The 144,179-nt window shown below is 40.5% G+C and overlaps 2 protein-coding genes across 3 annotated transcripts; both read left to right on the forward strand.

Annotated features, from left to right (window-relative positions):
* The first annotated feature begins 11,546 nt into the window (after positions 1-11,546).
* On the forward strand, positions 11,547-53,002 carry bcl3.L (BCL3, transcription coactivator L homeolog). The gene is made up of 8 exons (XM_018226324.2): positions 11,547-12,868; positions 28,873-29,044; positions 36,938-37,046; positions 40,817-41,012; positions 47,339-47,427; positions 48,743-48,820; positions 50,649-50,816; positions 52,353-53,002. The coding sequence occupies exons 1-8, from the start codon at positions 12,484-12,486 to the stop codon at positions 52,491-52,493; spliced, it is 1,338 nt and encodes a 445-aa protein (XP_018081813.1). The 5' UTR covers positions 11,547-12,483; the 3' UTR covers positions 52,494-53,002.
* Positions 53,003-64,335: 11,333 nt separating this feature from the next.
* On the forward strand, positions 64,336-95,385 carry LOC121395620 (E3 ubiquitin-protein ligase CBL-like). 2 transcript variants are annotated; one of them, XM_041569586.1, is made up of 9 exons: positions 64,336-64,885; positions 82,015-82,161; positions 82,614-82,770; positions 85,168-85,289; positions 88,768-88,905; positions 89,816-89,903; positions 90,601-90,732; positions 92,038-92,127; positions 94,691-95,385. In XM_041569586.1, exons 1-9 carry the CDS (start codon positions 64,584-64,586, stop codon positions 95,039-95,041), a joined length of 1,527 nt encoding a protein of 508 aa, XP_041425520.1. In that variant the 5' UTR covers positions 64,336-64,583; the 3' UTR covers positions 95,042-95,385. The 2 variants fall into 2 exon arrangements, with proteins under 2 accessions (XP_041425520.1, XP_041425521.1); XM_041569587.1 differs by having other exon boundaries at positions 64,350-64,885; positions 94,694-95,385.
* Positions 95,386-144,179: the final 48,794 nt, after the last annotated feature.

Genomic DNA, 144,179 nt, shown 5'->3' on the forward strand with positions numbered 1-144,179 from the left:
AGACTATAACATCATGGGTACTAAACATAGTTTAGCATAGTAAAACATTTTTTCTTGCCTTGTCCTGTGCCCCTTATTTCTCGCTGGTCCCTGTTACAATCAATGATATATGTTGCGATTGGGCCTCTTCCACAAACAGTCCACTAGATGTCACTCTTAGCAGTGGATTTTACTCATTCAGCTGAACGATTGAGTTTGCTTGCCAATGTCCCCCATGTGGTGAGAAAAATTATGGGTAAGAACCAAAAATGTCTAGATTTTAACTATAATGAGTACTAACCATTCATATCTAGAGTACAGAGAAGGAGACAGATTTTTAAAATATTCACTAACAGTTCTTTGAATGGCAAGCAACGTGTAAATGATATTCTACTGTACAGTTGCCCACTGTTATGCAGCTCACATACACATTAATATACAAATATGTAGAAACTGTTGTCGCGCTTCAAAGACATTTTGACGCCCATAGACTTTAATGGGCGCTGGTGACATTTCTCTGGTGGTGAATTTTTGGCGAAGTGAAACAGGTCAAATTCGCCCAAGCCTAGTTATAGGGGATTTAATTAATAGAAAGGTTGATAGGGTAATCTGCCGGAAGGACCTTTTATGCCAAACAATCTGCTGCTCGCCTGGTACTAGGATTCAGCATGTGGTGGAATGAGTGGACAGATTATTGGGATGGGTTGGGAAAGACCCAGTGGTCTTGATACACAAAGGTACCAATGACAAAGTTAGAGGAGGTGGTGAAGTCCTTAAGAATAATTTTAAACACCTAGGGGGCAGATTTATCAAGGGTCGAATTAAAAATTCGAATTCCGAGTTTATTTTAGTGTAATTCACTAGGGAATAGTCCAAATTTGATTTGAGTTTAAAAAAATATATAATTTTGAAATTTATCTTGTACTGTCCCTTTAATAATCCGATTCTTCACCATCTAAAACCTGCTGAATTGGTGTATTAGCCTATGGGGGACCTCCTACAATCAATTTAGAGTTGTTTGGTGAACTTTTGAAAAACAAACCTTTTTTTGATGAAAAATTCAATTCAAATTAGATTCGAGTTTGTGGGTCTATCTTTTTCATCCGAATTTAAAAAGTTTTAATTGTTTAATAAATTTGATTGGTCATTTTCTTTTTCAAATTTTGAGTTTATGGGAGTTTTAGAAACTCCCATAAACTCGAAATTCGAACCTTGATAAATCTGCCCTTGGTGTAAATGTTGAGGGGGAGGACTTCCAAGGTAATCCTGAATATGCACGGAGGGGTAAGTAAAAAGTTGGGGGTATTTGCCCGGGGTAGCAGCTAGGCTGGGGGGAAGGAGGGAGGGGGGTCTATGTAGGGTGGGGGAGTAGGGTTTTTTTTAGTAAGGGTTTTGTTTCTCCTTTAAGGGCTGGCCTTCTTTGCATAGATTGGGGTATTATGTTTTCTGCTAAAAACAAAGAACAGAAATGTATGCCCTTAAGAAGCAAATATATAAGCACTAAGAATCACCCTATGTTGCTTATCTTAGGGGGGTCTGTATTGGGTCCACTTTTATTTAACTGTATTAATGATTTGGGGGAGGATATTGTAAGTAATATAGCAGTGTTTGCAGATAACACAAAACTATCCAGTTCAATGAATTCCATCCAGGATGCAGTATACTTGCAGAAGGATCTTTACAAACTGGCAATCTGGGGGGCTAATTGGCAAAAAAATTTCAATGTTGATAAATGTCATGCACCTGGGAAGTAAAAATATCCAAGCCACATATACACTTAATGGGACTGCACTAGGGAAATCCATTATGGAGAAGGACCTTGGAGTCCTTGTAGCGAACTTTTCTGTAGCGAACAATGCCAGTCAGCAGCATCAAGGGCATACAAAGTCTTGAGCTGTATTAAAAAGGCATTGATTCGTGGGAGGAGAGGGATATTCTTCCACTGTACAGAGCTCTGGTAAGCCCCATCTAGAATATGCCGTACAGTTTTATTCTCCAGCACTCAAACGGGACATTATTGAATTAGAGAGGGTCCAGAGAAGGGTAACTAACCAGGGACTGGTCTAATTGCCATCTTGGAGTCAGGAAGGAATTTTTTTCCCCCTCTGAGGCAAATTGGAGAAGCTTCAAATGGGGTTGTTTTCATTCCTCTGGATCAACTAGCAGTTAGGCAGGTTATATATAGACTTAAAAGGTTGAACTTGATGGACGTGTGTATTTTTTCAACTTAGCTTACTATGTATGTTACTGTACTATGTAAACGGCTCTGCTTCACCCGTGTGAGCTGCACTCTGTGTATGAGCCCTAGGGGTTGCATTTCTGGAGTCCTTACTGTCCCAGTACTTGCACTTGTACCTGTGGAGTCCTTGTATGTCTAAATTGGTTATTTATGTGCTCATATGAACTCCCCTTAGTCTCTCAGATTCCTCCCTCCTCCTATCAGATAGACCCCTCCTTTTCAGAAAGTCCCCAGCACTTCCCAGACACCATCTCCTCTGCCATTAATTTAACCCAAAATAAATTCCCTTTATAGTTTTTGGTTCTTTTTGCCTGTATAATGGCAGCAAGCCTGCTAGATATTTCATCCTGTCATTCCTTGACCTGCCCCTATATCCACAGTACATTATAGATCCCCACCCTAGTCTCAAACCACAAGCATTCAGTAAACCATTAGACTGTAAGCTCACAGGTCAGTGATTCTAGGTAACATGTTGCTTTTCCACTTATTACAGTATACATAAGCTCTGCACTGTGCCCCTGGCCTGCTCATTACTGCACTGCTCTGTACCTACTGTACCAGCATTTCATTTCCTTCCAGGTACAAAGTTCAGATATAAGTTCAGGTATAAGTTATGCAGTACTAGGGGGCACTCGTTTATGAATCATTGGCAAGCTGCACTCTCTGTGCCTTATACTGAATTAGAATTCTAGCTCGTTGCACAGAATGTAACTAGGACGGGAGAAAGGGAACCCTATACTTGACACCTGCAAGCTGTGCACATGAGCAGTGACATGCCTATAACTGATGGTGAGTACAGTGTTCCCTTGCACTTCTGTCTCATGTCCCCCCTCAATGATAGGCAATATGGGGGGGGGGGGGGGGTGCCATGGGACACCCTCTTACCTGGGCAGCACAACACATGATGCTTTACACCTTTCCTCCCGTATGTATATGAACCCTCTTAATTTTATAGAGAGAGTTATCTTTAAAACTGCTGTGCAAGGTGCAGGGTGCTGCTAATACAGGGGAGGTGTTCATGGAGCATTTTTGAAAATCTCTCCTTATCATGTAGGCAATGATGAAGCATATTTGGCACTTGATTTAAATTTGGGCTAAAACGTAGTATTACACCTAAACTGAAACTCCCCATTGATCTTCTCTAGTTCACGTCTGGGCTTTAAATGTTTGTCCCTTAATGGCCCTTGCCCAGAAGAATATTAGTATGTGGATATCTTATCACATCTCTGCCTTGCTCCCACAAAGAAAGTAGAACTGCAGTTCCCAGTCAAGTCCACCTAGCTGCTGGCTACCGACCCAGAAGAAAGAGATTGGCTAGCATCTTATAGAGCAAAATATGGAGTGCCACTATCTCTTACACAGCTTGAGAAAGGTGCCAGTCTGACATGGAATTGCTGTCTTGCCCATTAAGCATCAAACAGAGAATGGAGCCCTGAACATGATGGGTCCTATTCCTTCAACTGCCAGTGTAGTGCCCCAGAGATACACATACACAACTGTCTTGGAAGATCTCCATACTAATAAATGAGGACAGGTGCTGTGTGGCGCCAGGAGATTATCGTCTGCCATGACCATAACATTAAAAAATGAAAGGCAGTACAGCAGCCTGTAACTGGGTCTCTAGCTCTGATGGGGCCCCAATAACCTTATTCATAATCAGTTCTGTTTCCTGTCCCTTATACATCTGATTCCCCAGCAGTCGTTGAATCTGCTGTCTTTTCTTACACCCCCTGCCATTTATCATTTCATTGGCAAGTGCCGGCAGGGATACAGGTGTCTGGAATCCCCCTTCAGAAGAGAAATAGCCAAGGGCTGTTTAAAAGAAAAATATATCTGTTTCATAGCCAGTGCTGACCCCGAAGGAACATTTTTCCAGGCTCTTCTATGCAAGTCAACAAGAGAGGTAGAATTTCCCAGGGTAGAAGTATGGGTGGAATGGTAAACTGCATCAAAGTGATATTTTGGGTCAACATCTGTAGCCAGAGGTATCCCTAAGTGTTGTTCCTGGCTATCCTAGATGCCTATATCTATTGCTAAGCTGCATCCCTAGGTGTGATTATGTTGAGATAACTGTAAATATTGTGTATTGCTTATAGGATACTCTTTCACGTTTATACCCCTGTGTCGTTAGTGTGTTATTGTAGCATGATGCGTGGGCAAAGACACGCTGCCTTTGTTCTGTATGAAATCATATACTAGCTGTGCATGCCGTACATGTGCAGACAAGAGCATCTTCGGAGAGGAAACGAGCGGTGCCTGCGGGAAGCTTACTGGCAAATATCTGAGACATGGTCTCATCATCACTCAGCACTTGATTTTATGCTTTTCCTGTCCTCAGGACCCAAAGGAAGAGAATGCTTTCCGGGTCTGTGAAAAAATTCCTGTCCACTTACTGATCCTGTTCTGTTGTTGGGGGGATACCCCTGAATCATGCACTGCCTACAGAATAAATGATACAGCCAGAGTGCTATAGTCCATGCACCAAACAATATACCATATCTGCAGGACAGAAAATTTAGAATTGAGGACAGTGTAACTTGTAACCTGGCTGGCACCTTTATTTATAGAACTGTGCCAGACCTGCCGGTCTCTGATGTCATGAAAAGGGATGGGGCAGGCCTTAGCCTATAAGCGGAGTCTGCCAGAGCTGAAAGTCTGTCAAAAAATTTGTGTGGCTGTAGGCCCAATCTTGCCTGACCACAGGTGGCTGATAAGTTTTGGCCAAAAAGGTGGCAACCCTTAATTCCCCAGGTCCCAACCAAGGACAAATTGCCATCACCCTTTCTCATTTCCACAATAGGCTTACATAACCTCTATACCATTGTCTCCATCACAGAGTGGGCCATGGATGTCAAGATCTCTGGTGGACCCTACGTTCTATAAAGGCCAAAGGAACCTTGTACTTATTCTTGTATTTTTCAAATGAATCAAATGTAAATGGAGGCTGTGAAGCAGAACGTTCATGCCCTGCCCAGTTGATGCCCATTATAATGTAGATGCAGCTTGCTGGGTTCTCTGCTAACCAGGGCACTATCTACCCTGCATCTATTCAAAAACATACTAATTGGGGGAACTGACCCTAGTGAGTATTTATATGTAGTATGCATCTAAAATGTATCAACCACTAGATGGCATTGAATACTATGATTTAGCAGGCAAGGCAGGAGGAATTTAAGAAAGTCACAGTTGGCACATCCATGATCGTGCTGTGAATGTTATGCTTATTTAAGTGAACAAACAAATGTAGTCTGGTGAGGCGTGAGATGTCCTGCCCAGGCGTGCCCATATGCAGTCAACAAATTAGATGCAGTCAGAGATTGGCATGCCACTTACACCAGTGAACAGTAACACGATGAGGAGTCAGCACTCAACAGTATCAGACCACCATCACCTGGATCTATTTTATTACACCAATAAAGCCCACTAACACTGTGTTCAGGGCAATCCTTGTTGTATGACTGGCATCACTATTGCATTTGGGTGAGGCAGTAGCAAGCATAACAATAGCAAGTTTAAGTAACTACAGTTTGGGAGTACAGTTATACAGAAACTAGATGCGTTAATGACTCCAGTGGTACCAGGTACCGGTTTATGGCCAGGGCTGTATATCCATCACGTAGGCATCTGACAGCAGCTCAATACTTGGCAGATCAATGGTCGTCCAAGTATTGATGTAAGCTTTCTAGCAATCATTTCATGGGGATAACTTCCATCAATGTAACTATCTCTAGTATCTAGGGGCAGTCTCTGGCTTTGACGCTTTCCTTGGGCACGAAGTGGGAGGCTCGTAGCAAGGGGCTGGACCAGAGATTATTACAGGGCTGCCAAAACTCATCTGAATGACTGACAGTGTTGACTGTAGTGTGAACAGTGTGTGTATGTGGTACTATGGACATGATGCCTACAGCGTCCTCTGGGGAAGGGTTCTGGTGACACTAACTCATCTGGTTGTGTTTAGCTGAAACTATAGGAGAACACTGCAGGGCATTTTAATAAACCTTTAATCCAGCTGCTATAACCTTTATAACAGGGGTTCCCAAACTGTAGGACCAACAACCTCTAAGGGAGCTCGGAGCGGTAGCAGAGGAACTCATCCTGAAGACCAGATTGAATAAGAACTGGAAATGTTTTCCTCTTTAGTCTCCTAGATACACTGCTGAAAGCCCAGCTTAACGTTTAATTTGGATGAGACATGGGGAAACTATGTATCATGTCCAAGATATTCTTGGAACTATGGCTGAATGACTAGTATTCACCTATGTCTGTAACCTTGAGCTATAAGCTAAGTGACGAAAGGTTGTCAAAGGAGCCAACCATTTGTTTACACATTTATTGAAGAGGAATAACCAGCACTCCAAATTTAATGGTGCACACATGGTTGCATATTACTGGAAAAGACAGATGGATGCCAAATTCAGTTAGGAAGACGCCAGTGCACATGGCAATTGGGTTCCCAGCTTTTCTACAACACCTTACTGTCATGATTGGCTAGGAATTGTGCAAGTTTTAATGCAATTTACTTTATTTTTTTTATTTTTTTTTTAAATTTACTTTCTCCCAAGGAAGGTTGGATGCCAAATAATAATGACATTTGATGAACCTACTGTGCCAATGAATCATCCAATTATGGATTCAACTGTGCACCTGGCAGATGTGCCTGAAACTACTGAGGCAGGGGTCCCCAACCTTTTTAACCCGTGAGCCACATTCAAATGTAAAAAGAGTTGGGGAGCAACACAAGCATGAAAAATTCCATTGGGATGCCAAATAAGGGCTGTGATTGGCTATTTTGTAGCCCCTATGTGGACTGGCAGCCTGCAAGAGGCTCTCCCTGGCACTATACTTAGGTTTTGTGCAATTAAAATTAGATTTCAGGCTTGACATTAAAAAATAAGCACCTGCTTTGAGGCCACTGGGAGCAACTTCCAAGGGGTTGGAGAGCAACATGTTGCTCACGAGCTACTGGTTGGGGATCACTGTACTGAGGTATAAGACCTGGAATGGATTATGGTACTGATTTAGAGTGGACTGGGGAAGGGGGTCTCCATCTGTATGTACACAGTATTCAAGTGTTTCAGTGCAAATTTCCACTTCTGCCAGGAATGTTTCATTGTCATTGAAGTCCTTGTCAATAACTGCTTCAGTCCGTTCACTTGCGTTGCCCTTTTAATTCATGTCACTGCCCACTTTCCTAAAATATCACCAACATTACTGGTAAAATCCAGTTATTTCCTCTGGGAAGATGCTGAAATTCTGTTGTTCAATGTGAGATACTCCTTCATTTTTATTTTACTAACTAGTGCTAGTTTGTGTAGAGTAGCTGAGATGCCCCTGATATTTTCATCACTTCCACAACTGATTCACATGCTTCCAACTTGACTAGAAAAGTTGTAAATTCACCCCTTAGATATATCCCTGGTAAAGAGGACTCCAGTTGTCCTAGAGAAGAGGAGAAGTGTCTTGAGAAAGGGTGAAATACTTCAAAAGCTTTGGTTGTTGAATGCTAAATTCTTGTTGGTTGGACCTGCTGGAGGTCCAACCTTTGGTCATGGGGCAGGACCAACTTAGTTCATAGTAAGTTTACAGATATTCAGTGTTACATATGCTTGCACTATTGTAGGGTGAATAAATTGCAACTTAGGAACCCTGGAAATACAGTACATGTTAGCACATGGATTATGGGGGAGTTATGTTCATTTTGACCAGTACTGTAATTTAAAAATTCCATGCTGGTCAGTGAAGAAATACTGTATGAATATCAACTTTCACTGTCAGTTTAAAGGGAAAGTTCTCAGAATTAACTTTTTGTATTTAGTATTTAGTAGAGGACCCATCAATTTATTATTATTATTGTTATTATTATTATTATTGAACCTTTTGTCCAATCAAAGGGTCAACCTCAGCCTTGTATTTTATAATTTGCTAAAAAGGCATCCAATTCTTGAAGCTATCTAATGTATCTGCCAGTACAAACACTTTAGTTGGAACATTTCACAGATTTACAACTCTCACTTTAACAATCCCTTTTTGCACCTAAAATTCTGATCTCAATGGATGCCCTCATGTATACTAGAGCTAATGATAAATTAAGCATTAAAGAATTTATCATATCCCCCTTAAAGGAGAAGTAAAAGTATAATCCCGGCGCAGTGCCAAATATTAGGCACCCCCTAGCAATTCTAAACATTTTTATTAATCTCCAGGTCGATGCTCCTGTTCACTAAAAGCAGCACTGGCCTAGGATAGTTCTATAGGAGCACCACATTGCTATCTTCTTCTGCATGTTCTTTTCTTTGGCTCTGGGCCATTGAGCACTCACAATAGAGTGAAAAGATAATGGTGACAAATGAGCTTCTACAGGATTGCCCTGGACTAGTGTAGTTTTTAGTGAACAGCAGCACCTGCTTAGGGTTTCAGGTAAGCAATTACCTAATATGTTCCTTCTTTAAGCTCTTCTCCCCAACAAAGCCAGCCCTTCCTCATAACTGTTACCTTATATTCCTTTTTACCTGCATTATGGAGTGTGGACTGTCTCTTATGGGACTCATAAGCCAATATCATTGATTCAAAAGGCTGATTTATTTTACAAGCATACGAAAGAGACTAAAACCCCCTGTTTTTTAAAATACATGCACTTTGATAGAAACAAAGTGCGACATTCACTAAGATTCGTTGTTGCGCCAGCGTCCGCTTCGCTTCGATTCGCCGCACTTCGCCAGGCGTATTTTCGCCAGTGCTACGCAAATTCACTAAAATTCGAAGTTGCGCTCTGGGGAAGCGTAAGGTCGCGAAGTTGCGCTAGCATTAATTCGCCAAGCAAAGCAAAGTTACGCTAGCGATGGTTAATTTGCATACAGTGCCAAATTCAAGTTACAATGGAGGTATACGTATGTAGCAGCACTACACAAGCCTGGGAAACCTTCAAAAGCCCTACACATGTGCCCACTGTATAGTTAAGGTGCCATGAGTTAGGAAATGTAGGGGGGAATGAGGGTAGCCCCAAAAAATTTTTCGATCTTTTTCAGCCTATCACCCATAAAAAATGAAAAAAAAGGCCAGCGTTTTTTGGGACTTAGAAATTTTTTTTACTTTTTTTGATGCAATTCCTATCTACTCTATTGCACTTCGCCTGGTCTGAGGTGGAGAAGGAAGTCTGGCGTAAAAGGTAGCGTTCAGAATAATTTGTGCATCAGTGAATTTGCATAGTTACGTCCGTTACGCAAATTCGCCAGGTGTAAGGGTGCAAAGTAACACAAGCGAATTTACGCCAGCGTCCATTAGGGAATCGGCGAATTAACGAAAATGCTCTACGCTGGCACATTCATGCTAGCGTTAGGCGCTTCGTCGTTTAGTGAATTTGTCCCAAAATGTCTTACAAAACAGGGAACCAGGGTATGTGCATTGATCATCCCCCTCTCTTTTGTATGCTTGTAGCTATTTCTATCAGTCGCACTTCCATCATACTTGTATATTTTACTTAGCCCTGGAGTGCTCCCACAACACCACTTTTTGTGTATTTTGCCATTTATTTGTCAGCACTATTGCTTAGAAATATACGTGACCGATTAAACTAGGAGACTTAGAATGCTAAGCTTTAAAATGTAAAATTTTAGAAAATATGATAATTTGACATTATACCTTTAAATCTAATGACACATTTGTAAATAGGAAAAGGGCAGCTTGATATGGTGAAATGATGAAATATGTTTGTATGATGATAGTAGGGGGTAAACAGCGGTGACTTGTTGCATACTGAGAAAAGGCAGTAATTACAGGCTCATCAGAAGGGGGAAGTGTGAATGATGAACGGGGATTTCAGACCACGCAGAGTTGCAGTATTGTTTATTAAGGCAGAAAGGAGAAGTGAAGGTGAGTTTTGGAAATAAAAAAGTGCCTCTTGCTCCTCTGAGAGACACTACTGTGTTATATTCATAAACGTTTCTGTGCATCGACAGGACTTATTCTGAAGTATTTATAAAGCGTTTACTGCTTTATGTTTCATCAGTATTAATTGATTATGGGGGTTAAGAATGAAAGCTCTGCAAGGGGCATCCTCCTGGTTTAAGGAATACTAAATGAAAGATTTTCCAATTATTCATTTGCTCAAAAGCATGTGGAATGGGTATGATTAGGTGAAACAGATCAAAGTGGACTTTGTTCTACAATTTTAATGCAATATATAAATATACTCCCATCTGTTACAATGGCATTTAGGTTGGGGCTACCCATATGCAGGTGAGCAGTGCCACAAGCATGACAATCAAAAGAAATTACGAAGCTAATGCCCTAACTAAAAAAGGGAATGAGTAATGGGATATTTCGCTTTATAATTACATGAGTGTTATAGAGAGAATTTGCACAAGTATTATGCATAGCTGAGCTGAAATCTGAGCAGCACAAGTGGGGCCACAGCTATAGGGCATCTGGGCACCCATCAACAATGTTAAAGGAAGGCAGATTATAAAGTCTATAAGTTACAGTGTTCCCTTGCTTTATCATCTACTATAAAGCCCAGTAAACATTTGATGTACAGTATTTATATTATGGCCAATCTTTTGTCTCCCTTCTATCTGGTACCTAGGGTTGCCACCTTTTCTGGAAAAAAAATACCGGCATTCTTATATATTTATATTTTGTCCCTATTAATAACATTGGGATCAGCCATCATTTTTACCGGCCAGGTGGCAACCAACCCTACTGGTACCCGGAGTGATCAAATAGATGAGACGCCACCATAGGTCAATGGCATGGGGGTGGGGCGATTCCCAGAATTGCCCCACCTTTGACTCGAATAACAGTCACCTGGATCCTGCCATGCAATTATTAGGCAATAATTGCTCATAAATGCTCATCGCTGTGTTTCCTATAGATGCACCCTCCACTGCACCTGTGGGGCCCAGGGGTTACCATACAAGACAAGGGCCTGCTGAGCTGGCAATTCCATGGGTGTCAAAACACTTATAATAAAATGTTGCAAGAGGCAAACCAATGAGGCTGAAAGGATCTCGGCACGGTGGTGCACAATGCATTTCCCTTAAATGTGCACCACACGGTAGGCCATTTGGGAGGGTAGTTATGAAAGAATAGTACATATAAGAAGGATGTAATTATCTACAACACAATGTAAGCCAAAAAAAAAAATCCTCAGGCTGGTGCCAAACTGAGTAATAGGAAATGCTATGAAGTGTATGTGTCACAGGGCGAGGGAAACGAGCTTAAGGAGGAGTTAAAGGGAGCGGTTTATACAACCGGGTGACCCCCTCCTGGTTTCCTGGCTTCTCTCTGGGGGAGGGGACCTTCAGGGAATAGGGCAAAAAAGCACCTGGGTGTGTTATCTTAGAGAGGGGAAGTCCCTGCATGAGAACTGCTTCCTACAAACTGACAGTCGGAGTGTGACTGCTGGCTAGAGACAGGGGGGACACCGGGGGAGTGAGAAGGGACGGGAAAGCCTGAGACCAGTGTGGGAAAAAAGAAGAGGAGGGGGGTTGTGAGTGCAAAAGACAAAGTGCAATGTGCAAGGAAAGTAACGGCAGAGTTAACTGCTAGCAAAGAGAGGGGGAGTTTCAGGGCTGCAGAAGTTAAAGAGGATCTCTAGTTAAGGGAAGGCTCAAATAAGGGTTAGAGAGAGAGAAGTGGAGTCTCATGCACTGGGGCTGGAGAAAGAAAGAGATTTGATTGGAAATAGGGTGGCAGGGGTGAGACACTCAAAAGAGAAAAGAATCTTGGGCAGAACCAAGGAGATGGAGAATATGTGATTCCTAATGAGGGTGACAGACTGAAGCTGCAGGTGTCAGAGAGGCACAGGTATAAGTTCATTACGACAGGCACAGAAATCAGTTGAGTGAAACAGGTACATGGGCACGTAATATCCCTGCAGAACTACACGCACCCACAGACAGGTGTATGAAACTGCACATTTAAATACAGTTAAAAATGTTTTCGAAAAGGGACATACAGTTTGCAATAGATCCATAAGGACAGACAGACAGACAAGAAGAGAGGTGTAGTTGGAGAGATACAAGCATGGATGCAGGGACATAGGCAGAGACTTACACAGGTAGGTAGAAGTAATCCTGCAGTGGGCTTGGCAAAAGGGTGGAAAGCAGTAGAGCAAAGGAGAGGGAGGAGGAGTGAACAGATGCAAGAGGAGGGCAACTAAGGGCAAGTACAGGAAGGACAGAAACAGAACAACTTGCCCTCTGCTTTCTGACCATTAAAGCTGCTGCTGCTGCTGCATGGAGTGTCGAGGACACCCAGTCTAACCAATGGGCACCCCTAGAAGCCTGTGTGGTGGGGGCATGGAGGCATCTCCTTTGGATCTTAGCATCCGCAGAAAAATGGATTTGGCCAGTGTGGATTCTGCGCACAGCCCCCCAGGACTTCACTCATGGACAGTAGAAGCTGGAACGCTCAGCCTGAAAGCAGTGAAGCTGGAAAAAGTACAACAACCATCAGCAGAGGGCTCCAGAGAGTCATTGGAGGGACTAGGAGCAAGCAAAGACCAAGCCAGTCTCCCCATCCGAAAGCGAAGGTACCATCCACCTCTGGAGCATGAGGAGCACTTTGTAAAACTGACAGATAGGAGCTTAGAGTGGCCAAAGAGGTACCAAACCCCGTGCATGACCTTTGCATTGCCAGGCTATTATCAAGGTAACTCCCGTTTTGCTAAAGGATGACGTGGATTGGTGAATGGAGGGTTTAGACTTGAGATTTGTTTGAATATCAATGTCTTATGTAACAACCTCTGACCATACTAATTCAGAATAATTGTAAATGTATAATACCCCCATTATGCTGTATAAACCCTGGGAACTGTCATTTCAGGATGGGGCCACTAAAATGCAAAGGGTGGAAGGGGTGTAAGAAACCACAGCAACCAACCAGACGTGTCTTTCAATCATTTTATTTGGAGCAGATTGATTAAAGATAGTTGATTGGCTGTTATTGGTCCTCAAGTCCCATGAAATATAAAATATCTCAGTAACCCTCCTCCCAGAAGCTGGTTTATTCTTTTTACTACTATGGTTTTTCTTATGAGTAATCAATGTACCAGGGGACTCAAGGGGAACCCTGCACCCAATTATAGCTTAGGGCAATGGGTTGAACCCATAAATCATTTGCAACTGATTTTTCAGATTTGAGGACAATCATCAAAATTGCACTGATTAAAAAAAAAAAAAGCTTTAGTTGTTCATGGTTTTAAGGTCATATGACATTAAAGATTTGGATTTGTACAGGGTGTTTTGGCAAAATCTTAAAGGGGTTCTTTACCTTTCGATTAACTTTTAGTATGAGGAAAGTAATATTCTGAGACAATCTGCATTTGGGTTTAATTTTTATTCAACAGCTCTCCAGTTTGCAATGTCAGCAATCGGGTTGCTAGGGTCCATATTACCATAGCAACAATGCACTGATTTGAAGAGTCTGGACAATGAATAGGAGAGGGTCTGAAGAGAAAGATGAGTAATAAAAAAGTAGCAATAACAATGCATTACAGACAGAACAGCATTTGAAAGGAAGCCCTGAGGACGGCTCACATTCTGGAGCTGAAACTTTGAATAAAACACTTTTTGCTTTGCATTTAAAGTTCTATGAGTGCGTTTGGTGTTCTATACTAAGATTAAGTATTCCAGCACCTAGGCATATACCTGTGATCTGTGTGCACTGGCCCGTGTGTGTGTGTATATATATATATATATATATATATATATATATATGTATATATATATATATATATATATATATATATATATATATATATATATATATATATATATACATATATATATATATATATTTCTTTTTCTTCTGACTTTCTTATATTAGTGGAGTAAAGCCTGGTAATTACAGACCAGTAAGTGTCCTGTCTGGAGGGGTAATTATTTGCGGCCTTCTCAACAGATCACATTAAATATTAGATTTTGGGGAATAGAGTGAAGATTGAAAATCAGCTTTGTTTTACAAGGAGGCAGATTACGACTAATATGCTTAGTGAGTAGGAAAGTGGACAGCGATGTTGTAATCAAATTGGCATCCTTAGACTTTTATATAGTGCCAAATAAATTTGCTGATAAAATTAAGGATCGTGGTTCTTGGGAATACGAGTTGTAAATGGAGCATTGGCAGAAGGAATTTATACATTGCATAGTCACCATTGGTGCATGCTTAACTGGAACTTGGGGTACAACAGGACTGTGTTTTGGTAGTACAGGTATGGAATTCGTTTTTTGGAAAGCCGTTATACAGAAAGCTCATAATTATGGAAAGGTCATCTCCCATAGACTCCATTTTATCAAATAATCTGAATTTTTTTAAATGATTTCCTTTTCCTCTGTAATAATAAAATAGTACCTTGTACTCGATCCAAACTAAGATATAATTAATCCTCGTTGGAAGTAAAACCAGCCTATTGGGTTTATTTAATGTTAACATGATTTTCTAGTAGATTTTAGGTATGGAGATCCAAATTCCAGAAAGATCTGTTATCCAGAAAACCCCAGGTCTCAAGCATTCTGTGTATGGGACCTGTTATCCAGAATGCTCATGATGGATCCATGCCTTAAATTTATTATAAAATGATTTTTAAAATAATTTTAAAATTAAATAAAACCCAATAGGCTGGCTTTGCTTCCAATAAGGATTAATTATATGTTAATTATATCTTAGTTGGGATCAAGTACAAGGTACTGTTTTATTATTACAGAGAAAAGGGAAATCATTTTTAAGAATTATTTAAATATAATGGAGTCTATAGAAGATGGTCCTCCCGTAATTCAGAGCTTTCTTCATAATGGGTTTCTGGATAATGGATCCCATGCCTGCAGATTCAATTTGTGTGTAGATGTTTATTGGAATCTTTGCATATCCACAAAACAAAGCTTTATAGAACAACAGTCTGCCTTGTTCTTATTGGGGAATTTTGCAGATGGCAGGTTTTGCATTGGGAGTTCAGCTTATGCAAATGGTACTCATTCTCAGTAGCAGCATTATGGGGAACTCGTTTTGGAGAAAGACCTGTAGATATTCATAGATTGTAAAAAACAACTTTAGCAATAAGCAATGCCAGTCTGCATCAGTTTTGACACATGGGTTGAGAGTAAACTGTATTAAACAGGTGGTTTATCTTTAAGTTAACTTTTAATATGTTACAGAATGGCCAGTTATAAGCAACTTTTCAATTGGTCTTGATTAGTTATTTTTTATAGGTTTTTAATTGCTTGCCTTCTTCTTCTGACTCTTTCCAGCTTTCAAATGGGGGTCAATGACCCCATCTAAAAACAAGTGCTCGTAAGGCTACACATTCATAGGTATTGATACTTTTTATTACTCATCTTTCTATTCAGTCCCTCCCCTATTTTTATTCCAGTCTCTATTTCAAATCAATGCATGGTTGCTAGGGTAATTTGGACCCTATCAACCAGATTGCTGCAATTGCAAACTGGAGAGCTGCTGAATAAAAATCGAAATAACTCAAAAACCACAGATAATAAAAAATGAAAACCAACTGCAAATTGTCCCAGAATATCCCTCTACATTTGAAAGTGAACAACCCCTTTAACACTAGTATCCTCTGGAATCGTACCAATGGTGCCCGATACACAAAAAAGGGTGATGGAGTAGATGTAGAAAAATGGCACTAAGATACAACAAGCAAGGTTTGAAGAATTATAAAAACAGGACAGCTAAATTAGGATTACTACACCAGAGACGATCCACATAAGGAAAGATGTGATCACTAGTAAATATAGTACAGGAATGGGACCTGTTATACAGAATGATCAGAACCTAAATAAGGAATCTAAGGATTAATTATATCTTAGTTGGGATCAGGTACAAGCTCCTGTTTTATTATTACAGAGAAAAAAGGAAATCAATTTTAAAAATTTGAATGATTTGATTAAAACTGAGTCTATGGCAGATGACCTTCCTATAATTATGGATAATGGGTGTCTGGATAATGGGTGTCCGGATAACAGATCTTTCTGGATAATGGGTGTCCGGATAACAGATCCCATACCTGTACTGTATACTATACAAACACTTAAATATCCTGTAAAATGTATCATTATAAATGTGCTGAGTGACAATATTAGTTATTAGTTCCTTTTGCCCCCCGAGGGAAAGGAGCGCCTTTCTTTATGACTTCTAATATCCTTATAATTAACATTATATTATGAATAAGCACACTAGATACACTCTGTGAGATTATAAGCGAGGAAATTTCACGCAAACTAAGGTATTGAAAAAGTGCCACCTAATTATTAATTATTCCATAAGATTAAGGAAAATAATCCGAGTGAATTAGCTTGTGTGTCTCTTTCATCTTTAGTTACTGTGCTGTGTTTGTATGTAATGTAAAGAACAGAGGAAGGAGTTAACCACGGGCACGCATGGCTTGCCTCATGGCAAAGTGCCCCTGATCCTATATCCGTCTTGGCCTATTTTTTTCCATTGTATATTTGCTATATTTGCATTTAATGCATTTATTTCCATAGTTTGGAAGGTACTCATGGCACCTTGTCTGTGTCCTGGCTGGGACCTTTCCAAAGGGCCAGAACTAGGGGTAGGCAGAAGGGGCGTGTGCCTGTGGCACAAATATGGAGGAGCTCCAAAAAGATCTGCCAGAAGTGCGGAACACAACTAGTAAAAGGCAGGAAAAGAGGCATGTGCCTATGATGCAAAGGTGGAGGGGCGCTAGACACATACCTCTTCTGCTGGCGTCCCCTAGTTTGGACTCTTGTGTCTACTACCACCTGCAGCTCTTCTTGTATCCTTGGCACACGTGTGAGCTCTTCTGTGCATGTGCACACACGCACTTGTTCATTCACATGCATTAAACGGGGGCAATGTAGTCAGCCGGGTTGCCTACGGCATCCCACTGGCTTGGCCCAGCACTTCCAGTCCCCCTTCCTTAGGCTCACAGTGTTATGCAATCCCTCCCACACATTGTTCTATTATAGATTCTGCCACATGAAGTAATTCTGTTTTCCAGAAAATCTGTGTGCCATTCACTATGGAAAGCAGAGGGACTTCAGATTCCAGAATCCATTGCTTCACTAGGGTACAAGGTGAGGATGGGGTTGTATTACACCGTGAGCCTAAGCTTGTGAGTAACTGGCCCCATTCAAGCACACAGATAGCGCCGGATTCAGTGGGCGGGCATCCGCCCGCATGCCGCCCTCCCTGCAAGCGCCGTGCAAGCTGTGCTCCCCACTTCTCCCCGGAAACTGGCAGGGTGGCATGCCGCCCCTAATATTTTGCCTCCCCAAATCCGGCCCTGCACACAGACAGACTAACATGCTTCATTTTCAATCTGTGGAATAAGATATGTGTAAAAAATCCATTTATATTTATTTCTGGAAGCCAAGGTAGTGTTGATGCACCTTTTCTACATAATCCCAACTGAAGAGCTCATGTCAAAAAGAGGGGTATATTATATAAGGTATTAAAATTTGTCTAGAGGGGAATGATAAGGTGCTGAAATAGCTGTCTGGATTCTTTTGCAGCAATTCAAAACGTTCTTTGCTGTCAAAAAACATGTTGTTGCTCTCTGTAAAGTGAAAGGTATAAGTACTGTGTGGTTGCCAGAGCCAGTGGTGCACACATAATCTTTTATCCTTGTAAAGGTATGGGATCTGTTATCCACAAACCCATTATCCAGAAAGCTTCAAATTACAGAAAGGCCATCCTCCATAGACTCCATTTTATCCAAATAATCCAAATTTTTAAAAATGATTTCCTTTTTCTGTGTAATAATAAAACAGTAGCTTGTACTTGATCCAAACTAAGATATAATGAATCCTTATTGGAACCAAAACCAGCCTATTGGGTTTAAATAGTAGACTTGAGGTATGAAGATCCAAATTATGGAAAGATTCCTTATCCAGAAAACCACAGGTCCCATACCTGTACTTACACCTTCTCCTTGCCTGTCATCCACAACCCTGCCTTATTTTAATTTGCTGAGTCCAGGCAACCCCAAGATCACTGGAATGGAACAAGAAAGGGTGGACTTTGGTTTTAATTAGTAAAGTGCATGCACTTCAGAGTGATCTAGTAGGAGTTTCAGGTGGTTCCCCCTAAAGCAACAATTCACAGAATACACCATAGAGCTTAACCACATGCAAATTGCACACTAACAAACAGCAGGGCAATATATTTTGTTGGACACATGCATGCGCTACACATATTCAGTCCAGTCTGGAGCATTTGTGTCCAAAGAACATAAAAGAACATAAAATTAAACCTTATTATAACTTTGAAAACAGCTATGTCAGGGGTCTCATTGCAAAATTGGTGACTGATTGTTTGTAACTTATTCTGATGCTCCATCTATCCCCCAAATCATTCTCATGCCAAACTTCCATGCATTGTTACAGCTACCTTATTGGCTACTGTAAGTCACTCGATAATCATCTGCCTCCTTGTTTCCACATGTCTACCTATCAAGACATCCTATAGGTGGCCATACATGGGCAGATTCACACGGTTGGATAGGTTGCCAAATGAGTGGATATGCCCAACAGGGCCCAACATTCAGATCACAACACCAGGAATGCAGACGGTCAAATATCTGGCCAAAAATTGGGCAGGTTTAAAAACCCAGTCGGATTGAGGACCGCAACGGTTTGCGGTCCTCGATCTGACAGGATTTTCAAACCTGCCCAATCAACATCTGGCTGATTTTTGGCCAGATATCAGTCAAAGAAGCCCGTTTGACCTTCACATGCAATAGAGTACTTATCTGGCATCTGGAAGTATACATTCTGTAGGGGACAATGCTACTTAAATAGCAGAATGGGATCATGGGACAAGTGGTGTTGTCCTGTGTGGATGCACAGACTGATCATCCGAAACTCTCTTCTCCAGTTCTGTAAAAATCCTTCCTCTGCCTGTGTCCCTTTTGCAAAGCTCTTATCTGTCCAACTGGGCTTCCCTTACTTCTCCCCTAGATATTACAATGGGGTTAGATAATTAAAAGGGCATGGCAGCCTCTCCTGATTCTCTTCTGCACACAGAAAGCTGATGTGTTTGTCCTGGGGATCACATGGGGAATCCCCAGGGAACTCTTACTGAGCTTAATACTTTGGTATTGCTCATGGTTTTCATAGTGCAGGGACATTGCATGGAAGCCTCCTTAGATGCAGGACAAGGATCCAGCATCTCTAGTTTTGTAGAGTGTAACCCTTTTGGTTTAGTTTCATTCTACACAGTTTGCCATTTACAATGCAGTTTAATTAGATTCAGTCCATAATATAAGAATATGTCTAGGTTCTAGAGCACCATCATAAAGCTCCTTAGATATTGCAGTTCTGCCCTTGTCTAATTATTGGCAAAAAGGGGCTACAGAACTTGAACTTCTCTACTAAGCTCTCAGACAGCTCTTGGGCTCACCTATCATAGTGTTTACTAGGCTCCTCCATCCTGTTTAATGCAATAGACGACTTTTGAGAAAGAAAACCACTTCAAAAACAGAGAATTACAGAAAATCACATGGTTTCTCTTAGCATCGCTGGTATATTTTTTTTTAATCTTTGCAGTAACCAGCGAGTACGCTGAGCTCCTGAAAAGCATCTGTCTGATCTTCAGATCAAAGGAACATTTTTTTTCTGAAGAGAAAAACACAGAATCTATATATGCAAATATAATCACTACCAAGTAATATGCAGGGAATGTCCCTATGCAAAAAAAAAGTCTGCTGAGGATAGATGATGAGTAAAAATGATCTGAAAATTGAACACCTTGGTGCATGCTGACTGAAGTTCACAAGCACTCATGTGAAAAGAAAGCTGTTCGGGTTCTTACTGATGTTCTATACTGAAAACCAAGATGAGATTTTTCTCCTGCTGATCTCCTAAAGCTGACCATGCAATGGACAGCATAAGCAGCCAACGTGGCACCTCCAAACTAAGTTGGCAGTTGTTAGCTATTTTATGGAACCTGTCTGATGGCCTGCCCAACCAATATCTGGCTGAACATTTTACACTGATAAGGATTAGTACCTAGAAAAGTAACTTTCCCTCTGCTCCACCCTAGGGCTTCCTACTACTGAATTCCAGATGCCTTTTACTAGATTTGTACAATAATACTGACATTGTACTGTAGTAATCTGCAAGCTGTAGTCATCCCATTTTATTTTTTGTTCGGACAGATATATTCAGGGCTCTTCAAGAGGTTGTTCTATACTGAAAGCTAAGATGGAATTATTCTCCTGCTAATATCCTAAAGCTGGCCATACAAGGGCCAAAATAAGCAACCACTTTTTCTCCTCCAGACTAAGTTGGAAGTTTGTTGGCTGTTGTATGTGACCAGTATCTGGCTGAAAATCTTACATGTATCTATTGGACATCTTGGAATGTATTTATGGGTGAGGACCACAGCAGCCCCTTGATGCAGTCCTCTACCGATGGGTCTGCACAGAACTACTTTTGACCTGATCTTTAGTCCAGGGGAAAAATTATAAGATCAGGTTGGTTTGGCCCAGAACGTTCTTTACACGTATACTTATCTTTACACACTGTCCCACACCTTCCCTTGACACCATCTTGCCCTACTATGTATACTTTCCTACAGTTGCAGCCCCTTCCACTGTGCCATTTTGCTTTATTACAATGCCCAAGATATTCACAATTTTGAAGTTAACAAAAGCTGGATAATGGGCTCCTTTATACTACTGGGTGTAGTGCTAGTGCAATTTAGTTCAGGCTTTCCACTATTGTATCTCATCATTGGTAGGTCACCTGCACACACTGATAATGATAGAATTACTCTTTACAAGTACATTAGAGGGCATTATAGACAGCTAGAGGAAGATCTATTTTTCTATTCAAATTGATAACTTTCAGAACCTGCATTTGAAGCAACGTAGGTGGTTCTTCACAGTGAGGACAGTGAGGTTGTGGAATGTCCTGCTGGGTGATGTTGTGATGCTGATTCTGTTAATGCCTTTAGGGTTGTGACACAGGGCAGATTCGGGGAGATTTAGTCACCTGGCGACTATTTGCCTCTTATATTGGGCGACAATCTCCCCAAACTGCCTTTGCTTGTCTTCCTGTCCGCTATAATGAAAAGTCCGAAGTTGTCTCACGAGAAAACTTCGGGCAACTTCAGAAAATGAAGCACCGCGTGTGCTTTAGCGCAGGCGACTTTTCATTATAGCGGACGAGAAGACACGCAAAGGCAGTTCAGGCAGAGTGTCGCCCAGACGAAGAGGCGATTAGTCGCCCGTGTGTTTCAACCCTTAACAGTGGTTTGGATGATTTTTTGGACAAGCATAATAGCCAAGGCTATTGTGATACTAAACTCTACAATTAATATAGATATTGGTATATATATATATATATATATATATATATATATATATATATATATATATATATATATATATATATATATAGTTTATGTGAATGTAACTATGGAGGGGGTGCTCTGAGTTTCAATTGGAGGGGTTTGAACTTGATGAACTTTGGTCTATTTTCAATCCAACTTAACTATGTAACAATGAGTGATTGAACAAAAGTTGCAATTTGCAGCACTTAGTCTAATACTATAATAATGTGTGCAATCTGAGTGAAAGATCTCCAATATTGTTTCTTAAAAAAGCTCAATATTTTTCATCAATTCCTGTCTAAAGAATCACATTTTAAAGTTAAATCACCTGCACCAATGTGCTGCTAAATAGTGCTTTAAAGGCATCTTGGTCCTGAGAAGCATTCACCTGTTGTTCTATTGTTTGGTCATTTAAAAGGTTTATTTTACATTTTATTGGTCACCTGTGTTTTGTAAGGATATACAGTATATCAGGTATAAGTTACAGTGATACAGTACACCAGAGCCATGAATAATCTGTAAATGCACTTGGTGTTGTCACAAATTACTTACTGACATTTGAGCATTATAAAATGTAATGTACCCCCTACTGTAAAATATGAGAATATTAGATGTCAGCTCAGCGTTCCAGGATATGTATAAATACAGCCAAGATGCAGCCTTGTGCCTTTATCAGCCCCTGGACCTCCTCTGTGACTAATTTCCATATAATATAAACAAAGAGCAATAATAACCTTTACAAAAATATATGCATAAACAATGCTTAGTGATGTTATCAGTAAAACTGGTATTTCATAAGAAGTAATATGTCCCCCTGAAGCTTTGTGCCCTTATAAGGTCATGCATGTTTTGGGGACTGCACATGTCCTTATAATTCATAATGGAGGTACACTATTCCCTGTATATTCTTCACTACAGTATACATTATCCCTAATATTGCATGAGTGATACTCAGACGTTCCTGAGCATTAGACATCAGCTTGTAGCCTTTGTCTTAATATGGAAATGGACCTCCGTATTTCTTATATTTCTGTATAACTCAGGCTGCAGCCTTGTGCCTTTATGAGGTCACATAATGCCTTTAGTAATTTCCTAATATCCTTTATAATTTACAATAGGGGGTACAATTCCCCTTATAATATGTGAATGATACTCGGATTTCCCTGTATAACTCAGGCTTAGGGCTTGTGCCTTTATATGGTCACAGAACTCCTCAGTGACTTCTAATAGTCTTATCATGTATAGTAGGGGGTAGGTTATCCCTTATAATACATATGTGATACTCAGAGTCCCTGTATAACTCAACCTGCAGCCTTGTGCCTTTATATGGTCCCAGAACTCCTCAGTGACTTCTAATAGTCTTATCATGTATAGTAGGGGGTACATTATGCCTTATAATACATATGTGAAACTCAGAGTTCCCTGTATAACTCAACCTGCAGCCTTGTGCCTTTATATGGTCACAGAACCCCTCGGTGACTTCTAATATCCTTATCATTTACAGTAGGGGGTACATTTATCCCTTATAATACATAAGTGATACTCAGTGTTCCCTGTATAACTCAGCCTGCAGCCTTGTGCCTTTATATGGTCACAGAACCCATCAGTGACTTATAATATGCTTATAATTTACAGTAGGGGTACATTATCCTATATAATACGCAAGTGATACTCAGCTAGGCATATATATTTAGTAGCCAGCACAGACTAGTTATATCTTCATAGGTCCAGGTCTGTTAGTAGCCATTTATTCCTGGAACAACATAACTCCGTTCCAAATTAAAATACTTTATAAAGCCACTGGCACAGAACACAATATCCAGCAGTGCATCAAGCCAAGTCCCTATATTGAACTCAATTGTTACCGAATATCAGGTAGAACACCCAGAAACTTTACTAATCAAACCACACACCCAGAATCTGCACAGACTGGTCTGCACTTAAGGAAGTTGCATTGTTCCGGCAGTGCACATGGAGGGGGTGAATGTATGACTAAGTGCATTTATCAGGCTTTGCCCCTTGACACTGCACTGATAAAGATATGCAACTTTCCGTTTGCTTCCTACTACCGGATTCCAGCTGCCTTTGATCAGATTTGTACAGTCGTACTGACACTTTCCTGTAGTAACCTGCAAGGTGTGATCATCGCCCCTTTTAATTTTTTAGTTCAGTATTTTATAGTGAGTTCAGTTACCCTTTTATATATTCGATCATATACATTCAGACAAGATGAACATTGTTAATAAACTACGGGATGGGCGAATTTCTTCGCCTTGTTTCGCCGCGGAATTAACGCCCATAGACTTATATGGCGTCAAAAAAAAAATGCAAGTCAAAAAAATGTTGTCGCCCATAGACTTTAATTTGCGTCGGCAAAGTTTCGCCAGCGACTCATTTTTGGCGAAACTAAGCGGGTCAGATTCGCCCATCCCTACGCCCCATGCCAAATGCCTTGTTCCCTCAACAAGGTCACTTGTTGATAGAAAAGTGAAAGCAATAACCTGATTATCACGTTGGATCTCGGCCATATATAATTTAACTATATTTTCTGGGCCATTAGCTTATTGGGGAAATTTTACCGTACCCGTTTGGTAACCCGAATACCAGGTAACCAAGGCTGGATATTGTTAGTGATCAACATGAGTCATGTAAGATAAACAGAGGTAATTATTTGCTCATTTAATCATGTTTAATAAATAAGGGAATGTTGCCATATCTGACAGACAATGAATAACTGTATTTTTGTAAGTTGACAAGTAATAAATTTTGCGTCACAATCTGATGGTACTGGGGTTGGCATTTCAGTACAAATAGTGTATGTAAAGCGAGTAACTGCCTCAAAAATTCCCTCTGTAATAGAAATCAACTTGTGTGATGTTGTTGCCTTGTGTATTAATGGACTTCTTCTGGGATGTTACGTGTGTTAATGAGATGGGGAAATCTTACTAGTAGTAGTGTATGCAGTTTTGCTGTTCCCACTATTTACTGCATACTTCTTGTTGGCGGATTGGACTAATTGTGGTTATGTAAACATAAATAGTACAAGTATGGGAGCCGTTATCTTTAAAGTTGTTATCCAGAAATTTCCAAATCACTAGAAGGTTATCTCCCATAGACTCCATTATAATCAATTAATTTAAATTTTTTAAAAATGATTCCCTTTTTCACTGTAATAGGTAAACAGTGCCTTGTACTGGATCCCGAGTAAGACATAATTAATCCTTATCGACGGCAAACAATCATTTTGGGATTAATTAATGTTTAAATGATTTTTTAGTAGACTTAAAGGAGAATGAAAGTCTTTTTGCACTTGGGCATCCCCAAGTGATTGTATCTACTTACGTGAAACCCCAGGCCAGTGCTCCTATCAGCAGAAAACTGCACCAGCCCGGGGTTATACCAGTGAGCACCACGGAGCGATGCTCTTCCGTCTTCCTCTTTCTTTGTGCGGCTGTGCATGCGCAGTAGAACTAAGTAGGCAATTTTTTAGTTAAAGTTTGGCTTTTCGCTCTACTGCGCATGCACAGCCTCGCAAAGAAAGAGGAAGACGGAAGAGCATCGCTCCGTGGTGCTCACTGGTATAACCCCGGGCTGGTGCAGTTTTCTGTTGATAGGAGCACCGGCCCGAGGGAGACGTATTTATCATTTTATTCAACTGTACAGCCCGCCATATCTATTTGACCATATCTATTTGAGAGGTCCTCTGGTGGGCCCAAGGTTGGCAAGTTCAACACACTGGAAATGAGAGGCGACACAGAGCTGTTAATGATCATTTATTGAATTTCAACAATCAAACTTCATTATATCACAATAAAAAGATTTTCTACTTGCAACCCACTATCTCTTTTCCAAAAATGGTTGTACCCTAGATGGATGACTCTGATTGCTACCCCTAGTTCCAGCCCTGCATTGAGGAGACTTTATGTGTATATATATATATATATTGTTTGCATGTGGTGCCCGCCACTAGGTTCAGTGCATAGGGCTTGTGGGCAGGGCCGCCATTAGAAATCACGGGGCCCCGTACAACAAAATTTTTGGGGAAGGGACCCACCACAGATCCCGCCCACGCCACATTTCACCACACAGACATCAGCGCTAAAAAAGGTAACCCCCCCCATACACACAAGTTATAAAAAGCTATTGATGGTCAGTAGTAAGTAGCAAGTAAAAAAATAACTTTGGTGCCTGGGCCCCCCATAAAAGTTTTTTTTTAAAAAAATTGCTGGTTAGGGCCCCCCTACAAGTTAAAAAAAAATAATTGGTGACCAGGCCCCCCCTATAAAAAATTTGGGTCCCCAAAGAATATTTTTTTTAAAAAGACTTTGGCGCCAGGGCCCCCTTACAAGTTAAATAAATTGGGGCCCCATAAAATATTTTTTTTTAAAAAAAAATGGGACAGGGGCCTATAGAGTATTAAAATAAAACATTGGTGGCCAGGGGATTAAAAAAAAAAAACACATTGGTGTCAGTAGAATTGAACCTGTGGCTTCAGTACTTCAGTTATAACTGTTTTCGTGACATTGGGTCTTTTCACCGCTTCAGGACTTCCGTGTCGGCTCCTTTCATGACTTCGGGTCTTTCCGCCGCTTCAGGACTTTGTCTGTTCGGCACTTCCGCATTCGGTTGTTCGGGACTTAGATCGAGTGGCACAGCTTCGGAGCTGGCAAGGGGGGCCCGGCTCTTCGAAAAATGCAGCCCTGCCAGGCCCCCCTTCAGGCCTGGGCCCGGGACACTTGTCCCCCCTGTCCCCCCCTGATGGCAGCCCTGCTTGTGGGTGCAAGACAGCTTTAGGGTGTGAGCATCTCTGTGCCTCTATCTTGCCCACACTTGTATAGTGCTGCCAAACTTAAGCATTTCTGTATTGTGAATGCAGGTCTCTGGGCTCCATTTTGGGGTACAAAGACCTGCAGAATTATATACAATAATAATAATATGCAAAGTGTAAAAGAGACGGCAGATATCACTGATTTTCAATACTTTGCATACTATCATGCACTTGGGAACTGACCCCTATAAATATGATTAGATCCATGCAGCTTGTTATGACTGTGAGCGCTGTTGAAGCTAGATCTAAGCAATACTGCATTCCTTAATTTCCATAGAAATAAACATTTGCAGAGAAAAATGCTTCTGTCTGCACTCAGTATACAATATATACTGTTTAATGGTAAATAAAAACTGCTTTTTCCTTTGTGATTCTGGTTACTGCATTGATGAGTCTGGTTTCTGGGTGTTGACTGCGGGGGATTCCTGGGGCTGAAATTTATACATAGTAATAGCTGACTGGAAATGTATGGGGTGCTTTAAAAATTCAGGTAGTTTCCAGCGCTGGCATGGCTCCCCATCCTTTCCCACGATAAACAGGGGTCAGAGTCTGTAAGAGCTCTTGCTTCTTAGACTGATGTAGATCTTCTTACTGATTATGCTCTTGTGTTATTCCTTGTCCCAGTATAAGAAAACTGGGGAAATTGCATTTGCTGCAATGTGGATGATGTTATTGCAAGCATTTTGTAACTGGTCTGTATTTCACCTTTAAGGGTTTATTTGCAAAGCAAGAGCAAGGTGCAGAATTCCATGGAACGTGGCCTATATAACTTAGCTTGCAGCCTTGTGCCTTTATACGGTCTCATAGTCCCTCAGTGACTTCTAATATCCTTATATTTTACAGTAGGAGGTACATTATCCCTTACAATAAACAACTGATACTCAGAAATCCCTGTAGAACCTCGCATTAATTTCAAATATCCATATATTTTACAGTAGGAGGTACATTATCCCTTATAATACATGAGTGATACTCAGAATTCCCTGTAAAACTCAACCTGCAGCCTTGTGCTTTCACATAACCCACCAGTAACTTCTAATATCCTTATAATTTACAGTAGGGGGTACACTATCCCTTATAATACAAGTGATACTCAGAGTTCCCTGTATAACTCTGCCTGCCGCTTTGTGCCTTTATATAGCCACAGAAACCGTCAATGACTTCTAATATCCTTATCATTAATAGTAGGGGGTACATTATCCCTTTTAATACATGAGTTATACTCAAAGTTCCCTGTATAACTCAGCCTGTATCCTTGTGCCTTTACATGGTCACAGAACCAATCAGTGTCTTTTAATATCCTTATAATTTACAGTAGGGGGTAGATTATTCCTTATAATACATGAGTGAAACTCAGAGTTCCCTGTATAACTCAGCCTGCAGCCTTGTGCCTTTATAAGGTCACAGAACCCCTCGGTGTCTTTTAATATCCTTATCATTTACAGTCGGGGGTACATTATGCCTTATAATACATGAGTGATACTTACTCAGAGTTCCCTGTATAACTCAGCCTGCAGCCTTGTGCCTTTATACAGTGACAGAACCCCTCAGTGACTTCTCATATCCTTATCCTATAGTAGGGGGCACATTATCCCTTATAATACATAAGTGATACTCAGAGTTCCCTGTATAACTCAGCCTTCAGCCTTGTTCCTTTATATGTCACAGAACCCCTCAGTAAGATGAATATCTTTATAATTTACAGCAGGGGATAAGTTGTTTCCTATATAAATGCTAATTTGACTAGTCTATTTGCAGAAAGATGTTTGCATGATATGCGTTGGTTACACCTGTTATTTAAACATGAATTAAACATTAACAGTTATTGATTTTCACGTTTGTCTACATCACCTTGCACCGGCAATGTACACATTCGGAATCAAAACGATACCCCTCTTTGCTAGTGTTTGTCTCCCATTTCTTTGAATGTGGGGGATGGCTTATTATGTGCCGAAAACATTAACTACTTAATTTATACACAGGAGTAGGGACCGCTATCAATCACAGTTATGGGACGTTGTTCTATGTCAGGCTATGCATAATGTCCCTATGCAAGAAATATATCTATTTCATATGTATCAATTTGACAATAGTGAGAGAGGAAGTCTCATTCAAAATGCTGCTCTGACACTATTGCAGAATACATTCATTTTTAGTGGCTTCTGAGATTTGTCCAGTTTTAAAGTCTTTTACAATTATCTTGTAGAGTGTCAGCAACCCTGACTGGTTGTAATGTGCGTATAGTTACTTCGTTACTTTCACCTATGGTCTAACTGTGAAAGAGAACTGCTGGTATTAGCAGTCTAAAACTCCTAATAACCACAGAAAATTCATGTGAGCCGCAAAAGTGTTCTATTTGGGTTTAGATCCTCCAGTTATCAGAAGGTATGGAGGGGTGGGCAACTAATAAAAAAATGATCTTTCCACCTCATTGCAGTGTGTGAATGAGTATGCTCTGCGCATGTCTTACAAATAATATGTCCTTGCTTTTCAACAGGTGCTTCATATTTACCCTCATCGTTACCCCTTTACGCTGCCCCTGCCCCTCCATTACTCAACTCGCCCCTTCTAGGAATTGTTCCTACCCAGCACCCAAAGTTGCTCCATGCAGACACACAGCTCCAGGCTGACATTGCTGCCGCCACATGGCCGGATGAGGATGGAGACACGTAAGTAGCCAACAACCACAGCTACCCACAATTCCCCTGCAACTGTGCCCTCTGTCTGAATTAGAGTTTTTTTATTACGTTATTACGTCCAAGGCCCTTCCTTCATATATGCTACTGTCTTGCAGGCCTTTGTCTCCTGTACAGTATTACTTTGTGTCTCCTGATTTATATTTTCATATAAAATAATATATAACTGATTTATAGCACAACACACCTGGCGAGTTATTTACTAAACTCAGAATTTATCTCATATTTTATTAAAAAACCACAACCAAACTCGCATGCCTGATTTGACCTTATTCATTAATGAAAAAACTCAAATTAATCAGGAAAAACACAGATAAAATCGAGCAAAAAACCCTGAATCGCTTGACTTTGTTTGGGTTTTTGCCTGCAAAGCCCAAATATTTTGGATTTTCAGGCTAAACCCAGCGCAAACCATGACATCTTCAAATTGGGATAGGTAACTCTCCCATTGACTTATACAGGACCTCGACAGGTCTGAGATGACAGATTTTCGGATTCAGGCTTTTTGCAGCATAATAAATCTTGAAATCTTTTCCATGAAAAAGTCAGATAAATTCGAGGTTTAGTAAATATCCCCTTTAGACTTTGGGCTGTTTAGTTATAGAACAAAATGGGATTTGAATACCCAAGATTGGGCATATGGTGAAGTTTCCTTTCGGAGGATGTCATGGGGTCACTTACTTTGATGTTCAGACTTGGTAGCCAGAAATTATGATCCGACTCCAACCTGTATGTTTTTTTATTCTACTTTATATATTTATCTACTTTTTTTAAGCTACTGTGTAACTATGCGGCGTTAACAGGAATCAGTTTGGATTACTGGTATGGGACCTGTTATCCAGAAAACGCAGGACCTGGAATTTTCTGGATAAAGGATCTTTCTGTAATTTGGATCTTCGTACCTTAAGTCTACTAGTAAATCATGTAAACATTAAATAAACACAATAAACTGGTTTTGCTTCCAATAAGGATTAATTATATATTAGTTGTGATCAAGTACAAGCTACTGTTACAGTGCTGAGAGTTATGGTTCAGTAGCATCTGGAAGGCAACAGTATCCTCCCAGTAACCAACAAGGCAAGTCTCCTCATCATTGCTTCAGTATCTAAGGCTCCAAGGATGGATTTCTGACGAGTAACCCCTGACCTCTGGTATCGGGTAGCCGCCTGGTTACGGGAATAGAGAAAAGGGAAAAAGCATAGAAAACACCTAGCTGGCAGCTAAGAAACCACACAAAGCCCCCATTCTAAGCCCTCTCCTCACCATCATCTTGCTGAGACCACAAACTTCCTGCTCCCTTAATACTTCCCCACTCACCACAGGCTTCCTCCTCCTCATCTACACCATTTCCATCTTAGACCACAGGATTTCCCCTAATCTTCCCTTGTCACACACTTTCCTCCCCCTGCCTCCAGACCCGTACATCCACCCAGGGATGTCTCTGGTGTTGACAGGGCCTGAGGCAAACTTGGTAAGACCCTAGTAACATAGTAACATACATAGTAAGTTGGGTTGAAAAAAGACACATCCATCAAGTCCAACAAGTTCAACCTTTTAACTCTATTTTAACCTTCCTAACTGCCAGTTGATCCAGAGAAAGGCAAAAAAAAAAACATCTGAAGCCTCTCCAATTTGCCTCAGAGGGGGAAAAATCCCTTCCTGACTCCAAAATGGCAATTGGACTAGTCCCTGGATCAACTTGTACTATGAGCTATCTTCCATAACCCTGTATTCCTTCACTTGCTAAAAAACCATCCAACCCCTTCTTAAAGGAGAATTCAACCCTAATGTTAAAAAAAACCTACCCCACTACCCTACATAGACTCCACCTCCCCCCCAGCCTAAGTGTTACCTTCGACAAATGCTCCTAAGTATTTACTTAACCCTCCATGCAGATTCTGTCCAGCGGAGTTCACAGGCGCCATCTTCATCTATTCGGTAATGTTCGGGAAGTAAGTGCCGTATCTGCGCAAGCGCAGTTGGAGCAATTTTCTGTTTCACAACAACTGAACTCATGAAAATTGCAAAAACGCCAGTCTCATTCCGAAGTTTACCAAAGCAGCTGAAGATGGTGCCCGTGAACTCAGCTGGACTGAATCTGCACGGAGGGGTAAGTAAAGACTTAGGGGCATTTGCCCGGGGTAACACAATCTTCGGGGGAGGAGGGAAGGGGGTCTATGTAGGGTAAGGGGGTAGGGTTTTTTTTAAATTTAGGGTTTAGTTCTCCTTTAAATCTATTCAGGGAGAGAATTCTACATCTTCACAGCTCTCACTGTAAAAAACCCCATCCCAATATTTAGGCGGAACTTCCTTTCTTCTCTGAATGGGTGACCTTGATACTTATAAAGTAGAAATAGAAAATGCTCTTCACCAACAGCTCAGCTGTGGAAGGTGGAGCAATGTGTTACCCATGACCATTATTTTTATACCACCCAAAAAACTATACATGCACCTTCTATTAACTCAACTGCAACTTGTGAGTGGGTATATAAGTGGTGGTGGCATGACAGGCCAGATCAGGTATGGGTTGGGTCCTGGTGGGTTAGTGCCTGATGGAGGTCGCATATTTGAGTGCATCCATAACACCGTTAAAGTTTATTTAGAGGTCAACTTCCCCTTTAAAATTAATCTCCACAGTCAGATTCTTTTTTTGTCCTTCTAAAGGGATTCAATAGCCTTGGCTTGAAATATCCCTTTAGAATTACTCTAGAGTTGTACTGTTGTTTTGAATCAATTCTACAGTATATTATACCTGTCTCCATTTAAGGCTTTTGGGGAAAAATTGCATATAGTGTGTTTATATGTGTAAAACATATTTAAACATAATAAGGATTTATTATATCTTAGTTAGGATCAATTACAAGGTACTGTTTTATTATTACAGAGAAAAAGGCAATCCTTTTTAGAAATATGAGTTATTTGATCAAAATGGAGTCTATGGGGCAAATTCACTAAGCGCCGAAAATGCGCTAGCGACGGCTTTGCTGCACTTTACTGCACTTTGCCAGGCGTAGTTTTGCCAGGGCTGCTCAAAGTCACTAAAATCCGAAGTTACGCCCATGGAGGCGAAAGGTAGCGAAGTTGTGCTAGTGTTAATTTAGTCAAGCAAACCGAAGTTACGCTAGCGATGCCTAATTTGCATATGGCGCCAAGTTAAAGTACAATGGACTTATATGTAGCAGCAAATACATTACACTACACAAGCCTGGGAAGCCTTCATAAAATAGAGTTGTTATTTTGTCCTATACATGTGCCCACTGTATAGTTTAGGTGCAAGAGGTAACATTCAGTAAAATGCGCAAGTTAGTGAATTTGCGTACTTACGTCCCTTCGCCATAGCGCAACTTCACCTGCCATAAGGGTGCGAAGTAGCGCTAGAGTAGGTCCACTTCGCTAGCGAATTTATGCCAGCACCCATAAGTAAATCCGCTAAGTGGGAAAATGATTTCACGCTGGCGAATTTTCCCTAGCGTTAGCCACTTTAGTAAATTTGCCCCTATGAGAGATGTCCTGCCCGTAATCCTATACATCTACAGCCAGGCAGAATAAAATGGAATAAATTAGCTCAAACCTGTGTCTCAAATACTCATCAAATGAATTAAAAAAAAAACACCTGTTGTAAGAGCCCTTACTCCCATGGCAACTTTGAAGCTGCAATAATAATTATAAATATGAATTTGCCAGATTTTAATAATATATTGCCATATAAAGAAGGCTAGCTAGAGGTATAAATATTAATTTGCAGGGGCACAATCAGGCCTTTATCAGTTGTCAGTAAATTATATGGTTTAACAAAGACATCACTTTCTAGCAGCTGCTGATGACTCTCACGGCATCGTGAACCCCGTCACATTTCTTTGTTATCGTTGCTGCTGTCCACCGCACACTTCATCTGCTTTCCCCTCCCTTCCCCCCAAACCCCATTAAGTTTCATTTTATAGTAAGTGGCATTTCTGTGAAATCCCTTTAACTTCCTAAAAATGACGCAGATCTAACCCTCCCCTCCCCTTAGCTGTTTCTTTTTTAGCGGATGTTACATCTGTGTGGTACAGACAGGTCTCCATGTCCCCTGCATGCTATTTATTGTTATTACAACCTGGAGACTTACTGTATATCATCTGATCCTTGATACAGAACCGTATTGGCCAAAATTATTAATATTCATAATAATAATACAGGTGTGGGATCAGTTATCCGGAAAGCTCCAATTAATGGGAAGACAATCTCCCATAGACCATATTTTATTAAAAAAATCCAGTTTTATTAAATTAATCCAGTATTTCCTTTTTCTCTGTAATAATAAAACAGTACAGGTATGGGATCCGTTATCCGGAAACCCGTTATCCAGAAAGCTCCGAATTACTGAAAGGCAGTCTCCCATAGACTCCATTATAATCAAATAATCCAACTTTTAAAAAATGATTTGCTTTTTCTCTGTAATAATAAAACATTACCTTTTACTTGATCCAAACTAAGATATAATTAATGGATTAATTAATTAACGGAAAGATCCGTTATCCGGAAAGCCCCAGGTCCCGAGAATTCTGGATAACAGGTCCAATACCTGTACTTTGTACTTGATCCCAGCTATGATATAATTAATCCTTATTGGAAGCAAAACCAGCCTATTGTTTTTTTTTAAGGTTTACATGATTTTCTGGTAGACTTAAGGTATGAAGATCCAAATTACAGAAAGATCCATTATCTGGAAAACCCCAGATCCCGAGCATTCTGGATAACAGATCCCATACTTGTAATAGCAATAATAATGAATATATATTTAAATATAAAATTATGTTTATTTATAAAGCAACAACCATAATACGCTGCAATGATTTACTTGAACCAAATATAGGTATTTATCGATGACCATCCTTGGGGTTCCAACTGCTTTGCCAAGAATACAGTAATGAATCAGATGGTTCCCTTGTTCTAATGGACTTTATATTTATGGAGATTTTGAGCACCAGAAATGATGGTCTGATAAAATCACAAGTTTTCTGAAATAGTAGTGATAGGGGACTCAGCATTAAAGGTGGCCTTGAGGGGAAGCACCATGGCAGAAAGTTGAAATTGGAGAACTTTTGTCAGTTGTTGTTATTCCTAGATGTTGCCAACCTGCCTGCCTCTTAGGGTAGATTAGGGTAGAAATGCTATGCCTTGTGTTTCGGGGTGCCACACCAACTCCAAGCTTAGCTTCTCAGCAAGAGTACATCTAGCATGTGCAGTATCACTGGCACTCAAAATATGCCCTGACATGATAAAAACATAGGGAGGTACTTTGGCCAGCTTTGTTCAATTATAGAGCTGCTGAACTTGATATGTTAAGTTCTATATTTAAAATACAACATTTATTTACACATCCTTTTTTTTACTTTAGTTCTTCTTTAAGCTAAACTTGTTTGTATTCTCTCCATACTGATGGATATTAGGGTAGTTATGTGGGTTCTCCAAGAAGGTTTTAGTTAGGCTCATATCACATGGCTGAGGGCACCTGGGAAACTAATGTCTAGCCCCATGTCAGATTTCAAAATTAAATATAAAAACGGATTTCAGTACAGAATTCTGCTGGAGCAGCACTATTAAGTGTATTTTGGAAAAAACGATTTTCCTGTGACAGAATCCCTCTAATATCTACAACTCTGCATTGTAAATCCAGTGTGTAAACCCCAGTAAGTGCAAGAGGGTGCAGTTGCAAATTAAAATAGTAATAACCCAAATTGAGGTAATAATTTCCTTCTGTGATCATCCCCTTTTTGTCCACAGCCACATTGTTATTTTATTTCCTTGACCAATTGTCCTCATCCCTTTGTTACATGAATCTCCACCTTCACCTTCTTGTTTTCTGTTCCTGCTAGAGCTTTCCTATTTCTTCATGTTGGCTCCCACCATATTTCCTTTCCATCTCACATTTCTCCTCTGTGCTTGTTGATTCTTCCTTAAGTTATTGTAAATTAGATATCAGGCCCGGCTGTGATTACGGAACAGGTTTGCCACTTTTGTTCCAAATTGTTTTCTATCTGTGACTCTTAATTTTTTCTTCTGTTTCTATATTTTCTTATCCTACATCTCCTTTTTGCCTCTTTCCCATTGCCTCATTCTCCCCACAACGTCACTTCTTCATTTTTGGTTAAAGGACCTAAACCCTCCATAATACTGTCCTTCAGTGCCTCCTAGTTTTCTAAAGAAAACAAACAAAAGATTATTTACTGATAACTTACGAATGAGAATGCTGATTACTAGCACTGCGTTACATACAAAGATTATTGTTTCATTTTAGCATTATTATATTACAGTGGAATCAAATATCAGGAGGGAGGACATACAGCTGTTTTGTTGTTCTGTGATAGAAAAACTATATTTAAAGGTTCCAGCTCCAGTTGCAGGAACAAAGAACAGAGAGCCGCATTACTCAGATATGGTGGGATACTCATTGGAGGATTCTTTTGCATTTTAATGGTGTTGTTGACCCTGGGAAGCTTAGTAAAAGTTTAATTTAGCACTGTTGCAACCAAAATGTTGCAAGACTAAAAGTTCCAGTATGCTCTAACCTTTAATAATATGTAAAGTATGCTGGTATTTATAGTGCAGGGTACCAAAACTCTCTCTCTCTATCTCTGCCATCTGTCTGTTGCCTTCAACTGGTCTCTTATCCATTGTCTCACTATTTCAATCGGCTGCTATGTGACAGCCGTTTACTTCATAGTCTTCTTACATGTCTCCCATAGTCCTGTCCTGCCAGTGGTTTCCAGACTTAATCCATAAATGGATGTCACACTGGGACCCTAGTTGCTGTCCCACAGTTTGGGAATTGCATATTTTCTCTTCTGTTTTTATTAAGTGCTATCTTTGACTCTTTCTTACTGTTGCATTTCTATCAGGCGAGACTACATATACAGTAGGGTTTGAGTTACCACTTAGCAGTGTTTTTCCTGGTGCTGTCACATTCATTACTGTCTGTCTAGGTTTCAGAATTATGAAACCCAGACCTAGACCACTCAATCCCCAAAGTCAACAACAGAGAAAAAGATTCTAGGCTAGAGTCAAGGAAACATCAAAATGACAAGAAAGTGTTATTTTAAAAAAAAAACATCATTCACCAAGAAAGACATCTCTTACAGGCACTACATTTAGAAGGAACAAATATGTTAGTTGTGTAGAAAGAAACGGCAAGGAGGTTGTGCAGGGTCTGAAAGGAAAGTTGGTTGTGTGGAAGGCCGAAGGCAAAGCGGTTGCTTGTCTAGAGGTCTGAAGGAAAGTGGTTGTGTGGACATCTAAAGGAAAGATGGCTGTATAGAAGGCTGAAGACATTGTGATTGGTTGTATGGAGAACTGAACGAAAGGTGGTTGTATGGAAGGCTGAAGGTAAAGTGGTTGGTTGTGTGGAGATCTGAAGCAAATTGATTATATGGAAGGCTGAAGGTAAAGTGGTTGTTTTTTTGTAGAGGTCTGAAGGGAAAGTGATTGTGTGGAGGACTGAAAGCAAAGGTGTTTGTATGGAAGGCTGAAGGGAAAGTAGTTAGTTGTGTGAAGAACTGGAGGAAATGTAATTGTGTGGAGGCCTAAAGGTAAGGTGGTTATGTAGAAGGCAGAAGATGGCTGTATGGTTGTTATGAGGAAGGCAGAAAATGCTTGTGTGAATGGCTGAAGCAAATAGCAATTGATCAAAGCAGTCATCATTTTTAGAAAACTGTGGACACAAACATCTTCCTCAGCATCCTACTAAGGGTTTATATAGTTGTTTTACATCCTGCTTTCCATCAGCTTTCACTGATTGTCACTGTAATTATGTTCCTGTCATCTTTAGATTTGAACGTTTTGGTTATTCTTCACGTCCATCACCCTCACTTTGTTCTTGCCCCGCAGAGCTCTGCACATTGCTGTGGTTCATGGAAACATTTTGGCTGCTCAGAGGGTGATTGCTCTCCTCCTCCATGGAGCAAGACATCTAGATATGCTTAATAATCTCAGGCAGGTAAGTAAGGAGGTGCCTTTATTATACTGTTTTACAGGTTATTTATATATGGGCACAGTAACAGTTGTGATGATGGAACATTGTAGTGTAGTAGTGATGGGCGAATAAATTCGGCAGGCATGGATTTGCGGCAAATTTTAGAATTTCGCCACCCGTGAACAAATGCTTAGAAAATTCCCTGCAACGAAAAAAATGTAAAAATAAAATTGACGCGCATAAAAATTATTCAGACGCCCAATTACATTAATACATTAATATATATAAAAATTGTCGATAGTCAAAAATATTTTGACGGCCATTGCATTTTGCAAATTTTTCACAATTTCACAAATTTGTGCGCTATTTCACAAATTTCTCAGCGAAGTGAAACGGGACAGATTCGTCCATCACTACACAAGATCATTAATAAGGTTGGGCACTGATGCTGGTCTGTCTTCCAATTCATCCCACATGTCTTCCTCCCAAAATCTAAAAACATACATGTACATGTACAGTAGCTTTATATGGCTGCTGATAACTGTCATGACTGTCGTGTTATTTAATGTGATGGGGGGCCTTAGATTGTAAGCTCCTCAGAAGCAGGGACAGATGAATGATGAGCAATCTCTTTAAAGCACTTTTGTACTTTTGGTACTTTTTGTACTGTAAAGAAATCATAACTCCTGATCTTGATATACTTGGAATGTTGTTCCTTCTTCCAGTGACAGTGCAGCCAGGGTATTGTGTAATTTCTCCATATGCTATTGCTCTACGTCATTGCTCCTTAGTGCTTAACCTCTGTGTATCCTGTAAACTCTCTGGAAGCTTCATATTAACCCCTAGTTGACTTGTACTGTATTGTCATGCAGAGTGAGCCCAAGGCACACAAGATTGGGAAGTGCTTACAATTTAACCCTCTAACTGCCAGCAGGGTGGAATCTACATTGCTTCTGCAGAGCAGGTGATGCAAGCAGGAGATGGTTGGCACATGGGCATTCAATAAAAATGCCCCTAGCTTGCATATTAGTCAGAATGTGTATGGTGCCGCTGGCAGGTTGTTCACTTTTGTGTATGATACAGAAAGTGATATTCTGAGACAATTTGCAGCTGGTTTTCATTTTTTATTTGTTGTTTTTTGAGTTATTTCGATTTTCATTCAGCAGCTCTTCAGTTTACAATGTGAGCAATCCAGGGGCTCGGGCCCAGATGACCCTAGCAACCATGCATTGATTTGAATAAGAACATGACATATGAAAAGGAGAGGGTCTGAATAGACACATACGTAATAAAAAGTAGCAATAACGATACATGTGTAGCCTTACAGAGCATGTGTTTTTAGATGGAGTCATTGACCCCCATTTGAAAGCTGGAATAAGTCAGAAGAAGGCAAATAATTAAAAAAAAGAACTATAAAAAGTAATGAAGACCAATTGAAAAGTTGCTTAGAATTGGCAATTCTGTAACATACTCAAAGTTATCTTAAAGGTGAAGTAACCTTTTAACAACTTTTTTGACAGCTCTACCAATACAAAGTGCATTAGCAGTACTAGGGCTAGGTGCAACCCTTTAGTGCATGGGCCCCTGATTTTGCAGTCTTTTGTGCTCTAGCTTTTTTACATATCCATTTATAAATGGGCCATTTGCTACTCTCTATTCACTGTTGTTTAAAATATAAGAGCTTATTGTCTGCTGCTGCCTGATAATTAACATGAAAAGTGCTCCACAATTTACCTTTTATAAAGTGACCCTCATAACAGATTTAATGTAGGCAGTGGCGTAATTAGATATTACTGGGCCCCACAGCAAATTATTTTTCAAGAACCCAAAATGTTTAGAGGTTGACTTGTTTTACCAATATTTATTGAAACTGTATATGAATTAGGGCCTCATGGGGCCCCTATACCTCCTGGGTCCCCCATGCAGCCGCATGGCCTGCTTCCTCTGTAGTTACTCCCCTAAATGTAGTTAAAGGGGAACACTACCCAAGTACTTGTTTTGTTTTGCATAGTGAGGTCAAATGAGGAAATACAGGGTTATGGACGATAGCTCATAGTGCAAGTTGATCCAGGCACTGGTTTGCTATTTTGGAGTCAGGAAGGAATTTTTTACCCCAAATTGGAGAGGTTTTAGATTGGGTTTTAACTAGTAATTAGGAAAGTTATAATAGAGTTAAAAGGTTGAACTTGATGGACGTATGTCTTTTTTCAACTTAACTTACTATATATGTTACAATGTATATATATGTCATTCTTAACAACTGTCCAGTACACATAAATTAAAGCATTCAATTGGTTTTAAAGTTATTTATGAATGTGATTTGTATAAGATTATTCAAATTACTGGTTTAGGGGGAGTTCCCTTTTAAAGGAGAACAAATGCCTCCCTCCTACCCCAGGTTCCTTCAATGGTCACCCATTCATAAGTGGACCTATCTGTTTACCTGCTTTAATTATGCAGCATAGTGTAGTTGGGTTGTCTGGCGTCGTGTCACATTGCTTTGAGCCCTCTTCGGTGTGATTGCTAACACAAAGCATGCACAGCGGAGGCCATGTCCAGATCAGCTTCAAAAGTACAAGCTCCTGTGACAAGCTGTACAGAAAAGGACCCAAAGTGGTGCAAAATGGTGTCTGCCAACCCTATTGTGAAACTGATACACAGAGAAGTCCACTTCTGATGGGTGGTACAGAGAGGGAGCGGGGAAGGTGGGAGTGTTCAAGAGAGTCAGAGGTAGGAGGGAAGGCTTAGTTCCCCTTTAAGCCACATCCAGCACTGCCTCACTGCCAAGTGGAACTATTTTCCCATTGCTTAATTAAACTGTTACTGTAACTGACTCCTGCTCTCCTATATTATCAAAATTGTGTTACGTCTTTATTAAGACATGCTCTTGCTGGGAAATCATGTGGCGCCGGGGTTTCCCCTTTCTGTTCTCACTGCATTTCCTTCTAAGTCATTTTTCTCTAGAAGTAATAAAAAAAAAAGCCACCGCTGGCACACTCACAAGGATAATGTTAACAAGCACACGCCAAGTGACCATGCTCAGATAGAGATAAATTGATATCTTTAACCTAATCTTAGATTGGGATTTTTAAGTTTCGAGAAAAGGTGGAATATGATCATGTGGGACTGTAAATAAATTCGACATCCAGGAATTTAGAGCTTAGTGTCACACTGGGGACTTTGTCCATCAGGAGATCATCTAGTTTCTCCTTTATTTTGTTACTTGCTTCCACATTTTTCCTGTCCCACGAGTAATTTAGGGGTGACCATGCATGTAGTTGAGCCACTTTTAGCATGCCCTTTAGGCTAAGGCCACACTAGGCGATAGCGCCGCGATTTGACTCGCGGCGACTTTTCGCCGCGACTTTTCGTCGCGACTTTTAAGCAATCGCTGGGGAAACTTTTGCGCTGGCGTCTATGGGGAATCGCGTAAAATCGCCAGCGTAAAAACACACGCGGCGATCTTTTCTCTACTGTCGCTCGAAATTGCCTCGCTAGGCGATTTCGAGCGACAATAGAAAAAAGATCGCCGCGTGTGTTTTTACGCTGGCGATTTTACGCGATTCCCCATAGACGCCAGCGCAAAAGTTTCCCCAGCGATTGCGGCTTAAAAGTCGCCGCGAAAAGTCGCCGCGAGTCAAATCGCGGCGCTATCGCCTAGTGTGGCCTTAGCCTAAAGCTAGAGGTTTGGCTGGAGAATACAAACAAACAACTGAAGGGGAGCAGCACAGGTTTGACTTACGTGTACATGGTATCAATCTCTGACTGATTTTGTTTCCTTCCCCCAATCTCAGACCCCGCTTCACCTTGCGGTAATCACAGATCAGCCGGCCATGGTCTCGCTCCTCTTGGAACATGAAGCTACACCCCAGATTCCAGACCGCAATGGGCAGACCTGCGTTCACCTAGCCTGTGAATATGAGAGCATGAGGTGCCTGGAGATTCTATTGAGAAGGAGAAAATGGGACCTGGAAGCAACAAATTACCAGGGTATGAGGAAAAACGACCCATTTTAGAATCCATTTTCCAGATGAGCTGGCAGTTAGGGTTAGTTAGGACTTAGGGTTAGTCAAGTTCTTCTAAGCAAGAGTGACGTGTTTTCAGATGTTAGGCTGATGGAGTTCACTGAGAGGGTAAAAAATAGGACCAGGTTGCTTACAAATTACTAGGGTATGCGACAATCCAAAAAAATTCTGGAATCCTTTACTTGAAGAGCTGACTAATACTTTCCTCAACCTAACATTTTTCGTCGGATACCAGCAATTACTTCTACTGTCAATTAGGGCCTTAAATCCTGAGTAACCTGTTTTCAGATATTCCCAGAAATGAGTCTGAATTCTGGCACTGGCTTGGGCTAGATAGAGCTACTGTATAACCCTCTGGGGTTGTTACATTATACCTGTGATATTGGTCTTATAAGAAATACACTAATTATATGATTGTTAATTAGACAGTTCAAATATAGCACCAAATGGAAGATGGGCACTATTCTATACAGTGACGTAGCCCTTATAGGCAGGGAGTGAGAAAGTCAAATGTATGCTCCCTCCTAAGCTACAAATGGAAGTGTGCCTTCCATTTGTTTCCTAATTCAAAAGCCAGAGTGTCTCCTTTGTGAGAACATCTCATCTTTTCATTAGACCAATAGCAGGGGGGGGGGGGGGTTAACGCTTTTTCTTTCTTGGCTTCGCCTTTTCTACTGTTTGTGCTTGTTGTTGGGCACGTTACCGTTGGATTACTAGCCTTAGCAATGAGTTCTAGGGACTTTTTGTTCAGATCTGTGCTTCAGTTCTAGGAAACCTCTGTATTCCACCTACCTTATAAAGGTAACACAGACCTCTGCCTCTCACACAACTAACTTCATCTAAAGCAGATATAAATATTTATTTTAAATAGGTTTTTTTTCAATGTTGATGCTGTATACATGTGCATGTAGGTATTTGGCCCTTGGGCCCAAGTCACATTGTCACCAGAGCTAGAATTGCTAATTCACCAGTTACTGCACACTACAGGTATGGGACCTGTTATCTAGAATGCTTGGAACCTGGAGTTTCCTCGTAATTTGGATCTTTATACCTTAAGTCTACTATAAAATCTTTTAAACATTAAATAACCCCAATAGGCTTAGTTTGCCTCCAATACGGTTTAATTATATCTTAGTTTGGATCAAGTACATTGATTACAGATTTTTTTTTTTTTTTAATTATTAGATAAAATGTTGTCTATGGGAGGTGACCGTCTTCTAATTCAGAGCTTTCTGGATAACAGGTTTACAGATAAGGGGTCCCATTCCTTTACTACATGTTTTTGGCACTTTCCAATTTGACCTACATGCTGCTTTCTAAAGTTCAACTGTTTGTGCTCTCATAATGGAGTGAAAAGAGTTGCATTACCTACATTTACTGTTGCTTCATACAGAGAGAGTGGGTGGCAGATATAAGGTACAGGACTTAACACCTGACAAAGCTGCAATGTGCAATGTGCTATTGACCGTGGCACAAGGTGCAGAGCACAGATTCTACACTACATTAGCAGAGGCAAAAGTACTTTAAAAATGCATATTATTTAAAATACACAAACATGTCAGTGTATTATGCTCTTCTAAATATTAAAGGAATGTGCTTTAAAAAGTTTCAGGCTGATTTATTGGAAATTTCTGCAAAAACCATACTGGTCCCTATCTGTTCCACTTCCTGCTGCCTCCTTTCCCAGGCTGTGCAGGGGAGCTGACATCACTCAGTACACTGCACTGTAGTATAGGAGTCAATCAGTAGCTGGGCTGACCTAATAGGAAACTGAAGCCTGTGCTTGTGTGATTGAAGGGCTGTAATTGGCTGTCGCCCTCCTACTGTACTTCTGGCAGGGGAACATTAGGACACTACCCCCCTCATTTGAAACATAGACAGGTCAAAAAAAAAATGTTGACGCCCATAGAATGGGTGTCGGCGACATTTCACAGGAGGCGCATTTTTTGCAAAGCGAAACGGTTCAAATTCACCCATCCATATTAATGAGCCATTGGATATCTCTGTTAGTGACAGTTAAAGTAACCCAGAGCATAAAGCACCACTTTCAGTCTTTTATTCACTTGTGTTCAGCAGTCCAGTTTAAGATCTCATCCCCAAGCAGCTAATATAAGGAACCTGTCCAGAGCATTGGGGGCACCTGATGACGATGAGCAGCTCCTAAAACCTTAGATGCCATTTACAAATCCCCAGACAGAAGTGCAAGATCATTGTGGGCCCCCAGACAACACCCTTTAGTACAGAGAGCACTTCTGTCTGGGGTCTGGCTTTGCAGAAAGTGAAATGCAGGGTGCAAAGTGCAAATACATGGCACATTGCACCTGCTTTTTGTACTTTTCACCCTGCCTTCCAGGTTGAAAATAAATCCTATTATGATTATTTAACCAGTAGTAATCTGCAAATGTAAAATATGGGTATATTCTTTTGGAAGTAACCATAAATGTGTACGTGCAACTTCCACGGTGGAGAGTTTCTAGACTAAAGTGATCTGAAATCCAATGGTTTTTTTAAGTCGCCCAGCAACAAATCTCCTCTTTTGCAGGCGACTAATCTCCCCGTACTGCCTTCCCGTTGACTAAAATACGAATCGGCGGCGGGATCGATTCACAGTTCCGAAGTGAGGCAACTTCGGCGTCTTCGGAAATGCGTAGCGATCCCACCAGTGATTCGTATATTAGCCAGCGGGAAGGCAGTACAGGGAGATTAGCTGCCAGCAGAAAAGAAGATTTGTCGCTGGCCGACTAATCTCCCCATCGGCCACTATCCTAAGGCTCATGCCATTTGTAAACCTCTTAATACAAGTGATTGGGGGTGTCTAGTTACATTGATGACTGTGTTCTCCCTACACCAGCCCCATTTACCGTGAGCTTCAACAGGATTTATGAGCAGAATGATTCAGATACGAAAGCTCAGCAATACAAAGGAACAAATCCACTCCAATTTTTGTATGAAAACGGCAGTTAAGTTTGGTAAATAGAAAACATCCGAAGTGCATAAAATGTCATGGAAATTTTTGACACATGAACATTCTGTGAATCTACGTATCCAGTGGAACAACTAGATAATACTGGGCCCACAACAAATTATTTTTCAGGCCCCCAAAATGTATAGAGGTTTTACCAATATTTATTGAAATTGCTTATGATTTAGGGTCTCAGGGGCCCCTATACCTCCTGGGCCCCCCTGCAGCCGCAGCGTCTGCTTCCCCTGTAGTTGTGCCCCTGTATGTATACCAATCAAATACAAGAATATACAATGAAATTATTGAATCGTTTAAAAAAAAATGCAGATGTAAGAAGAGCAAATGGTAGAATTGTTCCTTCCCCCACACCTGGTCGGCCCATTCTCTAGATGTGTAGTAACATGCTGGGAAGGAAATGGGCGCACCATGCAATTAAGATCTCACTGACCTAGAAATGTCTGTGCTACAATGCATGTCCCAACTGGCTGCCAGAAAGCAAGGAGAAAAACAATGCTTCTTTTACAAAGGCTCAGACATACTGTCACTCCTTGTGGGAAATGCACCATAAAACATAGTTTTGCCCCTGTTACCAGTAATGCACAGATCAGGCTCACACAGGCCGCTCCTCCTGCAATTGCAACTAAATGCAGACGAGGCAAGACGTCTTTGCTGCAACGAGTATTGCACATCCAGCCCATATCATTGTGACATTTGTTTATTAACAGGTAAACATTCTGTCGTTGCAGAATACTTCCTTAATACAGGGCAAAAAGTCCACCTGGGCTGTTGTTAGTACTATTAAAAGAGTTTGTTCACCGTTGAGTTAAAGGAACAGTAACACCAAAAAATGTAAGTGTTTTAAATGGAAAGACAATAATGTTGCCCAGCACTGGTAAAACTGGTGTGTTTGCTTTAGAAAGACTACTATAGTTTATACAAACAAGCTGTTGTGTAGCCATGGGGGCAACCATTTAAGCACAGGATACACAGTAGATAACAGATTAGTTCTGAAGAATCCCATTGTATACTACAGAGCTTATCTGTTATCTGCGGTGTATCCTGTGCCTTTCTCATTTTTCAGCTTTGAATGGCTGCCCCCATGGCTACACAGCAGCTTGTTTATATAAACTATTGTAGAGTTTCTGAAGCAAATACACCAGTTGTACTAGTGCTACACAACAGTACATTATAATTTTATTACTTTAAAATAATTTTATTTGTATGTGTTACTGCTCCTTTAGCTCTTAGTATGATGTAGAGAGTGATGTTCTGAGACAATTTGCCATTGGTACTAATTTCTTTAATTATTTGTGGTTTTTGAGTACTACGTTATATATAGCAGCTCTCCAGTTTGCAATTTCAGCAATCCGGCTGCCAGGGTCGAAATTACCCTAGCAACTATGCAATGATTTGAATAAGAGGCTGGAATATGAATAGGAGAGAGATTAAATGGAAAGACGAATAATAAAAAGTAGCAATGATAATAAATTTGTAGCTTTACAGAGCATTTGTTTTTTAGATGGGGTCACTGACCCCCATTTGAAAGCTGGTCAGAGTAAGAAAAAGAAGGCAAATAATTAGTATAATAAATAAATAAATAATGAAGACCAATTTAAAAGTTTATTAGAATTGGCCATTCTCTTACATACTAAAAGTTAACTTAAAGGTGAACTACCCCTTTAACATTAAATCATTCCACATATTCAGCAATAAAGCCCCTCTTTAAAAATGTATGTGTGGCTCCGTGCAGCTGAACACTATGCACTTGTTAAAGGAGAAATAAAGCATAAGTGAAAAGCCCTGTAATCCTGTAAGCAATAATTAATATTATGTAGTGCTGGTTTCACTCTGGGCTGAAAATGATCATAAACTTTAAAAATAAACCTTCTCTGGTCCCTGTTTAAAATGAGGGTTGGGCGTGTCCCAATTGTCTCTGTCGGAAGCACAGTAGGTGGGGGATAGCCAACCGCAGCTCTGCATTCACGCAAACAAATCCATGCTTAAGTTCCCTATCAGGTCTGGCCAGTTGTTGATTGGTTCCTAGCTGCAGTGCCATGTGCTGAATGCTGCCAGCTCCCTTGCAGAGCCTGGGAAAGCAGGCAGCAGGATGTGGAACCAATGGGTGGGATTAGTTGGAAATTTGAAGAAAATTACCATAATATAACCAAGAACATCACATTCTTAACCACATTCCTTCAATTTTCAAAAGAGCATAATGCACTGGCACATTCTTCTTTTTACATAATATGTCTCTTTTAAGTACTTTTGCTTCTGCTAATATGGAGTACAGCCTATGCGGTGCAATTTGTGCCTGGGTAAATAGCCCATTGCAGCTCTGTCAGGTGTAAGAAGTCCTGTACCTAATATCTGCCCCCCACCCACCACCCTCTCTGTATGAAACAACAACAAATGTGAATAATAAAGTGGAACAGATGGACGGGACTGGTAGAGATTTTGAAGAAATTTTCAATCAATCAACCAGAAAACAAATTTTTTAAGCACATTATGCACTGGCACATTCTTGTTTTTTTTTTTTTTTTACTTTTATTAGTAGTCGAAATGGTCTGGAATTTTAGGCAATTAGGAGCCTGTCCTTATTTATACTGTATTTATATAGAATATAGTATGGAGCTGGGCATACCTCCCAACTGTCCCTTTTTCGGAGGGACAGTCCCTCTTTTTACAGCTCAACCTGCAGTCCCTCATTTGTACAGGAAAGTCCCTCTTTTCTCTGCACTGAACAGCCAGAAAAAGAAACAAAGTACCTAACGTAATTGGCTTTTAGCACAGCACAGCTAACAGGTGCAAATAAGATGCTTTGTAACAATTTTGAGACACAAAAAAACTGTTTAGATCAGGAGAATTATTTTCAAACTTTCATGACCTGCCAAATTTTGTGTAATGAACATGGTAATTAGGCCACAGAAAGGGGCGTGGTCAAAATATTTTGCTGCGCTACGTGCAAAAAAAATTTTTGCCCCTCTTTTTACTTCCAAAATGTTGGGAGTTATGGAGCTGGGGTTGATGGAGACAGTGGCACTGATTGGCATGTAGAGAAGGGCCTTAAAAATTATCCAGGGACAGATGGGTAAAACATACATGGGGTTATGTAATAAAAAGCACAGGGGCAGAAACCAATACCAGCCAATCAACATGTAGAATTTACTAGTCAACTGTTTAAATGCAAGCATCTTATTGGTTGTCATGGGTTACTGCTCCTGGGCAAACTTAGTACCTTTAATTGTCACTGTATTTAAACAGTTCATTATGGTATGAGTTCCATCCCTTTTTATATAAAATAATAGCAATATTTCTGCCCTCTCCCTCAGGTATGACAGCGCTGCATGTGGCCATCAGTACAGGACACGAGGACCTGGCTCTCTGTTTACTGGATAATGGAGCAAACGTGGATACTGTGGTAAGAATCCAAGAATATTTCTGATAGAATAACACACATGTACCAGGCCAGTGTAAGAGTTCCATGTAGTGCCCCCTCTCCACTGAGTACAAGAGAGAGGGGACCTAGAATCTAGTGTTTAAATAGAGTTGAAAGAATCTTCACTAGGTAATGCACTTTCTCTTCGGGAGCGATTATTATATTATTAGGGCTATTATTAGGGCTATATATACAGAGATGTCAACTAACCACATGTCATTAGAGTGATAATGATCCAGTCCTATATTATTTTTAAACCTAATACCTCTTCACTCTAATGGTAACATGCAGTAAGGCCTCAAAAATGTTCATAGTGACCTTAAAGGAACAGTAACACCAAAAAATGAAAGTGTTCCAAAGTAATTCATACATAATGTACTGTTCCCTGCACTTGTAAAACTGGTGTGTTTGCATCACAAAGCCTTTTATAGTTTTTATATATAATCTGCTGTGTAGCCATTCAAGGCTCAGGTTACATAACAGATGCAAGCTGTAGAATTCTATTACAGAGCTTATCTATTATCTGTTAAGTAACCTGTGCCTTTTCTCATCTTTCAGCTTAAGGGTAAGGTCACACTGGGCGTTTCGGGGAGATTTAGTCGCCTGGCGACTAATCACCTCGTCTTTGCGGCGACCAATCTCCCGAACGCCTTTCTAGAGCTTTTTACTCAGGTGTGGTAAAACATTCTATAGAATAAATATAGCATTCTAGCTTGCACTATTGCAGCTAATCTATTGGCAATAAAATGCCTCCGTAGCTTTCCTTCTCCTTTAATAGCTGCCCCTATGGCTACACAGCAGCTTGTTTATATAAACTATAGTAGAGTTTCTGAAGCAAATACACAAGTTACCAATGCAGAGAAACAGTACATTATATTTGAATTATTTTTAAACTCTTTACTTTTTTGGTGTAACTGCTCCTTTAAAAAGAAAAATGTCTGTAGTGGATCAGGATCACCCTAATGACATAGGGATAGTTGACATTTCTATTTAAGACCCTCCAGGGTAGTGATCTACAATTTTCTGTTGGATCCACATCATCCATGAGAGCACTGACATGACAGAGAAATACATTGCCAGTGCTGAAATTTAGCCTGTATTACTCCTTTAAATACATTTTACAAATATTGAGGAAGCATAACCAGTTCCCTGCCCATAGACAACAGTGGGATCTTTTCCAGATCACGGGTCTCTACCCTCGAATGCCGAGTGCTGCCGATTAGATGTGACACAGACATGACCTGCAAATGGCAACACCTGAACATACATTGACTTTCTACGTACCTTTTTATTCCAGGACATAAAGAGCGGCCGCAGTTCCTTGATCCAAGCAGTGGAAGGTGGTTCTATGGAACTGGTTTCTCTTCTATTACAGGTAATTGAGGTTCCATATGGAAACTATACGTCTGAATACAGATGGAGGGTCTACAAATTGTAATTTGTTAATTATGTGTTTTATGTCAGTACCACAAAATAAGTGTCCACAGTTAAATGGCAGTGGTGTTCATTGGATCTAGTAACCCATAGCGATGGGCGAATTTATTCGCCTGGCACAAATTCATGAATTTGCCGCAAAAATTCGCCGTTGTCAATTTTTTTTGATGCCGGCAACAGTTCGTGGCAAAGCAAAACGGGACAAATTCGCCCAGCAGTAAATACTGCTCTGAAACAAAACATCTGGTTTCTATGGGTTCCTAAACCTGCAGCAGGATTATGCTCCTAGGCCAGACGTGGCGTTTTTACGTTGTGTTTTTAAAAAAGTAAATATACATAAACTGCACTACCACTGAAACTAATGGAAAACACACCATGGCAATTCTCACTGGGTGCTTGCAAGCTGAAATCCGCCACAGGACGCCAGTATTGGCGTTTTTTAGCAGAGATGCCAATACGTCAAGAAACTACCAAATCAATAGACTCTATGGGATCTGCAAGTTTGAAACCATACTTTACGTAAATACAAAGCATATTTTAAATATGGCATCCAAATTCTTGCGAGATAAATTATGCATATACGTTTTTACTGCCGGTGACGAATTACGTTGCGTATTGACGATCATTCCTGCTCCATTTTGCATGTAAATAGTTTTTCTATTTATAAATAGCTTTTCTATTTCCAGCCACCGGAATTATGGGGAACGAGAACAATGAGAAGTGCATGTTGGGAAAAGAAACCTAGGTGCTGAAAAGTGCATGTTGACGGTCGCGTGTGGTTTCCGTGGCGTATTTACGCCCGAAGGAGCTTTTTTAAAAACGCAACGTAAAAACGCCATGTCTGGCCTTGCCCTTAAAGGGGTTGTTTACTTTTAGTATGATGTAGTGAGTGTGCTTCTGAGACAATTTGAAATTGGTTTTCATTTTTTATTATTTGTGCTTTTTGAGTTGAGTTATTTAGCTTTTGATTCAGCGGCTCTCCAGTTTGCAATTTCAGCAATCTGGTTGCTAGGGTCCAAATTACCATGGCAACCATGCATTGATTTGAATAAGAGACTGGAATATGAATAGGAGAGGGTCTGAATAGAAAGATGAGCAATAACAATACATTTAGGGTTAGTTCACACGAGGAGATTCGGGGAGATTTTGTCGCCTGGCGACTAATCACCTTTTCTTCTGGGCGACAATCTGCCCAAACTGTCTCCGCGTGTCTTCCCATACAGTATAATGAAAAGTAGCCTGCGCTAAAGCACACGTGGCACTGCGTTTTCCGTAGTCGCCCGAAGTTGCCTCACGAGGAAACTTGGGGCGAATTTGGAAAACGAAGCGCAGCGTGTGCTGTAGTGCAGGTGACTTTTCTTTATAGCGTATGGGAAGACACACGGAGACAGTTCGGGAAGACTGTCGCCCAGAAGAAAAGGTGATTAGTCGCCAGGTGACAAAATCTCCCCGAATCTCCTTGTGTGAACTAACCCTTATAGTCTCACAGAGCATTTTTTAGAGGGGCTCAGTGACCCCCATGTGAGTGCTGGAAAGAGTCAGAAGAAAAAGCCATATCATTAAAAAACTATAAAAACAATAAATAATGAAGACCTATTGAAACATTGCTTAGAATTCAATGTTAAAAGTGAACTCAAAGGTTCATAAATGCACTGTACACTTCTGTGATTTTCACAGATGTATTATGGTAGTGAATAAAGTAGTTTGTCTGTAACCTGTATGTGTGCTGCCATAGTAACCTGTTTGTTTATTATATGTTGGATTTATAGCGGGGCGCCCAAGTCAATGCGCAAACCTATGCCGGTAACACAGCGTTGCACGTGGCCAGTGGGCGGGGCCTGGTGGAGATCACGAGGTTGCTGCTGCGGAGCGGAGCTGATGGAACCATAAAGAACTGTCACAATGATACCGCCGTGACCGTAGCAAAGGATAGAAGGGTGAGCACAGATGAGATGTGTCTGAGGTGCTATCTTCCAGTTTTGTTTCTCCAGCTACAGTTGTCATTGGCATGATGACCAAGTCCCAGTATGTGTGGGATTTAGTGGTGATTCCCCTGGCAGAAAGCAGCCAGGAAATAGGAATATGGTTCCCAGCACCAAATAAAGTTTTAGGGTGGTAATTAGGGATTAAGCTATTCTATATCACAGCAGCACAGTCTACACACCCAACACTTTCATCATCATTCCCAATTTGCATTCCCCAATCCTGGTCAGAAATATTACTCTAGTTGCCAAGAGATTCTCTAAAAGAGTATTTGGTGGGGGCACCAGCCAGCGTCAAACTAGGCCGACAGGACTTTGAAAGAAAAACCTGCCTGAGATGTGACCTTCTGCCTCCTGACCTCCCACATGGCCTAGATCACAGCCACAAAGAGAGAAGTCACATGACACTTGCAGGAGGCAGTATAGGTGGTTGCGGTTGGGGGGGGCCCAGTGGATCTTCCAGTCTGATGCTGACACAGGCTTGTGAGTGGGCACCAGAGTAGGATTTTAACTGTGTCAGAAGAAAGACCTGACATTATGATGAGGAGCACATGTTCCCAGTGGCCATAGCCCTCAAAAGTTGAAGCCACAGAGGGGGAATAGATATCTTCTTTCTTGAAAATGATTTATCACACAAAAAAATGTTGGTATTTTACCCCTGAAGGTCTATGACAGACTGAGCACATTCTCCCCTGGGAGTTTTTAAGCTAGGAGCATGTGGATCTGACTGATTTAGGTTGAAACACCTGAAAGATCCATGTGAGTAATAAATATGTGCTATGTTAAATATGTTCAGATAAGGTCCTTCCCCTATTTGATTATAGCATGGAGTTGTTGCACCTGAAGAACTGGAATATCAGAGAAAGCCAGCCGGTTTACACCAGCCTGCCAATCCTCGGCTCTCCCTATATGTCTCCCTGCCCTATTAAACAGCTATTCTATCTGTGTCCACCAGGTCTGGGAAGGATAAAAATGATGCCCCAGAAACTCCCCCCCCCTCCCCATATCATTGTTCTTCTATGCAGTAATCTGGCATAGGCTTGGTTGGGCTTTTTGGAGACCCTATTCCAGGAGTGCCCATACTTTACTAATGCAAGGTCTACTTTTAGTGATGATGTCCTATTATGATCTACATCCATAAAATATTGTTAGCATTCTGTTCAAAGGAACATATTACTTAATTATTGATTTCTGAGAAAATGTTTATTGCTATATTTAACACACAACTATTTCTTATGCAACCGTAAAATAAAATACAAATCTGTATGAAAAGCATGAAACAGGAGGGGGATTTAGACAATCTGTTGACAGTGTCTTGAGATCTACTGATCACCAGCTAAAGGTCTACTGGACAGATCCCGATCTACCTTTTGGGCACCCCTGCCCTATTCCTTTTCATATAGGGCAACATTAGCCTGAAATTGGAGTTAGAGTAGAGCAGAATGTTCCTTTATGTCACCTGATGTCAAAAAGTTGATTCTTTCTTCTCAGATTTCAGATATCGTGCGGGGCAAATCTTCCTCCCCTCGGGATACGAACGAGAGATTCAGGGGAGAATTCAAAAACAGTGCTGCTTCCTCATCTCCACAAAGAGCGACACCGGGATATAACCCTGCCAGCTCCCCGACATGAGGAAGCCTTTCACTCCCCTTTATATATGAAAGACATTCAAAACCTGGAAATGACTTGATATATCCTGAGGGACCTCCTCCCATGCCAAGTACAAGAGGCTCCTTCACTGTGGAGAGTTATGAGGGTTCAACAGCAACATGTTATCTGGTCTTTCATAATGACAAAGACAATGTATGGGTTGTTGAACTGGGAATCACAGAAAGACTAGTAAAGGTTATAAACACCAGGCACCGCCCACAAGGAACCCTGCCTTGAATGCCATTGCCGAAACGGAATAATTCTTATTTTAGGGCTTTAGAGCCCAATTCAGCACTAAGAACGGCTCCTAAGACCTGCATGTGAACCCCAAGGATTTTGTGGTGACCCTTGAATTTTATTTGTGGTATGGGCTTTGTGCCAGTGATTCTACACCTTTATAATATACAGGTATAGGACCTGTTATCCGGATAACAGATCTTTCCATAATTTGGAACATTTAAACATTTAGTAAACCCAACAGGCTGGTTTTGTTCCAATAAGGATTCATTATATCTTAGTTTGGATCAAGTACAAAGTACTGTTTTATTATTACAAAATTTAAAGAAAATCATTTTTAAATCTGTGGATTGTTTGGAAAAATGGAGTCCATGGGAGATGGCCTTCCATTAATTTGGAGCTTTCTGGATGATGGGTTTCTGGATAACAGATCCCATACCTGTACCAAGTAAACCTCTCCATGGACACCAACTCCATTACAAAGTAAAACTAACCAATAGGAAGAGCCCTGCATTCCTCTGTTATATCTAATTCGTGTTAAAGAAAAGGGAACTTTGGGATGTAAGTGTGGTGTGTCAGGTGATGTAATGATTATCATTTAAAAAGTTATTTAATATTTTTTGTCATAAATAAATATTTTTATACTAAACGGACTCCAGTTTTATGCTCAGAAGGGGAATTTTAGTTCCTGAATTAAGATTCATTCATCAAAGATTAATAGCCCTCTGTGTTTTTATGATATCCCAGAATTCTCCCACAAGGTACATAGTGTTTGGCAACTGTCACCCCATTAATAATATTTTGGCGTTTTAAGGGTCCTTTTGATAAAGGGGTTGTTTGCCTTTAAATTAACATTTAGTATGATGTAGAGAGTGATATTCTGAGATAATTTGCAATTGTTTTTTATTTTTATTATTTGTGGTTTTTGAGTCATTTAGCTTTTTATTCAGCAGCTCTACAGTTTGCAATTTCAGCCATGTCTTTGCTAGAATCCAAATTACCCTAGCAACCATGCACTGAATAGCAAGATGAGTAATTAAAAACAGCAGTAAGAATAAATGTGTAGCCTTACAGAGTATTTGTTTTTTAGATGGGGTCAGTGACTCAAATTTGAAAGCTGGAAAGAGTCAGAAAAAAAAGGAAAATAATAAAAAAAAAACTATAAATTTAAATAATGAAGACCAATTGAAAAGTTGCTTAGATTTGGCCATTCTATAACAGTACTGAAAGTACTCGCTCCTCCCTCCTCAGCTGTCAGCTCTTGCTCCTCCCTCCACAGCCATCAGTCCTGGGTCGTCGCTCCTCACTCCTCCCTCCTCAGCCATCCATCCTGGGTCCTAGCTTCTCCCTCCTCAGTAGTCAGCTCTTGCGCCTCACTCCTCAGGGTGCGCATAGTCAGCCCTGCACCCTGATTATAGTTACTTGTTCTTGCCATTCCTTTTAGCCAATAGGCATTTTAGGTTTTTTAATTGCAGCAATCAAAATCGAGCTACAGCTGACGCCAAGGAGGGAGAAGCTAGGACCCGGGTCAGATGGCTGAGGAGGGACGAGCGAGGACCCAGGTCGGATGGCTGAGGAGGGAGGAGTAAGGAGCGAGGACCCGGGTCGGATAGCTGAGGAGGGAGGAGTGAGGAGAAGGACCTGACAGCTGAGAAGGGAGGAGCGATGTGTGACATCTGCTTTGAGGAGGGGTGAGTGTAAAAGCAGGCTACATTGCATTCCTCTGGCATAGTAGATTGCATACAGGGGATGGATTTCCCCTGACGATGTCCTAATATGTGTTCCGTTTGCTCTCCTGCTGATCTGTCTGACTACTTGGCTGAGCTGGCTGACTACTGTTACTTTGTATCAACAACCAGCTGTCCTCAACCTGCATCCTCCAAACCCCACAATTCCCTGCATACGTGATTCGGATAAGGAACAGAACATCCCAGTGCAATGCATTGTGGGTTATGTAGTTCCTGCATGCTGTCTGTAAGTTGTGGAGTAGTTGTTACAATTTGTAACATCAGTGTTTTAGTCCCTCCTTCCCTGCCAGGATTTCAAATGATGCAGAAAGAGAAGAACTGTTATACAGCTGGATTTTAGCATAGAGAATGGCATACTCATACTTTTTGAAGAAACAGGTAACTTTGATGGGTATATTAGGGGTTTCTGTGTTATGTGGGCCTCTTTATCAAATTTTGGTTTGAAAGCGAGTTCCCCTTTAAAGGTGAACCACCCCCTTAACACCAAATCCTGTTTTGCATTTATGTTAAACTCCTCCCCCGACTGAAAAATTTGAACATGATTGTCAACTTTGGATTCCGGTCCATTAAACATTAAGAATTTGGCCCATTCCAATAACTGTAAAAAGCGACGTAATTTAGCTGAAAGCCAAATGTTTTGGAAACAGTCTGTTTGTATTTTTTGGCTGCTTTCTTGGCAAAATAAGGACAATTAGAATAACAAGTCCTAGAAATGTGGAATGGTCTTTCCATAACCAGGTAATTGTCTTGATATTATGTCTGATACATCCTTAATTGATCTTTATAGCCGTTATGTAGGAAATGCCTCACCCAGAACCATTCACGTTCCTGCCTACAGCCATTTATTTTGTGGTTGCAGCTGACAAACGTTCCATTTAATTAGGCGCTGGAGCTGCTCCAGGGGATTCCCTCGTTGCTTTTGGAACAATAAGAGACTGCAGAGGTTCCATGTTATAATGATATGCGCTCTCTGCACTAGAAGTTTTAGTTTTAAAAAATTAAAATTTGTTGCTAAAAGGTGTGGTTTACATTTAAGTTAACTTTAAGTGTGTTATAGAATGGCTAATTCAAAGCAACCGGCCTTCATTTTTTCTTTTTTTGTACTATTTGCCTTCTTCTTCTGACTCTTTCCAGCTTTCAAATAGGGGTCGCTGACCCCATCTGAAAACAAATGCTCTGTAAGGCTACAAATGTGGTGTTATTGCTGCTTTTTATTACTCATCTTTCTATTCAGGCCTCTCCTATTCATATTTCCGTCTCTTATTCAAATGAATGCATGGTTACTAGGGTCATTTGGACCCTAGCAACCAGATTGCTGATATTGCAAATTGGAGAGCTGCTGAATAAAAATCGAATTAACTCAATAACCGCAAATAGAAAGTGCAAACCAATTGTAAATCATCTCAGAATACCGCTCTCTACATCATTATGACTGGCCCTACACTCTGAAACAGGTGCTTTCAGCCCTGCCGTAATGCTCATAAAAAAGTACAAATACAAAAGTCCCATATATCAAGGAAACATTGTTATCAAAGTTAAATGTTTACATTCTTTTGTGACATACACAACCTATTATACATGATATCAATGAATTCCCCTACAACAAAGAGGACGCTCAGATTTTGAGGCTTAAAGGGGTGGTTCACCATTAAGTTAACCTTTCATATGTTATGGAATGGCCAATTCTAAGCAACTTTTTAATTGATCTTCATTATTTATTTTTTTGTAGTTTTTTTTGTAATTATTTGCCTTCTTCTGACTCTTTCCAGCTTACAAATGGGGATCAATGACCCCATCTATAAAAACAAAAGCTCTAAGGGCAGGGGCACACGGGCAGATTCGGGGTGATTTAGTCGCCTGACGACTAATCACCTCTTCTTCGGGCGATAATATCCCGAGACTGCCTTCCCCCTGACTTCCATCTGCTAAAATGAAAAATCGCCTGCGGCAATGCACTCACGGTGCTTCGATTTCCGAAGTTGCCTCCCGAAGAAATTTTGGGCGAGTGCATTGACGCAGCAATTTTTCATTTTAGCAGGGGGAAGGCAGTTCGAGGAGGTTGTCGCCCTGAAGAAGAGGCGGTTAGTTGCCAGGCGACTAAATCTCCCCGATTCTGACCGTGTGCCCCTGCCGAAGGCTACAAATGTATTGTTATTGCTACTTTTTATTACTCCTCTTTCTATTCAGACCCTCTACTATTCATATTCCAGTCTCTTATCCAAATCAATGCATGGTTGCTAGTTTAATTTGGACCCTAGCAACCAAATTGCTGACATTGGAGAGCTGCTGAATAAAAAGCTAAGTAACTCAAAAGTCACAAATAATACAAACTGAAAACCAATTGCAAACTGCCTCAGAATACCCCTCTCTGCACTATACTAAAAGTTAACTCAAAGGTGAACAACCCCTTTATTAGCTGTTAGATAAGGTTATTGTTTTAGTTTTCTTGCTGTATGTTTAAGGCTAGGTGCGCCATCTAGGGTTGAAATGACAAAAAAGCACATAAGCCAACAGGAGATCATTTACTATATGAACAACATAAATCGCAAATGGATAATGGTTAGATAATTACTGCCGTGCATAATTGCACATCTTCCTAGTGATCCAGGTTCCCCCTTGCTGACCCCTAACATACCTTTTCTCAGCTGGGGACACCTCCAACCTTTCCCTTTAAAGCTGATTTAAACTTAAGTTTAATTCAGAAACACCTTCCTGTTACTTTGAACCCAAAGACAAATAAGTAAATCTGCTAATAAAAACTATAATATGGTATAAGTAGTGATGGGCGAATAAATTTGCCCGGCGTAAATTCATGGCGAATTTCCATGTTTCGCTGCCAGCGAATAAATTTGCGAAACTCCCGCTAAAATGCGAGGGTGAAAATTCTGGACGCTCGTCTGAAAAGTCGCTCCTGTCAAAATCGCTGCGCGGCAGTACTATTTGGACGCACATTGACTTTAAGGGCTCTTACTGACGAGCAGTTGTAGCTGCGCTCCCCTGCGTTCTGTTTTTCTGCATTCAGCCGCATGGGAGCGCAGGAATAGACGCATTACATTTTTTCCAATGGGGCTGTACTCACACAGGCGCATGCAGGCGCCGAACGCAGGTTGAGACATAACATGCTGCACCTACACGCGCCTGTGTGAGTACAGCCCCATTGGAAAAAATGTAATGCGTCTATGCGGCTGAACGCAGAAAAACGGAACGCAGGGGAGCGCAGCTACAACCTCTCGTCAGTAAGAGCCTTTACACCGTCGTCAAATTGACGCTATTGACTTTTCGGACACGCGTCCAAAATTGCCAGGATTTTTTCGGTGAAGCAAAACGGGAGAAATTTGCCCATCGCTGGGTATAAGCACAGAGATCAGGGGTTGCAGCATGACGTTCTCCCCACGAGGGGTTGGGAGGAGGTGAAAGCAAGGGGTTAAGCCAGAAACCAATTAACCAGGAACATTCCTGTATCTCTTTATTTCTATTATTCAGACCCCTAGGTGATACATCCAGCAACACCAGTGTTCCCCTTTGTCTCAAGTTCCTCCTTTCAGTTCCCCCTTCCGCCAGTGTAACCTTCTCTGGTATTTTCCAGCAGAACGAGGGCACACTGGGTTTATTCTGGTAACAATGGCGACTCATACAGGTTTCTTTAAAGGGGAAGTTCCCATAAAATACATTTTAAATTTGTATTTTTCATTTTTACATTTTTAGGGCTTGCTTTCTATTGCAAAGAGGCAGTGGTTTGTAAGGAAAAAAGGAAGATGTACAGAGAGAGATGAACTCTCCTTAGAATGAAAAGCAGAAAAGATAAGAATGACAATGAAAGGGTAACTGCACAGAGCAATTGCTGTCCTACATGGTGTTACGGAAGAAGACATGAGGTGTTTTTTAAGCCCAGCTGGTCCAGCTGAGTAGCCCTGTGTAGTCAAAAAGAACCAGTGGCCATGCACTACATTAACCCTTTAAAATTAGTATAAAGTATAAAGACTAAAAGGCACAAAAAGCAGTGAACCAAATGGTCAAATATGAAGCAGGTTTCAGTGAAAGGGTTGGGCAAAGACTAGTCAACAAGAGATCATATTTCCAGTATATGGAGGGTAAGTTTAATTGGGTTCTGCTCACAAATCTTTAGATCTGCCCCAAATGTTGGTGTGGTCTTTAGCAGGGAATTTCCATGTGTCAGCCCAACAAGTGTCCTCCACTTCATGTGTCATGTTTTAAACCTTCTGCATCTGTTCCTCATCTCCACATCTGTTTCCCTCCTCTTTCCCTCATCCATCTCTTCCTCAGTGTTTCACCCTTACTAATTTTTCCATCATATTGCCTATTTCTCTCAAAGGTTCAGCAATTCCCGATGCACTCATTTCATTCTTGCTAATGCATGACCCATGCCCACAGTATAAATCTCTTCCTCCAACTCATCTGTCCTCTACAATATCCAAAACCCATTCATCAAAGTCATAGCAACAGAGGTTGTTATATGGGGGCAGTGTATGTTCATAGAATTTATGGGGCTGTGCCTTGGTAGATCTGACTTTTGGATCTGATTAGTTCAGGGTCAGACTGGAGCAGTTGGGGCCCACCGGGTTCTGATCCTCAGGGGCCAATCCTCACGCATTGTTCAGGGCCAATTGAGGAGCAGATCTGGGCCGGTAGGGCCCATGAGGACCGGGGCTCACCAAGCTTTTTTCCTGTTTCTCGCTGGCCCAATCTGACCCTGGATTAGTTAGTGACAATTAAAGTGTCAGATTAGGCCTTTATTGGTCTCTCAGCTAAACAATACAATTCCAGGGCCTTGGCTGGTTCTGAAGCCTGCTGATGGGAACAGTCTAACACCACAGAAGAACTGTCACTTGTTTCACCCCTTATCCAATCAATTGAAGTTGCTCTGCAGACAATTGGACCCACATTTCTAATGATGTAACAATAGAAGCAGATCCTGCTGTGGGGGCCACTGGAAGATCGGACCTGATAAGCAGGGGGACCTAGTGAGGTCAAGTTACATCCCTGCACACTTAAGAAAGATAGAAGAAAATATGAATTCCATGTTTTCCCATGACAGCATGGTGCTTAGCTGTGCAATAATTTTAGCTACTCCTATTTTACTTAAACTTCTATAATTCAGAGCCCCCCTCCTTAGTAACTGTTTTCATGCTTCTATGGGTTAACATTGCTGCTTGTCTTCTTTGAAATCTTGGGTTTGATTCATTCCAGAGTGTTATGTGCACGGAGTTTGCCTGGGATTTCCCCGTGTGCCGCTTCCTCAAACAGTCTAAAAACAAATACTTAGCACAAAATCAATTGTGTAAATATACAAAACCCAAACTGTGATGCCTAGAGCTAATTATGTTTTCATCCTTCGAGTTAAGGCCCCTTTTATACAAGACTGTACTCTGCTTTAGCCACTGAATTACACTGCCTAAAGTTACACACCTTATCTACAATCATCCATAGATCCTTCTCAATCCCACCACACTGCCATTTAGTGTATAACTTGCATTTAAATTATTTTTGCCAAAGTGCATAACCTGCATTTATCAACATTGAATCTTATTTTCCAGATTGCTGCCCAGATTCCAACTCTGCAAAGTGGCAGCATCCTGCATGGAACCTATAGTTCTGCACAATTTAGTATCATCAGCAAAAATAGAAACCGTACTTTCAATGCCCACCTCCAGGTCATTAATAAACAAGTTAAAAAACTAATGTCCCAGGACAGACTTTATACGGTACTCCACTAACAACACTGGTCCAATTAGAAAATTTTCCATTTACCACCACTCTTTGTAGTCTATATTATCCTGTTCTCTATCCAAATACAAAAATGATGTTCCAGGCAAATATTCCTTCATTTAACCTGTAACCTTCTGTGTGGCAAAGGCTTTAGCAAAGTCTAAGTAGATCACATCCACTGCCATCCCAGTGTCTAGGCTTATATTTAAATTTGCCTGGAAAGATGTATTGCACAAACTATAGTATTGTGATTTGGGATATATTCCAATACAGTCTTGCACAATGCCCTAATGTATTCCAGTGCATAGTCTGAGGATGTTTCAAAGGCATTGGGCATAGATATGATACATTTCTTTGCACTCGCCACTATAGAAGAGATCATGTGCATGTTGTATGTTTTTTTCCCCATGCAGAACATAAACTGTAGGATTTTTGGAAGTGTCCCACTTTCAGCAGTAATATGAGCTTTGGTTTCAGATTGCGGTATTTCCAGTTTGTACGCACTGGCGATGATCATCGTTGGAATCGAAAGTATTTACTTTTGCCTGATAACAATGCGTTATATTGTGTAAAACAGTTGCAAGAGGAACAAAGTTTTACTGTATATGCTGTAAATGTTATCTGATTAAATACATTGCTGCAGCCACCCCCATAAATACAGAGCTGCCTGCGTTCAGCATGTGGGTGTCCCACCCTCTAACTTGGGCTACAATGGGGCCCAGAAATTACTGTCTGTCCTGTGGGCAAAATTGTGTCCCCCGACAATGCATTCTGCAGACCCTAGACCCCGAATGTGCAGTGTTGTTAGTGGGCACAGGACAGTCCACAGGATAGGCAGAAAGTACAGAGCCCCATTGCAAGTTATGGCACTTCTACCCCAGGTCTTAGTAAATGACCCCTTATTTCTATTTCCTTTCTGACAAACAGCAGTCCTGTCTTGCTTTACGGTATGGTATATTGACAGGGTCAGAACTACCAGACATATTAGGATCAGTTACCTTTATCTGTATGGCTGTACATGCTGCGTACATTAGAAAAATAAAATATACATACAAACATACTGTATATATAAGTAACAAGGCTCAGTAGCTTTAGCAGGGTCCGGTTTGTACAGTTCTAGGGCTTCCTAGAAAGTTAAATTAATTTGGATCCATCAAGGCAAAAGGCATCAAGCACCAGCCCCCAAGCACTAATCTACTGGCAGGCAGTAAAGCAGTGATCCCCAACCAGTAGCTCGTAAGCAACATGCTCCCCAACCCCTTGGATGTTGCTCCCAGTGGCCTCAAAGCAGGTGCTTATTTTTCAATTCCAGGCTTGGAGGCAAGTTTTGGTTGTATAAAAACCAGGTGTACTGCCGCACAGAGTCTCATGTAGGCTGCCAGTCCATATAGAGGGTTCCAATAGCCAATCACAGTCCTTATTTGGCACCAACCAGAATCATTTTTCATGCTTGTGTTGGTCGCCAACTCTTTTTACATCTGAATGTTGCTCACGGGGGAAAAGGTTGGGGACCCCTGCAATAGAGCATTGATCTTCATTCATTTTCAGCTGAATAATTATCGTTTTTACGGTTTTCCTCCCTCATCCACTCCAAACCTCTTTTGTAGTGAATTTGTCCCGTTTGCCCACATCAATTCTGAAGCTTGCGTCGATTCTGATGCTCGTGTCAATTTTGACGCCAGCGTTAAAGTCAATAGGTGTCCGAATAATGTTGACGTGCAACGGTTTTGACGTGATCGACTTTTCGCCGTGCGTCCAAAAAAATTTTTACGACGCCGAATTTTCCCTGCATTTTTGAGAATTTATTTGTGACAGACGAAACTCAGAAATGTGCCTTGAATTCGCACCTGCCGAATTTATTTGCCATTCACTACTCTTCTGTAGGATGGCCCTTGTTTTTAAAAGCTTGGGGATGGCACACGGGGTGGCCCATTTATTAAAAGTCGAATTTCGAATTCATGACATTCATAAACTCCCATGAACTCGAAATTTGACCAATAGAAATGTATTATAAAAATTGAAATTTTGAAATCGAATCAAATTTGATTTTAAAAACTTGAGTCAGGAAGATTTCAAACAACTTAAATATGATCCCTGGACATCTCCCATTGACTTAAACAGCAATTTGGCAGGTTTTAGGTGGTGTATAGTCAAATTTGAGTTTTTAAAGGGCCAAAGTATAATAAATCTCTAAAATCGAATTCTAATTTTTTTAAAAAAACTAGAATTTAATTTTAATAAACCTCTAGTCAAATTTGACAGTTTTGACCATAAAAAATTTGGCCCTTGATAAATCTGCCCCTTTGTGTTGGTCCCCATGGTTGTAGGGTCCATCAAGTTCATCCCTCAAGTGTATACCCCAGCAAGTGTGTACCCCAAACCTTACTGACATGCAAGTCAATGGCAAAATGTTTTTGGGCCACTGCGGTGCTCTTGGGGCCATTGTCAAAGTCAAGTTTTAGTGACTGATATCATGGCTTGTGTGTGTAGCTTTGGGGATAGTGGATCAGATTCTAACACTGGGGTGCCCCAGAGCTTCTGGGATTTGTTCAGCTACCAGCTGGTTTGTGCTCACTATTTGTGTGCCCTTGGGGATAACAGTCATGCATCACAAGCTTTACTGCACATGTATAGGAGAATAACATGAAAGTAAACTGTATTTATAAATTGGGGTTATTTCCCCTTTTATTTAGTTCATAAGTTTGTGGCTATGTGGGCAGAGGTTACAGGTGCATGCGACTGTCGATAAATATAGTTTTATCAGAACAAGGTCCATTTAGACTTTGGATTTGGGGTGGCTCTGCAGATAAGGAGCCCAGTCTGCTTCTCATAGCTCTTTGCTTTACAGCTAATCTGTGTGCTGATTTCTGAGGGAAAGTTCACATTATTTCAAGGATTAATAAGGCTCTTCTTCAGCAAAACATCCCAGCATTTTTACCTATAGTTCTTTTCTGGCCCACAGTGAAGAGCCTTGTTCTGTTGGTGCAGGAGATGGGATGCCTGGCAAAACAGAAAATGCAATGACTTTTGTAATGAGTTAAAGGGGTGGTTCAGCTTTAAGTTAACTATTAATGTGTTAAAGAATGACTAAGTAACTTTTTAATTGGTCTATATTATATATTTTTTTTTTTTTAAGAGTTTCTAACTCTTTCCAGTTTTCTAATTACAAAATTTAGAATTTTTGAATTACACTCACCCCTCTAAAATTTCCCCATTTGTTTTCCTTCCACATAGCTTTATGATGTCTGCATCATTGTATTTCTGAAAAGAGTTGCAAAGCAATGTTTATTGTATTATCTTGTTTTTCTTTTATCTTGTATTTCTTTTATATATAATAAAGTATATTTTTTCACCATGTACTGTACCTCCTGCCATGACCTCTCCTGTACCAGCCTGTATCCTCACCCTGTGCCTGCACCCCTCTCCAGCATCAGACTGTATTTTTATCCTGTGCCTGCTCTCCTACCCTCTCCTGTGCCAAATTTAATTCTCACCCTGTGTCTGCTCCCATGCCCTCTCCTGTGCCAGACTGTATTCCCACACTGTGCTTTTTCATATGCCTTCTTCAATGCCATACTGTATTTTCACCCTGGCTCCCCTGCCCGATGCCAGACAATATTCTCAGCCTGTGCCCAGTGTCGGACTGGGGCACCAGCGGCCCACCCAAAAACCTTAGACCAGGGGCCCACCAAAGAACCATAGACCAGGTATCCACTCTCAGTACTATTATTCTTCTTCTCCTCACTCAACCTCTATTTTCCTAGTCTCTATTCTTTACATACTATAATCTATTATTCCATCTATTTAGCCTCTTTGTTCTCAAAGAAATAAGGAAAGACCATGAAATAGGCCAAATGTTTAGCAGAATGAGGGCCCACAGACACCTGGGCCAACCGGGAGTTTTCCTGGTATCCTGGTGGGCCAGTCCGACACTGCCTGTGCCTGTTACCCCTCTCCAGTCTCAATTTCTAAAGCCAGAATTGATTCTACTCTCCAGGGCAATACTTTCCTTCCTTGTTGTACTTCCCTTTGCCCTGTGCTGTGACCGGCTATTGCTTCTCACTCTTTCCCTGCCTTCTCCGGTGCCAGTTCTACAGTTGGCTGGCAGGTGCAGCTGACAGTCAGTACAGCAGTAGGTGTGTCACTTTCCACAAACAGGAAGAATGAGTAGCAGCGGGGCAGAGCTGTCATTCTCAGTGACTCAGTCTATCAGCAGAGCCTGCTACAAACCTACTCTCTGTGCCTAGTCGCACTCGATTTCTCCACTACTTGGGACAAATATCTCACCCTTGTAACTGGCTCCTCCATGTAACCCTGCCTTCCCTGCTACTCCAGCCCCTCACATTACAGCAGGCACCCCATGTTTGCTCACAGGTTCCATACCATGGACAGAGGCACCATGAACAAGGTTATCCGTGAGATGGAACACCTGTCCCGAATAAGTGCGGTCCCTCTGCTACACAGGAGCCACCCGTACCTCCCAGATATTACCCGCGACACCAGTGATCATCTCAAGCTCATCTTAGCCAAGGGCTCTTTGACTGATCACAGGCAACACGAATACCTGCACGTTACAGTCCACAGCATCCTCCGCAAGGCAGCGCACTGCAACGAGATCCTCGGCTTTAACTGGGTTCCGCAAGGTGCGGAGAGTGTGGCAAGGTGAGTGGGGTTCCGCATGGGAGGTCTGAGCTAAGCAACAGTGGGAGGGCACTGTTGTAAACCATCACTATATATACTTGCTTACTGTGGTACAGGCCTATTGAGTACAGCAAATGTTTAAGTGGGACAAGAATTTGGCTGGCAGTAGTCAGGCAGGAGGTTTACAGCTTGGGACCTTGGATGGGACCAGGCCTGGACTGGCAATCTGTGGGTTCTGGCAAATGCCAGAGGGGCTGCTATAAGGTCCCATAGAAAGTCACTATTAAGTGGGCTGATGGGGGCTGTTTGGGCCTCTGTCTGTTCTGATTGGGTCTCTGTGTACCTGAAATGCCAGGGCCTATTTTAATTCTCAGTCCGGACCTGGATGGGACTACATTTATTCTGTGTATGGTAAGACCAAGATGGTGACCCCAGCTAGGACACACGTTCCCCAAAAGACCCTAATTAGATGTCAGAGTTTGTGTTTTGTGGAATGAAAGTTACAAACATATATACATACATACTCCTATGTTTACCAGAGCACTCCCTCCAAAGGGTTAACTAGAGGTCCATGGGTTGGGAATGCTTTATCTTTTCCTTGCAGCCCAGACACCCCTACCCCAAACTATCACCAGTCACTCCTCCTTACCCATACTTGTGCATTGGCGCCCTGCATGTAGATTTGTTGTTGGAACTACCACAAACCCTGATTTATAATAGTGTACTGTGGAACACAGTCATGGTGGGACAACCCCAGATGCAAGTGCAAGAGCACTAAGGGTCACACTAGATGATACTGGGCGCCACAGCACATTCATTTTAGGGTCTGCAACATATCCAGAAATTTCAAATCTCAGTATTAAGGTTTAATAGGGCCCCCTATGCCTTCTGGGCCCTCCTGCAGCCGCAGGGTCTGCTTCCTTATAGTTATGCCCCTGGTCACACAGGACAAAGCTGCACCTGTTAGTACATTTTATATCTAGAGAGGAGCAGAACACAAGGCTTGAACTAGGGGTAGGCAGAAGAGGCATGTGTCTTGGGTGCAAAGGTGAAAGGAGCATTGGGCATGAGCCTCTTCTGTCAGCTTACTCCTGTTCCAGGCCCTACCGCCTGATTTTGGCCTGGCAGAAAGGACTCTGGAATGTCAGTAATGAGTCCCTGATAGACTTGCTGCACTGGGTTGGTTTGTCTGTGACTATGCAAAACGTGGGCACATCAGACATGTCATACCAGCCCAACCATGTTGTCCAAGATGATGGGATCACCAGCCATGATGTGGAAGTACATTGCAGTAAAAGCTCAGCTATGATGTACAAACTCATAGAATTTGTCTTCATACATCATCATAGGACAATCTCTTCCTTAAAGGGATGGCTGTTATATTATAGCCAATTCTAAGCAACTTTTTAAAAATTTCCAATTTTCAAATGGGATCACTGACCCCATCTAAAAAAACAAATGCTCTGTAAGGCTACAAATGTATTGTCATTGCTACTTTTTATTGCTCATCTTTCTGTTCAGACCCTCTCCTATTCATATTCCAGTCTCTTATTTCAGTCAGTGTATGGTTGCTTGGGTAATTTGTTCCCCAACAAGCAGACAGATGAAATTGCAAACTGGAAAACTGCTGAATAAAAAGCTAAATTCACAAATAAAAAATTGAAAACCAATTGCAAATTGTCTCAGAATATCACTCTCTACACCACTAGTGCCCATACTTTACTAATGTGAGATCTACTGTTGGAAAATATTCCTTACATATTATATTGATTTGAGAGAATTTCTAATGCTATATTTACCAAATAACTATTTCTTATTTAACGTTAACATAAATATCTTAAATAAAGCAGGACACAGGAGGGTGATTTAGACAAGCTGTTTGTTGACAGTGTCTTGAGATCTACTGATCACCAGCTAAAGGTCTACTGGATAGATCCCGATCTACCTTTTGGGAACCCCTGCTCTACAACATACTAAAAGTTAATTCAAAGGTGAACAACCCCCTTTAAGGCCTGGTATGTCTCCCAACTATATTGTCCAGCCTCCTGGATATCTCTTTGGCACGCTGGGAGTTGTATTTCAGCAACAAGCAGAATGCTATACACTGAATATGTGTAATGGAAAAACTAGACAATATCATTATTTTCTGTAAAAGGGTTCCCCTTCTGAGCTTAGGGGCCTCAGACAAAATCCATTTGAGCCTGCTCTTAAACCAGCTGAGGGTAATCTCTTGCACATCCCTTTTCCATTCCGCTAATTGGATTGAAGTGGCTTGTAGGAAATGATAAATGAGTAACTGTGAGATGTGAGTGATGCATAAACAGAGAGGATGTGACAGATACAGTGTAACATTAACCAGGCTGGAATGTGTTTGTGTAGCTCTTCTGTCAGTGCTTGGCCTGTTCCACCCTCCTGCCCATTCCATCTCCACTTGTATCAAGGCATAGGGGCCAATTTACTAACAAACAATATTTCTCTGTGCGGTAAAACAATTGTAATTATTCCAAATTGAACTTTTTCTTTCCCATGCTGCAACAATTTATCCCAGCACTAATAGAAAATGGTTTTGATTTTTCCCCCTGAACACCCCCTTCAATTTCCATGCAAACAGTGTCATTTGTTCAAATAGAGATCTGTTTAAACAAACCCCCTCTCCTTCCTTTATTAGGCTTTTAGATAAAGAGCAGATCATCGTACAAAAGGGTTATCTGTGGACTGGTAATCTGTTTTACAATGTTTTCCTCCAATACAGTGACTTGGCAAACCCAGGGGGTGCTACAGTCATTTAAAAAGTGAAAGTAGTTTCAGTTTCATATTTCATATATTTCAAAGGGAAACTCACCACAAATGAATGCTGCTGTTATTAGGCCTGTGTTTGCACTATCAGTCACAATTGGGCTGTATCTATTTATTTTAGGAACATAATAATACCTGCAATTTTTGCTTTAAGTTCAGTAGCCATGAGTAGCCAGTTAGAATTTACTTATGTAGCCCAGGGCTTCTTCACTAAATAAACAACTAGCGGCCTATCAGTCTTTTCGAAAGCAATAAGTTATAAATGAAGTATTGTGGGTAAACCCCTTGTTTTAGAGGGACAATTGACTGTAATTTAATGTAGATATAGTGGCATTGTAGTTTCTGGATTATTTACATTTTTTTTGTTGTTCAGCTGTCAGTCAGGCATCAGTTGTAGCTGCTCCATGGTTGCTGGGGCTTCACTTGTATCCAGGGCAGCAGGTTTGAAGTCACAAATGAAGATGGATAGAAGGGGCCTCAACAGGAAGATGAGAAATAGAAAAAAAAGATTATGACTCTATGACACTGAAGCCTTGCAGTAGATCTCTGGCAGGGGTCAGGCTGAAAAGTGTCAGAATAGAGATAATTTGAATACAATAAAAAAATAGATATTGAAGGCTGTTGATTGATAGGCTTCGATTGGTTACTAGTAGTGATGTGTGGGCCGTTAGGGGCTGGTTTGGGACGACCTTACTGCAGGTTCTAGTTGAGCTTTTCTGCCTGCTCTCCCTGCCTACCACCTTAGACCATCTATGAGTAAGTGCCCCAGCAGGCACGAAACACGTTAGGTCTTGCTCTTATGTCCTAAATTTTTTTTCAATTTTTTAATTGATTGATTAATTTTTTCTGGGGATACCCACATTTTCCTTTTTTGAAATGTTGACTACTACCACCTTAGACTGCCAGCTTCCGACTATAAATGGAGGGGGGAAGGCGGGTGCGGGTCTGGGTTGGGGTCCAGTTTTTCTCGACCAGCACATCACTAGTTACTACTAGACCTGGAGAAAGACTTCATGTTGCCACATTGTGTGAAGTATATCAGACTGGGTGAAATTGATTAGCATCTTATTGTGTTGCTTACGCAGGCCAGATTTACATAGCGAGCACTCCTAGTCACACCAATGTTTTTCCCCTCCCTTTTATTCACACAAATTTTCAAAATCGGGACCAGAGCAATGGGTATTGGCGCATGGGAAATATAAAAAACTATTTTAGGCCTTGGTGGCCTTTCCACAAATCCGGGCCTGGGCTTATAAACATTCAGCTTTTAGTACTGTTGCCTTTGAAAGGAATACTATACCCCCAAAATAAATACTTAAGCAACTTAAGCAACTAGAACCATCATTGCATGATGGTCTCTGTGCTGCCTTAGAGATCACCTGACCAGAAATACTACAACTCTAACTGTAACAGGAAGAAGTGTTAAAGCAAAATACACAACTCTGTCTGTTAATTGGCTCATGTGACCTAACAAGTATAGTTTGTTTGGTATGTTTGTGTGCACAGTGAATCGTACTGTGCACACAAACAATTATCTATTTATGATTACCCAATGGCACATACTACTAGAAAAGTATATTATTTTGAAATGGTTTGTTTACATGAAGCAGGGTTTTACATATGAGCTGTTTTATGCAAAATATTTTTATAGAGACCTACATTGTTGGGGGGGTATAGTTTTCCTTTAACTGATGTTAAACAGTTACAATATCACTATCTATCTATTTATCATCATCTATCTGTCATCTATCTATCTATCTATCTATCTATCTTATTGTCTATCTATCTTATCGTCTATCTATCTATCTATCTATCTATCTATCTATCTATCTATCTATCATCTATCTGTCATCTATCTATCTATCTGTCATCTATCTATCTGTAATCTATCTATATTATCATCTTTCTAACATTTATCAATCTGTCATCTGTCTATCTGTCTATTTATCTTTCTTTATGTATGTCTATTATCTATTTATCGGTATATCTATCTATCTGTTTATCATCTATCTATCTTATCATCTATCTAAGATTTATCAATCTTTCATCTATCTATCTATCTATCTATCTATCTATCTATCTGTCTGTCTGTCTGTCTGTCTGTCTGTCTGTGTCTGTCTGTCTGTCATCTATCTAAGATCTATCAAACATCTATCTATCTATCTATCTATCTATCTATCTATCTATCTATCTATCTATCTCTCTATTTATCTTTCTTCCTGTCTGTCTATTATCTATCTATCTGTATATCTATGTATCTGTTTATTATCTATCATACCCCCATAATGATGCTACTGACATATCAGCACGCTTATAGGGGCAGATTTATCAGAGATCAAGTTGTGTTTTCCTGAAAAATTTGAGTTTTTAGAAGGGTAGTTTTCAGTCAAAAATTCGAATTTTTGGGTTAAAAAAAACCCTTGAAATTTTGTCAGGGTTTTCTAGGTTTTGGTAAAAAAAAAACTTTTTTTTACAAGGTCTATCAGTGAGCACAGCTCTTACTTATTAAAGGGGGTCACCACAGGGTGTCAGAATTCTGTTGCAGGAGTTATCTTGTGTCTTGTGTTTGCAAGGATATCTTTTTTCCCATAGCCAACTGCAGCCACCCCTTTAGACTAAATGAACTGAACTTTCATTTGAAGAAGCATGAGTGGTTCTTCATGGGGAGGGAAGTGAGGTAGCAGAATGCCCTACAGGGCGATATTGAGATTAAAGGACAAGAAAAGACCTATTCATGGGAAGGAAGGGGGTGCTAAAATGTTAGGCACCTCAACTGAACAGAATCAATAGTGTTTAGACCAGGTATATAATATATAGTTGCATAGAATACAATGTGCTATGCAAGGTGCACCTGAACTCTTCTAATCAGCCAGTCACCTGTGTCTCTGACCCATCTTATAGGCAAGTACCTATTTATTAATAAGCCCTGACAAGTAAATCTCATTCCTATTTCCCCAGCACTGTTGAATGCAGCACAACTAAGAAGAGAATGACTATTTAGGGTAAGCAGGGGGGGGGGGCTTTGACCTCTGGGGGGCTTTACTCTCAGGGCAGGAAATGATAGAAAAGTCTCTATAAATTTAAGAAAAGGTGTTAGAACCACAAAATGCTGTGCATAGTAAGGCAAGACGCTATCAGCGCTGCTCAGTGATCTTGTGTATAAAAGGCTACAGCTTCACTGGAATGATGTGATGCTTAATTATTAATGACACCTGTGGGATAGGGCTGCTGTACCTCAGTATAAATACAACAGACCACCTGGAGAAAGAAGTAGGCAACACCCCAATTTCCAGTGCTTTTAAGGGACTGGTACTGCTGCAGCTGCAATAAAAAGAACATGGGGAGGAAGTGCTATTATTTTCTAAAATGTGTCACTGTCACTTTAAAAGTTAAAGACATCTCTTCCTGGTACAAAAATAGAGATATCTTCCTGATGTCTTGCTACTTTAACCTAAAGCAGTTTCCCTAACCCCCTATGTTTGTTATGAACACTGTCAGTGTTATGTTTCTTAAGAGAAACTTATCCACCTTTGTTTTTTATCTGCCAGCGGAGCCTCATTTACCTGCACATACCGCACATTCATGACTGGAACAGAACAAACGAAAGAAAAAAAAACCCCACATTCCTACCTTTATATAATACATGTTTTTCCTCTAAAGCGCAATAAATATGTTTCTGAGCAGCCTTCCCTTGTTTTATCCATTTACAAAGGAGGTGTAAGGTGTATAATTCGTAGATATCACTCTGGAGAGCCAATTTCTTTGATCAGTAATCACTTTACTCAGAAATGCACAAGGTAAGGTGTATAACCACTGCACCCCCTCTTGCTGGTCAGGTATATGTGCTAGGTATGTGTCCTGAATAAAGGTTTCATTGTAGCTAGCGATGGGCAATCTGTCCCGTTTCGCTTGACTAACAGCGAAAAACAGCGAAAAATTTGCGAAACGTGAATTTTTAACGCCCACATCAATTTCGACGCTGCCGTTAAAGTCAATGGGCCTCCAAATAATGTTGACATGCAACGGTTTTGAAGCGAGCAACTTTTCCAACGCGTGTCCAAAATTTTTTGACGTCGGCGCAAATTTTCGCACCAGTTTTGTGAATTTATTCGTTGGTGGCGAAACGCAAATTCATATTGAATTCTCACCTGGCAAATTCATTCGCCCATCATTAATTATAGCATGATATTAAATAAAGGTAGCAGGCATGCACCTTAGTCACCTCCAGTGGGTGCTGGTGCCACTGTGCAACATGTGAGGAACACCTCTGACCTTAGTACAGGTACGGGATCCATTATCCAGGAATGCTCCAAATTACAGGATGACCATAGACTCCATTTAATCCAAATTCTTAAAAATGGTTTCCCTTTTCTCTGTAACAATAAAACAGTACCTTGTACTTGATCTAAACTAATTAATACTTATTGGAAGTAAATCCAGCCTATTGGGTGTATTTGGCGTTTACATGATTTAGTAGACAAAGTGATTCTGGCATGATTTTTATGATGTAGTTTTTATTTCTAAATTACACTGCAAATAATTCACTCTACATATAAAATTTAATTCCTGGACCAGAAAGTGTATATTTTTAGTTGTAAAATTGATGTGTAGGTGCCATCTCAGGTAATTTTGCCTGGTCATGTGCTTTCAGAAAGAGCCAGCACTTTAGGATGGAACTGCTTTCTGGCAGGTTGTTGTTTCTCCTACTGTAACTGTCGCAGTGGGACTTGGATTTTACTATTGATTACATCTTCCAGCCAGCTGTTATCTTGTGTCAGGGAGCTGCTATCTGGTTACCTTCCCATTGTTCTGTTGTTGGGCTGCTGGGGGGGGGGCGTGATATCACTCCAACTTGCAGTACAGCAGTAAAGAGTGACTCAAGTTTATCGGAGCACAAGTCACATGCCAGGGGGCAGATTGGAAACTGACAATATGTCTAGCCCCATGTCAGATTTCAAAATAAAATATGAAAAAATCTGTTTGCTCTTTTGAGAAACATATTTCAGCGCAGAATTCTGCTGGGGCAGCAGCGCCGGGCAGGCGCCCTAGGCTGCCTGGCTGGACAGATCGCTCCACAGACGCGCATGCGCAGAAATACCAAATGTGCGCATGCGCAGAAATACCGGATGCTCACATGTGAGAAAAAAATGAATGCGCGCATGCGCGAAAAGCCAACGCAGTGCACACGCCAGATTCATCTTCAAGCGGGGATCGAACTAGGGGGTAGGAGAAGCAGAGAAGGCGCGTGCCTGGCGCCCCACCAACTTTGCACCCTAGGGACGTGCCTGCTCTGCCTACCCCTAGTTCCGGCCCTGTGGGGCAGCACTATTAACTGGTGTGTTTTGAAAAAAAAAAATTCTCATGGCAGTATCCCTTTAAGGTATGAAGGTCCAAATTACGGAAATCCGTTATTTGAAAGAAAAAAAACAGGTCCCAAGCATTCTGGATAACAGGTCCCATACCTATAATAAGAGACATGCCAGATTACCCACATACCTGTCACTTTCCCATTTATAATCCAGTGTTTAGTGACAGGAGGGATCGGCACACCCTTAATTCATCTAGTGGGCACAACCATCTTGGAGACATTTACTGTAGATGAAAACAATAGTAACACAGTTGTTAAGTGGGGCTAACTTGACTCAAGTGTGTGTGTTGTTGGCTGTTGGTACTTGTTGGCCATGAGCCAATGTATCACAATTATAGCCTGGGATATTATCCATGGAGCCATGTGGGGCATTTCACAGCCTCCATTTTTTTCTTAAAGTGACACTGAAAAGTTTGGATATGAGGCTGAAAGCAATATTTGGGTCAGAATAGTTGTAGAGAGCAATGGCCCTCATTGTTATTTACACTTTAAATTAAGTTAACTTTTAGTATGATGTAGGGCAGGGGTGCCCAAAAGGTAGATTGGGATCTACCAGTAGACCTTTTGTTGGTGATCAGTAGATCTCAAGACAACAGCTTCTCTATATCATCAAAAAAATAAATTTGTAGCCTTAAAGAGCATTTGTGTTTAGATTGGGTCAGTGATTCCCATTTGAAAGCTGGAAAGAGTCAGAAGAAGACTCTTCAAAAACTATAAAAAAGAAAAAATGAAGGCCAAGTGAAAAGTTGCCAATAATTCGCCATACTATAACATACTAAAAGGCGTTGTTCACCTTTCAATACTTTTTTAGGTTCAGGTGGTTTCAGATATTTCACAAGAAATACTTTTTCCAATTACTTTCTATTTTCTATGTGTGACTGTTTTTCTAATATTAAAGTGTTAAGTTTAATTTTTCACCTTCTAAAGCAGCTCTGGGAGGGGGTTGCTGACTCTTTAATTGTTCTTAATTGATACATCTAGTTGATACATTTCTTTTGTCCCTGCTGAGCAGAATCCCTGGGTTTCAATACAGGCAGCTGTTAGACTTGATACAATAGTTGCTAATACTCCAGAGATACTACTGAGGAATGTATCAACTAATGCAACAAATTGTAACCGTTTACAGTCTTTACCTGAATTACTGAGCTGCCATAGACAGGGACATTAAACTTTAAACTTGAAAATTTGGAAAAACGGTAAAAAATAAAATATAGAAAGCAATTGGAAAAAGTCTTTATTTCTGGTGAACAATCTGAAACCAACTGAACTGAAAAAAGTGTTGGAAGGTGAACAACCCCTTTAAAGGTAAACCACCCCTTTAATAAGGAGAAGAATATAAATTAGGTGTAAAATAATAGATCACATCATCACCTAAAAGCAATGAAATATCAGTTCCTATGCCCCTTCGCTACCGTTTAGCTAATTTCTACATTACGGTATATTCGTATTTTTATAATATTCAGATAAACATTGTGCTGAACTACCAGGCCTGTATGGTTTGCCCAATGCATTAAAATATGCTGGTGTTCAATTGAATACCAGAAAAGATAACAAGCACATTTGGACTTTGAGAAGAAGAGAATACATGTTATTTGTGATGCAGTTCCTTCTTGCTACAGATAAAGGAATGTATGTACTGTACATACCTCCCTGGTACATTCACGAGCCGCACTAAGAGCAAAAGAGTAACTTTTGCACAAGTATTTTATGGTAGGGCACGACCAGCCTTTGGCTACCAGCCCAGTGATCTGCAGAACAGGACACATTACTAGTGAGCTTTATATATATAAAAAATTGTTCAGTTATAAGGATGCATGTAGGGTAGGGCTAATGGGGCTGTATCCCTGGCACTCAAACAATAGGGGAGGGAGATGCAGATAAAGTACAAGGTGCATTACTGATTTATGCAGGTCAGAACTCCAGGCTTACTGCCCAAATATAGAGTGGTGCTTGAAAACAGTGTTTGAGCAACTGTTCTGCCTAACCTTCAAATCTGGCTCTGTGACAGAAGAATCAGATAAATATGGACTTTTAGCAATAATAAATAAAAATGCATTTGTTGACAGAGAAAGGAGGGAGTGGGACTGGGAAACCAGAGGAGAAAGTGTAAGGAGTAACAGGAACAGGGTAATAAAGGGAGTAACAATAGAAAGTAGATTGACGGGAGCCGTTACAACCATGGGTGAAAATCAATGAAAAAACTTTATTACCAAGTAATCATTAAAAAACAAGAACAGGTATCACTCTAGAGACTTTTAGCTAAACCATGCTGTGTCTAGTCACCTGACGCGTTTCATGCCTTACTTTGGCACTTCAGTTGATCATTGTTTTTTAATGATTACTTGGTAATAAAGTTTTTTCATTGATTTTCACCCATGGTTGTAACGGCTCCCGTCAATCTACTTTCTATTGGGACAGACTTTGGCTGGAACGGAGTCCAGTCAACAGGTAGCCACCACGAGGGTAATCATAAGACCGTTCACATATAAGTGCCTTCAATGTACTAATAAAGGGAGTAAGGTATTCTATGGGACTGGGTCTACTGTGTCTGTAGCAGCCAATTAGCAACTACTATTTACTGGTCTACTGAATAGGATCTTAAAGACAAACATCTAGTTACTTGGAATGAGCAAAAATCACACCTTTTACAGTGATGCCCACATGGATTAAATTGACATTGGTGCTATTATATTGGGCAGAGTAGATCCCTCCTGAAAGGTGTCTGAAGTTGATGCATTTACCATCAAGGGTGCCAATAGGGTGTCAGTTGGATAAAATGGCATAGGAGAAAGGCAGGAGAGGTAGGAGAGGACATTATAGACAAATAGCAGGGGACCTTTTTACCCATAAAGTGGATCACCGTACCAGAGGCCTCCCCTTTAGACTAGAAGAAAAGAACTTTCATTTGAAGCAACGTAGGGGGTTCTTCACAGTCAGGACAGTGAGGTTGTGGAATGCACTGCCGGGTGATGTTGTGATGGCTGATTCAGTTAATGACTATAAGAATGGCTTGGATGATTTTTTGGACAGACATAATATCAAAGGCTATTGTGATACTAAACTCTATACTTAGTATAGATATGGGTATATGGATCCTGGGTTTTCATTTGGAGGGGTTGAACTTGATGGACTTTGTCTTTATTCAACCCGATTTAACTATGTAACTAACTATGTATATATGTAAGGATAGGCATTCAGGGTGAGAGAAATGGCAGAATTAGGGAAGTTGGTAGGAATCCATGAAGGCATGGGTGTCTATGAATGTTGGCTGCTAACATCACATAAGAGCCAGTAAACATTTGCATTGTCAACCAAAATTTCTAATCACCTGGGCACCAGCTGTATGTTCACCTGCTAACAGTGGTGTAACTATAGAGGAAGCAGACCCTATGTTCATGGGGGACTGGGCAGGGAAAGAGGTTGTTTAACTTCCAATCTTTTTTCAAAGGAGGTTATTTTCAAATAGTACACTGGGAAGAAAGACTTTTTGCTCTATGTTTTTGGTCTTTACTAGTGATGGGAGAATTTGCGCCATTTCGCTTCGCCGAAAAATTCGCGAATTTCGTGCGAAACGTCGAAAAATTTGCGAAACGGCGCCGGCGTTTCGTTTTTGATGCCGGCGCCCGTTTTTTTTTACGCCGGCGCCCGGCGAATTTTCGCGGGCGTTTCGCAAATTTATTCGCTGGCGGCGAATTGCGCAAATTCGCCGCGAATTCGCGGCTGGCGAATAAATTCGTCCATCACTAGTCTACATAAAAAAAAAGATTTCCCCTTGTCTCCTTTCCTCTCCCACAAGTAGAAGCTCCGTTAGGTTGCTGGTGCTCTAAACATATTTTGTTACATTAATTGATACAAGTCTCAGAGAGCTTGTTCAGTAGGAGCTGAAGCTGCTGCGGTTACAAAATGTAGCAAGTAATATGTATCTATTGTAGCAGTTATTGTTAGTGAAGTTCAGGGAGCAAGGTCAGTTGGGGTTAAAGCTGCTGCTATTAAGAAATATAATATCAATAAATGTATCAACTGTTGACTCTACAAAAGTCCAGGGTGAATGTTTAGTTGGGGTTAAAGCTGCTGCTGTTAGAAAATGTATTAAATAATGTATCAACAGTTGACATTAGAAAACCTTAGCATGATCATTAGGAGCTGAAGCTGCTGCTGTTAAAGGTGTTGTTCACCTTTGCATTAACTTTTAATATGATGTAGGGTGTATATTCTGAGAGAATTTGCATTTGTTTTTAATTTTTTATTATTTGTGGTTTTTGCGTTATTTAGCTTTTTAAATAGCAGCTCTCCAGTTTGCAGTTTCAGCGATCTGGTTTCTAGGGTCCAAATTACCCTAGCAACCCTGCACTAATTTGAATAAGAGACTGCAATATAAATAGGAAAGGACCTGACTAGAAAGATGAGTAATAAAAAAGTAACAATAAATGTGTAGCCTTACAGAGCATTTGTTTTTTTTAGATAGGGTCAGTGACCCCCATATAAAAGCTGGAAAGAGTCAGAAGAAGAAGAAGGCAAATAATTCAAAAACTATAGAAAATGTATAATGAAGATACATTGAAAAATGGCCATCCCATAACATACTAAAAGTTAGATTAAAGGTGAATCACGCCTTTAAGAAATGTATTGACTAATGTATTAAATGTCAACAGTTTAATCAGTTAGAACCCCTTTCCATTATTGAATGATATAGTAGAGTAGGCAGTGTCGGACTGGGACACCAGGGGCCCACCAAAAAACCTTAGACCAGGGGCCCACTCTCAGTACTATTATTCTTCCTCTCCTCACTCAACCTCTATTCTCCTAGTCTTTTTTCTTTACATATTATAATCGATTATTCCATTTATTTAGCGTCTTTTTCTCATAGAAATAGGGAATGGCCATGAAATAGGCCAAATGTTTAGCAGCACAAGGGCCCACTGACACCTGGGCCAACCTGGACTTTTCCTGGTATCCCGGTGGGCCAGTCCAACGCTGAGAGTAGGAGAAGGATTCTTAGGATGGATCAATGATCCTGCCAAGTAGTGTTTTATCTGGATTAAGAGGGAGGGGCTAGGCCAATAATATATCAGTAGCCAAGTGATCAGTGTCGGACTGGCCCACAGGGATACCAGGAACGGTCCTGGTGGGCCCAGGTGTCAGTGGCACTCATGCTGCTAAACATTTGGCCTATTTCATGGTCATTCCCTATTTCAATCAGAACAAAGTAGCGAAATAGATGGAATAATAGATTATAGTATGAAAAGAAAAGAGACTAGGAGAATAGAGGTTGAGTGAGGAGAGGAAGAATAATAGTACTGAGAGTGGGCCCCTGGTCTAAGATTACTTGGTGGGCCCCTGGTCAAAGGTTTTTGGGTGGGCCTCTGGTGTCCCAGTCCGACACTGCAAGTGATAACTTTATGCTTTAGAGTTTTATGGTAATGGCTGACGTGGTGGATGCACCTTGTCTGCCATTCATGTTAGATGTCAGCAGAGAAACAAAATGTGACCTTATCTGCAAAGCAGCAGGATTTCCGTATATGATAACAGTAAAGAGATAATGGGCATGAGCTCCATCTGATGTGAGGATGTGAGATAAGACTGTGACAGTTTGAAACAGTATGAAGAGAACAAGAGCAGCTTCACCACTACGGGTTTGTATTTTGTACCCCTGGTATGAATGAATACTGGGCTAGTTTATAACCCCTATGCAGTATCCAGATATAGCATGCTTTAGAATAGTTATATGAAAAGTAGACATTGATATTCTGAGATCATATGCAGTTGGTCTTCTTTTATTTTGTGTGTTTTTATAACTATTTGCCCTTTAAGTCTGCATTTCTCTAACCTGGAGTTTTAAATGTTATCTAGTTTTGGGGTGGAGGAAAGTAAGATCACCAATCCCAGCAACCACGAAGGAAATAAAGTCTGAGGCTAGATTTATATTTGTTTTTTTTTTTAAATAAAAGTTATTTTGTATTTCAATCTCTCCCATGTATCATTATGTCATTCTAAGCACTGCCTGGCTGCTAGGATAAGTTGAGACATAGCAACCAAATAGCAGATATAATTCACACAAAAGTTACGGAAAAAGTAAGGGCCCCAAACAATATTCCATTAGACTGTGCAAGCATAACTAAGTTACACTCACTTTGCTACAATTCTGCTGCCCGCGTCAGCACCTTGTATATGAGTTTATTCCAAGATGGATTTACTAATTTAAGCTCCTAGTGGCACAGTTACCCTCCCTGCAGCTCATATTAACACTGGAAATTCCAGACTAGCACAGTGACCAACGGATCATGTTAAATTGCTATTTGACCCACCCAGAGATGCAGTTACAAGCAGGCATGCATGTTGGGAGGCACTGTATGTAATAACCTATCTTCCCTTGCCCTGTAATAAGATTCCACACTAAACTCTGTAATGAGATGCAGAGGTGTTTAACATAAATGGTGCATAGCATGTATCTTACATGGTTAAGGACAGGTTAATGCAAGAACTGTGCAGATTAGGAAAGAGCCCACATATGGGCTCCTCCATGTGCTTCATTTGGCTTTTTTTCTGGATATACCATTCTGGTGGCCAACAGCATCCATGCATGTGTACAGACTGGTGGCATGTGCATTACAGGTATGGGATCCATTATCTGGAAACCCGTTATCCAGAAAGTTCCAAATTACAGAAAGGCCATTTCACTTTATCTCCATCTTATCCAAATAAGCCAAACTTTTAAAAAGGATTTCCTTTTTCTCTGTAATAATAAAACAGTAGATTGTACTTGATCCAAACTTAGAAATAATTAATACTTATTGGAAGCCAAACCAGTCTGTTGGGTTAATTTATTGTTTACATGATTTTCTAGTAGACTTAAGAACGATAACACCAACAATTAAAGTGTATAAAATGAATGACAATATAATGTACTGTTGCCCTGACTGGTAAAACTGTGGGGTTTACTCCAAAAACACTACTATAGTTTATATAAACAAGCTGCTGTGTAGCCATGGGGGCAGCCATTCAAGCTCAGGATACTCATTAGATAACAGATACGTTCTGAAGAATCCCATTTGTATACTACAGAGATTATCTGTTTTCTGATGTGTATCCTGTGCCTTTTGTCCTTTTTAAGCTTTGGCTGCCCCATGGCTAGACAGCAGTTTGTTTATAAAAACTATAGTCATCTTTCTGAAGCAAACACACCAGTTGTGCAGAGCAACAGAACATTGTAGTTTCATTACTTTAAAACACTTTCATTTTTTGGTGTTACTGTTCCTTTAAGGTATGAAGATACAAATGATTGAAAATTACATTATCTGGAAAGTCCCAGGTCCAGAGCATTCTGGATAACATGTCCCATACCTGTACTAAATTTGCTTAGACCTAAGGGCACAATATCTATGTGTTGGGCTTATAAGAATGTTATAAAGGGGAGGGTCACTGGGAGTTGTATATTGCCGCTAGGGACATGCAGCAGCCTTCTGACATGGGGTAACAATTGCAAAATAATAGCTCAGAGCTTCCTTCAGCACTTACTGCTATTACTTTGAATTGAACTTTCATTTCCTTGTTTTTTTTATGGCCTGTATAAATGAATTTGCTTTGTTCTTACTACCTGCTTGGCACCATAAAAAGGTTTATCTAGTTCCTGAATGGCATGATCATTTTGCCTATGCAAAAAAGAAAACAGAGCAGAGTTTATCAGTTCCTCAAACAGTTTATGGAGATTTAGTCATGGAGAAGGAGAATGTCATAAGCCCAGGAGCTGCAGTAGGTCACTGGGAACATTTTATATTATCGCTCTTAAGATCTTGTAAATGTGAATAAGGTTAGTGGGTGGTGCACCACAGCAGTTTTGAACCATATGTATTCATCCACTGGTACCCGCTTTCCCAGTTCATTTAATTTCATATTATATTTGATTTTTTACAGTCTTAACACTTTTGGACAGCGTTGAACTGTGGTATTGGTGGCCCACCAAGAGACGTGTTACCAAAAACCAAGTTTTACTTCTACTTCATCCATTCTTCTCACTTCTCCCCTTTCCAGCATTGGATTGGGGTGCTGGGCCTACTGGGTCTGCTGCCACAGTGCCCCCACCCCGTAAGGTGCCTCGCTGCAGCAAAGCCCTCTCCGACCCCCCTCAAGTGTACCTTTTTGTTCTTGTGGCCCCGCTAGGGGGAGGTCAGAAACAGTGCAAAAGGCTTTGTTCTCTGGTCCTTTCTACCTCTCCAATTATTTCTCTCCCTCTCCCCTAAATGCTCTATTTCCTTCTCCCCTCTCTTGTCTGAGATAGGTACAGGCAGCTTTAGTCCAGATGTGTTTCTGAAGGATAGGACTTGGAACTTAGGAGACCATAAAAACAAGATTATCAGTACTTCAATAGCAAGGCGCTTTCCTTGTCCATTATTGCATACAGGGGAGGATAAATGTCCATGTCTAGTGATGTGCGGTGTTTTGTTTCACCGAAAAATTCGCTAATTTTCTGTGAAATTCGCGAAATGGCGCCAGCGTCTTGTTTTTGAGGCCGCGCCCGTTTTTGACGCTGGCACCCGTTTTTTTCAACGCCAGGGGAAAAAAATTTCGGCAGCGAATTTTCGCGGGCGTTTCGCGAATTTATTCGCTGGCGGCGAATCGCACTAATTCGCGCCTGGCGAATAAATTCGCCCATCACTACCCATGTCTTTTCTTGTAATATTTATTTTTATTTGTGCTGCTTGGTCCGGTCTACCTGCTGGGAGAAGAAGGCAGACAAGGTGCTTGCATGCAGATCCAGTGACGTCACTTGGGCACACGAAAACCTGGATCTGCACGCATTGAGACCCAGCAGTAGCCTAGAAGGGGGCCCTGTGTGGATGTAGCCTAGGGCCCCAAATGTCATTAATCTTCCATTGATTGCATAAGGGAAACATTTTTAAGGACACAAGCAGGCCATTTGATTTGGATATACTGTATCTACAAAACCAGCCTTGATTGTTCTCTAACAATATTTTTGTCTCTATCACAGGAGAAACCTCACCAAGCTGTCACTGATTTTCAGCCACATTCTCGCAGAGCTCAAAGCCCTGTTTCCTGGGGGAAAATTTCAAGGGAACACATATAAAATCTCCAAACCTGAAGCCTCACAGTTCTGGACAAACACATTTGGGCAAAGGTAAGTAACAGTGAAACAGAGGAAATGCTGGGAATGGCCCGGCAAAAATGTCTTCACAAGGGTGTGAGAAAGGGTGGGCAGGGAACCCATATTTGTGTTTATCACTGGGAGCAGTTGTGATTACTCTGATGTCCTCTGCCTCTGATGGAGTCCCTTCCAGTGGACAGTTTATTCAGAAAATGGCTGAATTTTAGTTCAGCCTTAATAAGCAAAGGGTCTATCAGACATGGGAAAAATCTTTTACATGACAAAAAAAGCCACAGTGCCCATATATTGTTTTCAGCATCTTTACAGTCTCCCTTTAATCATTACATTAGATTATACCCCATTTGTAATCACTTTTTTTTTTCAAAGACGACTGTGATACATAGAATATCCCCTGTACATCTGACTTTAGAGCTTAGTGTCCCTTTCAATGACTAACACGGCACCTCTGTATGTTACTTTAACAGGTGCCTAGTGCAATGGAGTGAGTTCCGAGCAGGACTTAACCTTGTGCACCCAGTTGGTTCTGGGCCTCTGGAGTCTGCCCTGCACAGCACAGTAGACCTCACGTGCAATGACTACGTATCAGTGTTTGAGTTTGACATCTTCACAAGACTGTTTCAGGTACAGCCATTCCTGCCTTTTGTAATCAGGGGCAATGCAAATAAGAGTAACAAAAGTAGAAGGAGCCCGACAGGTCTGTGCTTCTTTCAGTGCATCCCACATAAGTAAGTTCTTTCTCATTATACTGTTAATCCATTATGATAACACAAACCAAATACAGTGAAACCTCAAATAAAATGTTCTTGTAATTCATGTATTCATAATCTTGTTACTATTATTTCTTAATATATTCAAACACAGACTACTGTGACGTTATTATAATTGTGACGTCACTTATATGCCCATACATGGACAGTCATTGGCTACAAACTCTACTACTCTTTCTGGCTGAAAACTATGCCCTCTTGATTCAGTATTTGTTTGGAGCTTCCAGGATTGATTGGGAGGCTGGAAAATCACATTGGCTGAGGCTGAAACACTTACTGTATCTTATAGTGGATGCAGTTTATAGCTGGTGTACACAAACCCTATATCATCTAAAGGTTACATTTTCATTATTAGCAATTATTTGGCCAACACTTGGGCAGCAAAATCAGCCAAAGATCTTCTTGTTTGGTAGTCTGACACACAATAGAAAGGTCCATGCACTGCTTACTAGCTGAATGTATGGATGCTGAACGCTAGCTGAGATGTATTTTTATTTGAAGGATTGGCGTGGCATCCAAATTTAGCTGATGCTGATTTCATTGTCACCTTTTTCAACCACAACTGCTACCCAGGTGGTGGAACAAATCTGGTTCCTAAACATTGGGGCTGGCCCTCCTGGTGGTCCCTGGAGCAGTGGATGAGGGTGCTAAGCCTGAAGGCTAATTTACAGATAAAGCCTATTTGCCCTAGATGAATCTGTAAACCCAGCTTGAAGGTCAGTTAGAATGAGAGGGAATGATAGGGGTGAAAACTTATTTGTTCTTGAATTCTTGAAACTATTGCTGAATGGCTGATCCTACAATGTTTACCTATATTTTTAACCTTGTTATGAATTAAGGATTTTAGGAACTTGTAGAAGAGGCTTGAGTAATAGAAATCAAATAAACACTGAATTAAAGACTAGAAAAAATCCTTCAGCATCCATAGTCAGGTGTCATCAGTGACAAGATTTTACAGCAACTATGGGGTATATTTATCAAAGAGTAAAGTTAATAGTGAAGTTCAGCCACTAGAGTGAAATTCCGCCACTTCCCATTCATTTCTATGGGGTTTTTAAAGACGTATTTATCAAAGGGTGAAATTTCACTTTCACCCATTGATAAATACGCCTTTCAAAATCCCATAGAAATGAATGGAGAGCTGCGGAATTTCACTCTAGTGGCGGAACTTCACTCTTTGATAAATTTACCCCTTTGTCTTGCCTAGCCTTGACCAGATATCAGTTGAGGAGACCATCGTTAAAGTCTATACAAAAATAAGTTTCTCAACAGAGTCCAAGTTGGCAGGAAATATTAGGCAGTTTATTGCCATCTTAAGCTACCTTTTCTCTTATGTTTTGTTAATCAGCTGCAGGCTTTTAAAGTAGCAGTGCGGTAAATATTAGATATAGGATAAACAATCCTGCTTGTTTTATAAATATATATCTAGAATATGTATCCTGTTTGTCAGAAAAAGAAATATTCCAAAACTACAATATTTTTCCATGGAGCAGGAAGATCCAAAAAGACTCCCACCAAAAAAGTGCCCCAGACCTAAAATGTTCTAATCTCCCCCTACAACAGTTCCAGCTTTTCACCCATTATAGTGGTTCTGGTGCTATCTATGGCAGGCAGTTATGATGGAAGATATCCATTCTGAACACTTGATTCCACATTTGCTCATATGTAATACCCACCTATCAGCAAAAGTGTGTTTTCTTTTCATAGGAAAGGACTTGTCTGCAGTAAAATGCCATGATTTTCCTGGAGAAGACCATGAGTGCCATGAGCCTAAAACTAATCATACATTCAAACATATGCTTCTTTGACAAGGTCCCAGTGGTGGGCCAGATTTGTAGAGCCACCTCTTTCTCCCCTGCACCAGTAATCAGATCATAATAGGAGCCTATTAAGACCTATTGGGACACAATGTATTCATTTGGGATTTTCAGAGCTGCAGGATATTTATACAATCAGTCTCTAGATATCAGTTGGACAGGACATCATTGTGCCTTATATGTGCACCAATACTTGCTTAATCCATTTGACATGGTTGGGTTGGCAGCTAATGTTGGCCTGCATATGGTAACCTTAACATTATTGTGTTCTGCATATGACATTGTATGTTCCTTGTGTCACTTTGTAGTGTATGGCTCAGTGCTGGTTGCAATAGGTTGCACTTTATATTGCCATGTTTCTTGATGTCCAGCATTATGTCCTTAACCTTCCCATCTATCACTGCTATATACTTACCATTCTATCTTGCATTCAGCCTTGGAACACTCTCCTGCAGAACTGGATGCTTCTTGCAGTTACACACCCTGGCTATATGGCATTCCTTACGTACGATGAGGTCAGAGAGCACCTGAAGAGCCACATCCAGAAACCTGGCAGGTATGATTCAGCAGGGAGGTTAAATCAGGTCATGTATTTATAGAATAATAAGTAAGGCTGGCTGTCTGAGATATCGGACAACAGAACAGGTTGATTATTGAATGGAACACAAACGAAGGTGAGAGGAAACCTGATTCTGCAGCTTGAAAGAGTTCTCAACATGATACAAACACTGGCCATACTGAGACTGTGTAAATTCAGTTACTACTTTTGCAAAGGCTCAGGCATGGAAGGACCCCAAACGCCCTTTCACTGCAGTATAAACACATTGAAATACTTATTTAAGGGCATTTAAAGCCATAGTAGAAATGCAGCCTGGTTTGAGTAGTCTTATGACATATGTGGCTTCTGTGCTGCAGTCAATGCTCTGCAGCCATATTTTCACTTGAGCTAGACCCTACCACTTGCAGTCCTTCTCTTGTTTTTTTTGGGTGTACAGCAGAAGTTAAACTGGTTTGACATGTGGCCATACACCAGATGTTCCTTACAGTGTTCACACCAACAGACTGTGCCAGAGACCATACCCGTTCATGGCTATTACCCATTGTTCAGTTCTTTCAGGCCAACAGCCTCTAATGATCAGAGCTCCGGAAAGTGAAGAGGAACATGGCGGAACAGTATATTAACTTTTTTAATGGAACAAATACAGTATCTTGACTATCTACAGGAACCAACCCGCTTCCTTATACCTTCACAGGCAATTGGTCAGTGTGGTCAAAATCGTTTGAGCTGCCCAACTAAATCTGGGAAAGTACAAAACCAAGTACAGCTCAAATGACTCATTGCTGGAACTACTGTCAGTCCAGAGTGAAACCACTTGATTTTGGGGGCATATCGGATACTAGCCCTGAAACACGTATGCTCTCTGTCTGTTTAGCAACCTGTGGGTTCTTTGACCACAGAGCATATCCAATGAATCAGTGTATGGCAGCCATAATATTCTTCTCAATTAAGGAGCTATGGTTGCACACAATATCAAACAACTTCTGCCAAAGCCTCAGAACTGTCACCCACATTCCCTATTTGTGAATGTTACCGAAAACATTTTCATACTGGATCAACTTGTATTTTTGGTTTAGTTGACATTTACGCAACTTGGCTTTCTGCTTCATGCTACAAATTGCCCCTTGTAATTATATCACCTTCAACCATTCATTCAGGCTTATTGGGCATTATTCTCTTCCCAGAAATGCATGCCATGCTTGGAATGTATCAGTAAATAGATCTGCTGTATAGAATCTAATTACGTTTCCTAATGCTTATTCATCTAACTGTATGCTAATTACAACTTCAAAGTATTGAAAATATTATTATGGACTAAATGCTGGAACATCAGCTGACTCTGTATAAGGGAAATGTCAATCTAGTCCTGGCTTTCTAAAGATTTTATTTGTCATATTGTTGTCATATGGGGGAAAAGTAAATTATGGTCTTCAAAATGTCCAGAACTGATCATTATCTTTTTAATGACATGGATTTAATTGTTGTTTCTGCTAATGCTTCGAATGGGCTCACATTGGTCTTTTTCCATGAATATCCTTACTGTGTTCTAACGTATAATATCCTAACGGTGGCCATACTTCTTCATCTGACCGAATCTGCCCCATGGGCCATATAGAGGGATGTCTGTTTGACCATCATTCACAGAAGCTAATCCACCAAATTTGACCAAAATGCCGAACAAATCGGAGGATTTTAAGACTGGTTAAGATTGGTTATAGATTGTTCTCACTCTACGACGGTTCTAGTGACTGTTCTAATTCCCTATACTTGATTATAGGTTGGTTTTAGCCACCGAATGAAACTTGGATACACAAAAAGGAGAAGTTGCAAAAGAGTTCTTAATCTGAAAGAGGAAAAAATGTTCTAACACTAAATCTAATTAATGGGTTTGGCTATTTCAGCTCAACCCATTAATTACAGTTGCATAAAATTAAGCAGACAGCCATGCAATCTTTTTAGATAAACATTTGTTATAGAATGGGTGGCACTGAAGAACACAATGACTTTCATTATGGCAGTGTCATAGGATGCCACCTTTCCAACAAATTTCTGTCCAGGAGCTAGAGCAGCTCATCTGTTAAGCAGTAGGCCACACAAACTTGCAGAACATACTGTAACTGTTGAAGCATGTTGTGCATAAAATGGTTGCCCTCTGGTGCAACACTGACTACCAAGTACCAAGTACTAAGCAGAAGTATTCATTGAGCTTCATGAACTGGGTTCATGTGACCAAGCCTAAAATCGCCATGTGCAATGCCAAGTAGTGTGAGCTTGAAGCAGCCACCATTGGTTTATGGAAAACATCTTCTCTGGACTGATCAATCAAGCTTGACCATCTGGCAGTATGATAGACTAATCCGAATTTGGCAGGTGCCTAAAAACACTACCATGTCATGTTCTAAAATCAAATGGAAACCTTCCCAGAAGTGGTCAGACTGTTATAGCTACAAAGACTACTCATACCAACATCAAATTAAGACCTAAGGTTTTGACATGTTCAACAAACACATATGGGTGTGGTGTTCATGCGTTCACATACTTTTGGCCATTAAGTGTTTTAGAAGTGCTGCAAGTGCATTGAGCAAAGTGGACTTTTCCCCCGCATTAGAGGGGTTGTTCACTTTAATATTAACTGTTAGGGGCACATTTACCTAGGGTCGAATATCGAGGATTTTGCGCTATTCCTGCGATCGAACGATTAAATCCTTCGAATTGAACGATTCGAAGGATTTTAATCCATCGATTGAAGGATATTCCTTCGATCAGGAAATTGTTAGGAAGCCTATGGTGACCTTCCCCATAGGCTAACATTGGCCTCGGTAGGTTTTAGGTGGCGAACTAGGGGGTCGTAGAAATTTTTAAAGAGACAGTACTTCGACTATCGAATGGTCGAATAGTCGAACGTTTTATAGTTGAAAACGTTCGATTCGAAGTCGAAGGTCGTAGTAGCCCATATATTTTTCCTCCATTCCTTCACTCGAACTAAGTAAATGGGCCCCTACGTATAATGTAGAGAGTGATATTCTGAGACAATTTGCATTTGTTTTTATTTTTTTTTATTATTTGTGGCTTTAGAATTATTTAGCTTTTTATTCAGCAGCTCTCCAGTTTGCGGTTTTAGCTATCTGGTTGCTAGGGTCCAAATTACGCAACCATGCATTGATTTCAATAAGAGACTGGAATGTGAATAGGAGGCTGAATAGAAAAATGAGTGATAAAAAGCTGTGATAACGATAACTTTGTCACCTTACAGCACAATTGCTTTTAGATGGGGGTCAGTGTCCCCCATTTGAAAGCTGGAAAGAGTCAGAAGAAGAAGGCAAATAATTCCTCTGTTGAACTATTTTGAACTCCATTTGCATTTTATGATAAATACACCCTGTTATGTGCTTATACCTTAGTCATTCACACCAATGAATACAGATCTAAACTGACATTTTGTGTCCATTAACCAAAGTCTCCTTGTTTCCCACAGTTACATATTCAGACTAAGCTGCACACACCTTGGTCAATGGGCTATTGGTTATGTGACGTCAAAAAGAGATATTGTACAGACCATCCCACACGATAAGCCTTTATATGTGGCACTTCTGGAAGGAGAGAAGGAGGGGCTGTAAGTTTGGGGCGAAAGGGGGGAAGGGGCCCTGAAGAGCCAGGCAGTCCCCTGCTAGCAGTGGTGTAATTATAAGGGAGCAGACCCCATGGTCACAACTCCTCTGTATGGGAGAGGGGTGCAGGTCCCACACCACCCATATCAGCTATAGACAGATCATCCTATCAGTTTTTCACTTAAAGGAGATCTAAAGCCTAACTAAAAAACTAAGCTAGAAATGTTGTACATTATGTTTTGTGCTTCTGTACCAGCCCAAGGCAACCACAGCCCTTTAGCAGTAACGATATGTGTCTCCAAAGATGCCCCAGTAGCTCCCCATCTTCTTTTCTGCTGATTCAGTGCACATGCTCTGTGCTGCTGTCACTTACTGAGCTTAGGGACCCACTCACAATATACAGTAGACATAGAATTGAAATGTCACAATATAAGGCTGATTAGTAATTAATACAGATATTTATTACATGGCAGCACAGAAACTAGTGCAATTAGCATCAGAATTTTAAAACCAGCCCTGTAGCATCAGCTTATATTACAGGGGAAGCTCATTTTCTGCTTAGGACCCGCTGAGCATGTGAGTGTCACAGATACTTTCCAAGATGGTGACCCCCTGTGACAAGTTAGAAGTCCTGGATCATTGCTGCTATTGACAAGCTGACACTTTAGGCTGGTGCAATAAGTTCATTATATAAAAGATGGCATTTTTAGCTATATTCATTTTTAGGGTTAAGGTCTCCTTTAAAGGACAGCAGTGCAGAGTTTACAGTCTATAGTAAAAGAGCACAGAGGATGGATAAATAAGCTGTACTAATGATAACTCAGTAGAAAAAGCCCACCTGCCGCTGAATACCCATCAAGTATAAACTATAGAATTCAAAATTGGTGCCTTAAACACTCTGTTTCACTGCTGCAGGTATTTACACCCTAATGGCGTGAGCAACAATCCCGATTTATCAGAACTAAGCAACCCTTCGGCAGGCCCCAAGGTTCAGGTGTCACAGGTGAGTAGAAGCCGGTCGAACCATTTTGTCCAGTCTATCTCCGCATTACTGTGTTTCTTTTGCATGTCATTTGCATTGCAGACAATATAGATTCCATCAGGGTCTAAACCTGTAGCGCTTAAATTAAGTTGCTGCAGAACTGCAAATACAGGTATGGGACCTATTATCCAGAATGCTCGGGACCTAGGGTTTTCCGGAAAAGGGGTCTTTGCGTAATTTGGAGCTTCATACCTTAAGTCTACTAGAAAATCATGTAAACATTAAATAAACCCAATAAAATGAGTTTGCTTCCAATAATGATTAATTATATCTTAGTTTGGATCAAGTACAAGGTACTGTTTTATTATTACAGGGAAAAAGGAAATCATTTTAAAAAATGTGGATTATTTGATTTACAATGGAGTCTATGGGAGATGGCCTTTCCGTAAGTCGGAACATTCTGGATAACGGGTTTCCGGATAATGGATCCCATACCTGTACTAAATTCCTCTATGCCGTTCATTATAGGAGGGGGATACTAGGACATGTAGTTCTTCTGCATCTGGAGACGTGAAGAGAAGAGCCCCGTGTATATAATAGTATATAAGTATATATATATATTTCATAAATCAAGATAGTAGATGTGTTTGCTCTCCCAGTCCCTGTATACCTTATTCCTTACATTTCCCATAACCTCACCTACTTGTTTCTTCTGTAGGAACAATGGGACCTATATTCCCAGATGGGTTCCTCCTTTGAGCTCTGCAAGATCTGTGTTGACAATGAGAAGAATGTCCGGATAAAGCCGTGCGGGCACTTGCTGTGTAATGACTGCCTCTTAGCATGGCAGGTAAGCGATAACACTAAGGGGCATATTTATCAAGGGTCCAATTTCCAATTGAAAAAACTTTGAAATTTGAATTCAAAAAGACCAACTGAAATTAAGTTGAAGTTTTTTTTTTGGTCGAAAAGGTCCGTATTCGGCCAAATTATTCGAACCGAAGAAATAGCACATTTGATCGAATTTGATTCAAAGTTTTTCCCAAAAAAACATTAGATTTTTCAAAGTCCGCCAATTGACTCCAAATGGGTTTTAGTTAGGGATGCACCGAATCAACTATTTTGGATTCGGCCGAACCCCCGAATCCTTCGTGAAAGATTCGGCCGAATACTGAACCGAATCCGAACCCTAATTTGCATATGCAAATTAGGGGTCGGAGGGAAAAACATCTTAGACATCCTTGTTTTGTGACAAAAAGTCACGCGATTTCCCTCCCCGACCCAAATTTGCATATGCAAATTAGGATTCGGATTCGGATTCGGTTCGGCAGGGAAGAAGGATTCGGCAGAATCCGAATCCTGCTGAAAAAGGCCGAATCCCGAACCTAATCCTGGATTCGGTGCATCCCTAGTTTTAGGAGGTCCCCCATAGGCTACAACAGCAATTCAGCAGGTTTTAAATGGCGAATGGTCGAAGTCGAATTTTTAAAAAGACAGTACATGATAAATTTTGATATTAGAATTTTCAAATTTTTTACAAATTTGAATCGAATTTGGACTATTCCCTAGTCGAAGTACACAAAAAATAGCATGAAATGGGGCCACAAACACTAGCCCTTACTTTTGCACTACCAATAGTGACCTATTGTCTGTCTTTCTGTCTAAGGTTGATGGCACACAGGACAGTTTATTTTAGCTTGTGGAGGAGCACCCAAAATTCCCCATAACACCACCACCTATTTATCTTTTGAGTAAAAAGTGCCAGTATTACATGTCCAGTATTTACAAAGCAGCCCCACCCACATATTTGGGAGCATTTACAACCCCAGGGATGTTGCAAGTTCTAGAGTAATATGAGGTGCAAGAACACACCATTTAGTGCTCATTTAACAGAACTTGCACCTCCCAGGGTTGCCTCTGCATGGAGCACTGGATTGAAAATCTGGTGCTCCAAGCAGAAAGCAGCGCCAGGAGCCACTGGGTGGAGCATTGTAAATTACCCCTATTCAGTTAACCCCTGGACCGCTGGTGTTTCCAAAATTGTGTAGGGAAAAATGTGCAAAAAATGCTCAGAGGAGCAAAGTCTCTCGTGTTTCCAGGTGGCCATTTGACAGATTTACGAGGTGTGACAGTTTGACTGTGCCTTACATTGCAGAAGTCTGATGGCCACACATGCCCTTTCTGCCGCTGTGAGATTCATGGAAAAGAAGAAGTGCATGTACTTTCCCAGCCAGAAGCAGAAGAGGTGAGTGCTATCAGAAGACTATCCCCATGGCTGCCCTTTATTGGGTTTGGGCATCATTATTTGTGACAAAACATTTGTAAGCAGTTGTTAGACAGTTACAACCAGTTACACTCACAGGTCAGATCCTTTCTCTGGCCCTATTCAATCCTCCTTACTATATTGTGTTATAGCTATAGCCACTTGCCTTACTATTCCACAGCTGTAGCCACTTTGCTTGACACCACCTTGCCTTATTCTACAGCAGAAATTGCCAAACTGTGGGGCAAAACATTGTGGACAGGTGACCCATCCTGAAGACCAATAAGAATGGGATATGGGCTGGATGCGTAGTTGGACTTCTTCTGTTTATCTATAAAAGCCCAGTCTTAAAGGGATTCTGTCACAATTTTTATGGTGTCGTTTTTATTTAAAAAAATTTATTAAAAAAATTTAAATTACACTGCAAATAACTCACTCTACAATATAAAATGTAATTCCTGAACCAGCAAGTGTAATATTGGTGTGTAGGCTCCATCTCAGGTCATTTTGCCTGGTCATGTGCTTTCAGGAAGAGAAAGCACTTTAGGATGGAACTGCTTTCTGGCAGGCTGTTGTTTCTCCTACTCAATGTAACTGAATGTGTCTCAGTGGGACCTGGATTTTACTATTGAGTGTTGTTCTTAGATCTACCAGGCAGCTGTTATCTTGTGTTAGGGAGCTGCTATCTGGTTACCTTCCCATTGTTCTGTTTGGCTGCTGCGGGGGGGGGGGGGGTGATAGCACTGCAACTTGCAGTACGGCAGTAAAGAGTGACTGAAGTTTATCAGAGCACAAGTCGTCTGACTGGTGGCAGCTGGGAAACTGACAATATGTCTAGCCCCATGTCAGATTTCAAAATTAAATATAAAAAAATCTGTTTGCTCTTTTGAAAAATGGATTTCAGTGCAGAATTTTCCCATGACAGTATCCTTTTAAGGCCATTAAGGGTGACATTTGGGGATTACATGTATCTCTAAGCTTTATAACTAGGTAAGAGGAACCAATGTACATGATTTATTATAAGCAGAATAACTAAAATGGCAAACCACTGCTATTCACACCATGCCAAGTTCCTTAATTTGATATACTATACACACTATCCCATAGTAGTGTTACCATAACTGTACAACATGGGGGGGGAGGGTTGTAGGTCAGTGTCTGACATTATTAGGGTATGGCCAGCTAAAAAGTTACTGATAATGAAATAACCCAGATTTCTGACAGATCAGGAGTTGCTGGTTGTAATCGGCCATTTAAAGGGATATAACATATAGTTCTACTTAGGTGGTATGGTTAATACTATAGTTTCAGATGGCAGTCCTAATAGGTATTGACTTCTACTGTATTGATCCAAGAAAACACTGGCAAGCAAATGCAGGGTTATACCCTTTTATTCTACAAATGCTTGACAAAGGGGTCTGACCCCGAAACGTTGCACGTTTGCAGAATAAAATTCGCAAGGGTATAACCCTGCATTTGCTTTCCTTGAGTGCAAGTGTTTTCTTGGATCGTTTGTTGAGGAGGGTGCCGATCCCTTTAACACCGTGCACCAGGCGCTGAACTTTCGAAGACCAGGGTGTGCGAGCGGGAAACACTACTCCGCTCTTCTACTCTATTGCCTATGGCCTGTGCAACACAATGTACCTAAACATATGTATATAGTGGACCTTAAAGTGGACCTGCCACCAATATGTTAAAACCTGTATAAGAAAAGTCCTTTTCAAGTTAAACATGAAATCCAAATTCTTTTTTTTATTAAAGCGTTCATAGCTGTTGTAAAAAATCTCAGCTGTCAATCAAATATTGGCTGCCCCTCCTCTATGCCTTAGGCATAGAGACGGCCACTTTCACTTTCCATTCAGCACTTACTAGATGTCACTGCTCTCCCCACATTCCCCCTCTCTCTTCACCATTTAATTGTGTATCCAGGGCTTGGGGATGGACATCAGGTCTCCCATTCTGGAGCACAAACAAGATTCTGAGATGATACAAGGCTTGTCTTAATAACAGTGTCCACAAAATGGCTGCTGCCTGCTTGTTATAATTATGAATTCCCAGACTGATGGAAACAAGATTCAAATAATTTATACAGCGTAATTAAAGTTAATACCTTGGTTTTACTTTTTCCTGGAATCAGCATGATTTTTCATGGTTCCATACCAGCATTTTACCCCCTGGATTTTACTCTTTACTTGTTTTTAAACCATTTTGACACTGTCTCCTAGGAAACATAAAATTGAGGTATTACTGTAATGTGAAAATGAAGGTTGGCATCCCTATGTTTGGTACCAAACTAGCAGGGGCGTAACTACAGAGGAAGCAGACCCTACAGCTGCAGGGGGGCCCAGGAGGTATAGGGGCCCCATGAGGCCCTAATTCATATACAATTTCAATAAATATTGGAGAAACAAGTCAACCTCTAAACATATTGGGGGCCTGAAAAATAATTTGCTGTGGGGCCCAGTAATATCTAGTTACGCCACTGCAAACTAGAGCTACTCTATGCATTGTTACCTTATTGTGCATCTTTGTGATCTTGTCCCAGCAGATCACAGCCTCCAGTGATGCCAGCAGTTCATTAACTTTTGACCTAACGAAAGAAGAAGAAGAGTGGATACGACAGCGACCTCTTCCACCCACACCTGTCTCTGGGAGCTCCTCTGTGGCCTCTGCTCCCTCTATGCCCTCTACACCTCCTCTGCCTCTTTCACATTCACCGACCCCGTTTGGGCTACAGGTTGTGCCGACTTTAACCCATAGATTGCAGCTACAAGCCAATGATGTCATCTTTGGAAGAACAGAAGCCTCCGGAGGAACCTTGAACAGGACTCCACCGCTCCCACCAAGGATAAGATGGGACAGACACAGGGGGAAGCCTCCCTTTCACAGTACTTAGACCTACCCCGTTATGTTCAACTTACACCCGCAGAAAGCACATGGGTGCTTTCATAGAAGTCACAAAGTATACACCAGGTCTAGTAATTCATGGCAACCAATCAGATGTTTGCTTTCAAATAGATGACCTGCTGATTGGTTGCTATGGAATACCTGATTGGGTGGAAATGTGCACCTTTTGTGACATACTTAACCCTCCTTTACATTGCATTTCCCATAGAATGTACTTTATACACAAGGAACGCTGGCTCTTTTTGGTAGTTAGCAAATATGTTGTATATGGATATTCCGTGCAGTGACAGAACATTAATAATAAACCTGACACAATATCACATTTGTTAATAATCAAGGTAAATGTCTGTTTATTTCTGCTATATGGGTAGCACTTCACTCCTGAACCTCTTTGTCACAATGCATCGTATATATACATTGTCAGACTGGGATTTGCAAGTCCCACCAGGGCTACTACTCCAAGAGCCCTTACACCCCATCTGGGGCCCCTGCCACCAGCCCACTCAGCCACCGCCAGCCCCTTCCCCCCAGCCCCGCTCACCGTAACTTACATTTTCCAATTGGTGGGAAGGCAAGGATCAAGTCCATCCCAGTTCAACCCTGGATACATTTAGCTACTAAATGGCCACTAGTTGGGCCCTATCTGTTATTATATTGACTGGAAGTTGTGCAGAAGGAAGTACCAAAGGTAAATGTGACACAGCAGAATGTGAGATGTATTACAACACAGGATAAATAAACATTGTGACATCAGCATAAATGTGTAAATAAAATAAAAAAAAGCACAGGCTTTTATGGGAATCATGAGATAAAATATCAAACGAACTGAAGTGGCTGTTGAAAGGGAAAGTTGACCTTTATATTAAAGGAACGGTATTTGGCAAACAGCTGTGGAAATTTTTTATTGAGCAATATTGCTTTACGAATATAGCCACGTATGGATGAACAACAGCACTTAGATCCCTTTAAAGAAGCCAGACTTGTTAGGGCAAATGTATTTTGTATCACAATGACACTTTCTTTAAATAAAAACAGGGAAAGCTCTTCCATATTTTACAAAATTTTTAAGATTAAATTATTGAATCTTCTTACAATAACCTTTAATCTCTAAGGATTGTAACTTCATTCCCTAAATCCAAAAAATCGACCAATGTCGATCGGGAATTGTGATCCAATTGTTGGGCCCACAATTGGATTAGTTCTATATCTCCCACTCAAGGTGAGCATATGGGGGCAAGATCTGCTTGTTTGCCAACCTCTTTAAGTTTACCTCATTCCTATTAGGATTATATAGTGAATAAAGTTCCCCCTCTTGTAAAATATAAGGATATTACAAGTTACCGAGAAGTTCCAGGCCTTCAGCCTCGTTTTTGTACAGGTCATGGAATTCCAAGGTGGCTTCTAATATCCACATATTTTGCAACAGGGGGTACTTTATTATAATACACACGTTTCAGTGAGTAATGTGACAGAAATGTCATCACTAAGCTCCTATTATAACCAAGCACCGTTTATAAGGATATCATTTACAGGATATTCATGGCTTGTGTATTATGTATACTGTATAGTGAATAAAGTATACACAAGTTTCAGTTTTCATGAATATCCTGCATACAAGTCATTAGGGTTGAGGAGACTGCCTCATACAGATTTAAATAAACAATCCTGGAAATGAATTCCAAACAAGCTCCAAGAAAATCCCATTTACATGGGTTTATCTTATAGGCTAAAGCTCAACCACTGGGTTTTTAAAGCAGAAGCCAGGATAATAGCTGATCAGATTCCCAACTACAGACCAGTTTCGCCTTTCTTGAGGCTCATCAATCCTGTAAATTATATCCTTATAAACGGTGACTAGTGATGTCATCAGTTATAAACGGTGAGTAGTGATATCATTTGTCACATGACTCACTAAAACTAGTGTATTATATCATTATGTTCTGTATATGTTGTTGTGTACACGTGTGAAATGTAGTAATAGTAGTATTTGTCTATTGAAATTATATATATTTTTTCAGGGATTAGGCAGCTGGGATCAGCATCCTGGGGGTAAAGCACAACATGAGATTGTAGTCTCTTTTCTGCATCTTATTTTCACTTTCAGAAAATGAACAAAATTAACAGTTCAAAATAAAATCCTTGCCACTTAATGGGCTTCCAGCTAACACAGTTTAGTTGTCCTAACTAACCAGGAGTAGGCCCAGCGCCTGCCTCCCCAAAACAGAGAACATTCAGAAAACAGACACATTCCCAAACCTTGAGGTGTTTTCAGTCCTTTCAGTGAGCTCACACAGGCAGCTTTCCTGTGTCTTTCCCCAGACTGGAGCTCCGTATCCCGGCTTGAGCTGTCTTTTTTAATAATACACCTGTGGTGCCTCAGGTAGACACAAAAAACCCAGGCTGGACTAGCAGTCCCGGAACCCCTCAGTTAGGAACCTGGGACATATTATACATAAGCACTGCCCTGGACTTTCCCAGGTATCCTGGTAGTGACTGTACCACTATATATATATATATATATATATATATATATATATATATATATATATATATATATATATATATATATATATATATATATAACAGTCCAAGGGTAGTTAGCAGCGCACACTGGAGTTTTTTAAAAAATTAATTTATTTATTTAAATTTTAAAAAAGAGCATAATACATGCATCGACGTTTCGGTCCTGGTCTTGGACCGTTATCAAGGATCTTGATAACGGTCCAAGACCAGGACCGAAACGTCGATGCATGTATTATGCTCTTTTTTAAAATTTAAATAAATAAATTAATTTTTTAAAAAACTCCAGTGTGCGCTGCTAACTACCCTTGGACTGTTAAATATTCGACATTGTGGCAGCACCTGGTATATTGCTATTCACTGGTGTGCGAACAGCTCATTTTTGTTGTTTGTTTATATATATATATATATATATATATATATAAATAAATATATATATAGTCAGTAACAGTGATTGATTGACATGCTAATAGACACAGAAGGAAAGAGGTCCCTACAACTGCAGAGTTTACAGTCTTCCCTATTATCATCTTGGGTGAAAATTAGCATTACAGTGAAGATGGAGTTTCCGTGAGGGTTGTTATGTCATTGTGTAGCAGCAAGTTTTATTCAAATATTTTATGGTGGTAAATAAAAAAGGCAATATAATAAGGCAGTTGTAGTGCGTGAGCACATCACTTATTTTGTTATGATGTCTTTTGTGAGTGTGTCTGCTCTATGTTTAGCCAGATGCCCTTTGCTGTGTTTTCATTTGCCATAGAACCTGTCTGTGCAATGTTTTCTGTATTTTAACTAGTATACTCCGAACATTCCTGATCATTCCTACCAGATACTTCTAAACTGCTGATCTACTGTGTGCCCAACCAAATCATCCTCCATCCCGGCCATTACAACCTTTAGCTAAACAAACTTTGAAAGTAACCAGTGTCGAAGTGTGCCTCTTGTGCCCCACCAGAGAACCTGATTTCTAGGGTCTACACTACGCAGGATTAGATATAATGGGATTATTTAATATAAGTCACTGTTTGCCCAGGAGCAGTAACCCATAGCAACCAATCAGCAGGTAGCATTTACTGGTCACCTTTTATGGGTTACTGCAACCGAGCAAATATTGTGTCTTTTATTATATATGGGGATGAATGTAATAAATGGTACAAACACTATGGTAGACATGCCATACCATGCTGATGTTACCTAATTAGAAGATTTTCTATTTTTCCATTTACTGTAGCCAGACAGTTTTTAAAAGCTATAGACATACTAAAGGGCAAAATACATTGGGAGGCCACATTCACCCTGTTGGCCTCCAGATGGACAACCCTGCGATATACCATTAAGGCTAATTGATCATAGGTTGCAAAGAAGACCACACATCATTTTTTCCATTGCGAGAATTGTATCCATTCTGTGGCATCGTACATCATGTTGAGAGGTACTGCACTGCTGAAGACTGGTCCATCAGTAGAACGAACCGGTTACTAAAGATAATTGAAGACGTGCAGGTCTTTGATTTCAACGTGGATATTGCATCTTTGCACAGTTCACTACCCCAATAAACTTCTACTTTGTATCCAACTTGAGGTGGACTCCTGTACAGAATTAGACTGGGTCTCCTCGAGCTTACTAGAAAATCCCACAAACTTCATAGCAATTAGATATAAAGAGTGCCAAATGTAATAGGGTTTTACATAGGCATATGATGAAAAGAAAGGCTGGCTAATGGAAATTCTCCAATTCTTGGGCTCACTGGGAGAACGTCTAGTAATCTGGAAGGCCTGTCCACTTCAGCCTTCTTATCCCCATTATTGCAAAGACCTTCAGGCTTTTCTGGAAAGAAATAAGCATCACTGTGGTTGTGTCTTGGTCACTTAGTGTTGACAGTTAACACAAGGGACATGATAGATCAAAAGGGTATGTCCAGGTACTTTAGTTTCCTCCCTCACTTCAAAAACATCCAGATGGTCAACTGACTGAGCCTAGTGTATTGTGTGATTGATATTGAGAACTAAATGGCCCATGGTTGTCTACAAGAACAGTGTAACGTGTCATTGCTACTAAAGTAAAAGATGATGCTCCATGTCCACTCCCTCTCACATAATGGAGCTGGCTTTGGGGTTATCCACCTTCCCAGAATCCAAGGTGTATTTTACAAACTCAGTTTTTTGAGTGTGGAGAACTGATATGTAAATGTGGGACCCACTTGGTATTGAATAGTATAAGTACAGGCATAGCTGCAGCAAGTCTAAGTTCATCATTGTGTATTCTGTGATTGTGGTGACGTGTAATGCTGGTGTTTGCGTTGAGACGGCCAAAAAGAATGGAGAATTGTGGCACAGTTCAATGGAGATTACTTACCGCTGGGTAAAAGGTTACAAGGAGTACGAGAAACGGCACAACGTTCTGATCTCAAATTGTTAAAGACCACAGAGAGGCATCTAGAATAGGGGGGAAACTGGGGGTATAATAATAACACTAATAATAACAGGTAAGTGCTACATGGGTCAATCAATATTACATAGGTACCTATATAACATTCAGATGGGAGGAGTTGCCCTTTTATTTTTAAACAATATCTGCAATGGTAAAGGTTGATGCACTTATGCTTTCTGTGGAAATTTAATCTTGTGATGCAATGTAATAAACACACGCCCTATACCTGTGGATTCTATAGGTGAACCTGAACTGGGTGATATCAAGATCCACCCCACTAACATGAGAAAGTTCACCTGCCTGTAGTGCCAGATTAACAACTGGTATATACACTTATTGCCTCTATGTATCAAAATCAGTGTGTTCTGAAGTTACTCGTGGAATCAGAAGAAAAATGTGGTCAGTGCAGTTCATGTTTATGTTGCTGTGTTCATTTCCAGCATAATCATGATTCTAAAATAACACAAAAATCCTGTTTGTCATATATACATATAACATAGCGCTCTAAATATACAGACAAGCTCAATCATGGAACTATGGCCCTGTGGCAATGGCAACTATATACAGAACCTCACGAACACCTTTTTTATAACTGGTACAATGCTGTCTCCTCATTTCATAGACAAATTGCTTTTTTCTGAAATGCAGGGATCTAATATCTGAACTACAAGGATCTAATATCTGGGAGACTTGGGGCCTTGGGGTTTCAAACACCAAGGGGCAGATTTATCAAGGGTCGAATTTCGAAGTTGAAAATACTTCGAAATTCGACCATCGAATTGAATTACTTTGACTTCGAATATCGAAGTCAAAGTATTTTCTCATCAAATTTGGCCATTTGCGGTCAAAGTAAAATCGTTCGATCGAACGATTCGAAGGATTTCAGCGATCGATTGAACGATTTTTCTTCGACTTCAAAAAACGTAGAAAACTGCTCTAGAAGGTCCCCATAGGCTAACATAACACTTCGGCAGGTTTAATTTGGCGAAGTATTGAAGTCAAAGTTTTTTTTAAAGAGACAGTACTTCAATTATCGAATGGTCGAATATTCAAACTATTTTACTTTGAATCGAATTCAAAGTCAGGGGATTTTGTCCAATTTCCAGGGTGGGAATGGGGCGGGGGGAGATTCCAATGTATTTGTCACCCATCTCCTGAGCTAGAAATCACCTTGACAACAAGACCCCTGGTAATGTAAACTCTATTGAGAAGGGCCCTGTTTACCTTCTGTTTTTAGGAGATATGTGCATGAAATTTGTATGTTTAGTGTATACACCCTTCTATTCTACAGTTCTGTGGAATATGTTAGCACTTTCTAAATACTTGTCGATGTTATTATTAATAATAATAATAATAATAATAAATAGCAATTTTGGATAAAGCTGCTATAAAACTATCAAGATAGTAAAATAATTGCTTTATATAAAGCTAATATAAAAATATAAAGATCATAATAAAAATAACTTCTTTATATAAAAAAAAGTTATGCTTTTTAAAAAAGAGAGCAGCTCCACCTACCTGTCAACTTATGGTAATGCATGTGGTAAAGGGTTCTGGAAAATGGCAGAGAGGCTGCTGTAAGATGCCATAGACTATTTATTGGTTTGGTGTACTTGGAATACCAGGGCCTATTTTGTGGTTCAGGCTTCAGGCTAGCTCCAGGGTTCCCTTAGTGCTGTGGGTCAATAGACCCAGTGTATACGTGTCTAAATATTTGAGTGCTGAAAATCTGGCAAAATCCGATGCGTGTGTCTGCACCAGCACTGGCACAATTGATCTGGATGCCAACAGGGAAAGAAGGAGATAACAGCGTAGGGGCTGATTCTCAGGCTGAGCTTTGCAGCAGGCCAAGATCAGCCCCCATCTGACATTGGTCTTAGATGTTAACAGAAGCTAGGTGGTCAAAATAAGAGGCAGATCAACATTATATATCTCTCTTTAAGGGAGAAGGAAAGGCATTTTTACTTGGGGTGCCAGTAGTTAGGCTGCGGCACCCCCAAGTGATCGCATTTACTTAACTGAAACCCCGGGCAAGTGCACCTATCAGGAGAAAACTGCATCGGCCCAGGCCCACCACAGAGCGATCTTCTTCTGGCTTCTTCTTTTTTCTAACGGCTGCACGTGCGCATTAGAGTGAAAAGCCCAACTTTAACTAAAAAGCCAGCTATTTCGTTCTACTGCGAATGCGTCTGTCCTGGGAAATTTGAAGAAAGAAGAAGCCAGAAGAAGATATCTCCGTTGTACTCGCTGGAAGAATCCCGTGATGGTGCAGTTTTCTCCTAATAGGAGCACCGGCTCGGGGGTTCAGGTAAGTAAATGTGACTTTTGGCACCACCAATTAAACAGACTTTTCCTTTAAAAATGTGTTCAAATATTCATTTCCAGGGTAATGGACTCCCAAAAATATTGCTGCTCTGGGGTTTTCCTCTGTGTCATTTCTCAGGGAGCCTGAGAAATGAAACAGAAAAAAGCTTAAAGGAAATATATGATCATGTTACTATATCTCTGCTGTTTAGCTACAGGGCAACAGGAATATATCAGTTATCTGATTACAGTGTGAGAAATGCTCAGTTAAAGTCTTCCCTACACATAGGACCTCCCTCTGAGGTTACCAGAGCTGATCCAGTCAGGGTTCTTGTGGCAGGAGGGGCCCCCAGAGACGGGAAGGTGCAATTCAAGGGTCATGAAGTGGGCAGAGCTTGCAGGGCTACAGTGTAATGGCATATACATAGTCAGTCAAGGGTATGGCTACGCATTCACGGGGCATTTTTTAGGCTATGTGCCCAGGGGGGCCCAGGTGACCAGTGTTCTAATAATTGGGACAACATGGAGGGATAGCCCTGCTGTCTTAATAGTATGGGTCCCCATTCCTGATCCCTCATCCCTGCATACAGATATACCTTCAATCTAAGCATTTTCAAGGACACCTAAAAAAGCATGGAGAGCAACCTATTACTGTACAGTGAGTTGCCTTAAAAAATGTTACTGGGGTGAGAGGAACTCTTCCATTTTATTATACATTTTTAATGTTGTCATTTTATAATGTAGACTATATATATATATATATATATATATATATATATATATATATATATATATATATATATATATATATATATATATATATATATATATATATATATATATATTGTATCCTTTATTGGGGAGATGGAACATTGGATTTTTTTACCTGGGGATAAGACAGAGCCTCCACCCCAGTCCCTTATTTGGGAGCAGGGATCTCATCCATATCCAATGAAATAACCAATGTTGGACAGACTGAAAATGCTAATACTTTCTGTTTATATGAATTATTGCCTTGCAGACATTTGCAGACATCTATAGCCTAAGACAAAGAGCTGCTCTATGGAGGCATGGGTGCGGAGGAGGATTACAATCATTCAGGCATAGACATGCTCTCTGGCTGTTGGTGAAGTTTCCATGGCCACTGAAACCCAATGTATGGTGTGTGTGTGGGGGAAAGGGGGAAAGAAACATTTTCTTCTTTAACATAGAGAAAAGAGATCTGAAAGAGATTGTCATGCTGGGGATTGCAAGGGGGTGGCCAAAATATCATACGAACATATGGAGGTAACTTTGATTTGATACCACATGTGAACACAGCAAAAAAAAATCAAAAATGTCCTACAGGACTCTCTTAAGTAGAAAAGAGTGAGATGATAACAAGTTCAAAAGAGTAGTGACCTGTTGGGACCTAGTCATCCATCTGAGCTCCAGAAGGCATATTGTCTTCTGGAATGCGTCAAGTCCAGCCATGTAATTCCTTTTCTACCTGATCAGTCTTGTCCCTAAAGGATCTCAGTCCCAACAGTCATGCTACATTTAATCGTACCAGCTATAAGCTGAGCACATAATCAGTGTTTTCATTATAGTGGAAGCCTTCTCCTGCTCAGCTCTATTCAAATAAATAGTTACTTATGGTAATCTTACCCTAATCTTACCATAGTCTAGACAAAATGTGTTTATATTGCGTTCCCTCTGTGCATTGTACAGTTGTGCTGTTATACTGCCATGTTGTACCATACCTAACACTTTTGTGCTGCTTAGTTTGCACGGGAGGCACACTGCACGGCATATCACTATATAAATGCAGAATATTGTGCACAAGTGATATCAGTTGTGGTTGTTGCAATGGGTTTCCTTCTACTACAATTACTGATGCACAAAAACAAAGCTTCTGCTCTATCACTTTCAAGGTAAAGTAGCCCTATGCTGTTTAAGAATGTGGGTAGGTTCTTAGCCAGTAGATTTTGTTTCCCTTTACCTATTATGGGCTCAAGGGTGCCAATGGGGAAGGGCTATGTGTGAATCAAGCCTCAAGAACCCTTTATACAGTGTCTCCGTTTATTTAGTATTTAGTAGTAAGGGCTATGGAATTCCTAAGTTTGGAAATGCGCTATAGTCACAATTCCAAGTCATCATTTACTAGGAATGCCTTAAATCAGACTGTCTATATCTTTCAGCTTATGGCAGAAGTGTCCAGCCCATATGTAGGGTAACACCAGTAACCAGGACAGAGTATGGTCTGCTACAGAGGAAGAAAATAGTAGAAGCACCAGGAAAATATGGATTTAGGGTAGGTATCATGCAAGTCCATGACACAAGGCAGAGGTCAGTAGTGACGAATCCAAAATAAAAAGCAGGTCAGGAACTTCAGGCTAGATAAATAGCAGGAGAGTTTACTAACCAAGCAACTAGCAGTAGGAAGATGATGCTTAATATATATATGTTGTGGTAGGCGAATCTGTCCCCTTTCGCTTCACCGAAAACTTAGCGTAACGGAAGTCACTGGGCGTCAAACACAGGTGACACATTTTTTCAGCTGCGAATTTTTGCAGCAGTTTTGTGAAAAGTTAACCAGGTGGCGAAACTGAGCAAATTCACCACAAATCCATACCTGGAGAATAAATTCGCCCATCACTACTTATATAGGTAATTGATTACTATTGTTGGTACCTGTCATTAACAATGTTGCAGGTAGAGTGAAGAAGAAGGCTAAAGAAGAATTTTATCAGTCATTGATAAGGCCAAGCCCAAAAAAGCATCCAATGGCTAAAGGAGGCAAAGCGCACACAGTACAGCTCAAGAGCAGACAGTTCCTTCCAGCTGAACAGGTATTATGTATGGGTTGAGTAAGCTGGGACCACTCTGCAAGTTCCTAGAAGGAAAATACCAGTATGATTCCATTTGTCTAATGTGTCTAATGTCTTGTGTGATTGAGAAGAATATATATATATATATATATATATATATATATATATATATATATATATATATTTATATATATGAAAGGTAAATGGTCTATAGCTGGTATAGGAGTTCAGTGGCAGGAACATGTATTAGTGCTAGTATAAGGCATGCAGTACTCGGTAGCTGGGGACATTTTGGGATCTGTGTAAAGTTGTGCTCAGTTGAAAAAAGTCCCGTAATGGGTGATGGCACAGACCTTAGAATAATTGCTATTGCTCTGCTGCTTTCCACAAATGTTTGTCTTACTACTGTGAAACGGGAAATAGACAGGTACCCACCACATCATTTTGTGTAGAAAGAAAAGCAATGTATGTTGAAATAAAACAACTTAGAACTGCACCCGGCAAGTCTAAATTAGAAAGTTCATGGGAAAAACCTAGACATGTTTGTGTTGCCTTTTGCGCAAGCCAGTCTAGTGGAAATTGATTTCCGAGGGGGCTGTACATCTGTTTCCTCTAGGGCACACTGAGAAACTAAACCCCCTACTAAATGGGACTGCTCAGACTGCTTAGTGCAAAATCCAAAAAGAAAAAAAATTGTGCAAAGCGACTTGTGAGAAAAAATTGTGCAAAGGATTCTTGCCACCCACTCCTTTGTACCTACCACTGTCAGATATGAGGATACAAAGATTGTACCTGATTATTTATATATATATATATATATATATATATATATATATATATATATATATATTTATATATTTTTGCAGCACCAGCTTAAATATCTATCACCTGAGTGCCTCTGCTGACACTAGGAATATGGGGAATTCAAGGTGTCTTCTTTGCCCTTGTAGGCTGCTGCACTCTATGCCTTGCTCTCTATGCTTTAATCAAGTTGAAATTGTTAGGTCAAATGGCATACCTCCCAACATTTTGGAAATAATAAGAGGGACAAAAAAGTTGAAAAACTGTGCGCCACGCCCAATTTTTGTGGCCACACCCCCTAATTGCCATGTTCATTTTACAAAATGTCTCAGGTTATAAAAGTTTGAACATATTTCTGTGTTTTTTTTCAGTTATTACAGTTTTGCTAATGAAGGTGAATTGCCCTTTAAGCTGTGAGTCTAACTTTTCCCAAGGGACCTGTTATCTTATATTGATACAATTACTTATTTGCTTATCTGGATACATTTTAATTGTTACAAATGCATCTTATCTGCAGCTGTGGCTGTTCTGGGCTCTCTGCCAAAAACCAATTAAGTTAGAAACTGTGTTTCTTTTTCTGGCTGTTCAGTGCAGAGAAAAACGGGACTTTCCAGTACAAACGAGGGACTACATGTTGAGCTGTCAAAAGAGGGACTGTCCCTCTAAAAATGGGACAGATGGGAGGTATGCAAATGGTACTTTAGTGGAAGAATGTTATGCCTATAAGTGAGCAAGTGTGTGTGTCTGCTGGTAGGGCCTCTAACAGAAAACAGAAAATCAGAAAGTGCAAAGTACCAATTTTTTTTGTTTTGCTGGGAAAAAAAAGTTCATCTTGATGTATGTGGGGTTTTTTTAACCACAGCTTCTATTTTACAAAATCACAAATATTTTTTCTGAAATCAGTGGTGTAACTATAGAGGAAACAGCCCAGCAACTGCTGGGGGGGGGCAGGAGATAGATGAATATAGATAGATGATAGATAGATAGAGAGAGAGACAGACAGACAGATAGACAGATAGATAATAGATGATAGATAGATAGATAGATAGATAGATAGATAGATAGATAGATAGATAGATAGAGAGAGAGAGAGAGAGAGAGAGAGAGAGAGAGAGAGAGAGAGAGAGAGAGAGAGAGAGAGAGATAATAGATAATAGATTAACCAAAACAAAACGAAGGTCATGGTTTTCCAAAAGAAGAATAAACAACACAAAAATCACTCCTTCATACTAAGCAACTGCATACTGAATGGCACTGACAGCTATACCTACCTTGCCCTAGAAATCAGCCAATCAGGAAGCTTTAAACCAGCAATAGCTGCCCTAAAAGACAAGGCTTGCAGGACCTTCTATGCCATCAGAAGACACCTGTACCACCTTAAACCACCAGTGAGTAGGGATGTAGCGAACGGCGGAAAAAATGTTCGCGAACATATTCGCGAACTTGCGACAAAACATGCGAATAGTTCGCGAACGTCGCGAACCCCATAGACTTCAATGGGAAGGCGAATTTTAAAAGCTAGAAAAGACATTTCTGGCCAGAAAAATGATTTTAAAGTTGTTTAAAGGGTGCAACGACCTGGACAGTGGCATGCCAGAGGGGGATCAAGGGCAAAAATGTATCTGAAAAATCCATTGTTGACACAGCGCTGCGTTTTGTGCTGTAAAGGGCAGAAATCACACTACGTCACTCAGGTGATGTTTCTGGACACGGAATGTGAAAAAGCTCACACAGCTAGGTGGCACTTGGTTAAAGACTGGGCAAATAATGCCTGCAAGGTCAACGTATACACTACAGCCGTTGGATACGGAATATATTATTGCTGCTTGAAAAACGTCACTCGGGTGGTGTTTCTGGAGACGGTATTATTATTGATATTTAGACAGCTAGGTGGCAGTTGTTTGAAGAACAGATGCAGATGAGAGATCAGCAGCAGGACAGACAGCTGCCCACAGCAGCTACATACAGAGCACTGCAGTAGAAGGTAGATTACTAGCCAGCAAAGCTACCTAACCTAAAATGTCCCTCAAATCCCTGCAGAGTTCTGTCCCTACAATACAGAGCAGTATCAAGTAGATTACTAGCCAGCAAAGTTACTATCAACTGTCCCTCAAATCACTAACAGCTCTCTCCCTACACTAGCTCTTCCAAGCACACACAGGCAGAATGAAAAAACGCTGCAGGGCTTCAGTTTATATATGGAAGGGGAGTGGTCCAGGGGGTGTGGGGGTGGTCCAGGAGGGAGAGCTTCCTGATTGGCTGCCATGTATCTGCTGGTCTGGGGTGAGAGGGCAAAAATAAGCGCCAGCTAAGGCGAACCCAAATTGGCGAACGTCGCGCGACGTTCGCGAACATTCGCCGAACGCGAATAGTCGATGTTCGCGCGAATTAGTTCGCGGGCGAACAGTCCGCGACATCCCTACCAGTGAGAGTCTGGCTTAGAATCTTTGACAGTGTCATCGCTCCAATCCTCCTCTATGGAAGCGAAGTGTGGGGTCCTGTCACTTACCCAGACCAATCCAAATGGGATTCTAGCCCAACAGAAATATTACACCTGGAATTCTGTAAGCACCTTCTCCAGGTCCACAGGAGCACCTCAAACTCTGCCTGTCGGGATGAGCTGGGCAGATTTACCCTAATGTTTGCCATACAGAAGAGGGCACTCTCATTCTGGGCACATCTACAGAACAGCAGCCCCATGACCTACCACCATAAAGCCTGGCTGAACAACCAGACTCAGGGCAAACCATGCGCCCTGAAACAAATGATCAGCACCCTGCCCACCAAAGACTCCAACCAACTGACAAAAGGCCAAATAACACAAAAAATAAACAAAGTCAAAGAGCAATACGTCTGTGACTGGAGGAACGAAATATCAAATTCACAGAAACTTTCTATCTACCAATCACATCCCAGACTTCACATCCATAAAAGAAGAGAGGAAACTCCACTTCCTACTGGGAGAAGAGACACTGACAGTAACAATAGCTGCACAATATGTAAGAGACTGTCATAGACTGAGAGAGAACGGACTTTCCCCTATTCTCATAAACTGCCCCCCCTAACCCCACCCATTTCACCCCTCTACCTGCTTTGGCAATGCTTAATGTATTTGGTCCTGCCAATAAAGCTCATTTGATTTGATTTGATTTGATTTGATTTGATTTGAGAGAGAGAGAGAGAGAGAGAGAGAGAGAGAGAGAGAGAGAGAGAGAGAGAAATGCTAGATAATAAAGAGAAATTAGTAATTGCTTATTTTACTCACATTGTAGCCTCCAATGATAATACAAATTATAACCAAACCAAACCAAATTATAACCTTAACCTGATTGTAACTATAGTTATAACTACATCAGCATGATTCCCTGTATAATTATTGTCCCCAGGCACCAGCCCATTCAACAATAAAATCCTGGCGCATGAAGGTACTAGTGATGGCCACGAGGTGTCACTGCTTGCAAGTCTTTCCATAAATTCAAACGGGAATGTCAGGTATTCACAACCAGCCAAGAAACCATCACTGGTATGAATAACTGGATATAAATAACTGCAGTGTTTGTAAGAGCTGCTGTGGTGTATGTGTGTGTGATCACTCCTAACATGTATGAATAAAACTGAGCATACATTACATGATATGGCGGTAAATAGGCATTTGGTCACAGATAAACACAATCTGTTTTTTCTCAATGCTTCCAAATATCTCAGCTCGCTAGCATCTGTTATAGCAGTTTCCAGCATGGTGCCTCCTTACTGTCTATGTTATTGCTATACACTGTATATTCTGTGAAACCTGCAGCCAAGCACTTCTGCACTGATATAAAGTCCATTAGACTATAAAAACTGATGCAGATGCTACATGCCTAAAGCTGGCTGTGCATGGAATGGTGTTTATGCTTCTTAGGCAACATAAAGAGGCAGCTGAAGTCATCAGCCAATCAGAATACCTAAAGAATCTTATCAATCTGCCCAATCAGATTTCAGCTAGGAAAGGTGCCTTGATCATGTTAATTGGACAATATCAGCCTTTGGGCACTAAGGCCAATGGTGAACATAACATTTCTCCAACAACATATTTGAGCTGTTTCAACTGTTGTTAAAATACCCCCTAGGGCACCACCTGTTTTAACCTGGCGGGGCAGGGGGCCTGCAAGAGGAAATCTTTATGAGGGTGGCCTTGTCCAGGGGTGCTTCGCCAATGAGGCGTCTTGAGACTGTCGCCTCAGACAGCAGCTCCCCACTAGGTACCAGGGGCGTCAAAAATGCCGCTCCTGGTACTTTAAGAGCTGAATTTCGCCCCTGGCCTTGTCCCCTAAAGTTACACCACCGGTGGGGTGATACAAACAATGGTTGATTGATTTTCCAAATTTGATTACATTTATGGAATCCGTTGTCTGGAAAACCTATATACATAAAGTTCTGAATGACGGAAAGGACATCTCCATCATTTTATCCAAATAATCCAAAATTTTAATAATGATTTCTTTTTTCTCTGTAATAATAAAACAGTACCTTGTACTTGATCCCAACTAACATATAATTAATACTTATTGGAGGCAAAACCAGCCTATTGGGTTTATTTAATCTTTACATGATTTTCTAGTAGACCTAAGGTTTCAAGATCCAAATTACAGAAAGATCTGTTATCCACAAAACTCCAGGTCCAGAGCATTCTGGATAGCAGGCAATGAAGATGTTAGCAGAAAAGTGGACCAGGACAAGGCGGGTGATGGGAGATTTTGGGTAATTTAAGAAGAAAGGTTTAGTCTAGTCTAGTACAGGTATAGGATCCCTTATTCGGAAACCCGATATACAGAAAGCTCCGAATTACAGAATGGCTGTCTCCCATAGACTCCATTTTATCCAAATAATCCAAATTTTTAAAAATGATTTCCTTTTTCTCTGTAATAATAAAACAGTAGCTTGTACTTGATCCCAACTAAGATATAATTAATCCTTATTGGAGGCAAAACCAGCCTATTTGGGTTTATTTAATGTTTAAATGAATTTCTAGTAGATTTAAGGCATGATGACCCAAATTACGGAAAGATCCGTTATCCGGAAGACCCCTGGTCCCGAGCATTCTGGATAACAGGTCCCATACCTGTAGCACCCAATCGGTCTGCTTTTAGACAGTTGACCAGTAAAGCACTTGAGCCAGGGGGGAAGGACTTGTAGACAAGTACAGGTATGGGACATATTATTCATGACTTGGGGTTTTTTCGGATACAGGAGCTTTCTGTAATTTGGATCTTCATACAATATGTCTACATAAAATTAATTTAAAAATTAAATAAACGCAATAGGGTTGTTTGTCTCTAATAAGGATTAATTATTTCTTAGTTTGGATCAAGTACAATGTAATGTTTCTATATTTCAGAGGAAAAGGAAACCAATTTTAAAAATGTGAATTGTTTGATTAAAATGGAGTCTATTAGAGATGGCCTTCTTGAAATTGGGAGGAGCTTTCTGGATAACGGGTTTTTGGATAACAGATCCCATACCTGTATAAAACTGTGACGGGAAGCAGAAAAATGATGGGTCAGGATTTGAAGTGCAATGCCACAGAAGGAAAGGTTCGGCATGGCTCCTTTTCAGTAAACGATTTTGAACGCAAGTGGTTCACTTTTTTACAGGTTAATTATATATTAAAATATATTTGTTTAGACAAATTAGATTTAGATTTCAGAATTATAGAAGTTATTTTATGTTTCTTTTAATCTGACAGTTGGGGGCAATTCAGCACTCAGTGCCAGGTGGTGGCTGGAAAGGCTCAACAGAACGTTTGTTATAAAAGTGGCACAACATATGTCTGCCTATATATAAATGAGTGTTACGAGCAAAGTTTTCATACATTGTTCAGTTTGGACCTCCTGTACATAAGGTTCAGAAAAGGTTCAGAAAAGATTAATGAAAGGAATAGTTTGTCTATAGATTTGCTTTCCTTTTGTACAAGTCTCCTGGACTTTATCAGTTGTGAAGAAGCCCAAATGCAGTGATTCCTCTGCCCACACACTTATTCATGGGGAGAAATGCAGTTTCTTTACATTTGTTTTGTGGGGACCAGGGAGTCACGCCTGCTCGGTCCCCTGTAAAGACAACTCTGTATTTTGGGAATAGGGAAATGTAGCAGTGGGGATGGACAGACCCTTTTTTCAGGACACAGTCAGAAAAAAGAGAATCTGTTACACTGCACAAAATCCATTTTGCTAATGAAATTTCCCTATTGTTATGATGATAGTGTGCAAGCAAGCAGCACTGCAGAATGAAGCTGGGAATCATTATCATACAAAAGAATGCGTCATTGTAGAGAATAATATATAGCAAATGTGCTGCCTAATTATTGTAGCATATGCTCCAACTTAATCCATAAAGAATTTTTTACTAGGCATGTCTTCAGGTCTCTAGTGCTTCTTCTACTCAATGGGGCAAAATCCGAAGTTGCGCACAGGGGTAGCGTAAGGTTGCGAAGTTGCGCTAGCGTTGATTCGCTAAGTGAAGCAACGTTGCGCTAGCGAAGGTTAATTTGCATACGGCGCCAAATTCAAATTTCAATGGAGGAATACGTACAATCACTACAAATGCCTGGGAAACCTTCAAAACATCAAATAAATTTTTTTTGCCCTACACATGTGCCCCCTGTATAGTTAAGTTGCCATGAGTTAGGAAATGTAGGGGGGAAGGAGGGGAGCCCCAAAAATTTTTTCGATCTTTTTCAGCCTATCACCCATAATATAGAAAACACGCCAGCGTTTTTTGGGACTTAGAAAAAATTTGAACTTTTTTGGAAGCAATCCCTATCTACTCTATTGCGCTTCGCCTGGTCTGAGGTGGCAAAAGAAGTCTAGCGTAAAAGGTAGCGTTTAGTACACTGCGCGCGTTAGTGAATTTGCGTAGTTACGTCCGTTGCGAAAATTCGCCAGGCATAAGGGTGCGAAGTAACACTAGCGAATCTACGCCAGCATTCGTTAGTGAATTTGCGAAGTAACGAAAATGCCCAACGCTAGCGAATTGAGGCTAGCGTTCGGCGCTTCGGCGCTTAGTGAATTTGCCCATGACTTTGCTTCTTAAAATCGTATTTATTATTTAAAAAACATATAACTGTTTTTTTATTACAGGCATAATGGTATGTATTTTTCCTACTGCCGTGTTAACTCCATGTATAATACTTCCATCCTGTTTGCTGTAGGAGATTTAATGAAGTTAGCTTTATCTTGGTTTGGGAAGGCTTCTAGGTACAGAATCTCAGTACATGTCTAGCCCTGATCTTGTTACTATTATATTGGATTTGCATCCAATTTCCGTATTTCGCCACCTGCGAATGTTTTTGCGAAACTGCCGCAAAAAGTGACAAAAAAGTTGCACGTGTAAAAATGTATTTTGACGCCCATTGACTTTAATGCTTTTGGACAAAATAGTCAGGCGTGTAGAAATAGTCAAAATTATTTTAGCACCAATTGTCTTTAATGCATTTGTACAAAAAAGTTGTGAGTGTAAAAATTGTCGCGCTAGTAAAAACTGTTGCGCGTCAAAATAATTTTGACACCCATTGACTTCAATGGTGATTTTAACAAGTGAAATGGGACAGAATCGCCCATAACTGGTGCTGACCCCTATAAACTACTTGGTGAAGCCCAAACTGCTCAGCTAGCTGGCCTATTTCTCACTCAACTAAGGTGATGTCTACAGAAAGTACCCTAATAGTATCTGACCCTTCTGGTGTACACCCAATATGGATGTCAGGTGCTTGATCTGGATGACCTTCTATTAGCCAACAGGTCATGTATCCAATATAAAAATGAACCAGCATCACTCTGATTTGAAGTGAAGCAAGTAAATCCCTTGTTTGTTTAACCCATGTACATACAAGGTAAGGACAATGTTTCAGACCCCAATGGGCCCTTTATAAAGTCCTTAATTCACTTACTTAGTTTCAAATCAGTGTGCTGCTGGTTCGTTTTTATATTGAATTAATGAAGGTGGCGCTGGAATTGGATTCCACTAAGGTTAGCCCCAAAAGCCAAAGCAGCCTGGGGCAACGCTTGTCTTCCTTATATCTCCTTCCCAGGTTAATCCATATCACCAGACTGACCCCGGGAAACCACCTCCTCTTCAAAATCCTCTACAACCAATGGTTTCTAAACTTTCTTTGAGTCAAGCTGCCACTTGAGACTAAACATTTGACCATTAGTTCCCCAAAGGGGAACCAAAAAATGGCACAAAATGATTGTCCTATAGGGCTATGACCCATCTCCCAGTTCTATAAACAGCTACTTATTCCTAAGAGTTATAAGCAATATCCCACACATATAGTGTTGTGGAAAGTGGCTGCCAGTGGTTCAGAGCGTTACCAGTCAGTTATGCCGTTACAAGATGGTAAAGATAAAGTGCTCAGTAGTGGCCCTCACCTAGGGTTGCCACCTGGCCGGTATTTTACCGGCCTGGTCGGTAAAAATGATGCTTGATGCCAATGTTATTAATAAGGAAAAACAGCAAGAATATAGGAAGGCCGGTATTTTTTTCTAGAAAAGGTGGCAACCCTTCCCTTACCCCACTGGAACATTCTCCATCTGATCACAGCAACCTTTCCTTGAAACCACAGCAATCAGAAATACATCTCATTGTAGTGTATGGGAAGCAACTGCATGTGACACACAAGAGCAAGTTCCCCAGACAACTGGACCTTCTTTTACTCACTCTATTGTGCCACAGACAGTGCTCATCTCATACACTATAATAGAAAGAAGACATTGGCGCTTAAAGCTATTTTGATCCTCTCAGTTTTTCGTGGGGAGATGCAGTAATTAAAACTGTATGTAAGGTCTCAAGGACAACTGGAATCTCTGAAAAAAGTAATATGGTAAACACCACTTCCATGTATAAACGTGTTTGAATTATTATTATGTATTATTATTACTACTACTACTAATAATAATAATAATAACAATAACAATAATAATTATAGGACAACAAATATCTGCATTTTGTAACCATAATTTGCTTTGGGGAAAGGTTTATCTCTCTAAACCGAAACAAAAAAGACAACGTCTGCTTTGGACACTAACCTCTTCCTACACTATTGTGCTTCATTGTCCTCCTTAATCCCTCTAGATAGTAAGCTCTGTTGTTCATTTTTCTACTGAGTCCACCACTGCTGTATCCTATCCTCCCTTGTTAAACTTTATGTACAAAGTCTTTCCTTGTAAATAAATAATAATGACCATTTTACAGGTATTGATTTGTATAAGACTTGCCAGCCAAGTAGCAAAGTAGCTGAGCTCCCTTGAGATTATGTGTAAGGTTTCTGCATTACAGTATATCAACCTATTTATTTAAACTGCCTTCTGATGTATTATAAATAACTATCATCTGCCGCCAGTGGTGGAAGAGAGGCGTTACACCTCCTTGCAGAATAACCTGATTTGTGCTACACCCAAAATTTGGAAAAGCTTAGCAGCTTTGCATTTGGCCAGAAACGGTTCTCTCTATACAGGTTTTGCCAATACATCATCAATAGACAGACATGAGATATAAATAATATAGATATTGGACCTGTTATCCAGAATTCTCTGGACATGAGCATTTTCCGTATAAGGGATCTTTCCGTAATTTGGATCTTCATACTACAAAATCATGTAAACATTAAATAAACCCAATAGGCTGCTTTTGCTTCCAATAAGGATTAATTATATCTTAGCTTGGTTCAAGTACAAGGTACAGGTATGGGATCCATTTTCCAAAAATATTTTCCTTGAAATTTTCCAAAAACCTGTTATCTAGAAAGCTCTAAATTACGGAACGGTCATCTCCCATAGACTCCATTTTATCCAAATAATCCAAATAATAAAAATGGTTTCCTTTTTCTCTGTAATAATACCTTGTACTTGATCCCAACTAAGATATAATTAATCCTTATTGGAAGCAAAACCAGCCTATTGGGTTAATTTAATGTTTACATTATTTTCTAGTAGATTTGAGGTATGAAGATCCAAATTACAGAAAGATCCATTATCTGGAAATCCCCATTGTGGATAACAGGTCCCATACCTGTACTGGTTTATTATTGCAGAGAAAAATGATTTGGACTATTTGGATAAAATGGAGCCTATGGGAGATGCCTTTTCCGTAATTCAGAGCTTTCTGGATAACGAGTTTACAGATGGATCCCATACCTGTAACTATTTATATGGAAAATGATGTTCCCTTTCATGCATTTAAACTTCTGTGTGTGGCTTCATGATGTTTCCAGCCGAAGCTGCCATTTGTTTTACCCACGCGCCTTATGTCTCGGAGCTACTGGCCTGTCCGATAAACAAAGACAGGAAGATGACAAAGAAATTCTAATAAAGAAGAACAATCCTACAGAATGTAAAATAAATACTGACTTCCTCAGCAGAAACTCACAGCACAATTGGGCCATTTATAAAGTGTTCCTTAGTGCCAGAAAGGTTGAGCATCGGCTGTTTAGCAGTTCAATGTCAGTCTCTGGGGTTTGTGTATGACCTGCCAGAAATCCAGGGATAGGATCACTAACTGACCCAAAACAAAAAGGAGGGGATTGGCTCAGATGAACAACGGTCTGGAGATTACATGGATCAGAAACGGACCCTTTGCAGATTCCCTTAAAGAACTATTCTTTACCATGCATTTTCTAATCATCAGTGTACATGGGGACTGTTTCCAGAATGCTTGGGACCTGGGGTTTTCCGGATAACAGATCATACCGTAATTTGGATCTTCATACCTTAAGTCTACTAGAAAATCATGTAACATTTAATGATTCTTGCTTCCAATAAGGATTAATTATATCTTAGTTTGGATCAACCACAAGCTACTGCTTTATTATTACAGAGAAAAAAGGAAATCATTTTTAAAAATTTGGATTATTTGGATAAAATGGAGTCTATGTTCCATTCTGTAAGATAACGGACCTGTAGTAATATATTTATTAGTTATATGGGCTGGTGTGACTGCAATTCCCCGCATTGCTGCCATTACATTACAAAACACTGCGGGTAAAAAATGTGTTCTTTCTGCTTCCCAGTTCCTAGGGTCACTGACCCTTCGAAGGCAGGCAGCGGGGCTCTCAACAAATCCCCATTCCAGACTGTGTAATATTAAACGGTTTATTAATCTAACTGCACGTGTTACTGTATCTGGAGGCAGCCATATGCATTTTGTGGTCTCAAAACTCGTAGATTCCACTAACAGGAGCAATTAAGGGTTGCTTGGGTTACTTTGCTGATTACTTCCATGTAAAACGTAACTACATTATTAACAACACCCTGCCCCTGGACCTTTTTATGCTTTGCTTAGCACTGCAATTATTCTGTATTATACTTGGAAGAACTAAGACTTAATCTTAATTAGCGTAAACAATTCTACACATCAGGGCCCAGTCCAGTGAGTAAAGTGAAATTTCGAGCATAGTCACCACGCTTTTTTTTTTCATAATGCAGTGTTTTTTCCCCCAGAAGCCCAGCATTATTGCAGTCACAAGGGGGTGATGCTCCTGGCACTGCGCTTGGCACAAATGCGCCCAATACTGCAAAATTACGCAACTGCGCACACATTTCAGTGCAGACCAGATGCAGTTGTTTGGAAGTCCACCTGCCATAATCAAAGAGAGCATTTTAAAGCAAGTACTTTTAAAGAATCAAATTTAACATGAAACTCACTTCAGGAAAAGTCATAAATGAGCCCCAGTTTTGGGCTTCTGTTTACAGATCTGTAAATCCTCAGTAGATCCCCATCTTCTTTTCTGCTGATTCAAAGCACATGCTCTTGGCTAAGATCAGGGACCAGCTCACAATATACAGTGTATATATAATAGAAAAGTCAAAAGGGCTGATTATTCCCACTGACATCACATGGAAGCTCAAAAACCAGTGAATTCTGCATTGGAATATAATAAGTGGCCCTGTAGCACCTGCTTCTATTATGGGCAAACTGTCTCTTTGATGACAACTAGGGATGCACAGAATCCAGGATTCGGTTCGGGATTCGGCCTTTTTCAGCAGGATTCGGATTCGGCCGTATCCTTGTGCCCTGGCAAACCGAATCCGAATCGGGAGGGAAATTGCCTGACTTTTTGTCAGAAAACAAGGAAGTAAAAAATGTTTTCCCCTTCCCACCCCTAATTTGCATATGCAAATTAGAGTTCGAATTCGGTTCGGTATTTGACCGAATCTTTTGCAAAGGATGCGGGGGTTCGGCCGAATCCAAAAAAGTGTATTCGGTGCATCCCTAATGACAACTGACAACCCCTTAACCGCTAAGATGTTCAACATATGCCAAAGCACACTGAGCATGTGCAAAGTCACTGGCACACTCCTCTGGGCTGGCTCAATTAATTCAGTATATAAAATACAGCATTTCTAATTTTTTATTCTTCAGTTTTCCTTTAACATTGACTAAATCAGATTTGAACTTCGCCCTCTTACATTTGCTTGCTTTAGTCACCACATCAGATTTCATCAGTAATCCCAAACAGCCCTCAAACACATACACCGGCAGCACAGAGTTCTAAGAAGAAAGACCTTTCTCCCGTTATAAGTCTTATCGGGAAATACTGAGAGACCGGAATATTTAGATGAATATGACGGATGTATAAATATGCTAAAGGGGTTACATCACTTATCACATCTATTAAAATATACATTTGTAGATTACACAAAGAAAACCCCTAGATTTGCTCATAATATTTTGGCGTCATGTCCATCTGCACATTATGCCTGAGAGCAGATGTTCTCACTACTTGCACATGAATCTGAAGCATAAAGGGATTCTGTTATGATTTTTATGGTGTAGTTTTTATTTCTAAATCACAGTTTACATTACAAATAATTCACTCTACCATATAAAATGTATTCCTGAACCAGCAAGTGTATTTTGTTTTAGTTGTAATAGTTGTAAGCAGCTTTCTCAGGTCATTGTACCTGATCCTGAGCATTCAGAAAGTCCCTACAATTCACAATGGAACTGCTTTCAGATAAGCTATTGTTTCACCTACTCAATGAAACCGGAGGAGTCATGGTGGGACTTGGATTTTTACTATTGAGTGCTGCTCTCATATTTACCAGGGAGCTGTTATCTTGTGTCAGTGAGCTGCTATCTGGTTACCTTCCTATTGTTCTGCTGATGGGCTCCTGGGGTGGGGGCAAGGGTGGGTGATATTACTCCAATTTGCAGTGCAGCAGTAAAGAGTGACTAAAGTATATTAGAGAACAAGTCCAATGAATAAGAGAAAGCCGATACCTGTTAATGCAGCAAACAGGGTGATCCCAAATTTATTCCATGGTGCTGGAGACACTTAACACAAGATCAAACATTTCGGGACCACATTGACCTTCCTCAGCCATGTAGTCCAGAAAGTTTGATCTTGTGTTAAGTATCTCCAGCACCATGGAATAAATTAAAAGTCAAATCTCATTGGATTCACAACTGGCGTGTGGCTAGGCCAGTGCTAATACCTGTATCCCCTCTTGACTTTAGAGAACATGTCACATGCCTGAGGGCACCAGGGAAACTGACAATATGTCTAGCCCCATGTCAGATTTCAAAATTAAATATATAAAAAACTGTTTCCTCTTTTGAAAAATGGATTTCAATACAGGATTCTGCTGGAGCAGCACTATTAACTGATGTGTTTAAAAAAAAAACACATTTTAACAAGGCGGAACCCTTTTAAGTACGTATTGCACCTTTGATTTGACTTTAATGAAAAGTATTTTAAGAACATTGTCAGTGACTCTTGGAACCCTTTAACAGCCTGCATATAAAAAACACAGGCCTTCAGGTCTACATCATATGTGCACCATACAACTCCATGGTATATGTTCTCTGGATATAAATCTGGGTGGCTTTTGCCCATGCCATGTGTCATTCCCAAACCAAGTCCTGATACACTCAGACCAGAGTGTTGGTATAAATAGAGAAGACTCTGAAAAAATAGGGGAGAAGTTGACAGGTCTACTAAAAAGTAAATTTTTAGGTGAAGGTTCAGGTCCAGTAAACGAGACATAGCCATTCTGACTGAAGAGAAACAACAGTGACAGTGAGACTATTGGGCACTTATCCCTGGAAGCTAATTAACTGGAAGCATCTTTGATCCAGACATATAATATAGGCATGGGACCTGTTATCCAGAAATCTCGGGACTTGGGGTTTCCGGAAAATGGATCTTTCCATAATTTAGATCTTCATAACTTAAAGGAGTTGTTCACCTTCCAAACACTTTTTTTCAGTTCAGTTGTTTTCAGATTGTTCCCCAGAAATAAAGACTTTTTTTTAGTGACTTTCCATTATTTATTTTTTACTGTTTTTCCAAAATCTAAGTTTAAATTTCAATGTTCCTGTCTCTGGCATTTGAGTCTGGCAGCTCAGTAATTCAGGCGCAGACTCTAATCTATTACGATTTTGCAACATTTAAGGCCACACTAAGCGATAGCGCGGCGATTTGACTCGCGGCGACTTTTCGCCGCGACTTTTAAACGGCAATCGCTGGCGAAACTTTGGCGCTGGCGTCTATGGGGAATCGCTGCGTAAAAACACACGCGGCGATCTTTTTTCTATTGTCGCTCGAAATCGCCTCGCTAGGCGATTTCAAACGACAATAGAAAAAAGATCGCTGCGTGTGTTTTTACGCTGGCGATTTTGCGCGATTCCCCATAGACGCCAGCGCCAAAGTTTCGCCAGCGATTGCGGATTAAAAGTCGCGGCGAAAAGTCGCCGCGAGTCAAATCGCCGCGCTATCGCTTAGTGTGGCCTTACCCTTAGTTGATACATTTCTCAGCAGCATCTCTGGAGTATTAGCAACTATTGTATCAATTCTAACAGCTGCCTGTAATGAACCCCAGAAAATTCTGTTCAGCAGGGACAAAGATAAGAAATGTATCAATTTAGCACAGTTTAGAGGGTCGGCGACCCCCCTTCCCAGAGTTGCTTCAGAAGGCGAAAAAAGGCACTTTACACTTCAACCTTAGAAAAACGGTGACACATAGAAAATAGAAAGTAGTTGGAAAAAGTCGTTATTTATGGTGATGTATCGGAAAACAACCAGTTATTTAAAGGTGAACAACCCCTTTAAGTCTACTAGAAAATCATGTAAACATTAAATAAACCCAACAGGTCCCTTACCCAGAAAGCTCCGAATTACAGGTAGGTCAACCCCCATAGATTCCATTAAAATCAAATAATTCAAGTTTTTAAAAATGATTTATTGTGTCTTTGTAATAATAAGACAGTACCTTATAGTGGATCCCATCTAAGCTTTAATTAATGCTTATTGGAGACAGACAATCCTACTGGACTTCTTTCATGTTTAAATTCATTTTTACTAGATGGAGATCCAAATTACGGAAAGATCCCTTATCCGGGAGCATTCTGGATAATAGGCCTCATACCTATATACTTGAATATTCCTTTTCCCCAAGGCTTGGAAGTGTTGTAGACATAAAGTAATGTTTTGCTGTGTTTTCCATTTATTTCAAGTGATTTCAGACGAGTTCACTGTGATTTTGGTCCCATGGGTCATGAAACTTATACCATCAGTTTTTAATGCCAAGGACACCATACGGCCAAGATATTTTCACACTTCCCCTCATTAAATGTCGGAAGCTTTAGACTTTCCACCTTCAAGGTCACTTGTCAGACCTGGCACAGATTCATCTGCACTTTTCATACACAGTTTTGTGTCGTGTTAAAACTCGTGTTTCCAGTGATGGGCATCCCAGATCTTGTTGAACCTCCGCATCCTACAGAAAGACACCAGCCTAAACAAATAAATAATTAAAGAAAAATGATGAAATATATTCCTTAGGGACAGAGATAGAGTAGAGCAGGTCCCTGACAATGTAGGGGCCTCTGGAAAGAAAGCTACTTAAAGCCGAGATATCCCTATACTGCAACTGCAGCTGTGTAATAACCTGTACCAAGGATATTGTATGGCCATAGGGCCCGTCTGAGGTTTGGGGCCAAGGGGAAATACATTCTTAACGCTGCAAAACAAGCCCTGGATGCTCTCCAATTAGAGGTTACAGAACTATTTTAACCCTTTCAGTGCGGCCATGATATTTTTATTCAGTATTTTTACTTGACCGTGGGGACAAATGTGAACGTGTGACCTGGAATTTTTGCTTTGCTTGTATGCTGCATGGCCAATCATCAGTTCATTTAGATGCAGGCTGCAGACTACATTGATTTCTGCAGAATATGTCTCAATTAACCATACCTCCCAACATTTTGGAAATAAAAAGAGGGACAAAAAAAGTTGCGCAGTGAGGTCATTTTTTAACATGTTTATTTTACAAAATGTATGAAAGTTTTAACATATTTCTGTGTTTTTTTCCAGTTATTACAGTTTTGCTGATGAAGATGAATTGCCCTTTAATCTGTGAGTCTTATTTCTCCCAAGAGACCTGTTATCTTATATTGTTACAATTACTTCTTTTTTTATTTCAAAATTGTTACAAAAGTATCTTATCTGCAGCTGTGGCTGTTCTGGGCTCTCTGCTAAAAGCCAATTAAGTTAGAAACATTGTTTCTTTTTCTGCCTGTTCAGTGCAGAGAAATCAGGACATTCCAGTACAAACGAGGGACTGCGGGTTGAGCTGTCAAAAGAGGGACTGTCCCTCTCAAAAACGGGAAAGTTGGGAGGTATGAATTAACGGGTGTAATTAACTATGAAGAATGCAATTCTGATATGTGTTGGTTTTTTAAAGGGAGTGAGTTAGCAATTTTATCTGCCAGGAGAGGCTCCAATAGCGAGAGTCTTTAAAGGCAGTGATAGCCAACCTCATACCTCCTAACTGTCCTGTTTTTTGTGGGACAGTCCCGACTCCACACGCAGTCCCGGATTTGTTACTGAAATGCCCCGACTTTCTCTTTGATCTCCTGCACTGAACAGCCAGAAAAAAGATACAAAGTTTCTAACTTAATTGGCTTTTGGCAGAGAGCTCAGAACAGCCACCAGGTGCACTTGGATACATTTGTATCAATTTTAGATAAGTAAATCAGTAATTGTAACAATTAATTCACCTTCATTAGCAAAACTGTAATAACACATAAAAACCACAGAAATGTGTTCAAACTTTCTTAACCTGCCAAATTCTGTAACATGGTAATTAGGGGGTGTGGTCACAAAAATGGGGGTGGCTACGCATGGCAAATCTTTTTGTCCCTCTTTCTGTTTCAAAAATTTTAAGAGGTATGCAACACCTTTAAGTTAACTTTTAGTATATTATAGAATGGCCAACATTAAACAACTTTTCAGTTGGTCTTCATTAATTATTTTTTAAAGTTTTTTAATAATTTGCCTTCTTCTTCTGACTCGTTCCAGCTTTTAAATGGGGGGAGTCGCTGACCCCTTCTAATGCTCTGTAAAAACTACAAATGTATTGTTATCGCTACTTTTGATTACTCCCCTCTCCTATTCATATTCCAGGATCTTTCTATTCAGGCCTCTCCTATTCATATTCCAGTCTCTTATTCAAATCAATGCATGGTTGCTAGGGTAATTTGGACCATAGCAACCAGATTGCTGAAATTGCAAACTGAAGAGCAGCCGAATAAAAAACTAAATAAGACACAAAATGACAAAAAATAAAAAATGAAAATCAGAATATCACTCTCTACAGCGCAGCATACTGTAAAGCTTCCACATGAAAATAAATAAATACAGATTTAGGCTGAGCCAAATATATCTGTATTTTTATTTCTCAGAATCCCTTCCAAGTTGTGAACATTGCCACCAGGTCAAAGGATTAATGACTTTCATGCCCATGTACAGCACAGAGCAGAATCATTTAGGGATATTGTGCACAAGTGGGGATCTGGCTGCCGCTGCTCACAGATTACTTCCATGTGCAAAAACAGCTACTTTCCAGCAGCGACAACTGTGAGACCGAATAGTAGAGAACAAGGGTAAGAAACTGATCGAGTGAAATAATAATGCGGTTCTGGAAAGGTCAGGCCATAACTTGGGAAAGGAAGAAGATGATGATAATAATCTGATCATTTAGAAGACATGAATGGAATTCTCAGTCTGGGGTAATACATAGTTCATTGGTAAGTGGTTTATAATGTAAATCATATTTACCCGTTATCCCAAATGCTCCAAATTATGGGAAGGCTGTCTCCCATAGACTCCATTTTATCCAAGTAATCCAAATTTTTAAAAATTATTTTCTTTTTCTCTGTAAGAATAAAACAGTACCTTGTACTTGATCCAAACTAAGATATAATTAATCCTTATTGGAAGCAAAACATGTCTATTGGGTTTATTTCATGTTTAAATGATTTTTTAGTAGGTTTAAGGTATGAAGATCCAAATTACAGAAACAAACCCCAGTTCCCGAGCATTCTGAATAACAGAGCCCATACCTGTAATGTAAATCATATTCTTATAAATGCATTGAAACCATTATCCGGAAACTCATTATCCATAAAGTTCTGAATTACAGAAAGATGGCCTTGCATAGACTTCATTTCATCCAAATAATCCAAATTTTAAAAAATGATTACCTATTTCAATGTTTCAATAAAACAGGACCTTGATCCCAACTAAGATATAATTAATCCTTATTGTATGTCAAACCAGCCTATTGAGCTTATTTAATGTTTACTTGATTTTCTAGTAGACTTAAGGTATGAAGATCCAAATTACGGAAACATCCATTATCCAGAAAACTTCAGGACCCGAGCATTCTGGATAACAGGTCCCATACCTGTATTATCATTCTGCATTGTGCTTAGTACAGGGGGATACCTGTGCCGACACAGACTGATGGTATCTCTAATCACGTGGGTGTTTTTACTATGGAAAGTGCCATTTACGGCCCTATTTGATAATTCACATTCCCGAAGAAGCGCTGTGTTTCTTGGATTGCTAGGCCATGCCCCTTCTAGCTTCTATAACACAAAGGGAAACCTATGGTGAGAAGAAAGCTTGTGGCCTAAATAACAGAGACATATATTAGGCAAGCCCGAAACTGCAGGTGCAGCCAATGCACCATTTATTCTATTTTGTAGTTACATCACTTGATGAGAATAGATAGGGTCTAGCATAGATGAGACCAGGAATGATCAAGGGCAATGAAGAAAAAAAGTCAGGGATTTCCTACTACAGGCATTGGACCTATTATCCAGAATGCTCGGGACCTGTGGCTTTCTGGATACCAGATCTTTCTATAATTTGGATCTTTGTACCTTAAGTCTCATAGAAAACATGCAAACATTAAATAAACCCAATAGGCTGGTTTTGCTTCCAATAAGAATTAATTATATCTTAGTTGGGATCAAGTACAAGCTACTGTTTTATTATTACAGAGAAAAAAGAAATCATTAAATAAAATTGGACTATTTGGATAAAATGGGAGATAGCCTTTCCGTGATTCAGAGCTTTCTGGATAACGGATTTTAGGAGAACGGATCCCCTACCTGTATAATAACATTTATTCATGGCTGTAACCCAACCACACAGTAAGTAGGTGCTGCAAATAGGTCAAATTATTCTGTGGCCCAGGCCCGGACTAGCAATCTGTGGGTTCTGGCAAATGCCAGAGGGGCAGCTGTACGGCTCCATAGAAAGTTACCATATAGTGGGAGGCTGTTTGGGCCTCTGTGTATGTGGAATGGCAGGGCCTATTTTGACTCCCAGTCCAGGCCTGCTGTGGCCCTTCGTCTATCCCTAAAAACGTCCCTGTATGAGATGGTTAATGTGTCCTTACGTTCCCTATATAAACACACACACACATCTTGGGACATGGATAGATTGTCCTCTCTGGTTTAGTAATTGTCCCAGAATAGCCAGACATTAAGCGGTGTCCTTGTTGTGTCTTTGATTCCGTGATTGGTTGGTGGTGGGGGAGAGTGTTTGATTTCTCTATCCGGCCACATTCCCTCTCACCAACCCCCCCCCCCCCCCCTATTCCTGGCTTTGTTCATTACTAACAGTAATTGCATTGCTGGCATACGCTGCCTTTTATCTCTTCATCTCTCTCTCTCTCTCTCTCTCTCTCTCTCTCGCTCTCGCTCTCGCTCTCTCTCTCTCTCTCTCTCTCTCTCTCTCTCTCTGTCTCTCTCTGTTTTTCCCACTCTCTTCTTTCCATCCGACTCTTACCTTGCTTGTTCTATCAAATTGCTTCATCTTGCTCACATCTGCTTAGTGTCTCTCTCTCTGGCTTGGGAATATAATTAACGTGACAGCAGTATACAGGTTGCCAAACTTGTATTGTACACTAGGAATTACAAGAAACCATTTAGTGGGACACACACACACACACAAGGGGTAAACAGAGATGTGCTGAAAGAGAACAGTGGCATAGTATAACAAGAGAGACAGAAGAATGGTCCGGGGACTAGTGGTGGGAGAATTTGTCCTGTTTTGCTTTGGCAAAAAAATAGCTAATTTCCTGTGAAATTCGTGAAACGGCGAAAAATTCCTGAAACGTGAATTTCGAAGCACGCGTCAATTTTGATGCCGGCATTAAAGTCAATGGACGTCCGAATAATGATTCTTTGATTAAAACGCCTTTATTACGACATGGGCTCTGACCCGAAAACTCAGCAACGTTTCAGACTGCCATGAGTCTTTTATCAAGCTGTGGATTTTATCGTGAATTTATACGCCATCTGTGGCGCCCGTCAATACTGGGGACAGGAATATGAATTGGAGATGACCTGAGTAGAGAGATGAGTAATAAAAAGTAGCAATAAGTTAACAATTGAGTTGTAGCCTTACACAGCATTTGTTTTTTAGATGGGGTCAGTGACCCGCGTTTGAAAGCTGAAAGGAGTAAAAAGGAAAAAAGTAAATAAAAACTATAAATAAATAACGAAGACCAAATGAAAAGTTGCTTAGAATTGGCCATACCTATAACATACTTAAAGTTAACTTAGTTCATTGGTAGCTTTACAGAGCATTTGTTTTTTACATGGTGTGAGCGACCCAAGAGGAAGGCAAATAATTCAAAAGCTCTAAAATATAAATAACGAAGACCAATTGCAAAGTTGCTAGCAATTATCCATTCTATAACATATCAAAAGTGATCTCAAAGGTGAACCACCCCTACTATTTTATGGCAAGCATATAGAGGTGGCACATAGGTGGGTCATAGGCCTCCACATCAATATTCCTTACTTGCACATCCTAATAACTAGGGATGTCGCGGACTGTTCGCCTGCGAACTAATTCGCGCGAACATCGACTGTTCGCGTCCGCCGAATGTTCGCGAACGTCGCGCGACGTTCGCCAATTTGGGTTCGCCTTAGCTGGCGCTTATTTTTGACCTCTCACCCCAGACCAGCAGATACATGGCAGCCAATCAGGAAGCTCTCCCTCCTGGACCACCCCTACACCCCCTGGACCACTCTCCTTCCATATATAAACTGAAGCCCTTTTTCATTCTGCCTGTGTGTGCTTGGAAGAGCTAGTGTAGGGAGAGAGCTGGTTAGTGATTTGAGGGACAGTTGATAGTAACTTTGCTGGCTAGTAATCTACTTGATACTGCTCTGTATTGTAGGGACAGAACTCTGCAGGGATTTGAGGGACATTTTAGGTTAGGTAGCTTTGCTGGCTAGTAATCTACCTTCTACTGCAGTGCTCTGTATGTAGCTGCTGTGGGCAGCTGTCCTGCTGCTGATCTCTCATCTGCTGACTGCTGCCTGTAACCCAATAGTCCTTGTAAGGACTGCTTTTATTTTCTTTTTTGTTTTTTTACTTTGCTACTATAAGAGCCCAGTGCTATTAGTCTAGCTGTGTTGGGGAGTGGGACTGGTGTGCTGCTCCTCCTAGTAGTTCACCACTACCAGCACCAACCAGAGTCAAAATTGTTACAAAGTATCTTATTTGCACCTGTTAGCTGTTCTGAGCTCTTTGCCAAAAGCTAATTAAGTTAGCTGTTCAGTTCAGAGAAAAGAGGGACTTTCCAGTACAAAAGAGGGACAGGGGGTTGAGTGGTCAAAAGAGGGACAGTTGGGAGGTATGCAAGTGCCACCTAGCTGTGTGAGCTTTTTCACATTCTGTCTAAATAACAATAATAATTCTGTGTCCGTAAACATCACCTGAGTGATACAGCAGCAATAATATATTCCGTATCCACTACTGTATACGTTGCCCTTGCAGGCATTGTTTGCCCAGTCTTTAACCAAGTGCCACCTCGCTGTGTGAGCTTTTTCACATTCCGTGTCCAGAAACATCACCTGAGTGACGTAGTGTGATTTCTGCCCTTTACAGCACAAAACGCAGCGCTGTGTCAACAATGTATTTTTCAGATACATTTTTGCCCTTGATCCCCCTCTGGCATGCCACTGTCCAGGTCGTTGCACCCTTTAAACAACTTTAAAATCATTTTTCTGGCCAGAAATGTCTTTTCTAGCTTTTAAAATTCGCCTTCCAATTGAAGTCTATGGGGTTCGCGACGTTCGCGAACCGTTCGCATTTTTGACGCAAGTTCGCGAATATGTTCGCGAACATTTTTTCCGCCGTTCGCTACATCACTACTAATAACTAGGGATGCACCGAATCCAGGATTCGGTTCGGGATTCGGCCTTTTTCAGCAGGGTTCAGAATCGGCCGAATCCTTCTGTCCAGCCGAACCGAATCCGAACCCTAATTTGCACACGCAAATGCAAATTAGGGACGGGGAGGGAAATCACATGGATTTTGTCAGAAAAGAAGGAAGTAAAAAATGTTTTCCCCTTCCCACCCCTAATTTGCATATGCAAATCAGGGTTTGGATTCAGTTTGGTATTCGGCCGAATCTTTCACAAAGGATTCGGGGGTTCGGTCGAATCCAAAATAGTGGATTCGGTGCATCCCTACTAGTAACTGAGGCACTTGAAGTGGGTGAAATGTCAATTAGGATGCAATTTTGGGCCCCTTAGCGTGAAACCACAGTTTCTGTCTCCCACATGGTAAATGAGCCATATAATACTAAAATGAAAGTCAGCTGTGCAGAACAGAAGAATAGCAGATAAATTAGGCTTGTGCAAGACATTTGAAGTCTCTCTGTCACATAAAACTTGCTTTTTGGCCCCTGACACTATCCACAATTTTTCATGTATATCTGTCATTTTACCCCTATTCAGTTTCCCTTTGTGTCCTCATTATTCCCCCTTGGTACTCCATCAAGGAGTTGCTGTCACTCCACTCTCCATCTGTTTTGCCTCTGTTTCCCAGCATGCTACTCTTCCATCAGGACTAGGGAAGAGCAAAATATTTTGCCATGTTTTGCAGAGGAAAAAAAACGCTTATAGACTGTAATGGATAGTTTTTTAAAAATGTTGCATGGTTCGAAAAATTGTTGAACAAAAAAATGCCCACTGATTTCAATACTTTTGGCGATTTTTTTGTCGTTTCACATATTTTTGTCGAAGGGAAACGGGTTTCAGGAGCGCCCGTTGGCCTTGACGCTGTTGCAATGACGTCACGCGTCCGGTGCGAAATTTGAAAATAAAAGGATTTCCGGGTCACGTCTCCAGCGGAGTCGCATCCATTTGGGCTGGTGCCTTGACGCCAGTGCGATGACGTCAAGCTCCCAGCGCGAAATTTGAAAATTAAAGGACTTCCAGGTCACTGGTTCAATGCCCAATTATAGGAATTGCTGAGTTGTGTTCCTGGGTTTCCTAAATTCCTTATTTACTGTTTCCTGGATTCCTGACCCTCTGCTAGACCCTGATTCTTGCTGCCTGCCTGTCTTGCCTGAACTTCACTTCGCTTACGCCTGACCCCTTTGGATACCGCAAACTTGGACTTTAACCCCTAAGCTTCCTCCTTGGTCCGGACTTCTCCGCTAGGAGCCGATAGGCCCCTGACAATGGGTCAGATTTGCCCGTCACTAATCAGGACCCTCATTGCATACTTGTCCTGGAGTTGGGGGGATTCAATTCAGTATCCCTGCATTAATCCCTAAGCTCCATCTCCAGCTCTAAATTGAAGGATTTATAGATGATAAAATCACAATACACAGTAGCTATTCTATTAATATGAAATTAACATCAAAATCATAATCATAACTTTTCTCCCCTCTCGTCCAGTCATCTCCTCTCCCCCCCCAGAAACGTGATTTGTAAGTGTCGATGTCAGTCACATCAGGTCGCTCCTGATATCTTATACCCAAAGACTGCCACGGGTAATGGAGCGTGTAAGCAACTGCTCCAGGGAAAGCGATATCAATATGGCCTTTCTGCCTGTTCCCTCGCTCCGCTTCGACCTCTGTCCTGCGCATGCTGTTCTCATTTTACCATTTTTGGTCTTTTCTACCTTAAAGGGGTATTTCACCTTTAACTTTTAGGGGGTTTGCCTTCTTCTTCTTCTTCTGACTCTTTCCGGCTTTCAAATGGAGGTCACTGACCCCATCTAAAAAACAAATGCTCTGTAAGGCTACAAATGTATTGTTATAGCTAATTTTGCTTACTATAGATATCAAAGGTACTAAGGCTCCCTAAGTGGGGACCTGAAGGGCCAGCCCCGGATCCAATACCCCAGGAATGACACTTTGGGGAGGAGTGGAAGCTTATTATTCACTGGGAGCAATTTGGTACTTCCAGCAGAGCTCCACATACAGTTGAGGTTGTACAATTACGGCTGCTGTAGCTCCACAATTTCAACAAAACAAATACAAAGTCAGATCCTGGAGTTGACAGTTAGCCTGGGAGGGGGATGTCAGTATTAATTCCACTCTTAGGCAGTGTTCCTTGCCTTTCAGGCCTCTTTTGCCAGCATACTGCCCCACCCTCCCAACTGTGTACTTTATCTCTGACATTATAATTAAGAAAAGCTTTTATTGTGACATATTGATTCCTTGATTTATTTCACTTCAGCAACATCATCCTATTTAACTCTTCCAACTTGCTTTAGCCGCATGCGGGTGCTTGGTGCTATGGATCTCTGGGCCACCCTCCTACTCCAAACCCCCACCCTACTATTATTCTCCCATGCCCATCCTACCCTCCTGCTCCTATCTATCATCTTCTCTCGCTTGCTCTCTCATCCTCCTCCTCTTGCCAGGAACGTACAAAGTGTATATATTTCAGCACCAACTGGTACAAAGATTTCCAATATAAACAGGCCGTGGAATGTAGAAAGTCCATTATACACAGCTGTAAGATGAATGAGTCCGGTTATAATGTAACATATAGGGGGGTAACTAGCTCCCAGAGAGTTTCCAGTGTAAATCCAGCTGGTGGGATTAATTGCTGTTTAATACTGTAGTTTATATTTGCCAGGTCTAACTGAAATTTCATGGAGCCACTTACATTTTTTAGATGCCAATCCAATGACTTGCTATGTGTGTATTTATCATGTGATTCATCATGCTTGTAGCCAGGCAGTGCAAGCGGCTCAAACTGACAAATGGTAGGAAAGCTGCAAGCTGAAAATCACAGATATATATTGTATGCTTCAGATGTAATAATGGGCTTAATTTACAGATAACAGGGCAAGCTGCAAAAAAAGTGTGATTTTGCAGCCCTCCAACACCTGCTTGTGTGCCCAGCCTTGGGATCATCTTATATTCACCCATGTAATGCCTAATTCTAAATCCTGCCACTCACCTCTGCACAGAAAGCACAACTGATTCACCTAGAAGGATTATTTAGAAGTGCATAACCTGCCGCTGATATACCCCACAATGTTAGGTAAATAAAACCTGATTTGGCCAATGATCGGATCATAATATGGGCCTACAGAAACCCAACTGCACCAACATGCTGATGCTTTCCTTGTCTCATCAGGGTTTTGGCGATCTGTGGACAGATATCAATCATTATCTATTATGGTCCAATAAACTACAGACCTGGTCTGGAGGGTTCAAGTTGGCAGCTTTAATCAACCCATGTATGGCCAGCTTAAAGGGGTGGTTCACATTTAAGTTAACTTTTAGTATGTTATAGATTGGCCAAATTCTAAGCAACTTCAATTGACCTTATTTATTTTTTTTATAGCTTTTAAATCATTTTTTAATTATTTGCTTTCTTCTTTTGACTCTTTCCAGATTTCAAATGGGAGTCACTGACCCCATCTGTAAAAACAAATGCTCTGTAAGGCTACAAATGTATTGTTATTGCTTCTTTATATTAATCCTCTTTCTATTCAGGCCTTTCCTATTCATATTCCAGTCTCTTATTCAAATCGATGCATGGCTGCTAGGGTAAGTAGCAAACCAGAGAGCTACTGAATACAAAGTTAAATAATTCCAAAACTACAAATAATAAAAAATAATAAACAACTGCAAACTGTCCCAGAATAACACTCCCTACTAGTGATGGGCGAATTTTTCCCATTTCGATTCACCGAAAAAATTTGGGAATTTCAAGCAAAATTCGCAAAACGGCAAGAAATTCACAAAGACAAATTTCGACACTCGCATCAATTTTGACACCTACAGCAATTCTGACGATCTCGTCAATTTTTATGCCGGCGTTTAAGTCAATAGGCGTCTTGATGTTGACGCGTGATGGTTTTGAAGCGAGCAACTTTGCCGACATCTGTCCAAAATCTTTTGACGCCGGCGAATTTTCGTGGCACTTTTGCGAATTTATTCTCCACCAGTGAAGCACAGAATTTCGCTGCAAATCCGCGCCAGTTAAATTTATTCATTTATCACTACTCCCTACATCATACTAAAAGTTTACTCAAAAGGTGAACAACTCCTTTAAAAAGATAATAATCCCCCCCCCTTTTTGACATGAGTTCATTCAGATGGGCTTATGCAGAGAATGCAATTTATTTTCAAAAATACCTCATTTCACACGGAAACCACAGTAGTCTGCCTCTAAAGGTGGCCATAGACGTGCAGATTTACCTTCACATCGGACGAACGATCATTCGGTGCCAACTCCCGACCTGCCACTAACCATTCAGATTAAATAAAGTAGTAAAAGAACAGATCAGAAAATGTTCTGCCCCTGACAGCAATCGTATGAAAGTTATGTCCGAAAAAGCTAGTGAAGATCGTCAGATATGCAGAGATATTATCGGCAGCCGACAGAAATTTTCTAACCTGTCTGATCGTCTGAATGACCGATCGCCATGGCACGAAAAATGTTGGGACACCACACACGGCCCAACAATTGGGCGAATTGAAGATTCGTACGATCAAATATTTGTGTCTACGGCCAGCTGTGAACCTTTTCCCAACCTCATTAATTCCACTCCTCCAGTGAAGCAATGAATTCTGGGGCTTGAAGTCTTTTCCATGGGGAGTGGTGCAGAGGTTCTCTGGAAAGCAAAGGGACCAAAGATGGATGGGTTGATGGTCTCTTACCTGTGTTTCCCGACGTTCCTAAATGGATGGTCACTGCAAGCACATTCAATGTATTACAGTTTCCTTTTAATATGTGAAATTAAATCATAAATGTATAAATGTATATGTATTTATGGAAGTATATTCTCTTTAAAGCTTATGGCACATTTAGACATTTGGGACATTTTGTTTTGAGTGTTTAAAATTGCCCCTACTGTCGTCTTCAGTTCGAATCACCCAAAAATGAGTTCCCCGTGTGCCTATAACTTTAAATGCAACTTTAAATGTTCAGTGCCTCACTCACCATAATAGAGCAAATACAACAATTTCATTTTCATAACATCTCTCATTAAATATACATTATGTACCTAATAACTAAGATGCAGGAAAAACAAGAGGCACCGGCTGTTCAAGGCTTTTGCATTGGCTGGTAAGGAAATGGTTAATGTTTTCTGGCCAAGCAGAAAGATCAATAAGCGTGGAAGGCTGTTATACCATAATAATTATTTTCAACAGCAAATCCCTTTATTCTGAAGTGCAGAAGAGAAATGGACTGAAAAGAGACAAAATGCCAAGGTCAAACTTGGAAAGTGGGACCCACATTAATTTCGGTGAGAAACAGCTCCGGCAATAATCGGCAAAGGTTAAACTAGACTTAAATAAAAAATGTTTTAATGAATATTAGATATTATTCATTTCCAGTTGTAACGACAGAACTTCTTAGTTTGTGTCTGTTCCCTAGATAATTCCCTAAACTTCCCAGAAACAGAGAGCAGGTTTTAAATAGAAAGCCATTATCCTATAACGTGAGCAGATGAGTCACAATGGAGTCGGTACTGTGTGCTGCAACACAGGGTGGGAACCTGATACTGATTATGTATTATGAGGATTAATACCAAGAGGGGGGTATACATATACAGTAGAGTAGCGATGCGTGAATTTATTTGCCAGGCGCGAATTCGCCTGTTTTGCAGCCGGTGAATACATTCGAGAATTTGCCGCCCATTGGCTTTTATTGGGTGCTGGCATCAACTTTGATGCTGGCGCCAATTTTGATGCCGGCGAAACGTCTCCGGTGTCAAAATCATTGTTTCGCAAATTTTTTGTGGCGAAACGGGACAAATTCGCCCATCACTACAGTAGAGTCATTACTGGGTACAACAGCAAAATATTTGGGACCATTCCTAATCTTGGAGAAAATTATCTCTTTGATTGCTGTCTATACTCCTGGGGTCCGTCGTGGCAACTGATGTGTATGATTTCCTATTATAGTGAATATACACTACATATCCAAAAGTATCCAGACACCTGCCTGTATTAAATTTTTTTTTACCAAAACGCTAAAACTGCCTTTAACACCATCTCAGTATATCCATTCTGTATGGACCTTGCTGTCTATACTGTCTATACTCCTGGGGTCCGTCGTGGCAACTGATGGGTAGGATTTCCTATTATAGTAAATATACAGTAAATATCCAAAAGTATCCAGACACCTGCCTGTATTACATTTTTTTTACCAAAACGCTAAAACTGCCTTTAACACCATCTCAGTATATCCATTCTGTATGGACCTTGCTTTTGGCATTACTGTGCTGACAGAGGAAAGGTTTGGTTCACCTGGTTTAGCAATGACTAATTTGGTTTAGATTCCAATTCCAGTAATTAGAAGGGGTGTACACTAGTGATGTGCGGGTCAGGGTTTTCCTGACCCGCACCCGACCCTAACCCGCCCTGCTCCAGTCCGCACCCGCCTGCACTGGCGCTTCCGAGGTCACAATGACATCAAAAAAGGGGCAGGACGAGCAGACGCGAGACTATAAAACTGGAAGTCGGAAGCCGGCATTTGAAGGTGGTGGGCGGGGAGAGTAGGAGAAGAGCACAACCCGCACCCACCACCCGCGAGGAGCAGTGCGAGGTTGAGATTTGGACCTTAGCAATGGATTACTGAAACTACAAACTGAGCAGCTGAATGAAAAGCTAAATAACTCAAACACCACAAATAATAAAAAATGAAAACCAATTGCAAATTGTCTCAGAATATCACTCTCTACATCGTATTAAAAGTTAACTTAAAGGTGAACAACCCCTTTAAAGATGAACCACCCCTTTACTGTCCTTGAGAAAAGTTTGCTGTGCTAGTGCTAATGATGACTGGGGGTCAGTTTATATTATTATATTGACAGTTTGGTGAGCAGAGGTGAACATCAGATCAAGGGCACTAGCATGGAGCACATCAATATACAGATGGAGCAAAGGAATAGTTCCCCATGACCCACCATCAAATATATATCATTATGAACCCCCGCTCCCTTATGGGACCTGTTATCCGGAATGCTCCCTGTGGTTTTCAGGATAATGGATCTTTCTGTAATTTGAATCTTCATACCTTAAGTCTACTAGAAAATCATGTAAACATTAAATAAACCCAATAGGCTGGTTGTGCCTCCAATAAGGATTAATTATATCTTAGTTTGGTTTAAGTACAAGCTACTGTTTAAGGGCCCTTACTCACGGGCGTTTTTAGCTGCGCTCCCCTGCGTTCCGGCTTTATGCGCTCAGCCGCAGGGGAGCACAGGAGTAGACGCGCTGAATTATTTTTAATGCGGCTGTACTCACACAGACGCATGTAAGCGCCGAACACAGGAAAAATGCAACATGCTGCATCCCAACCTGCGTTCGGTGCTTACATGCGTCTGTGTGAGTAAAGCCGCATTAAAAAGAATTCAGCGCTTTTACTCCTGTGCTCCCCTGCGGCTGAACGCATAAAACCGGAGCGCAGGGGAACGCAGCTAAAAACGGCCGTGAGTAAGGGCCCTTAGTGTTACAAAGAAAAAGGGTTACTGGATTATTTGGATAAAATGGGAGATGACTTTTCTGGATAACGGGTTTCTGGATTACGGATTCCATCCTTGTACAAGAAATATGGCTTCAGAGGTTGCTGGTATTTGTAGTGTAGCCATAGATGGAAGGCTGCAGGAGGGAGGCCCTCATTTTCATTGGCAAAAAGTGCAAATTACTTCAAATGACTCCCCCACACAACTAATACATCCATAAGCTGCATATCAGCCATTCTACTTCTCCCTGTAAATCACTATAATGGGCTGGTGCAGGGGAGTTATAGTACAGGGTAATAGCCTGGTACGGGCCTCTGCATGTCTAATAGCACAGGTGATTGTACTTGTAAACACAGGGAATTATGATTGGCTCATGGGACCCTCACTTTGCATTCATGGAATTCCTGCTGTAGAGTTGTAGGTGTGGAGGAGTATCTCTATTTATCTGCCACATGATGAATATGTGGATGGAGTGGATAAATGAGATCCATGTGTATTGTGTATATCTGGTATGTGTGTGTGTGTAGCCCCTGTCTGTGGTGTTTTATGTCAGCCCTAAGTTTTTGGAATTGTTACTAAATGGCTCATACAACAATGTTTTTAATCTACCAGTAACTTTGTTATCAAGTAAGGAGGTTCTGACCATGTTAGACATCAAACCAACATTATTAGAAAACAACTGGACCAGAGAGGTCTACTGATAATTCTAAAGACAAGCGTGATTAAAGGACCGGTAACATCAAAAACATTTTTTAAAAAATTCATTACTATACATGGAAAAAAAACCAACAAGACAAATGAAACTTTAAAATAGCAAAGTTTTTATTAAGAAATAACTTACCGAAACTCCTCTTCAGAAAGCGATCGGGCGATCCATCATGCAGCGCTTGATTTCTCCTCCCTGCCTTCCTTATGGGAGATAGCCAAGGAGGAGAAATCGAGCGCCGCATGATGGATTGTCGCCGTGCCCCCTTTTCTGAACAGGAGCAGAAGCAGAGTTTTGGTAAGTTATTTCTTAATAATTTTAAAGTTTCATTTGTTTTGGTGTTTTTTTTCTCTATGTGTACTAACGAATTTTTAAAACTTTTTTTTGATGTTCCTGGTCCTTTAAGACAAATTCTGCCTTTTACTGCAACAAATAATGCATTTACAACATACGTATCTGCTATTGATAAGAGATATCCCTTATGAGGTGAGTATCTTGGCTCATGAGGGAAAGTCCTAGATGAGGTTCTCATACAAAGGATATTTACCATTAAAGGGCAAGTTAACCCCAAAATAAACATTTGCCTAATAAAAGAATACATAATTCTAAGCAAATTTGCAGTATACCTACATTACAAATCTTCTATGGTTTTCAAGTTATTTGTATAGGTATTGCTCTTGAAATCAGTGCCTGTTCCTTTTCTATTCTCTGCCCTGGTGGCTCGGACTGTTGATACAATGTAAGACAAGGCAGCTGATTAACAGACCTGTCTTTGCTGGGAAACTAAGACTTTTGCAACATTTTTTAAAAAGTTTTTAAGAATTTTCAATAGCAAAAGTTTTGGAAAGTTGCTTAGAATCATGTTTTTTTTGATTAATTTTTTATTTTGGAGTTGACTTGCCCTTTAAATGGTAACCATCCAACCAATAGTGGATTTTCATGAAAAGAACCCCTGTGGTGGGCTCCCATAAGCGATCCTAAATTGGAATCATCTGACTGAATCTTAATAAATTTGCAGAGCTGTGGATATTATGGGCCTATATAAACTGCCCTTTTTGGCCCCTACAGACCAAGTCCCTTATGCAGGGGGGCCACCTTTAGGCTCTGAGTTGCTCAAAACAGCAGAGTTTAATCAACTTAATGGGGGTGGCTCAAATATTAATGCAGGTGCAGTTTACCACAACAATCAATCATATCTTTGGTTTCATTTTTTAACTGCTTGTAGTCTGATCAAAACTAATTGCTAATTGGTTGCTCTGTACTCGTGCAGTCCAGCACCTGTACAGTCCTTATTCCTACATACTCAAATACTAGATTAGGTGCATCCTTAATATACACACAAATATAATTATAAATAATAACTATCAAAGGAAAGTTGTGCTCATCAAAAAATTTTAAAACCACTAAGTGAGGGTACAATGAAGCCATGACCATAAAATTCATACAGAAGTTCTCTGCACTCAACCCATTATCAATATATTAAGCACATTGAGACATTTTTAAGCTACTAAAAAATGCCTTACCCTTTAAAGGGCATGTAAAGTCTAAAATAGAATAAGGCTAGAAATGCTGTATTTTGTATACTAAATATAAACATGAATTTACTGCACCACAAGCCTAATCAAACAAATGATTTATGCTTTCAAAGTTGGCTACAGGGGGTCACCATCTTGTAACTTTGTTAAACATCTTTGCAAGACTAAGACTGTGCACATGCTCAGTGTGGTCTGGGCTGCTTAGGGATCGTCATAAACAAAGCTGCTTGAGTTCTACATGGCTGGGAAGTAAGGCGGGGGCTCCCCCTGCTGTTCATAAGTATGATTGTTTCCCTGCTCAGCAGTTAGGGACCGTCTGACAATTCCTAACCACAGCAGTAAAGAAAGGGAGAATTTCACTGCATACAGTCAGGTTTCTTATAAAAATAGTACACGTTTTTTAATTAAAGTATATTGGAGATAGGTTTCTTTTTCATTAAAGAAAGTAAAAATGGGATTTTATTTTTTTGCTTTTACATGCCCTTTAAACAAGACAGGGATTGTTTGTGCATATATTGCAATATATTTAAGCTTCCCAACCACGGAATCCAAAAGACAGCAGTAGTGATGGGCAAATAAATTCGACTGGCACTAATAAGTGGTGAACTTCCGTGTTTCCCCGCAGGCGAATAAATTCGCAAATCTCCTGCGAAAGTTCGCCAGTGTCAATTTCCGATTTTCACAATTTTTTCGTGAAAGCATTCAAATTGCTATATTTTTTCGTGAAAACTTTTGAATTGCTCGATTATTTTGTGAAAACGTTTGGATTGCATGACTTTTTCATGAAAACTTTAGAATTTCCCAATTTTTTCGCAAAAATGTTCGAATTTTACAATTTCTTGCAAATTTGTCGCTGTTTCGCAAATTTTGTGAGAAATTCGCAAATTTTTCGGCGAAGCGAAACAGGAGAAATTCGTCCATCACTAGACAGCAGGTCTTATTTGCTTTTAGTGTGCAATATTTTGTGAACTTTAGATACATATTTATTAGGGATGCACCTAATCCAGGATTCGGTTCAGGATTCGCCCAAATCCAATCCTGCAGGATTCAGATTCATGCTTTGCCAACTGTGGAGTAACTAGAGTGCACTGGGCCCCCTGTAAAAAAAATCTTCAGAGTGTCCCGGCGCACTGCGATCCCCAACCGTCCTCCCTCCAACTCCCCGTCCCACACCTCCCGTCTGCTCACGTTTCCCTCAGTTAAGAGATTGGCTGGGGTGGGAGGTATTCTTTTCAGCCATAGAGGAAGTAGAACCCATAGTCCAGGCCCCTCTGTTCCCCGGACCCCCCATAATCTGCTTCCTCAATAGTTACGCCTCTGCTAGGCAAACAAAATTCGATCCCTATAAAAAAAGCAAATATATATATTTGTTAGTGGCACTGCTTTTAAGTTTAACAACCCTTCAAGATATGTGACTTTCCCAGGCTACTCATCTTGTTTCTTTTAATCTCTTAACGGGCCTTACCCTTGAGCCTGACTCATGTGCTTGAGAAGGCTGGGCTGATGCACAGCTATGACCCCTACAATCTCTAATTAGAGTTCAAGATTACAGGGGACAGTATAGGAAAATGAAGGCTGCGGTGCGTGCGAGGGTGTCTAATTTGAAATGCCGTATCCTTCAACTTGGGGACTAATGCCAGGAATGTGAAAGCTTGGGTGCAGATGGAACCTTTGCACAAGTGTTCTACTTACAGAGGAAAGAAAGGGAATGTAAGGGCTGCTGCTCAACAACATCAAAGGGCCCTTCTTATCTAGAGAGGCATTTTCATAAGAAAGGCAAGATTATTCTGGATTGGAATCAACAGCATAGCAACAGTTGTCCCCGAAATTCCATTGACCAAATGATGCCTGTTTGTACTGTATATGGCAGTTGTTATAAACATTTAACATTGTCGTTTCATGGGATGCACAGGCCATTGTAATTGTAATCCTGTTTAGGCTCAAATGATTTCAAATTCAGGCCTCTCCTATATTTACAGGGGTTGTTCACCTTTAAATTAACTTTCAGTATGATGTAACGTGTGATATTCTGAGTCGATTTGTAACTGGTTTTACTTTTAATTTTTATTATTGGTGGTTTTTGAGCTATTTAGCAGCTCTCCTATTTGCAGGTTCAGCAATCTGGTTGCTAGGGTCCAAATTATCCTAACAACCATGTGCTAACATGAATAAGAGACTGGAATATGAATAGGAGAGGCCTGCATAGAAAAATTATACAGTATGGATAACAATACATTTGTAGCTTTGCAGAGCATTTGTTTTTTAGATGGATCCCCCCCTTTGAAAGCTGGAAAGAGTCAGAAGAAGGTAAATAATTTTAAAAACTATAAAAAAAAAAAAATAATGAAGACCAATTGAAAAGTTGCTTAGAATTTGTTCAGTGATCCCCAAACCGTGGTTTTCCTGCAAAATTCGCGAAACAGCGAAAAACTTGCGAAAAATCGCGGGAGAGATTCGCCCATCACTGCTCCTCAACTCTTTTCACATCCGAATGATGCTCATGGGTCAAAAAGGTTGAGGATCCCCTGGTTATTCTAAACATACTAAAACAAAAACAACTAAAAATAACATACTAAAAGTTAACTTAAAGATAAACCCCCCATTTAATGATGTGTCTCAGCTGGCCAGAAGTACTTGCAATAAAGGTATGGGGATATATCTATGGAATGTTTTTTACCTCGGAAAGTCTGTAATGTGGAACTTCCTGCCCAAAATCTACCAACATTTAAGACATTTTCATTGCATGAATTTTACTGGCTCATTAGTCCAAAGACTTGCTAAAGGATACATCACTTAGGCACAAGACTTAGTCGTACAAGTCTTATGCAGTCACATTTAATTGAGGTTAAAAAAGGCATTAGTACATCAAGTTTTTCTTACAAATTTCCGATCCAGAGGATGCCCATTCCAGCAGGCCAGCTGCCAACATGCCTCACAGCCTTGTGCCCATTGTAGTGCCCCATGGGAACGATTTACTCAGCATATAAATTCAACTATGCATTTTCCTGTCAATATGGGAGTGATATACTTTGATGAATATTTTATATTATTGATAGCTTTATGCAAGGCTGGGTATAAGTGTATGACTCTTGCACCCACTCAGCATACTTTATAATGTGTTGTAAATGCTGAATTGTAATTTTGTATATATATTTATATGATTTGGCCAATGCGATGATGGTGCAGTAAGGGTACTAGGCTCGCATCAGAGTTAATTAGGTTCTGGTGATAAGCAGCTTTCTTCCAATAGGGCTCATTTATGATTACAAAATGCAAAAACAGTATTCATGAGGGAACTTGCATCTGCTCCTTGTAATTTGTGTCCATTTGCCAATAAGCTGACACTCTAAACAATCGAGGTACAGGGTGGCAAAAGAGGCTGGTTTTGTATTTGCATTAAAGGGGTTGTTCACCTTTAAGTTCATTTTTAGTATGGTATAGAATGACCAAATCTAAGCAACGTAACATCGATCTTCATTTTTTCTTTTTTTGTAGTTTTTTAATACTTCTGTCTTTTTTTCCAGCTTTCAAATGGAGGTCACTGACTCCTTCTAAAAACAAATGCTCTGTAAGGCTATAAATGATTGTTATTGCTACTTTTAATTACTCATCTTTCTCTTCAGGCCTCTCTTATTCATATTCCAGTCTCGTACTCAAATAAATGCATGGTTGCTGGGGTCAGTGGCGTAACTAGATATTACTGGGCCCCCAGCAAATTATTTTTCAGGCCCCCAAAATGTTTAGAGGTTGACTTGTTTTACCAATATTAATTGAAACTGTATATCAATTAGGGCCTCATGGGGCCCCTGTACTTCCTGGGCCCCTCTGCAGCTGCAGGGTCTGCTTTTTCTGTTGTTATGCCCCTGGCTGGGGTAATTTGGACCCTAGGAACCAGATTGCTGCAAACTGGAGAGCTGCTGAATAAAATGCTAAATAACAACACAAATAATAAAAAATGAAAACCAACTTCAAATTGGCTCAGAATATCACTCTCTACATCATGCCAACAGTTAATTTAAAGGTGAACAACCCCTTTAATAAATGAACCAAGAAGTGTGCCCAATGGAGACAATTACACAAGCTCCTCCATTATAAAGACGATTCTGCTTATTATATGCAGCACTGATCTCTGATTGTCCTAAAAATATAAGTCCCTGCCCTGTAGAGCTCCTACGAGACCAAAGCCATCAGGAGATGACTCAGAAATCATCTATGATAATTAAACCCAGAAGTTTAAAACAACTTTGCATCCGTACTCAGAATGTCACTCATTTTCTGGCAGAATTTCCAGACTCCAACAGCCACTAGATATATATAATTTATTATCATTAGGCTTGGCCAGTTTGCTCGGGGTACTATGCCAATGCGGACACTGAGAATTCAAGAATTCATTTATAAACCCTGGAAAAAATTGCATGTGGGCATTAACCCATAGCACCCAATCAGTGATTGTTTTTTTCCACCATATGCATGTTAAACAATAAGAGCAAACATTTGATTGGATGCCATGGGATATTGCCCAGTGTTTAGAAATGAGCCCCTGTAAGCGATCACTCCATGTTATTTAGTGAGATCTAACCCTGTTGGATTCCTATTAGTTAAAAGCATAAAGGGGAAAGTTACCTTTGGCTTGGAGTTGGGTCTTGGAATCCATGCATGGGAGCCCTCCGGTCACATGGATCCAGAGCTTGCAAGGAATTTGGCACAATGTCCCACAAAGAATGTTACTTACAGTGACCCAGCCAATAGTTAAACCTGAGCTTAAAAATAAGGGAAGCTGAGCCTACATTTGCTGGGATTTTCACATTTTGGTCATAGTTACATAACTGAAGGGGAAGTTTACCTTAAATTGAACCTATAATATAATGCAGACAGCCGTATTCTCGCACAGTTTGCATTTAGTCTTCATTTTTTGTGGTTGTGCAACTCTCAGGCTTGGAATTTCATCTGGTTTCATCTGGTTGCTAGGGCTGAATTAGCAACCAGGCAGTAATTTGGACGTCCAAAGAGACACTAAACAGGATAAAGTCTAAAAAAAGAAACACATTAAAAACTAAAAATATTAAAGGGGCAGTTCACCTTTAAGTTAACTTTCAGTGTGTTATAGAGTAGCTAATTCTAAGCAACTTTTCAATTGGGCTTCATTGTATATTTTTTGTAGTTTTTTAAATTATTTACATTCCTCTTCTGACTCTTTCCAGTTTTCAAATAGGGGTCACTGACCCAATATAAAAACAAATGCTCTATAAGGCTACACATGTTGCTACTTTTTATTACTCATCTTTCTATTCAAACCCTCTCCTATTCATATTCCAGTCTTTTATTCAAATCAGTGCATGGTTGCTAGGGTAATCTGGACCCTAGCAATCAGAGGGTAATCTGGACCCTAGCAACCAGAGGGTAATCTGGACCCTAGCAACCAGAGGGTAATCTGGACCCTAGCAACCAGACTGCTGAAATTGCAAACTGGAGAGCTGTTGAATAAAACGCTTAATAACTCAAAAATAATAAAAAATTAAAGCCAACCGTGAACTGGCTCAAAATATCACCCTCTCCATCTTACTAAAATTTAATTTAAAGGTGAAATTTAAAGGTTTTTAGTCAACGGGGTCAGTGACCCCCAAAATACAGGCAGGTATAATAGTTGCAGACTTGAAATAGACAGAAGAGGAAACCAAATCATTCAAAAAAAAAAAAACAAAGTTAACAATGAAGACCAACTGAAAGCTGCTAAGAAAAGATCCTTCTATTACACCAACAGTTCTTTTAAAGGAAAACCTAACCTTTAATTTGAATTAAAAAAAAACAGCTGTCCATCACGTTTATTGAATTTGTCGATTGAAGAAGAAGTTTTGGGCCTGGTGGAAAAAATGCTTCAAATGAACTAGGTGCCATTGTGTTTTTTTGTGAGGTTAGGGTTTTTATATATATATATATATATATAT

Source organism: Xenopus laevis, chromosome 7L (assembly GCF_017654675.1).
Source record: "Xenopus laevis strain J_2021 chromosome 7L, Xenopus_laevis_v10.1, whole genome shotgun sequence".
Taxonomy (NCBI): Eukaryota; Metazoa; Chordata; class Amphibia; order Anura; family Pipidae; genus Xenopus; species Xenopus laevis.

What these genes read in the sequence shown, in the direction of transcription:
- bcl3.L (XM_018226324.2), top strand. Translation starts at nt 12,484, where the DNA reads ATGGGCACCCCTAGAAGCCTGTGTGGTGGGGGCATGGAGGCATCTCCT. An exon ending in CCGGATGAGGATGGAGACAC is followed by an intron (nt 29,045 to 36,937) that starts GTAAGTAGCCAA and finishes CTTGCCCCGCAG; the next exon opens with AGCTCTGCACATTGCTGTGG. An exon ending in TGGTTTCTCTTCTATTACAG is followed by an intron (nt 48,821 to 50,648) that starts GTAATTGAGGTT and finishes TTGGATTTATAG; the next exon opens with CGGGGCGCCCAAGTCAATGC.
- LOC121395620 (XM_041569586.1), top strand. Translation starts at nt 64,584, where the DNA reads ATGTTTGCTCACAGGTTCCATACCATGGACAGAGGCACCATGAACAAG. An exon ending in ACAAACACATTTGGGCAAAG is followed by an intron (nt 82,162 to 82,613) that starts GTAAGTAACAGT and finishes TTACTTTAACAG; the next exon opens with GTGCCTAGTGCAATGGAGTG. An exon ending in ACTGCCTCTTAGCATGGCAG is followed by an intron (nt 90,733 to 92,037) that starts GTAAGCGATAAC and finishes CTTACATTGCAG; the next exon opens with AAGTCTGATGGCCACACATG.